Here is a 131,049-nt window from a genome sequence, read left to right as displayed (position 1 = left end):
GATTTCATGACGCGAATGAGCATGCTATATAATATATGGCCTCAGCTTATGTCTGAGGGTGCTATATAACATATGGCCTCAGCTTATGTCTGAGCGTGCTATATAACATATGGCCTCAGCTTATGTCTGAGCGTGCTATATAACATATGGCCTCAGCTTATGTCTGAGCGTACTATATAACATATGGCCTCAGCTTATGTCTGAGCGTGCTATATAACATATGGCCTCAGCTTATGTTATGGATCATTCAAAGTGAGACATGGTAGTGATGAAGATCCTTATTATCGGAACGAACCCCGCAAATAAACGAACTCCAAAGACTCTATTCATAGACAGTGTAGGGATATCCGCATCCTCGACCTCTTAAGTCCCCAAATATGCTTAGAAAGTGATGAATGAAATGATAGGGGTTTCATGGTTTTATCCTACCCTTTAATGATTCTGGAAATCCCATAATCTCGCTGCAGTTGTAACGAGTCCGCTACTTGCAGCGTATTTGCTACAGCGGATATCCGCCCACTTTAGCACCCAATCCCAAACATCGATCACCCACTATAGCGGCTAAGACCCCGCTATAGAGGTCCCGCTAGGCGAACCTGGTGCCGGTAAAGCAGATACCAGTCACCAGAAAAATCTGGTTTTTCACAAGTCCAATCCTGAAATCTGATAATCACCTGAGACCTCACAGATACAAACCAAACACTTATACACACATAAAAACAGGCTACGGACTCACTCGTGGTCTCAAAATTCCCAACGGAGGACTATTTGACCAGGTCAACACCTAAAGTAAGACTAACTTTTCAACTAATATCCCAAAAATCTCCTAAGTGCCTTAGGAACCGAACCGGACACCCTACCAAGTCAGAAATGACCATTCGGACCTCTCAAAATTGATGGATTCTCGAAAAAGGTATGTTTACCCAAAAGTCAACTATTGGTCAAATGCTTTTGACTTTCATACTCTATATCACACAAGTCATCATAAACCCCGCTCGATCATCTCGAGAATCGTACCACCCATCCCCGCGGGTCCAAATCATACTCATAGGACTCGAGAAAGGGTCAACAGGGGTAAAAAAGTACAATACGCTATAACAACCAAACGGGTCGTTACATTTTTCATGGCCATTTTTTTTATAATAGTACATATCTTATAGCCAATTATATCAGTCTTCTTTCATGATCTTTCACTTCTTGTAGTCCAATATTTAATCATCTTAGTCATTTTCTTCTCAATAGTATGTGACACTAATTCGCATAGAGCTTGTAGTAATAGTTCTTCAACTGACTTTTATGCATGTTGTATTATAAATTTATACAACTAAATTACATGGAATCATGTGAATGAGGGGAGAAGATTCATAACCAGATGGAATATAGTAACTAAAGTTTTCAGGAAACAACTCGAATTATTTGTTTCTCAGTTCTTATACACCAATGGAAATAATAAACTCATACATAGGAGATCAATTTATTTCAAAAAAGTAGGAAGATTTAGATAACCCAAAACTAAAGGCAGAAAAATGATGAATATACTAGTTCATCGCAACTATATAAAAAAAATCTGATACTCTAAATGTGTTCCTTGAAACTAAACTTCTATTTTTACCTATATGGGGACATATTGTGCCTGTAAGCAATTCTATAAGATGGAATTCAAGGACGACTTTAAAAAAAAGAGACGAGGAGGGGAATATAGCCAAACATGTAAGAACTTTTAGCAGCACATAGAAGAGCATAAATGTGCGGTGAATGCTTAGTTTTAGTATACCAAGTAAAGACACGTGGCAAAAGCGGTAATAAATTATGTATAACTAAAAGTCAAATACCTTTTAAGTTTGAATTAAATACCAAGAAGCAGACATGTCGAAACCAATTGCTTCTTAGCATTTTCTATATAATAGAAACATGCTCTCCTTCGAGCGCAACACCAAAGAAAGTATCTCTGATAACTGAAAGTTCAATGACTTCATGTGAAAATAATTCTAAAAGCTTGAGATCATGGAAATAAATCTGCAGTACATGGAAAAACCACCAGTTTCTCTTCAAGTAACTTAAGAACATGATAAAACATGTTCTCATTGAGACATTACTGATAGCCAAATGAGTTCTCAGAGTTATGAAATAATTTACCTAAAATAGTTCAAAAGTTTTAGGAAATCGGGGACATTCAATATATTTTCCTAAAATAAATATCTGAAATGATATTTTTACAATTTAAGAGCTAAATTAAAAAGAGATTGGCAGAATATTAAGGAAAGAGAACAATAGAACCTTATCTTGATAGTTAGTTAGTATTGATAGTTAGTTAGTGAGCATTCATTTATACATTTAGGACCATTAGTTTCATACAACTTTACACTTGTACCCTATATATATATAGTACTTTGCACATTGTAAAAGTGGTTGGTTCATTTTAAAAGATGAAATAAAAGTTCTCCTTCTTCTCTCTCCTCAACCGACCCTCTTATTCAATTTCACTCTTCTCCATTGATGAATTCCGCATTGTAACATGGTATCAGAGCTAGATTTGTGGAGCATTTCAAGCATCCTATCGATCGATACTAGATTTTGATGAATTCGTGGAGCAGAATCAAAAATCATTGACAAAATTAGGGTTTCTCAAATCGCTTTGTTTCTACTTGAAGATTTGTAATTTTTCAATCAAATTGCTCGTGATATTGTTGAATACAGTTGGTAATCCCTATTTCACCCTCTATTTTGGAATATTGTGCTTTGTTTTCATCAGATTTGTGTTGGTACATACAATATTGTTGCAATTTCATTGATTATCGTGTGTGAATATGGTTACATCACTGACTAATGCTGCTCCGGTGACTCATACAACTCCGGTAGCTAATGTACCGAATTCGACTAAGAATGCTAGCATGTCTGGTGACGAATTTACCCCATTTTCTGTTGAGTCTTCACATCCTTACTATTTGCACCCATGTGATAGCCCAGGTACTATTCTAGTTACTTTTAAGTTCAATGGTACTAGGTGTTGTGGATGGAGGAGAAGTATGTTGATATGTCTTTCATGCAAGAGTAAATTAGGGCTTGTTAATGGAATCCTAAGTAGACCAGATGAGAATTCTCCTTAATATGAACTTTGGTGTAGAGAAAATGACATGGTACTTTCTTGGATATTGAATGGACTAGAACTTGAGATTAGAGAGAGTGTGATGTACACAAAAATTACAGAAACGTTGTGGAAAGATATTGAAAAGAGATATGGACAAGCCAATGAAACTAAGGTTAACCAAATAAGAAAAGAGATTGCCTCTATTCACAGGGATCTTCAAACATTATTTCATACTTCTCTAAAATGAAGAAATTATGGGGTGAGCTTGCTTACTCAATTACTTACCCTGATTGATCATGTGGTTGCAAGGAAGCTTTTTAGAAAAAAGTAAAAAGAACAAAGATTGCATCAGTTTTTAATGTGTTTGAATGCGGTCTATTCATGAGTTGGAAGAAACATTTTGATGATTTAGCCACTTTCCGATGTTGACACTGACTACTCTATGTTGATTAATGATGAAAGTAAACTTGAAGCACACACTACTACTCCTTCTTTCAATACAGATGTTCCATCCTTTTCTACTGGTATACAGAAGCCCTATTCAAGTTCTTACCCTCAAGGGAAACAAAATTATCCATAAAAGGTGAACTTTGATAATAAGAGGGACAATAGAAGCAACAATAACAGCATGTTTTGTAGATACTATAAAAAGCACGGGCATCTCATTGGAGACTAAAAGAAACTTCAATACATCAACAGTCTCAATAACAATTCTGCAAATGGTGGCAATTTAAACCATAACAATTCTTCCAATCAGTATAGAAGAATTGTTGCTTCTGTACAGGGTCCAGCTGTACAAACTAATGCAAAAGATGAGGGTCCAGGCAAGTATAGCCAATCTGAAGGGAAGAATACACAGCAGTTTTCACCAGAACAGTTGAATCAGATGATGAACATGCTCCAGCAAATGAGAAATGCTATGTACTAAACAGGGCACAGACACCACCTATGCAGGTTTAGTAAGCACTTCTAATTTTAGTAACTATAGCTCTTCTTCTTGCTATATGTCTAGGGTAGTTGATAATCCTTGGATCATAGATTCATGTGCTAACAATCACATAACACCAGTTAAATCTTTCTTGACAAACATTATCCCTCTTCCCATTTCTTATCTCATTAATCTCCCAAATGGATATATGGTGAAGGTTACTTATACTGGTACCCTTACTTTATCACAGGAACTAGTCTTGAAAGATATTTTATTTGTTCCCTCTTTTAGATATAACCTGATTTCTTTACAAAAATTGTTGTGCCAATTCAAATGTGGGGCTTACTTCACTACTTTTAATTGTGTTCTACAGGGCCCTTCTATGAAGAGGCCACTGGAGCTTGGTAGAGTGTCACAAGGATTGTAGATCCTCTGTCCTACTTCACTTACCCTTACTCAATCTGTAAATACCATTGCAGCTTCTGATTGCATTATTAATAAAGTTGTTTTATCTTCTACTGTTTCTCATAAAAATGTATCTTATTCACATTGTTTACTATCAGTTGCTTGTTATTCAGTTTCCCACGATGATAATTTGATTTGGCATCTTAGCTTAGATCATATGACTTATAATAAAATGAAATCCATTCCTTTCCTCAAAGATAAACTATCTAAGAAACAAGATTTCCTTTGTAAGATTTGTCCAATGGCCAGATAATAAAGGCTTGTCTTTCTTGAAAGCTCCATTAAAACCACTTCACCTTCCAACTCATTCAAATTGACCTATGGGGTCATAACCATACATATAATAGTTATAAGCATTTTTTAACTATAGTAGATGATTACTCTAGAGCCACATGGACTCATTTGCTTTCCACTAAATCTAATACTTTTACTCTCATTAAATCTTTCATCCTTATGTTCAAACTCAATTTCATACCTCTGTTCAAACAATTAGGTCAGATAATGCATTTGAGTTTGGTTCAAGTTCCTTGGCAACTTCTTTCTTCTCATCCAAAGATATTATTCATCAGAATCTCCTCCCCACACTCCTCAACATAATAGTGTAGTAAAAAGAAAACACAAGCATCTCTTAGAAACTGCAAGGTCCTTGTTGTTTCAATCTAAACTCCCTCTTAAGTATTGGGGTGAATGTATTCTCACTACCACATATTGATAAATAGGTGCCTTTACCTCTGTTGAACAATTCTACCCCCTATTCTCTTCTATACAAAACTGAACCTTCGTATTCTCACCTTAAGCCTTTTGGTTGCCTTGCATTTGCTGCTGTCCCTAAACCTTACAGGGATAAATTTAAGTCCAGATCTATCGCATGTGCTTTCCTTGGTTATAGCATGACCAAGAAGGCATACAAACTCCTTTATATGGCCAAGCATATTGTTTTCTTCTATAGGGATGTTCAATTTCAAGAAACCATATTCCCTTATTCCTCTCCTTCTCACCCTTCCCTTTTTCCTCTTTCTGATCCCACAATTGTGGATTCTTCTACTACTTCACAACAACTCACTCACCCTTCCTCCCATTCTTCTGGTTCTCCCTTTCCTATTCTCAACCCTGTTCTCCTCTTGATCCACCTAGTCCTGCTTCTCTTGTTTTTCATCTCCTATTTCTTCTTATGATAATTCTTCTTCTTCTTCTACATCTTCTCCCCCTATAGCCTTGAGAAATCCATATAGGGTAACTACATTTCCTTTTTATTTGCAACAATACCATTACAATAATGTTTCCACCACCAAGGATTCTTTTATCCCTATTGACTATGCTTTATTTGAGCATCAATCCTATCATCAGGATGTTTCTAACCCTACTTATCCGGAAGCTATCCTTAAAGAGTTTCAAGTTTTGGAGGCGAACAATACATGGACCATTGTCCCTCTTCCTACTGGTAAGAAGGCTATTTCTTCTAAATAGGTGTATAAAATTAAGCAACAAGTTGATGGTACAATTGAAAGATACAAGGCTAGATTAGTTATTAGGGGTGATACTCAACAAGAGGGGGTTGGATTTACAAAAACATTTTCCCCAGTTGTGAAACTTACTACTATCAAATGCTTGTTGTTTGTTGCTGTCAAGAATGGGTGAGACATTTATCAGTTAGATGTCAACAATGCATTTTTGCATGGTGACCTTGATGATGAGGTTTACATGAAAATTCCATTTGGTTTACAAGTCTAGGCCCCTGATTCCTCTACCACATTTGTGTGTAAGCTCAACAAGTCTCTTTATGGCCTTAGACAAGCTTTAAGGCAATGGTATGCTAAGCTTTCTTCTACCCTGTTGTCCAGAGGTTATCATTCTAGAAAAAATGGTTATTCATTATTTCTTAAGTATGTGGGGCCTTCCTTTACTGTCATAGCTGTTTATGTGGATGATAGTTTGTTGACTAGGAATGACTTGATGGAAATTACTCCCTTTTGATCTTTTCTGGATGAACAGTTTAAGATAAAAGACTTAGGTCAAGCCCACTATTTCTTAGGTTTGCAACTTCTCAGGTTCCCTCAAGGAATTCTTATGACTCAACAGAAGTTCCTCAAAGATTTGCTACATGAATTTCATTGCACTGATGCTTCACCAGTTGTTTCTCCTTTGGACTTTCATATTAAGTTGTCAGTTGACTCAGGGGTTCTTTTGCCTGATCCATTTTTATATAGGAAGTTGGTAGGGAAGTTGAATTTCCTTTAGCACACAAGGCCTGACATATCATTTAGTGTTCAACATTTGAGTCAGTTTATGTCTCAACACAAGGTTCCACATTATGAGGTAGCTTTGCATATTCTTAGATATTTGTCTGGTACTCCAGATTTGGGGTTGTTCTTCAACAATAAACCTTATTTCTCCCTTTTGAGCTATTGTGATTCAGATTAGGCTAGTTGTTCCTCCAGTAGGAGGTCTGTTTATGGTTATGTTTTACTTCTTAGTGTGTGTCCTGTTTCCTGGAAATCAAAAAAGCGGACCACTATTGCTCTTTCTTCTACTGAGACTAAGTATAGGGCCCTCAGATAATTGGTTGCTGAGATTGTTTGGTTAGTCAGACTACTGGCTGAGTTTACTGTAACTTTTATTGCCCTTGTCTCTGTGTTTTGTTATAACACTTCTGCCATTCATATTGCTAAGAACCCTGTCTTTCATGAGCGGACTAAGCATATTGAGGTTGATTGCCATTTTGTTCGGGATGTTCTTCAGACTGGTCTCATTGTCCTCAATCGTGTGCCTACTGACTCTCAATTTGTTGATGTGTTGAATACAGTACTTCCAGGTGTTCAGCACAATATTTTCTTGTCCAAGCTTGGCATGGTATCCCATTCCAGCTAGCGGGGGGTGTTGATAGTTAGTTAGTATTGATAGTTAGTTAGTGAGTATTCATTTATACATTTAGGACCACTAGTTTCATACAACTTTACACTTGTACACTGTATATATATAGTACTTTGCACATTGAAAAAGTGGTGGGTTCATTTTAAAAGATGAAATAAAAGTTCTCCTTCTTCTCTCTCCTCAACCGACTCTCGTCTTCAATTTCATTCTTCTCTATTGATGAATTCCGCATTGTAACACCTTAATCCTAGAAGAATAAAAAGATCTTATTGGAATCAAAAATTTCGAAGGCGGTATGAAGATAAAGAGGTGTCCATATGAAAGTCGGCCCTTCTTTTAAGATTCTGGAAGCATGAACCAATCTTTTGCTATCTGCACTAGAAAGACTAAATGGCTTAACCATCAATATAAAGTTTTCACTGAAATGACGCTCTACAATATACATAGTGTGCAGTAAGATAGACACTATGGATTAAACCTAATTTGAGAAAGACTTACCCTAGCAGTTCAGTTTTAAGAAAACTTGAACTTTTAAGAAAACTCGTATTAGAGAACAATTTGTATCAGAAACAATTAGCACGAACTCAGTCTAAATTTATGCATTGTTCTGATAGCCGAACAACTTAATATATAGTACTCCGTAATACATACAATATGTTGTTCAATAATTCTTTCTGGTAAATGTCAATAATGTATCCTAAATGACTCGAATATCCATAATGTTTCCTTGGAATTGTTAAATGACAGCTGTTTAAGTGATAGAAGAACTTTTAAGGGGGAAATGAAATAGAAAACTATTTATTTATTTTGGACATTTCAACAAACACCTTTGTAAGGTCTTCCTTTTTCGTTACTGTTTTTGCTTCAGATGGAAAGTGTCAAGTGATTTAGCAGTATGTGCAACTAAGCAGAAACTTTTCATAAAGGCATTTGATTTGAACAAACCAGCAAGTGTATGAACGGAATCCAGCAATGAAACATGAAGAAAGAGAAAAAAACCAAATGTGAATAAATTCGATTATTCAAAACACTCAACTAAAATGAAAATAAAGCAAAAAACCAAAGAGACTTAGCAGGCTAAATGAACAATGACTAATTAGAAAATAGATTCCCCAAAAAGAAACAGAGTAAACCAAGCATAATTCTAAGATATTTTCATCTTCCATTTTAAGTTGTTCAACTGTATCCCAGCGAACCGATACCGAGAGAAAGACAATAGTCGAAGATGGAGTCATGGAGACTTACTGCCTCTCTCGCTCATTCCTTTCTTCTGCCCCTTCACTTACCTCTCTCGCTCATTCCTTTCTTCTGCCCCTTCACTTTCGAATCCAGAACTCCTAGATGTGAGATGTTCATCAGGTCTCTGTGCACAGGAAACTCTACAGCTTCACCATAACATTATTTTTATCTTGCTCAAAGATAGTTTTGAAATGGAAAGGAGTGCGAGAGAGTGGACCACCAAAATTAATCTACAAAAGGACAAATACAGTAGAGGGTTTGAGAGTGGAAGGCAAAGAAGAACGCTTCAATGTACACGTGTTTTCAACGTACACCTATTTTCAGATACAGTACACGTGTTCACATGAGATTGAGAGAGGCCCATGATTATGATACAACTTACATTACCTTTTGTACTACCATTTAGTGTTGTCTTGGTACACCACACTGTTCACTTCTAAATATGTTAATGCAAGCATGACTGTCATAATCTTTCAATAGAAATTTTTAATAGTTATCTAAAAATTCATATTGGAGAAATAATTATTGAATGATTTACTAATGGATAGTTATTAGTTAATTAGTTATCTAAAAGCTAAAATTACGTGAATCTTGTCTTGGGCATTCTTTTTAGGTTCACTAGGAATACTTACCAAAATGTTGTCATTAATCACAACCAAACATCAATACTCAAAGGTAAGTAATGTATTAATTAGCAATACTCACATGTAAGTGAATCAATACTTAATTAATTAAATATATTAATTAGTTTAAACATAATTCTCAGTAACTATAATTTAAAAATAAGGAAGATGAGACGTGGAAGCTTGTCAACTAAAACCGGCAATTACCGGTATGAAATAAAAATGTTGCCGGTCTTCAGGTATCTGATCAAGTGATAAACAGTTTTCCACTATCTAGCTGATGTTATATGATTGCATGTCCTTTTGTCTTTTTAAGTTTTTTCAACATGACACGTACCATTTTTACAAATTAAAGCAGCATTTCTTTATTTACATCAATTTTGTACTTTTTTAAAAAATCAAGAAAATGTGGATAGCTAAAGAAAATGCTTTATAAGGTTTTTGTTTCTGGATACACATTTAAAGTTACAAGATAAATTTTAACAAAAGTATAATTATGTCGATACTGCAAGAATAATTAGATACTTTGTCCATTAAATTATAAAACAAATCGGCAACAAATTACATTTCAGATATACAAAAAAAAAATACTTAATTAATTAAAAGTTTCGTTAGTCGATTGAGCAATTAATAAATAGTATATTATATTTCCAACACATTTTAGAAACCAATTCAATAAACGACAAAGTACGTGGTTATTATAACAAGTCACGCACAAAAATATATCAAGTATTTGTTTAGCTCATTAGAATGTAAACTATACGAAATAATTAACCAACCTATAATAATAAAAACTTCTATAAATGTAAACACTAATAGATTTGATGGTGATGACTCTTCGGGTTTAAGGTTTTTTACATGATATTTTCTTCATGTTTTCTTGATTCTAAGACTAGGAGAATAGGTAGTTTGTTTTCTCCAATGTAATTTACACATAGGTAGATATGACTCCTGCTGGAAGAAATGAAAAACAATGTTGATAAAAAGATTAGGAGAAGAGGTAGTTTGTTTTCTTTAATGTAATTTGCATGTAGGTAGATATGAGTCCTGCTGGAAGAAATGAACAACGATGTTGATAAAAAGAATTTTCCAACTTTAGAAATTCTATCTCTAAAAATTAATGCTCCTGGATTCTCAACTCAGTAACCGACGTCACACTGTTGGGCATCTCACCCAACCACCTCAGATGACGACTCTGACCAGTTCAATTGGGCAACTTTCCAGTGTTAAACCCTCCACCACCATCGTCCCAACAACAATCAACACCAACACAGCAATACCACCACCGAAAAAATCTCAAAACAAAGAAATCTATGCCCAAGCCATGCATATAGCAAAACCCATAGAATAATCAACAAAAACATCAAACTTGACTATCGTCCATATGAAATTGATCACGGAATACCAATTGTCTTATTTACTATTGAAGAAGAGGCTCTTCATGCGCAAAATTTCCAACTAATCTTGGTCAGAAAATTCTCAAGGAATAAACCCCAAATCAATACCATTCACAAAGAAATCACAAGACGATTTACTCTGAAAGGTAAATTGAAAATTGGGTTGTTCGACCCAAGACATGTGCTCCTTGATGTCACTAATGAGGAAGATTGAAAAAATATCTATCAAAAGATATATTCCTTTTAGTATTGATGTGGTTGTGATATTGCAAAGATGGACCAAAGATTTAAAACCTACCGAAGAAACAACTTTTTCACCGATTTGGGTGATCTTCCCCGGATTCAAATGACACCACTTTCATTGGGAAGCAATCTGCAGACTGGTAGCTCTGATCGGGTATCCGCTGACACTGGACAAAGTGACTAACTCAAAAACCAGACGTAGCGTCACTAAGGTCAGGGTAGAAATTGATCTGGCCAAGCCAAGATTGACAGAAATCAAGATCATGACTGTACGAATGAAAAACCCAAGGAAATTTCTCAACCAATTGAATATGAAGGTGTACCTAACTATAGTTTCATATGTATGATGCAAGGTCATGATAACGGGAATCGCTGAAGAAATCAAACAGATAATGGGAAAGCTAGCACATCATTGCCTCAAAAATCTAACACACAAGGTATTCGACAAAAAAGACAAAAAGACAGGAGATACATCATAAAAAGGTGGCACAGGGAATAACTCTAAAAAATCACACAGAAGTGGCTATAAAAGATTGCACCACAAAGGAGAAAAGTTCATCGGACTCTAATAGTATGGACATCATAGAGGACAACGAAGAGGAGCTGGAAAGCATGAATTCAGAGGATACTATTGCTATTGATCAACAAGACAGGATCCTAAAGAATTTAACAAATATAAGCCCTGGTCAAGTAGAGCTCACAACTAAGGATATTGAAGATATAAGGAACCAAGGCCAAGAGATCAAAAAAAGAGAAAGGATGATCATGGAAAACCAAATATAGACTGTACAAGCTGTCATGCCCCAAATTTGGAAACGCGTGGTCGGCACCCGGTGCCAAACTCGGCCCGAGCGTACCACTCTCTAACTGTAACGCTGAAGGGGTAACCCTCAACTTAGGCTGTTGAGGCCCACCTGCAAACAGACAATGACAACCAAGGCCGACAAGGTCATTCCCTGAATCATCTACAAGGAACAACTATCACACACAGGGCATACACACCCAAAACATATATACATAACTATGCAGGCCGACGAGGCCGCCATAAACGTCTACAACTAACAGTACTAAAAGGAATATACACAAGGGCTGGCAAGGCTGCTATACTGACATGCATATCACACTGGAATACGTCTACAAGCCTCTAAAGAGTAATGACTGTACTATGGCCAGGACAGGGCCCCGACCTACCCATCATCTGTATATACACAAAACTCTGGATTGGGTAACTCCAAATGACGTAAAGCTTGCGGCACTAGCTGGTACTCGGCAATCTACTGAGGCGCTCTCCCCAGCTGCCTATCTGAACCTACGGGCATAAACACTGCGTCCTCAGGAAAAGGGACGTTAGTACGAAATAATGCACTGAGTGTAAGGCGACTGAATCTAATACTGAAATTGAATGTAAGATAACGGAACATAAACTAAAGAGTAAATAAAGAATCCGGTTGTACTTACCTGCCTCTGACATCTAATAACTAATAATACGACATCAAAATACTTAGCCTCATATAAGGCATCTAGACATGATGGATTAGACCCGAAGGAACTCAACATAGCCCCGAAGGCAGTCTGTATATATAATCATAGCCCTGAAGGAAAGCGTGCATCTTTATAGCCTCGAAGGCATTTGTATGGCCAATAACCCCGAAGGCAAGTATATCATAGCCCCAAAGGCGAGAATATCATAGCCCGAAGGCCAGTGTACACTTCTATACACTCTAAAATCTCACTTCTATCTACTAGGTACAGGAGCAACAAAGCTAACTGAAAGTGAACTCCCGACTAGGGAAACTACTATATGAATATCATGAAATGACATAGACATGGAATCTCAATGAGTGGCACCTCTTTGTGCACTTGGTCAGAACTCGTTCGATAAGGAATCATGACAAATAAAGAAAGAAGGGTAGCCTTTACATACCTTCTGTCAAGCGCTCGTCAACCACAGTATACTTTACTCAGAGCACTTCAACCTACAAGAACGATAACATATTCGTTATATTCTGGAGATACTTGTATACAACATATGTCGAGTGAGGAGCTCGTGCCTATAAAGATTCGAGCAACATCTCCTCTATTTCTTCTTAAACTTAATAGTTAGAACAACAACAAGAGTCACCATATCAATAACAAGCCAAGCTATACTTCAAGGGTTCTAAACCACAACCAATTAAATATACATGATATACCAACTATCCTGCTTAATTTCCTCCTTTATAAACATGGAGAATGTCAACCACAACAATCAAATAACATATTCCAAATCATGCTTCACAATTTCCAGCCAAATCATAGCCCAAGAACAACATGAATCAGTCCACAATATTTATAACAGATTCAACATGATTTCTAGCTTTTACTTCACAATTTTTTCATCCGACAAGTTGATTAAAAACGTAAACAAACTCAATTACATAAAGAAAGGATGAAACCTTGCCTTAACAAGCAAGAACAGCCCCCAACTCTAGATTACTTCACCATGAAGGAACTCCAATCTTCACCACAAGAGAGCAACTCAACTCTAGCAAGATTTCCTTAACTTCTTGGTATATAAACCACCTTGATTCACCTTCAACTTAGTCTAATTTAGTAGGAGAACTTTGGGAGGGGATTTGGGAGCTCTTAGGGTCTAGAGTAAGTATTGAAATGAAAAAGAATGAAGGAGATCAAATTATATACAAAAATAAAGTCTCCACCGCCTCTATTATACAGTCTAATATATGGACCGTAAAATAATATACGGTCCATATAAGTCCGTATAATGGATCGTAAAACAGTCTTAGAATAATTCCCTCTACTGTTTCCAGTATAGGGTGGGGCTACACTAATTTTACGTTCCGTATAACATTATACGGTCCGTATAACCTTACACAGTCTGTACAATACCCCTGTAAACCTATTTTTTATCGAAACGTAATCCCTTCGATTCGTTTAGCCTCTAACCCTTCCCACACTTACTAAACATGATCCTAAACCTTTGTTTACTTAAGGTTAACATGAATCACATCTCACAACCGCGAAACTAATCACGCTTTCCGAGTCAACATCGATTAACTCAAGATGAAAGTCAATGTACAAAAGTATGAAGGGTAACACAAGTATATTCCACCAGGCCCTACTAGAATGAGACCTCCTTATCCAAAAAAAAAAAAAAAAAACAAAAAAAAAAAAAAAAAAAAAAAGTTCAATTCAAGCTGAACAATGAACATGAAGCTTGGCTCTAAACACAAGAGGAGATACACCAAATGAATGAGAAGAACTTAGCAACCATTTCACCAACTATACAAGGGAGAAAGTCCAAAGAAAAACCTATATATACCAACAACAAATTTGATGCACTTGCTAACATTTTTCCTTTAGGTGCAGGTGAAGGGGACACTGATCAGATCAAGGAGAATGATCGCCTTGCAGAGGACAACAACAAGCAACTAGTTGAGGATAGCTCAAATATAGAAAGCTAGGAATACACCACTAATTATCAAGACTATAATTCCCGCAGTGATAATGAGATTACCCTGATAAAGAGGGCAATCCAACTGTGAGAAAGAAGCTAAATTTTGATAATGAAACGGTCAACAACACTGAGCTTACTAGCTCTAACAACCTATCACCTAGAGGAACTAGTATCCTTTAAAGTGACAAATCTGGCTCTTACAAAGGAACCAGAATCACTCCCCACGAAGATCATTTAAATTTTAGTTTTATATCTTAGAGTGCACGGAGCATAAAAATAATAGGTGCTGGGGAGAGGCTGAAAAACCTCAAAAATAGTATAAGCTCCCCTTTATTTGCATTCAGGAACCTAAAAGAAAAGCTAAACATATTACTAAGTACATGATGGGACTGGGGTTCCACCAGTCGTGTAACAATCTCAACAACAAAATCTAGTTGTTTTGGGATTCTACCCTAACTGTACATATTATTGACAATGCTATTCAACATATAACTTGCCATACTTCCTGCACACCTAGTTGCACTAATTTTTATCTTACTTATGTTTATGCTAAATGTACCATCCCTCTTAGGAAACCCCTATGGGAAGAACTTCAAGTTTTGTCTGACAAACTAAAAGGATCTTTGGGGGTAATAGGTGACTTCAATATGATCACATGTCCTAACAAGAAGCATAGAGGTACATCTTACAAAATTTTAAAAAGTATAGATTTTCTGGAATGTCTAACAGACTGTGGACTTATTGATGCAGGTTTCACTGGGGCACAATACACATGGCGCAACAATTGGGGACACCCAAGAACCATCTAGAAAAGGATAGATATACTGTTATTCAATGAATAATGGATGGACAAGTTTAATGACACTAGAGTTACTCACCTTTCAAGGACGGTTTCAGACCATGCCCCATTGCTAGTCAACATATAAAATGAGAAAATAAATCATGTGAAGTACTTCAAATTTCTCAATGTATGGTGTGGACACAAGGACTTCATTAACATTGTCAAAGAAGCTTGATTCATACCAACACAAGGGACATTAATGTTGAAATTGTACAACAAGATAAAGTCAGTAGCCTCAAATGTAACGATCCGTTTTATCGTTACTGTGACTTCCGGGAAATTCAATACTTTGACCCCCTTTAAAACACCTCCGGATCTCCACGCTCTTAAATCGCTAACTTGATCTGACCAATCGTGCGAGTCTTATGCAAAATGTCAAATTTGAGCCCAGTTATCTTTGCCATAGCGGCAGACCTGCCGCCCTAGCCCAAGCGCCATAGCATCCTGGAACTCCACCAAAGTGGAGATACAATGTCTTTGAATGACCATCACCACGGTGGGATACCGCTAAAGCGGTGACGCCACAGCGGCCTTGAGACCACCACGGCAGTTGAGGGGCAGTTATTTCCCTATTTAAACCCCATTTCTTGACTTGACCTAGCTTTTATTTTCCCAAGTCACAGCCACCACTTGGAGATATTTTCAGACCCTTGAGACCAAAATGTTAGGGAGGCAGATTTCTTAAACCCCTTATCTCTTCTCCTTTAATTCCTCCTTTTCTCTTTACACCATTTGTGTTTATAGCAGGCTTAAATGAGATTTCTTTCCTAAATCTTCTAAATTTCCTAAATGGGTTAAAGTTGTTAGAGGATAATAATGGCCTATGAGAATTAATTGGGTAAGTTTGACCTAGATTAACCTTGTGTTCCATAAAGAGATGAGATTTGCATAATCAAGGACCTTGGTCTATTAATTTAAGAATGCCGATTTTACCCCTATGACCCCAAATTCTTCAATCCTTGCATACGTAAATATGTTCATCGTTCCTAGACCCCTCGGATCTGTAGGTTCCCTACGAAGATGGAAGATGGAATCCAAGTGAATGTTCACGCTCCTGTTCGGCCTCGAAATAGGTTACAGCTTCCTTTTTGGCAGATATCATGACCCAACCGAAGGGCCATGACGGGCACCCGCTGCTAACCCACCCGGCACCTCTCATCGTACAATCATATTCACATCTAGGTGAGCCACATGGCCTACTCATGATTTCTATACATCAACAATTACGAATCTCATTGGGCAATAATACTTCTATATCAACATCGAGAACTACGCCCATTTTTAAACACAAAAGCCGATGAGGCTAACAAAATAATATACCAAAAGTATGAGCCGACAAGGCAAAAGACATCTACTATACATGACTATCTACGAGCCTCTAAGAAGAGTATGAAACATCATTATAAGGACGGGACAGGACCCCGCCATGCCCATATATACACAAAAGAATAGTACCCAAGCTGCCGCTTCCGATCAAATGGAGCTCCTCTAAGCAATCTCTGGATAAGCAACCTAAGGATCAAGTCTATCTCCCTGTCCACCTGTGGGCATGACGCATCGTCCACAAACAAAAGGATGTCAGTACGAATAATGTACTGAGTATGTAAAGCATTATCAACAACATAATAGAAGCATAACAAATCACATAAGATAGAGAAGCCATGAGATAATGAAGCCATTTATACCCCTAGCGTTGTTAATCGTATTTACTTACCCTTTTTCTAATGGGAACTATCTATTTCATACATTTATACTTGCAGTAGTATCATACTCGACCATAGAGGTTTGATGTCTTACATATCCGACCATGATAAGGTTCAGTGTTATACGTACCTGGCCCTACTAAAGCTCAGTGTTATCCGTACCCAACTATAGTGGTGTGTGCGCGATAGGTATCATACCCGGCTATATAAGCTCGGTGTTCTTAGTACTCATACTTTAATACATAAATATGTATATATAGAAGTACATACACATTCTCAACATTATCATCGTCATTATCATTTTCATTATATCCTTCCTTAGAGAATCAACTATCATAGGATGGGACCAATGATATCATGAGATTTATCAAGGATCATAAGCCTCGGCGATTCTAGGAATAAACTCATTTGGAAGACGTTACAGAACTCATATGAAGGTATTTAGCAATGGGACCATGCCTTAATGAAAGAAGAGTTAGCCTTACATACCTCATCGTCTTCTCAATTACTTAACGTTCACCGTCGAAGCTTGAGAAATATACATTTAGAAGGATTCATACTATGGTTCAGCCTTAATGATACTCTTAAATTCAAACTAGAACAATTCATGAGTTAACGAAAATTGGGCAGCATTTCTCCTATTTCATCGACTTCCACCATATTACGAAACAACCCCCAACAACCATAACAACATCCACGATATCAAAATCAAGTGATCACATTCCATTAAGTCTTCTATATTCATTCTCACATTCAACTTACACTAATAACTTCACACCAACCCTTTGCATATTTTTCATAGAATGCTTTCTCTTCTTCATTATTACCTTCTATAACAAGATTATATCCATATTATACTAAGAATCATGATTCAAGTTAGCTCACTACTCAAAAACATCATGAAAACTACATTTAGACATCATCTTCTACTTTCTCCTTCTACCCAAGTTGTTCAACAACTAAACATTCTTGATAACATGAAATAAACATGAAAACTAACCTTTTTATCTCATAAGAATGAGCTTTGGAGCAGCTATCAACTTATGTGAAAACCCTAGCTTCAATACTCAAGAATTTCTTGTAGTCTACTAACCCTAGCAAGACTTCTATCACATGGATATCTTGATTCTTGCCTTTTGATCCTAGTTATCTCTTGGGTTTGAGTGAAATATGTTGGGAGAAGGGTTTTGAGAGCTCTCAAGACTTGGAGAGAAGGTGGAAAATGAAATAAATGAACAAGGGGCCATATATAACGAAATAAAATTCTAGCCCGACCCGGATATACGGCCAATTATTCGGGCCATATAATTTATACGGTCCGCATAATTGGACCGTATAATCTCACCAGGGATCACCCTTCTCTGGAAGAAATCTACGGACCATTATACAATCCGTATAATTTATACGGTCCGTACAAATGACCGCATAACTGGGAATTCCTGAATTTCATTCTCGTCAACTCGTTTGACTTCCAATCCTTGTGGAACCTTCTTGGAACTTATATAACACTTCATTAACCATGAAATAGGCCCTATAGCAGCCCTTCAAGACATCGCTAAATACATATCAAATCAACTATCGTAAAAACCCTTCCAAACATGACTTACATTCACTTCCTTCAACAAACTTAGTCTCACATATCCTTATGACTTCAAAATCTCTTAGTACGCCCTTCAAGCTATCTAATACTCTCCTTAATCTCGTAAGGATTTCATGCTCATCTTAAGCTCACATTAGTCAATTCACAAGACAACAAATCCGGAATTTTCGAGATGTAACATCCCCCCCCCCTAGAAACATTCGTCCTCAAATGTTAGGTTCTTGGGGATTCTATAAAAATTTTGCCAGAGTTTCTCTTGTAATATGGCACTCCCAACCTGTCAAAGAAACCCAAAATGCGGGTACCTGAACTTCATATCTTCTTCTGCTTCCCAGGTCATTTCCTCTCTGTTATTATTTCTCCATAGAACTTTAACTGAAGCTACATCTTTGGTTCTGAGTCTCCCTACTTGCCTATCTAGAATGGCAATGGGAACTTCTTCATAAGATAATTGTTTGGTGACTTGGACATCATCTACTAGTATAATCCTGAAAAGATCTCCAATGCACTTACGAAGCATCGATACATGGAAAACTAGGTGAACTGACTCCAAATCAGGAGGTAAATCTAATTTGTAAGCCACCTGGCCTATCTTGCGTACAATCTCATAAGGCCCAATATACCGGGGACTAAGCTTGCCCTTTTTGCCAAATCTCACAATGTTTCATTGGTGACACCTTCAGGAATACTCAGTCTTTCACTTGAAACTCTAAATCTCATCGATGATTATCTGCATAAGATTTCTGGTGACTCTGGGCTGTTAATAGTCGATCTTGTATCAGCTTGACCTTTTCTGTAGCTTATTGGACTAAGTATGGTCCTATCAATTTAGTCTCTCCTACTTCAAACCACCCAATTGGCGATCTGCACTTTCACCCATATAAAGCCTCATACGGGACCATTCGGATACTAGAATGATAACTATTGTTATAAGTAAATTCAATAAGTGGTAAGTGATCATCTCAACTACCTCCGAAATCCAATACACATGCTCGTAGCATATCCTCAAGAGTCTGGATGGTACGATTAGCTTGCCCATCAGTCTGGAGATGAAACGGTGCTAAGACTCACCTGAGTCCCCAAACCTTCTTGAAAAGATTTTCAAAAATTAGCTGTAAACTAAGTCCCTCTATCGGAGATAATAGATACTGGAACACCATAGAGTCGTACTATTTCTCTGACAAAAAGCTTTGCATAATCTACCACCACATAGCAGTTCTGACTGGTAGGAAATGAGCTGACTTCGTAAGTCTATCCAAAACTACACATATAGAATCATATATGTGCTTAGAGCGAGGTAAGTGTTATACCCCGTACTTTGTACGTTGGAATATTCCAAGTCGGTTGCGACAAGTTAAGGATAAGGTTGCAATTTTTTCGATTTTGTTAAAAATACATAAGTTGCATATTCATCTTTTTATTGGTATGGAATGTTAAGGGTAAATTTGGAATAAGAAAAATTTGGGACCAAAAGATGAATTATGGAAAGCTAGACATTTCATGAAAATTTGGGGCCAAAAGTGAAATTTTGGAAACTTATTAATTCGTGTGTGTGTGGGCCATGGGCCATGTGTATGAATTATATATGGAGAGAAAGATGAGTAATTAAATCATCTTCATCATATTTTAGCTCCTAGAAATTTCAAGAAAACTTGGAGAACAAGAGGGAAGGGCCATTCGGCCAAGGGCAAGAAAAAGCAAGACCAAGATTTGGCCATCAAAAAAATTATTTCTTCAAGCAAACCTACTAATTGAAGGGTGCTTATTAACGTGGAAGCGTTGTTGGAAGCGTTAGATTACTCGTTTTCATCCTTGGCCAACTTTAGGCAAGTTGAGAAGTTGTGAAGAAAGGTGAGTTTAATCTTGTGTTTATGTGTTATAAATGGTTTATATGTGTTGTAGTATGCTAAAATGGAAGAAATTCATGATAGAAACCATGTTGGAGTTGAGGCCGTGTAGGTTTGGTTGGTGGAGAGAGTGTGTGTTGTGTTAGAAGTAATGTATTAATTCTAATTAGCATGTTTTGATTGTTGTAGTGTGAAGAAAAGAATGAAAATCATCTTGGTGTGTGTGTATGATGTTGGCCGAAAATGGTCCCTTTGTGTGGTTGAGAATGAACAAATTGTCGTTAGTATTTTAGTTGTCGTCGTTATGGGTTCTATGAGGAAAAAAATGCAAGTTTAATGACTTAAAGCGATGTTGTGTTGGTTATGGGTTGGTTTGGAAGTTAATGTGAATTTTATGTAATTTTTGTGGTTAGGGAAGTGACATTGTTAAAGTATGGGTTGTTAATGTAATTCATGAATTTGAGAAAAGAAGGGTGTAGATTATGTTGTTTTCGGGTTTGGAGATAATTTCGGGTGAGTTGGGATATGGTTTTGGTTGTTTGGAAATTTGTGTGAAAGCGTTCTTGAATATTGTTTGAATGGTTTTGGATTAGTAATCGAAGGTATAAACGTTGATATGGGTTAGGATGTGAGTAATTGAATGGAAAATAATGAATGTTGTTGAATTATATAAAGAAGTGTATTTAATGTTAGAATGCGTTGGAATTGGATATTAATGTTGCTAGTTTGGTTGTTGGTGTTGTTGTTGATGGATTTGGCCGAGTTGAAATCTCGGGGTTGGTGTATTTATAGGGGAAATGCTGCCGAAATTTCTGTAGAATTTGATGTTCGTTTGGAATTGAATTCCTAAATGTCTTCAACTAATGTTCGGTATCTATTGACATTATGTAGACCTTGGAGAGCCGAGACTTGAGTTGGGTTAGCTTAGGGAGCGACCGAGGTATGTAAAGCTTACCTTTCCTTCTTTTGGCATGTCTTAGATATGGCTAAGTTATGATATGTTATGAGCTTCGGGGGTAATCCTATTCTTAACGTCCGAGCATGTTTAAGATGCTTATTTGCTTCTTGATGATGGCATCCTTATATGGTTTATATGTCCTTGATACGATTGGATTTGAAATGCTATGTATATGGTTTGTTCCGAAAGGATCTTATGTTTAAAAATGTCCGTAACTTTCATAGACAGAACCGGATGGCTTTGATTTGTTCGTAGAAAGTCCTAAAAGTAAGTAACGTTCGTAACTTTCCGAGGCGGACTCGGATTGGTTTGACGTATAACTATGGTCCTTTGATATATTTAGGACGTTTGATATGTTTTCGGGTGATGTCGAAAGATGTTTGATATAACTTTTGTCCCGACTTTCAAATGACGATCCGTTTACACTATTTCTTATTGTAGTCGAATTATGATCCTTATGTCTTTTGTATGACTAAATTTCTAAAGTTGCATAAAAGTTGGTTTTCAAAGAATTTTGTTCCTAAACGAATCCGAAACTACGAACGCCCGTAACTTTCAAGAAAGGGCTCGGATCGCTTTGATATCTTCGCAAATGATTTCATGACGAGTAATGACTTTGATTTTCATAGGCGGGCCCGGATTGGGTTGACGCTCGTCCGTGGGTCCCGCGACTTTTCTATGTTTGGTTCTAACGACCTATTTTTGAAAAAGCTTAATGTGGCTATGCTTCCGACCCCCGAGTATGATTACTTATTTGTCTGTCGAGTTTGAAATGAGGATTTTTATGCATATGATTTTGATATGAAACTATGATTTCTAAAGTTCTGTTTGATCTGTTCCCGAGCGATCTTCGGAGGAAACTTGATTTGACTATTGTTTGGCTTTTAAGTGAGAGTCGACTAATGGTTAGCTTTACATGAAGGTTCGATTTGATTATTCTGTTGAATGGGTAATGATGATTATGTGTGTGTGGCTTCTCACTACTCTGCTTGTGCGTATGATTATTGTCTCTTACACCGAGTCCCTTAATAGAGGGCCGGGACATGCTATGTATATGATGATATGATGATGACATGATTCTATACACCGAGTCCCTCACTAGAGGGCCGGGACACGCTATGCACCGAGTCCCTCACTAGAGGGCCGGGACACGCTATATGTATATATATGATGATGATATGATGATTCTGTTCACCGAGTCCCTCGCTGGAAGGCCGGGACACGTTATATGTTATATGTGTGTATTTCGAAGTATGATGTGACACGAAATTTGATACGATATATGATAACATGATGATTCGGATATGATATCGGTATGCACGAATTATGTTTTAAAGGTAAGTCTTGTGGGTACTAATTATTGTACTACTTTTCTGTACTCCGTACTTCAGCATGATCCTGTGTACTGTGTTTCATGCTTTACATGCTCAGTACATATTCCGTACTGACCCCCTTTCTTCGGGGGCTGCGTTTCATGCCGCGCAGGTACATATAGATGAGTTGAAGATGTTCCAGCGGGATTGGCGAGCTTCATTTTCTTCCGGAGTGCTGCCCAGTCAGAGTGTTAAAGTTATGATATCTGGAGTTATGTTAGAGACTTTGCAGACAGAGTCGAGTGTATGATATGTCAGTGGTGTAAGCGGGCGAGCCGATATGTTACTACGCGTTATGTTACGATTTGTTTGTAAGCGGCTATGTAAGCCGATATATCAGTATGCATTACACTACAGATTTCATATGATTACGGATTTCATTTGATTTGAAAAAGACGAAAAGTATATTTGTTTTTTGAAAAAAAATTTCCTTATGTATTTTGACATGATTTGCGGGCCCAGTATGGTTATGTGTATTATGAGAGTCAGCGGGTTCGCTCGGCCCTAAGTAAGGGTCGGGTGCCCATCACGCCCTATCGGAAATTAGGGTGTGACAGTAAGCCTGCGATGAACGCCATATTTATCACTTTCCATTTCCAAGTCGGAATCTCCATAGCTTGCAACAATCCACCGGGCTTTTGGTGCTCGATTTTTACTTGCTGACACTTAGGACATTGAGCCACGAACTCCACTATGTCTGTTACACCTTAGAAATTCCCCGTTAGTGCACAGTGAATAGACTAGCGAAGGGCATGACGTACACGATGTTTTGATAAGTAAGAAATAGCCTTTAATGGTCCTAATTAAGATTTTCAAAGACATTCGAGGTAAGAGGAGAAAGTTGTTGAGGAAAGCGAGTCATATGTTGTGTATCAGATATGAATTTCGAGTATTGAGTTAACAACGTTCTAATGATACTTTAAGGAAGAGTTATAACATCCCTTAGATTGCTAATGAAGTAATAAACAAGTGTTAAGAAGGTTCCATAAGGATCGGAGATCAACGAGTCGACGAGAACAAGTCTCGAAAAACTGGGCAAACATACGGCCAGACATACTGGCCGTATAAAATCTACGGACCGTATGTCCAGCCGTAGATTCAGCCCAGAATGGTATGCTTCACTGGACCAAATATACGGTCCAAACATACGGCCAGTGAAATATATATGGACCATATGTTGGTCCGTATATTCTGGTCGGGTCTGAACTCAAATAATATAAGGGACCTCTCCTTCATTTCAATTCATTTCATTTTTCATCTCCACTCAAGAAGCCTCTAGAACACTCCAAACACTTCAACCACAAGAAAACAAAGGAAATCAAAGATCAACAACAAGAATTGAAGTGAATCAAGTGTATGAAACCCATTAAAGTCATCCAAACTAAGAAGTCCCAAGAGAGGTGAAATAGGGTTTTGGTGCAAGAGGTGTATTACCATTCAAGGCTTATTCCTCCATCATCTAAGGTGAGTTTCATGACCTTTCCATATTGTTTGAAGTATTGATAGGTTGAAACACTTGGATTGTAAAAGAATATAGAAAATGGGTCATAAATGTGTGAATAGTATCATTGTTGAGTAGTAGTTGGATTGAATCATGAAAATGGATATGTTGAGATTATAAATACGTTATAAATAAAATTTAGAACATGGAATAAGTATTGTACGTGAAAGAACACGATAGTGAACTTTGGTCATGAATATGGAGAATTTGGAGTGAAATTGCTAAATATGGATAATGTGAATGGATGATGCTTATTGTTTATGATATTGTGATTGTTGTTATGGATTTTGAGGGTTGATATGGAATATGGAGGAAAGTAGTATAAACAAAGGAAATGCTGCCCAATTTTCTCTAGCTTTAGTAAGTACGCTCTCATGATTGTTTAGCTAATGTCAATACGAATTCCTTTGAAGGTATAGACAAGTGCACTAAAGGAGAACGAGCACGCGATAGATTAGTTAAACGACAAAGGTATGTGAGGCTAGTCCTTTCTTTCTAAGGCATGAATCTTATGGCATGAATTTCCTCCTTTCTCATGAATGTCCTATCTTCAAGCAAACTAAGAGTCCTTGTTCATGAATAGTTATACGAGACAAGAGATACGTTATGAGTATGATAAGCTTGTGGTTAAAGAACCTAGAGCCTATGATATGATATTCTTATAAAGCTAATGAAGCTATCCATAAACCATCGATGTTGATTAATGTATACACTCACCTTATATGCTAAATCCTTCAAGGTGAGGCAGAATGCTTGTAAATGCTCCATAACGGAATCGGGGGTTTACGACCTTATGTCACCCCGATAAGATATAGTTGTCCATGAGTCCTATGCATGCATTATGATGAATTATGATGAGTATATTATGATAAGTATATGGTATGTATGACGATACGATTTCACCGCGCCTAAATGGCTGGGCATGTCACCGCTACGGCGGGCTGCATACGATTACACCGGGCCTAGATGGCCGGGCATGTCACCGCTAAAGCAGGCTGCTATGTTTACACCGAGCCTACAGGGCCGGGCATGACACCACTAGTGGGCTGCATATAATGGTTACCCGGACGCGGGTTAACGATGATGTATAAACGGTATCTTTGACGCATGTATGATATGATGATGTATACGCAATGGTAATTCATATGATATGCTACGTATGATAGATGTATAAAATGCATCCATTTAAAAGTTATGTTTTCATCTTATGCCTTATGACTTCTCTATTATGTACATTTCATCTCATTACATCTATCCTTAGAGGATCACCCATCGTATAAGGAATTTAGTAAAATCATACACATAACGAGAATCATAAGCTTTAGTATCTTTAAAGATAGAATCATTTGGAGGACATTATAGACTCATGAAAGGATAGGTATATAGCCAAGGAACCATTCCTTATTAAAAGAAGGGTTAGCCTTACTTAACTTTTCGTTTAGCTATTTTATCACTTGAATGTTCTCCTTCAATGCTCACGTTTCTACCTTCATTAGAGTTTATACTAACATTAGATAATCGATTGCTTAGCATACTTAACTAAAGCTAGAGAAAATTGGGCAGAATCTCCTTTGTTTATACAACTTCCTCCATATCATATATCAACTCCCAAACATCTATAATAACATTCACAACATCATAAGCAATAGTCTTTATTCACCTACATTATCCATATTTCCCAATTCACTTCAAATCATCCATATCCATGGTCATAGCACACTATTACATTCACTCATATACAATGTCTATCCCATGTTCTTAATGTAATTTATAACATAATTATAATCACAACATATCAAGAATTATGACTCATTCCAAACTACTACTCAAAAATGATACTATTCTTACATTCATGACCCATTTTCTATCTCCTTCTACAATCCGAGTCTTTCGACCTCTCAATACTTTAAACAACATGAAAAGACCATAAAACTTGCCTTAGATGGTGTAGGAATGGACTTTGGGTGGAAACACTTCACTTGAGCCAAAACCCTAGTTCACCTCCAATGGAATTTCTTGTCTTGGATGAGCCCTAATGAGTTTCTTACACTTGATTCTTTTGGTTTGATGAAGTTGAGCATCAATTTCTCTTGAGTTCTTGTGGAAGAAGTGTGGAGAAATATTCTAGAGATTTCTTGAGAGAAGGGGAGTGAAAATGAAATGGAATGGAATGAAATGAACTTGGGTCCCCTTTTTAACAACTCACAATCTGTCCCGACTCAGTTCTACGGACCAACATACGGTCCGTATAATTTATATGGACCGTATGTCTGGTCATAGATTTGGTCCAGTGAGGGCTGACATTCTGGGAAGAATATACGACCTAACATACGGCCAGTATATTTTATACGGCCAGTATGTTGGACCGTATAATGCCCAGCTTTTCCGAACTCGTTCTCGTCGACCCGTTTGATCTCCAATCCTTATGGAACCTTCTTAACACTTGTTTAACACCTCAGTAACAATCTAAGGGACGTTATAACTCTTCTCTAGGACATCATTAAGTCATCATTAACTTGTTACTCGTAAATCTCTTCCGATACATAACGTATACCTTACCTTTCTTGGCAACTTTCTTCTCTTACCTCGAATGTCTTCAAAATCTCAATTAGGGTCATCAAATGCTATTTCTTACTTATCGAAAACATCGTATACTTCGTGCCCTTCATTAGTCTATTCACTGTGCATCAACGGAAAAATTTTCGAGGGGTAACGTTCTTCCCCTCATTAAGAACATTTGTCCTCGAATGTTAAGTGCTCGGGAATTCTATGAAAATTTTGCCAGAGTTTCCCCTATAATATGGCACTACCATCCTGTCATAACAGCCCATAATAATGATACCTCACAGGGCCACAACATAATAGCAATAGAGTTTGGCCACACACGACCCAAATGCATAAAAAGGAAAACATGCATACCTCAGGATCTTGATGTCTTATCTTGGATCTCTTCCGGGGGTTGAAACAAGTGCAGGTACTTGGACTTTATATTTTCTTCCGCTTCCCAAGTCATTTCTTCTTGGTTGTTGTTTCTCCACAAAACCTTAACTGAGGCCACTTCTTTGTTTCTAAGCATCCGTACTTGCCTATCTAATATGACAATGGGTACTTCTTCATAAGTCAACTTTTCTATCACTTGAACATCATCTACTGGCACGATCCTAGTAGGATCTCCCACACATTTACGAAGCATCGAAACATGAAAAACTGGGTGAACTGACTCCAAAGCAGGGGGTAGATCTAGTTCGTAAGCCCCTTTGTCTACTTTCCGCACAATCTCATAAGGCCCAATGTATTGGGGACTAAGCTTCCCCTTTTTGCCAAATCACATTACACCCTTCATTGGTGACACTTTTAAGAATACCCAATCTTTTACTTGAAACTCTAAGTCCCTTCGAGGATTATCCGCATAGGACTTTTGACGACTCTGAGCTGCTAATAACCGATCTTGTATGAGCTTAACTTTCTCTATGGCTTGCTAGACCATGTCTGGCCCTATCAATTTAGTCTCTCCTACTTCAAACCACCCAATTGGGGATCTACACTTTCGCCCATATAAAGCCTCATACGGTGCCATTTAGATGCTAGAATGATAACTATTGTTATAAGCAAATTCAATGAGCGGTAAATGATCATCCCAACTACCTCCAAAATCCAGTATACATGCCCGTAGCATATCCTCAAGGGTTTGAATGGTACGCTCGGCTTGTCCGTCAGTCTGCGGGTGAAATGTTGTGCTAAGACTCACCCGAGTCCCCAAACCTTCTTGGAAAGATTTTCAAAAATTGGCTGTAAACTGAGTTCCTCTATCAGAGATAATAGATACCGAAACACCGTGAAGTCGCACTATCTCTTTAACATAGAGCTTTGCATAATCTTCTGCCACATATGTAGTTCTGACGGGTAAGAAATGAGTTAACTTCGTGAGTCTATCCACAATCACCCATATAGAATCATACTTACATCGAAAACGGGGTAAGCCTATAACGAAGTCCATGTTAATTACTTCCCACTTCCAAGTTGAAATTTCCATAGCTTGCAACAATCCGCCAGGCATTTGGTGCTCGATCTTTACCTGTTGACAATTGGGACATTAAGCTACAAATTTCGCTATATCCTTCTTCATCCCATTCCACCAATATATAGATTTAAGATCATAATACATTTTCGTTGCTCCGGGGTGGACAGAATAACAGGAGTAATGGGCTTCTCTCAATATTTGGTGGCGTAATTGTTATATCCGGCATTTTTGTATATTCGGAAAATTTGAAATAATTTTGACTTAAGAGAAAGGAGACCATATTTGGATTTTTCTTAGTATGTGTGTCCGGTTATGGAAGCTCGAAGGTGAAAATACCGGAGAAGGCCTAAGGGCAAAATTGGAATTTTGGAAATTTGTTTCGGAAATTTGCAAGATATGACCATGGAAAGTTGGGCTCAAAATAACAAAAGAAATTGAGGCCCAAATTGTAAGGGGTGGCCGGCCACATGGTGGCCCAAGCCCATGAGTTTATTAATTAGTCATGTGCTTTGCATGTGGATTATGAAGAATAAATGGATAAATCCATGCAAACTCATCCATTAGAACATTCAAGAAATCAAAAGAAATTGAGATAAAGAGAAAGGAGGCCAATCGGCCAAAGAAAAAAAAAATAGAAGAGAAAAGAAGAAAATTTTGGAGCCTCAACCCTTGGCTTAAAAATCTTGTTCTCTTTGAATTTATAACAAGTTCAAGGCGCTCTTCAACGTGGCATAACTGGTTTGGAGGGAGAACTCCGTTTACGGAAGGTTGAAATTTCAAGGAAAGGTAAGATTCTTATGTTTTATGTTATGGAATGAATTTATGTGTTATGGTGATTTTAATTAGATGAAAATCATGGAAGTATGGTGTGTGTGTGCATGGCCATGTGCATGTGTAGGACCATGCATGGCCGTGAGTCTTGAAGTGGAGAAAGGTAAGAATCTTGTTCTTTTATGTTAAGGAAGATGTAGATATGTTATAATGGTTGGAATGGAATGAGAATTATGGAAATTGTGTTGTGTGTGCATGAGGCCGTGTGGTGTGTGCAAGTATGTGTGGCCGTGTGATGTTGCTTTGGTGGGGGAAGGTGAATTAAATTTATTTAGTATGTTAGTTATGTTGTTGTTGCCTTTGTAATGTAAAGGAAGGTTTAATGAATTAAGTTAGCTTGAAAGTTGGTTGTATGTTGTTATGAGAAATCTATGTGAATTTGATATAATTTTTATATAATGATGAAAGTAAGATATTAGATGTGAATTGTGGGTATGATTTATGAAATTGGGAGATGGAAGAATGTTATGAATATGCATGTTGAGAATTGAAAGTTTTGGAGGAGTTATGGTTTGATGGAAACTTTGTACATTTTATGGAATATGAGAAATATGTCCAATTTGTATTTGAATAGTTTTGGATTAGTAAGTAAGTATGAGAACGTAGACATGAAGCTGGAAGTGTGAAGTCGGAATGGAAACTAATGTATTATGTCGGAAAGTAGATTAATGTGCCTTATTGTGTTATTGATATTGTTGATGTTGTTGTTGGGTTGTCGTTGGTTGTTTTGAGCCGAGTTGAACCTGGGTGTCATATTAATAGGGGAAGTGCTGCCGAAATTTGGTAGCCAAGTATAACCCAAAGCTTGAAATGTTAACTTGCATGAATAGTAATTGGTAAATGTGACCATTTGCAGATTCTAGGCGAAACGGGATTGGAGATATAGCGAGCATAAGACGTCCATAAGGTATGTAACGCTCACCTATCTTTCATAAGGCATGTCCTAGACCCCCTAGGCCGAAAACGGAACCTCGGGACTAATTCTGCTCCCAGAAATCCGAGTTTGATTTTGGTCACTATTCATTCAGCGCGATTGAACTATGAACTTTATGTTTGATTAAAAAGAATGCCTAATCTTCGTAACTTTCGCAAATGAGTCCAAATCGCTCCGAAACTCCTACAGATAACTTTACGGAGCCTAATGTCTGTAAATTATGTTCGCCGCCTCGACCCGACCCGAGGTGGGCCCGCAAGTCCCGAGACTTCTCCTATTTGATTTGTTTGGCTCGTTTTCGTTCGATATGAAAAAAGTGTTCGCTTATGACGCGAGGTCCGTTTGGAATGTCCTATCTCGATATTTGAAAGTTCGTTACTATGAATGATGCCAAAATTTTCGAAAATGATCTACGATGTATTTTTGAGAAAATTGATAAGTTAAAAGTCCGTAACTTTTGTATACTAATTCCGATGTACTCAATATTCGTTTGCAACTTATCCGAGGCTACGCCCGTATATCGTATATCTATATATGGAATTATGTGTTGAGTACGGAAGTTTACTTTTGATATGCATATGGTTTACGCACTACTCCGCCGTGCCATTTATTATGGTTTCATTCGGCCGGTGCACCGGCCGGTTTTGCGATCGTGCGCATTATGACATATTCGGCGGTATGATGTGTTACGGTTTAAGAGACCTCTTCATAGGGCGGTTACCGTCCATGGTGTTATGATGTGATATGCTTCGATATATTCGATGATATGATGTGTGTGATGTTATGATGTGTTCGGAGATGTACGGAGATTTGAAAGCACGGAGTATGATGTGTTGTGGCACAAGATCGGGGGTGACCACGTATTCGAGCTTTATGCATGATTTTTGTTTGCATTACGTACATTTGTATTTCACGGGTTTGATCGGTTAAGTACGTATTTGTTTACGTATCTCCTAGATCCATCTTTACGTACTCGACTTCACGACCCCCCCTTGTTCCTGGGGGCGCGCTACATGCCGCAGTACGGACGCGTCGCGTGGCACGCCACCGGCAGGACCTCGTTTCCGTCGCGGGTGCTCCTTTGATGGAGCTTATACTTTTGGTATATACCTTTTTCTGTATATACGTACATTTACTCGGGAAGTGCGACGGCGGGGCCCGTCCCGTCTTATGTTCATATGTTTGTTGTTGTAGAGGCACCGTAGTCATATTTGTGGGTCGTGTCGTGGGTCCGATCGTTTGTATGTGACCGGTTTGTCGTATATGATTCGATTTGCGTCTTAAGGACCCCCGGCCAATATGGCCCACATGTTTGTACAAGCATCGTACATTCCGCCAATTTGATTCTGATGTAATGTTTGACACGGGTGGCCGCTCAGGACCGCATTTGTATGATATCTGCTTTCGACTATCAGTATGAGCAATGTCTGTTAAATCTGAACTTGTGGTATCATGGTAAATTGGTTTGTAAGTCCGTTTGGGTGCCTAGGTAGGGCACCGATCCGGAATGCTTGAATCGCCACATCGTGAACACATAATCTGCCTCGGCATCGGAGAACTCTATCTCCTGAGATCTCAAATAATGACTTCTCCATTTGAGGGAGCGTATCTCTTAAATGAATTAGCATGGGATCTTCGTATTGTCGCTCCTTCACTTCTACTACTAGCGACGAGACTGTTGAATTCTAAATGGTAGCTCATGCTACACGAGTCCTACTCGAACTCCTAGGCTAGCTTCTTTGGAGCTTACCGTATTTCTCTTTTCCACGGCCGAATATCACACAAACTTCCCATAGATCTACGGCTAGGAGCATCATCCATAACATTCGCCTTTCCGGGGTGATACAGGATATCAACATCATAGTCTTTCAGCAATTCCAACCATCATCGTTGTCGTAAATTCAACTCTTTCTGCTTGAAGATGTACTAAAGGCTCTTATGATCAGTATAAATATCAATGTGGACACCATCTAAGTAATGTCTCCACATCTTCAATGCATGAATCACCGCAGCCAATTCAAGGTTATGGGTTGGATAATTTTTTTCATGTTTCCGCAACTGCCTCGAAGCATACGCAATCACCTTACCATGTTGCATCAACACATAGCCTAGCCCAACGCCTGAAGCATCACAGTATACAACATAACCTTCCAATCCCTCTGGAAGTGTCAGAACTGGGGCAGAAGTCAACCTATCTTTTAGCTCTTGGAAACTACGTTCACAAGCATCCGTCCATTGAAATTTAGTTAATTTCTGAGTCAGCTTTGTGAGTGGTGCAGAAATGGAAGAAAAGCCTTCTACGAATCTCCTGTAATACCCTGCTAAGCCCAGGAAACTAAGAACTTCCGTAGGAGTTATGAGCCTTGGCCAAGTCTTCACGGCCTCAATCTTTTGGCTATCTACCCGAATACCATCGGCTGAAATAATGTGCCCCAAGAAGGTCACTGAGTTCAACCAAAACTCACACTTAGAAAATTTGGCAAACAACTCTCGAGTTTGGACAACTCTAAGGACAATACGCAACACATTGTAGAATACAAGATATCATCGATGAATACAATCAAAAACAAATTTAGGAAAGGCCTGAACACATTGTTCATCAAATCCATAAATACTACCGGTGTATTAGTTAGCCCAAATGACATTACCCGGAACTCAAAATGGCCATATCTTGTTCTGAAGGCTGTCTTAGGGATATATTTCTCCCTAACTCTCACTTGATGATACCCGGATCTTAAATCTATCTTTGAAAATCATTTGGCACCTTGTAATTGGTCAAATAAGTCATCAATCCTCGGAAGAGGATATTTATTCTTAATCGTCACCTTATTCGATCTTGCGATAGTCAATGCACATTCGCAGCGAGCCATCTTTCTTTCGGACAAACAACACGGCCGCTCCTACTGAAGAAGAGCGGCTTAATAAATCCTTTCTCAAGTAAGTCCTTCAATTGCTCTTTCAACTCTGCGAGAGCCATTCTATAAGGTGGAATAGATATAGGCTTGGAGTCTGGCAACACATCAATAGCAAAGTCAATCTCTCTTTCTGGAGGAAGGCCTAGAAGTTCATTTGGAAATACATTCGAAAATTCACTCACCACGGGGACTGATTGAAGAGTCGGCGGTTCAGCTTCTACATCTTGAACCCGAACTAGATGGTAAATACATCCCTTTTTGATCATTTTCCTTGCCTTTAGATAGGAAATAAACCTACCTTTTGGTGACGCAGTATTTCCTTTCCATTCTAAAACTGGTTCTCCCGGAAATTAGAAGCGAACCATTTTCATTCTACAATCAACATTGGCATAGCAAGAAGCCAACCAATCCATACCCATGATAATATCAAAGTCCACCATTTTTAACTCATGCAAGTCAGCCATAGTACGGTGGTCACAAATCACAACTATGCAATTTCTATATACTCGACTAGCGATTACCGGTTCACCAACAGGTGTAGACACCTCAAAAAGTTTGATTGACTCCAGTTTGACTCCAAACCGACCCGCAATATATGGAGTAACATATGACAATATGGAGCCCGGATCTATCTGTCACGACCCAACCCCGTAGGCCGTGACTAGAGCCCGAGCTGGGCACCCATACGCTCTCATTAATCAGATTCGGCATACAACTGACTCATACATTCATAAAAATCAAACGTGGCTTCAAACTACACATACAAACCAATATACTGCACAGAAGCCAGCAAGGCTATCATAATATACATAGCATATCAAAACATACATACACGCGACCGATAAACTGACGGCGGATTAAACACCGACACACACGACGCGTCCGAACAAACCGTACATAACCCACATTTATGTCTACGGACCCCAGTACGAACGGCGAGAATCATATGACGGGACGGGGCCCCGCCGTACCCCTGAATAAACATAAACATATACAACGGAAGTGTATATATACCAAAATATTGTGTTATATCTCGCATCTTATGCGTATTCGGAAAAATTGGAAACAGGTCGGAATGGTAGGAATTAAGGTTCTAATTGGATTCTACTTAGTGTGCGTGGGATGTTTGGGAAGGTTAAGGACATTGTAATGTATTGATTTTGTTTGGTTCATAAGTTGGCTATGGGAAATGTAGATGTGGAAATATCGGAAAGGACTAAGGGCAAAATTGGAATGTCGGAAAAGGGTTTCATGAATTACCAACCATATGGATTAAGAAAATTGGGCTTGGAAAATTTGAAAAAAATTTGAGGCCCAACCCATGAAGTGGCCGGCCATAGCAACAAAGAGGGACAAAAATTTAATTCAAGTCACGTGACATGGTCACATGACAAGCTAAGAATAAAAGGGGCAAGAGAGTTCAAGAAAATTCAAGAACATTTGAACAAGAGAAAAACAAAAGAAACAAGAAGAGAAGCAAGGCCATTCGGCCAAGCCTTGGAAATTTTGTCTCTCAAAATATTGATCCAAAAATTATTTTCTTGTGGTAATTATACTAATTCAAGGTCCCTCTATAACTTGGTGCAATTGGTTTGGAAGAATAAGCATTGGTTTCTTCAATTCAACACTTGAGGAAGTGAAGAAGTTTGAAGAAAAAAAGTAAGGATTCATCCTTTTTATTTATGTTTTGAAGGTTTGTTTGTGTTGTGGAATATGTAGATGAGTAGAAATCATGAAAATATGGAAGCTTGCATGGTAGAAGTAAAAGCATGCATATGGCCGAATGTATGCAATATAGTTATATTGGATTTTGTGTTGAATTCTAGTTGTAGTTATTGTGGAAATTGTATTGGAAATGAAAATTGAATGGAAAAGGAATGAAGTTGGAAATTGGCCTTTGGCCGTGTGGTATGTGATAAAGGAGTTGTGATGGATTTATTTTGTTCAACGTGTTAGTCGTGTTATTGTGATCATTATAATGTAAATGATGAAAATTAGCATTGAAATGGAATGAAGAAGCTTATGTCGTATTTGTATGATTCTATGATATTATGGTAATTAAGTTGTTAAGATGTGAATTGTGATAATCGTTGACGAATTTGGAAGATGGAAATATGTTATGAATATGTATGTTGAAGATTAGAAGATTTGGAGGAATTATGGCTTTGATAGCAAGTTTGTATGTTTTAAGAATATGTTGAAGAAATGCTATGAAACGCTTCCGAAATTATATTGTAATGATCTTGATCCGTAATGAAAGAGAGCATGTTGATGTTGATTTGAAAATATGAAGTCGAAATGGAAACTGTCGCATTATGCCGGGAAGTACGCTAGTTATGTTGTATTGTGGTTTGTAGTAATTGTCGATGCTCTTGAAGTTGTTGTTGGGTTGTTGGCAATTGTTTTGAGCCGAGTTTAATTCTCGGGGTGTCGTATTTACAGGGGAAGTGCTGCCGAAATTTCGGTAGCCGGATGGAAACCAAAGATTGAAATATCCACTTGCATGAATAGTGACTGGTCACTATGACCATTTGCAGATTTTCGACGAAATGGGATTGGAGTTTCGACAAGCGCAACAAGCGCAAAAGGTATGTAAAGTTTGCCTATTTCTCCTCTTGGCACGTCTTAGGGTATTAGGCTCGACTTTGGCCCTCGGGGATATTCCTACTTCCCGGAATCTACGTTTGAATTTTCCTTTTCCTTGAAGAAGATTGAACCCAACTAGATCATGAATAGCTAGAATGGTCTTAGACGTATAAAACTCCGTCCAAATTCAATCCGACTACTCTAAAACATTTATTAATGATATTATGAAGTTCGATATGCATGTTTTATGTTCGCCACCTCATTTGACCGAGGTGAGCCCATTATTTCCGACTTTATTCTTTTGTAAATACGATTCGTTTTCGAGCGGCTTTCAAGAAATGCTTTAATTACTAAACAAAAATCGTTTTAAACATTCTATCAAGCCCTATGAAATGTTTTGATATGTACTTCGACTCTGAAAGTTCTGTTTGAGATAATCCGCCGTGATGTCCGAAAGGTATGTATTATGATTCAGTCCGATTTCATTGATTTGATTCGTTATTCGATATTCGTTATTCGATATGCTTCATTGAGTCTCTGGATATTTTTATTGCATTAGTTTCTCACTACTCCACTCGTGGATGCCTCAATGTTTCCCACCGAGCCCGGCCGGGATATGTTCTCAAGCGTATTCCTCCGCATTATTCGCCGCGCCCCGTGTGAGGGGGAGTATACACGTACATGGGTTGTGTGTATGATGTGCCATGTACGCTTATTCGATATCCGCCGATTATGTTCGATGTGGCCACTTGGTATGTTATGATTTGTTCGAGATATTCCCTACTCCAAGTATGTTGTGTTGGCGCGGACCGAGGGGAGCGCCTCTCGCGTTCACCGAGTCCCATAGCGGGCCGGCTTTGCATATGTTTTCTCGTATGCATTACTTATGATTTTCTCGGTATGCATTTTGATTCCCTATGTATCTTATGCTTCCTCCGCACGTTCTGTTCTGATTTTGATTTTATTTATTACGTTCTCCGCTTTACATATTCAGTACATTTTCCGTACTGACCCCCTTTCTTCGGGCCGCGTTTTTGCCGCGCGGTACGACATTTGATTTGATGATTCGCCCGCCTAGGTTGTTTGCTCGGTGGTTGAAGTGCTCCTTTGTCCGGGCCCGTATTTTGGTATAAAAATTTTTGTTACATTTGTATGCATTTGTACGTAATGATTTTGGGTACGACGGGCTCCGTCCGTCATATGATTATGTTATGTTTTGTTCTCAAGTGCAGATAGACATGTGGTGTGGGTTCGTATATGTTTCGTGAGATTTGCGTACGTTTAGAGTTTATCACTTTATCGGCCTTCGTGCGGCATGCCCACTTGTCCTTGTTAGATTATTATTTCGTTTATTTTTAATATTTTGCTAATTTAGGTTAAGGTACGTACGAGTGCCCAACTAGGGCACGTGTCGCGGCCTACGGAGTTGGGTCGTGACATATTGGCTCCAGAACAAAGGGAGCACTCTGAACAGTAGAATGGGAACCCTATGCCGGTGGATCACCAAAACGCGTATACGCACACGCGGCATGAACGCAGCCCCCCGAAGAAAGGGGATCAGTACGGAATATGTACTGAGTATGCAAAGCAGAAGATATAGTAACAAATCTGAGTCATGATCGAAACAGAGGTATAGAAAGTAAACATAATAACCAGAATACTACAATGCCTCTTTTTTTTTTTAATCCGATTCACAAACAGATAGCTTACGCGTATACAAATATCAGACGCTGTCTCAGATTATATCAAGCTGTCTCAACCACAAACATATAAATATACGGAAAATCAAACATATCATATAAGCTGACAATTAACCAAATGCCGAGGAACGTACGGCCCGATCCATAACTAATACCATAATCGTAAACATACCGTAGCGCATCATAACATCATGACCGGTCATATGAGATGCCATTAACCGATGTGGGATTAGCCTAAACCAATGTGGGATTGGCCTAAACCAATGTGGGATTGGCCTAAACCAGTGTGGAATGTTACCTCACTACTGGATTTGCCCCACCATTGGGTTTGCCCCACCATTGGGTTTGCCCCACCACCGGCTCTGATTCCAACAAATCACATATTCCAAAAATCCATACATATAACATATAACGTAGTATACATCCACAGTACCCGACCGAAAGGGGCTCGGCGTACCGGACACATCATAACAGCAGAATAATATATATACGGTTCCCGGCCAAAAGGGGCGCGGCGAACTGAACACATCATACCTCAGAACACACATTGTGCACACAATAACATAACCGGCCCGAGACTTGGCGAACAATGTAACCACAGAATGTATGAACAAAATCGTGAGTAACCAAATATAGTTTAAAACATTTTCAAAGACTCAATGGGTTAATCAAAACGAACCGTCTTTTATAAGCCAAAACAATAGTTAAATCAGATTTTCTTCCGAATATCACTCGGGGACATACCAAACCGAACTTCAGAAACCATAGTCACGTACCAAAATCATGTGCATAAGATCATTATCATAAACTTAAAAGGTAGGTAAACTGATCATACTTGAAATCGGGATAATAGTCAAATCAAATTCTTTTAAAAGTCGTCAGGATTACGAAAGAATAGTCGCGGGACCCACGAATGGGTGTCGACCCGAGTCGGGCCCGCCTATGAAAAACATACTTATCATATGTCATACAATCAGCTACGAGCATATCGAGGCAATCCGAGCCTTTCTGTGAAAGATACGGGCGTTCGTAGTTACGGAACTTTTAAAAGCCAAACTTTTTATGCAGAAGTTGAAAATCAATTATTTCTAAGGCATAAAGGCCAATATTTCATCATATCAACATACGAATTTCCAAGAACGAATAAAAGTCATAAACATGCTTGGATTGCGAGAATAGAATTTCCTCGAGGCTCGTATCATAGCCTATTTGTAACTAAGGCATGCCAAAAGAAGGAAGGGTTGCGCTTTACATACCTCAAACGCTCTCCAAGCTACTCCAAACTCAAGCTAATATCAACCTACGTCTCGGACTCCCCAAGATCTACACAACGTCATAATAGGCCAAACATTAGCCAAAGGTATTTAGGAATTCATTTCCAAACGAACTCAAATTCTACAGAAATTTGGGCAGCACTTCCCCTATAAATAGGCCAACCCCGAGAATTTAACTCGGCCAAATCAACAACAACAACAATAACCAACCTAGCAACATTAATAATCAATCTGAAAGGCAATACAACATTAATAACTCTCTTTTCCATCATTCAACAACATTCATAAATCCAATTCAACGGCTTACCTTCAAGCCAACATCGACGCTTATACATTCAAATACTAACCCGAACCCATACCAACAATATTTAAAGGTATTCCAATCAATTCATACAACATTTCCAACAATCCAAAAATTGGTCCAATCTACCCGAAAACAGCCCCCAAACCCGAGACACCCCTATAACATATTCCTCATTTCCAAACCATGATTTGCACCAACAATTCACATTCTAACAATATCATTCTCATAATTATACAAGTTACATTGAATATACAATAACCTCCAAATCAGCCCATACATTTACAACATCAATCTTGAGTCATTAAAAGCTCATTTCCAACATAGAATTCATTACGACAACCACTAAAACACTAAGCGACATTAATGCGTTCTTTGTCATATAACATGACCCATTTTCGGCCAACACACCAACATGCACATATTGATAATTCTCACTCATTTCTTCACACTATAACAATTAACATACTACATAGAACCTAATTCATCACTTAAACACAACACAACATACACACACCTCACACGACCTATATATACTACACACACCACCTTCACTCCAACATGCCATATTTCATGATTTTCATCCATTTTAACATACTACAACATACATACAACCTTTATAACACATAAAACATGATCAAATCTTACCTTTCTTCTTCAACTCCCCAAATAGGCTAGGGTTTGCAATTGGCACAACGAACGATTGGATGACCCGAACAACGCTTCCACGCTACTTAGGGACCTCAAATTAGTGGGTTTACATCAAGAAAATAATTTTGGGATGGCTTGAATTGAAGTTGGTTTTCTCCCTCTCTTGGCCGAGAGCCTCACTTAGTCTTCAACTTCTTGCTCTTTTTTTTTCTAAGTGTTGGAATGAATAAGATGACTTAGTGATCATCTTTTAAGCTCCCACAAGAGTTGCACATGTGTCTATGGCCCACACACATGTGTTGGACCAATTAAAATTGTCCACAAAAGTGTGTGTGGGACCATTCAAGGCCACACGGCCAAAGGCCTCATTTTTGCATGATTTTCATCTTCCATTAATTCCAATTTTGGTCCCAAATTTTCCTAATTGTTCCATGCCAACAAATTCATGCATGCTTTAGGTCTTAAAACGAAATCGAAGGTCAAAAGTCTCTACTTTGCATCCCGGAATGGTTTTATCTCCAACCTATCATAATGTGTAAAAATACGGGATATAACACTATCAAAGCATATACATCATGAGAAAATACCGATAATATGCCTGTGACAACATCAGGAGAAGACTCAAGATCTTGGCGTCCAGCCAAGGCATAAATACGGTGCTGAGGACCGCTAGAACTGGGGACTCTCCCTCTACCTCTACCATGGCCGACTGGCCCATGTGAACCTGGCCTCATAGGTCATATAGATGATGAAGATCTGGCTATCGACCCTGAAGTCTAGGTCCAACCTCTACCACCAACTGAGGGGCAATCACGCATAATATGGCCTGGCCGACCACATGCATAGCAAACCTCAAAACCTAATCGGCACTAGCCCCAATATAACTTCCCGCACTGGAACATCGTGGCACGGGTGGCCTCGCCTGACTCAAATCACCCCTGAATTGAGAACTTGAAAAAATCTGAATCGACCCGGAATGAGTAGATCTGTCAAATCTCTAGCCTGTAAACCGTGGAGGCGCACTAGTCATAGAATGGCCTAAGTGGCTAGAAAACTGTTGTCTATGCCCGCCTCTAAACTCACTCGTCGGACCCGAAGATCTAGCCCTCTTGTTATACCCTCTATCATGCTCACGCTCACTTCTTTGTTGTTGTTGGATTTCCTCTAAATTTTGGGCATGGGCTTGAATGCATGAAATATCCATGGTGTCCTGAAGGGACGCAGTCAAGCACCTATCCATCAAATGTGGCCCTAGGCCTCTCACAAATCGGTGTATGCGGTCACCCATATCCGCTACCATGGCCGAAGCATACCTAGCCAAAGAATTGAAGCGGAGACTATACTCGAAAGCGTTCATACTCCCTTGCCTAAGATTCAGGAATTTATCGGCTCTAGCCCGCCGAACTTCTGGAGGCAAGTAATGTCGGAGGAAGGCATCTACAAATTCTTACCATACAGGGGGAGGCGTATTGGCTCCCCGTGAAGCCATCTAAACTGTGTACCAATGAACCACAACATCACTCAATCTATAGGATGCTAACTCCACCGATTCTATATCCGAAGCATGTATCAACCGAAGTGTCCTCAATATTCCATCAATAAAATTCTGAGGGTCCTCATCCGGCTTTGACCCAAAGAATTCCGGAGGGTTCAAGCTAATAAAATCACGGGCCCTTGTACTAACGCCCCCTATCACCTTGCCCCGTACCTTGCCGCTGAGTCTGAGCAGCAACCAACTGAGTAAGCAAATGAATGGCCTCTTTTACATCTTGGCCTGAAGCATCCGGTGGAGGCGGTGGGGGTGCTGGAGCTGGGGTTGAGGCTCTGTTATATCCCGTATTTTAAACATTGGGACAATCCGGATTAACTATGATAAGTTAGGGACAAGACCATTCCGGGATACGAAGTCGAGACTTTTGACCTTCGATTTTATTTTGAGACTTAAGTTGTTCATGAATTTGTTGGCATGGAACATTTAGGAAAATTTGGGACTAAAAGTGAAATATTGAGAAGTTGGAAATTATTGAATTTTTTGGCCCTTTGGCCGTGTGGCTTTGGAATGGCCCCACACATTTTGTGACCAAACTTAATTGGTCCAACCCATGTGTGGGCCATGGACACTTGTATGATTCATCTAAGAGCATAAAAGATGACTAATAAGTCATCTTTCTCATTTCCACACTTAGAAAAAATCAAGAACTTGGAGAAAGAACAACAACAACCATTCGGCCAAGAACCCTAAAAATTCAAGACCAAATTTAGCCATCACAAAATTATTTCTTCCTAGCAAACCTACTAAGTGAAGGGTCCTCATTAACGTGGGAGTGTTGTTTGGGTCAACAAACCGCTCGTTTTCATCCGTTGCTAACCCTAGCCAAGTTGGAAGTTGAGAGGAAAGGTAAGATTTAATCTTGTTTTTATGTGTTATGAATGATGTGTGCATATTGTAGTATGCAAAAATGGATGAAATTCATGAAATATGGCATGTTGGAGTTGAGCCGTGCATGGCTTGTATTCGTGGGGATATGTGTGTTGTGTTGAAGTGATGAGTTAAGTTCTATGTAGCATGCTTAATTGTTGTAGTGTGTTGAAATGGATGAGAATCACCAATATATGCATGTATGGTGGTGGCCGAATATGGGTCATGTGCTGTGACAAAGAATGAATTAATATTGCTTAGTGTTTTAGTTGTTGTCGTTATGAATTCTATGTTGACGATAAGAGTTTAATGACTCAAGATTGATATTGTAAATGTTATGGGCTGATTTGGAGGATTATGTGCATTTAATGTAATTTCTATATTTGTGAGAATGACATTGTTAGAATGTGGATTGTTGGAGCAAATCATGATTCGGAAGTTAGGAGTGTGTTATGGATGTTGTTCTCGGGTTGGGACAGTTTTCGGGTGAATTGGAACAATTGTTGGATTGTTGGAAATATTGTATGAATTGTTTAAAATGTTCTTGAATGTTGTTGGTATGGGTTCGGACTAGTATTTGAATGTATAAGCGTTGATGTTGGCTTGAATGTAATGAATGTTGTTGGATTATGTAGAAAGAGTATTTAATGTTAGAATTCGTTATGAATTGATTATTGATGTTGCTATTTTGGTTGTTGGTGTTGTTGTTGATGAATTTGGCGAGTTGAATTCTCGGGGTTGTGCATTTACAGGGGAAATGCCTTCAAAATTTCCGTAGAATTTAGTGTTCGTTTGGAAATGAACTCCTAAATGCCTATAGTTAATGTTGGTATTTAATGATGTTATGTAAATCTTGGGGAGTCCGAGACATAGGCTTGATTTGGATTAACTTTGAGAGCGATCAAGGTATGTAAAGCTCAATCCTTCCTTCTTTCGGCATGCCTTAGTTGTAAATAGGCTATGACACGAGCCTCGAGGAACTTCTATTCTCGCGATCCGAGCATGTCTATGATTCTTATTTGTTTCTTGGTATTCGTATGCTTGATGTGATCAAATATTGGCCCTTATGTCTTTGGAATATTTGATTTTCAAATGTTGCATAAAAAGTTTTGTTTTCAAAGAGTTCCGTAACTACGAACGACCGTAACTTTCACAGAAAGGCTCGGATTGCCTCGATATGTTCGTAGGAGCCTTTATGGCATATGATGACTATGTTTTCCATAGGCGGGCCCGACTTGGGCCGACACCCATCCGTGGGCCCCGCGACTTTCCTTTATGTACTTCTGATGACTTTTGAAGGAATATGATATGACTATTATCCCGATTTCAAGCACGATCAGTTTACTTATCTTTTGAGTTTATGATAATGATTTTATGCATATGGTTACTCACTACTCTGCTCGTGCAAATGGTTATTGCATCTTTCGCCGAGTCCCGGGCCGGTTATGTATCGTGCGCACTATATGATATTCTGGAGTATGATGTGTCCGGTTCGCCGAGCCCCTCTGCTATTGGGCCGGGTACCGTGTATATTTGGTGTTATGATGTGTCCGGTTCGCCGAGCCCCTCCGCTATGGGGCCGGCACCGTGTATATATATTGTCCTTCGGATTTTTGACCGCGGTATGTCGGGTTTCGGAGATATGAAATCTTCGGAGTATGATGTGTTATGGCGCCATCGACGGGCGGGCGACCATATTTTTCTCGAGCCCCTTGCATGATTTGTATTTTTCAAAAATGAACATTTTGGTATTTTGGATATTGCACTTATTTTTTGTACTTCTGTTTCGATTATGACTCAGATTGGTTTACCGATTCTCTCTTCGCTTTGCATACTCGGCACATATTAAAATGCGACCCCCGTCTCTCTTCGGGGTCGCGTTTCATGCCCGCGCGTACGACGTACGATTCGGTGATCCGCCGCCTAGGACACCTATTCTCATTGTTTGGAGTGCTCCCTTTATTCCGGAGCCCACATTTTGGTATATATTCGTCCGTTGCATATGTATTTATTTGTTCAGGGGTACGGCGGGGCCCTGTCCCGTCATATGATTCTGTTGTTATGTTTAGAGGTCTGTAGACGTATATGTGGGTTGTGCCTACTTCTGTACAGGTGTGTTCGTACGTTATATGTTCTGGGCGATCCCATTCGCCGTGGCAGCCTTGTCGGCTTGCCTCTGTATATATTTTGGGCCGATGCGCCATTTGATAACCTTGCCGACTCCCGTGACATATATATGTTTGTGTTTGAGACAGTTTGAGATAATTTGAGACAGCATCTGATATTTGTATATGTATAAGGCATCCGTATGTGATTCTGTATGAAAAGTGTGTTTGTGTGCCCCGCTCTGGCACTAGTCACGGCCTACGGGGTTGGGTCGTGACAGGCTCCCTTATGCTCCTCAGAAATAGGCACTGAATGAGAGGACTGAGATTGAGCCGCATTCTGGGACACACTTTCCTCTACAACTGTTGGCGGTGCTCTTTCAGCCCGCTTTCCTGCCACTGCCTTGCCCTTTTGGGCTGCCGTAGCCTTTCTCTTCACAGACATCTTTGAAATACACAATACACAGTTAAGGAAAAGAGGAATCCTTATATTATGGCTCTATTGCACGACCTTATGAAGAAAGAAGGTCATTCATTCCTAAAAATGTCCGCAGCCTCCTGTTTATAAGTGTGGCGCGCAACACACCCATAACCAAGACTCAACTAGACACGGCTCGTAGACACACCTTAGGACAGAACTGCTCTGATACCACTTTTGTCACGACCCAACCGGAGGATCATGACGGGCACCCGGTGCTGACCCACCCGAGCACCTCTTATCGTACTCTCACATTCACATGTAGGTGAGCCACATGGCTTACTCATACTTTCTATCCATCGTTCATACTAATCCCATTGGGTAACAATACATTTATAGCACCATCAACAACTATGCCCATATCAATGTACATAAGCCGATGAGGCTAACAAAATGATATACAAAATATAAGCCGACGAGGCTAAGTACATCTAACCATATACACATGTCTACGAGCCTCTAAGGAGAGTATGTCACATCATATAGGCGGGACAGGACCCCGCCATGCCCGTAAGTATGTACACAAAAGAATAGATACTAAAAGCTGTAGCTCCGAATGAAATGGAGCTCCTCTACGTAGTCCTCGGTAATAAAGCTATTGATCAAGCCTCGTCCCCCCTGGCTACTGCGGGCATGATGCGGCGTCCCACAAACAAAAGGACGTCAGTACGAAGAATGTATTGAGTATGTAAAGAATAATCAACATCATTATAGAAGCATAAGAGACAACATAAGAAATAGCATAAGATGGGAAGTAGTAGAACCATCGTCATAAACACTTACTTGTCTTTCATAGGGACCTTCCATTTTTAATGCATGTTTATGTACATATCCATATATCCATATCCGTATCCGTATTTGTATCCGTATTTATATACATTTTCATATCCATATTCATATTCATAATTGTATTCATATTCGTATTCATAGCATACCCGACCATGAAGGTTAGGTGTTTCACATACCCGGCCATGGCAAGGCTCAGTGATTATACATACCTGGCCCTACCAAGGCTCAGGGTTATCTGTACCCAACTGCAGCGGTGTGCGCACAATACATATCATACCCAGCCATATAAGCTTGGTGTTACATAATAGTCATACATAGACACATATACATAAGAGCTCATAAGCATCTTCGACATCATTACTATCATCGTTTCATTACATCTATCCTTAGAGGATCACCCATCATATAAGGAATTTAGTAGAATCGTACACATAACGAGAATCATAAGCTTTAGTAGCTTTAAAGATAGAATCATTTGGAGGACATTATAGACTCATGAAAGGATAGGTATATAGCCAAGGAACCATGCCTTATTGAAAGATGGGTTAGCCTTACTTACCTTTTCGTTTAGCTATTTTATCACTTGAATGTTCTTCTTCAATGCTCACGTTTCTACCTTCATTAGAGTTTATACTAACATTAGATAATCAATCGCTTAGCATACTTAACTAAAGCTAGAGAAAATTGGGCAGCATCTCCTTTGTTTATACAACTTCCTCCATATCATATATCAACTCCCAAACATCTATAATAACATTCACAACATCATAAGCAATAGTCTTTATTCACCTACATTATCCATATTTCCCAATTCACTTCAAATCATCCATATCCATGGTCATAGCACACTATTACATTCACTCATATATAATGTCTATCCCATGTTCTTAATGTATTTATAACATAATTATAATCACAACATATCAAGAATCATGACTCATTCCAAACTACTACTCAAAAATGATACTATTCTTACATTCATGACCCATTTTCTATCTCCTTCTACAATTCGAGTCTTTTGACCTCTCAATACTTTAAACAACATGGAAAGACCATAAAACTTACCTTAGATGGTGCAAGAATGGACTTTGGGTGGAAACACTTCACTTGAACCAAAACCCTAGTTCACCTCCAATGGAATTTCTTGTCTTGGATGAGCCCTAGTGAGTTTCTTACACTTGATTCTTTTGGTTTGATGAAGTTGAGCATCAATTTCTCTTGAGTTCTTGTGGAAGAAGTGTGGAGAAATATTCTAGAGAGTTCTTGAGAGAAGGGGAGTGAAAATGAAATGGAATGAAATGAACTTGGGTCCCCTTTTTAATAACTCACAATCTGTCCCGACTCAGTTCTACGGACCAACATACGGTCCGTATAATTTATATGGACCGTATGTGTGGTCGTAGATTTGGTCCAGTAAGGGCTGCCATTCTGGGAAGAATATACGGCCTAACATTCGGCTAGTATATTCTATACGGCCAGTATGTTGGACCGTATAATGCCCAGCTTTTTCGAACTCGTTCTCGTCGACCCGTTTGATCTTCAATCCTTATGGAACCTTCTTAACACTTGTTTAACACCTCATTAACAATCTAAGGGACGTTATAACTCTTCTTCAGGACATCATTAAGTCATCATTAACTTGTTACTCGTAAATCTCTTCTGATACATAATGTATACCTTGCCTTTCTTGGCAACTTTCTTCTCTTACCTCGAATGTCTTTGAAATCTCAATTAGGGTCATCAAATGCTATTTCTTACTTACCGAAACATCGTATACTTCGTGCCCTTCGTTAGTCTATTCACTGTGCATCAACGGAAAATTTTTCGAGGTGTAACACTGCAGCCCAAAGTCCTTTTCCTTCGGACTGTGACCACTCACTGTATTGCCCGACTTTACTGCCAAATTGTGAGACACTCACTATACCGCCTGGCTATACTGCTGGACTGTGGGAACAATATCCTTACCTTTTTTCGATTTGTATACCATCTCGCATCCTTAGGTTAACATAGTTTATTCAAATGATCATATAAATGGGAAATGGGTGCAACATACATGATATCCTTTGACCACAACATCATGAATTTCTAGAATGAATATGAATCATCAAGCTAGTTCACATGCCAACTCATAAACCAAAATCATTTCCTTCATCAATTACGCGAGACAAGGAGCGATGAGGTAATCAATTTAATCAAGCAAGTATAAGTTGAATAATGGCTATCATAGCCCAAATAAACAGCAATCATACCAACCTAAGTGGATTTATCACCACAACTATACCCGAAGGCTCAACATGCTTTCCCCGTCATTCTAACCAACCAACAGTATACACTACTACCCACCTAAGTGCTCGTTCCAATCACTCAGGTGGGACCCCCATCATGCCCAATATCCTTTCAGAATTTATAGATTAAATACGCACTCCAGTCGGAGTCTAAAGGAGTAAACTGTAACCTACCTCGATGCCAAGCGGGTGCCACGAATAATGAGACCTGAGCCTTCCCCTTCCGAAGTGCCTCAGAATGAGAAAAGTCTAACAAACATGAATTATATGTTAACAAACGTGTCCAAACATACCCATAAAGCCATAAAAGAGATTCGGGTCGAAAAGTCAGCCCAAAATCCCATCCCCAAGCCCCGAAGGTCAAAACGGTAATAATATTATGAGATCGAGTGCAATATGATCAAATTAGTATTATAGGAGGTTACACGAATCTAACAACACCCATATTACTATGGTTTATTCCGGAACCCAAAATGAAGCCAAAATAACCAAACCCGAGCCCCAAGGCAAAATTGGAAATTGAGCTTAAATTCAACTTACCCATAACCTAATTAGTCTAGATCCGAAAATCATTCAAACTACTCATGAGTTGACTCTCAATTATCAAGAAAATCCCCAATTTCAACCTAAGGCTAAAACCCCAAATTTTCCCACCTCAAATTATGATTAAACTACAAATTAGTGGTAGAAACTATGAGACATCAACAATTTAAAGGTTAGATTCTTACCCCGAAGTTGAGATGAGCCAAACCCACTTGAAATCACTCTAATCTGAATTCTAGAACTTGAAATATAGAAATGGGGAAAAGTGTTTGAAGTTTGGAAGATAATCACTGTCAGCCCTATCGTTCATCGCGATCGCGGCCTGAGTCATCGCGATCGCAATGCCCATCTAAGACCGAGCCTAGATAGGTCCATCGCTATCGCAGGACCAGTCACGCGATCGCGATGACCCGGACTCACCCATCCCAAATACGCGTCACCTTGCTATCGTGAGGAACGCCTACAAGATCGCGGTGGATTGTCCCACCAAGGCACACGATCGCGACCGCGAAGAAGGAAACTAACAACTGAACACCTGATTTTTCTAGTGTTCCCGGAACTTGGTTTTGACACCTGAAACTCTCCCGGAACCCCCCAAGCACAAACCAAATATGTATTTCAATCATAAAACACGCTACAAACTCGCTCGTGACACGCAGAATTCTCAATAGAGATCATCTTGACTCAGGGTTGACTATGATCAACTCCAAACATCAAAATCCTAACTTTCCAACCAAAAGACCCAAATCACACCCTGAATGCCTCGAGACCGAACCAACTATCCTACTAAGTCATAAATCACGATTCGGACCTAAGGAACTATCAGAATTCGATTCCGGATGCGTTTACCCAAAAGATAATTATTGGTCAAAGTTTCACCCAAAAAATCAAACTTAAGGATTCAAAACTTAGGTTTCTCACTCTAATTCAAATCTGATTGCCTCTATACCCATGCCACCCATCTCCACATATCAAAAACCCCAAACTAAGGCTAAGAGAAGGGGAGGCAAAATAGGTAAAATAACCAAAACGACCTAACAGATCATTACAAAAATAAATGCTTAATCCTGTGTAAAAGTACAAGAAATGATTAGAAGTGATGTAATGGGAGAAATGATAATATAGGGGAAAAGCATACCTCAAACTGTTTGAGATTCTGATACTGACATTTGCAGCATGGCGAGAATAAGTTCTAGTATATATTTTTCTGCCGCCACAGAATGAAGAAACAGAAAGATAAAAATGCATCCGCCACACAATCTCCACAATCTAGATATTTTCAATTAGAATCATATATTAAAATGACCTTATAGAGAGATACAGAAAGATAAAAATGCGTCCACCACACAATCTACACAATCTAAATATTTTCAGTTAGAATCATATATTAAAATGACCTTATATAGAGAGCATATGGACACCAACCAATATATGATGGAGGTAAAGAGCAACCAATGTCATACTTTACCCATGATAGTTAGAGCAACTTAATTAGAATGACTATAACCACTTCAACATGTGTTGGTGTGCTCCTTAGCAAAATTTACAGTCAATTCATCTTCATTTTGTACCTCATAGATCAGCTATGTGCAACCCAGATAAAAACTTCACAAAAGCACATAATCATCTCCCATTATCTTCAGAGCATCAACATTTACAGAGCAATAAAGGAGTCTTTTATATGAATCTCATATTATAGAAAGTACTCAAAAACTTCTAGAACAAAATAAGGAAAAATAACTTGGAATGTAGTAATAGAAATTTTCCACATCTTACATGACCTCATGCTTAGATCTAATTAGTCAAATATTTTATATATAATAGGCCAAGATTGCACAAGTTACCCCGGTGAAAAAATAACAAAAATTGAGAGAAAAAAAGAGGTTCCATCTGAAAGACAAAGTGCTAATTAATTCATCTCTACTTTTTTTATCCACACAAATATTAGTATAACATGAACTAGAAGTTAACCCAATTAGTTTTCAAAAGAATATGAGACTGACTTATTAGTTATAGATTATATCAGTTACTACTATTAAGTATAGGGCAGAGATATAAATGTTTCTCAATTATTAAGTAAAGTGGGGTACTATTCTTGAAAACAATCAGATGTATACTAAATAAAGTACAAGGACGAAATAAATGTCACGACCCGAACTACGAGCCGTGACGGGTATCCGGGGCTACCCACCGAACACCACTCATTCCGTTATCTATATGCTCTCATTCATAATACTTGCTCAAGTTCATGAAAATATATCATCATTTGAAACATAATTACTTTTATGAACATAAGTCCTTCGGCTATCAAAATAATATATATACACGCACATACATATACAGTAACCCATGGGACCATACTACCCACACATGCGTATCTACGAGCCTCTACTAAAGTACTACACATATGGACGGGACACGACCCCGTCGTGCCCAATCATGAATATCTACATATATGTACTAAAAGAATAATCAAGGGAACCTCCGGACAATGGAGTGCTCACAAGTCAGCTACTAGCTCCTATGGATCGCACGGATCGTCTCCCGCCTACTGTGGCATGAACACGGCGTCCAAAGAAAATGGACGTCGGTACGAACATTGTCGAGTATGTAAGCGAGGAATGAAATAAGCATAATAAGAAGATCGTAAGTCATGAGATGGAGATACAACCTGCGCCCATTGTTAAGCATCATTACATGTCATATACATTCGTCATACATAAGCATATCACGTACATTATCATAACGCATACTTTATCATATCACATATACATCATCATACCATATATGCGTCGTCGTATTAATCATACATCATCATGTCGGTAACCGCGTCGGGTAACCATCATATGCTTGTATTTAGTGGTGTCATGCCGGCCCTCTAGGCTCGGTGGAATCATAGCAGCCCGCCGTAGCGGTGACATGCCCGGCCATTTAGGCACGGTGGAATCATATGCAGCCCGCTTTAGCGGTGACATGCCCGGCCAATTTGGCGCGGTGGAATCACATCATCATCATATATCATGCATTTATCATCATATATATCATAGACTTATCACTATCATTCACTTCATAGACATATCATGGTTCTATCATAAGTTAACATCATTATACGTATATCATCAATTTATACCTTAGGACTTGAAAGCAACCATAACTATGTCGGGGTGACTTAAGGTCGTAAATCCCCGATTACTTTATGGAGTAACCATAGTCGTCATTTCTCACCTTGGAAAGACTACGTTAAGGGGAGTGTACCTGAAGAAGACATTAGTGGATCATAGTAAACTTCATTAGCTTCGTAGATACATTATATCGTGGCCTCTAGACTTAAGCTTGGCATTATCATCGTCGTATTCATATCACATTTCTTGTTCCGTATGACCATTCATGAACATAGGCCTTTAGGCTTTTGGAATGTAGGAGTTCACAAAGAGGGAGAATAATCATGCATAGGATTCATGCCTTAGAAGGAAAGGTTGAGCCTTACATACTGTCACGACCCGAACTACGGGCCGCGACGGGTGTCCGGGGCTACCTACCGAACACCGCTCATCTTTGTTACTTATCTGCTCTCACTCATACTATATGCTCATAATCATAGAAATATATCATCATATGTAACGTAAATTTCTTTATAAACATAAGCCCTTCGGCTATCAAAATAATACATATATACATACACATACATATACATGGAGACCGTGGGACCATACTAACCACACATGCGTATCTACGAGCCTCTACTAGAGTATTAGACATATGGACGGGACGGGACCCCGTCGTGCCCAATCATGAGTATACATATATATACCAAAAGATCAATGGCACCTCCGGACAATGGAGTGCTCACAAGTCGACTACTAGCTCCTATGGATCGGCACCGTCTCCTTGCCTACCTGTGGGCATGAACACAGCGTCCAAAGAAAAGGACGTCAGTACGAACATTGTACTGAGTATGTAAGGCAGGAATGAAATAAACATAATAAGAATATCATTAGTCATGGGTAGAGGATACAACCTGCGTACTCTTGTAATTATAGATACATTTCATATACATTCATCATATAAGCATATCATGTACATTATCATAGCATGTGCCTTATCATATCACATTTACATCGTCCTGCCATACATGCATCATAACATCAATCATATATCATCATGTTGTTAACCCGCGTCCGGGTAACCATCATATGCCGCCCACTAGTGGTGTCATGCCCGGCCCTCTAGGCTCGGTAGAATCATAGCAGCCCGCCTTAGCGGTGACATGCCCGGCCATCTAGGCACGGTGGAATCATATGCAGCCCGCCTTAGCGGTGACATGCCCGGCCATCTAGGCGCGGTGGAATCGTATCATCATACATATCATACATTTATCATCGTACATTATACATCATCATAGTCATCACTATCATTCATGTCATATTCATATCATGGTTTCATCATAATTTAATATCATCATACACATATCATCAATTCATACATTAGAACTTGGAAGCAAGTATAGTCATGTCGGGGTGACATAAGGTCGTGGACCCCGATTTCATTATGGAGCCTTCGTAAGCATTCCACCTCACCTTGGAAGAATGGGCATAAGGTGAGTGTATACAATGGTCAACATCAATGAACTATGGATAGCTTCATTAGCTTAATAGGAGCATCATATCATAGCCTATAGCATCTCTAGACTTAGCTTGTCATTATCGTTATCATAGTCGTAACATATCTTTGATCTCGCATGGCTATTCGTGCATAATGGCTCGTAGCCTTCTTGAAGATAGGACATTTGTAATTAAAGAGGAAATTCATGCCATAGGACTCATGCCTTAGAAGGAAGGAATTTGCCTCACATACCTTTGTCGTTTAGCTATTCTATCGCTTGCTCGTTCTCCTTTAATGCACTTGTTTATACCTTCAAGAGAATTCGTATCGACGTTAGCTATATCGTCGTGAAAGCATATTTACTAAAGCTATAGAAATTTGGGCAGCATTTCCTTTGTTTATACTACTTTCCGCCATATTCCATATCAACTCCCACATTCATAACGACAACCACAATATCACTAACAACAATCGTCATTCATTCATATGATTCGCATTTCACAATTCCATCTCAATTCTCCACAATCATGACTAAAAGTCCATCGTCGTATTCTTTCATATCCAATACTTATTTCATGTTCTAAATATCATTTATAACGTATTCACAACATCAACATATTCATTTCCATGATTCAATCCAACTACTATTCAATAATGACACTATTTACACATTTGATGACCCATTTGTTGTACTCTTCTACAATCCATGTGTTTCAACCTATAAATACTTCAAACAACATGTAAAGATCATGAAACTTACCTTAGATGATGGAGGAATAAGCTTAGAATGGTGATTCACCCTTAGCACCAAAACCCTACTTTATCTCTCTTGGGATTTCTTGACTTGAATGACTTTTAATGGGTTTGCTTCACTTGATTCATCTTAATTCTTGATATTGATCTTTGATTTCTCTTGTTTTCTTATGGATGAAGTGGGTGGAATATTCTAGAGAGGTCTTGAAGTGTAGAGGTGAAGTGTGAAATGAAAATGAAATGAAAAGGGTCCCTTATATTAAAAATCCATTTCAGCCCGACCAAGATATACGGTCCGTATGTTTTATACGGTCCGTATGTCTGGTCGTAGATCTGGTCCAGTGAAGTATGCTCTACTGGACTGAATCTACGGTTGGACATACGGTCCATACATTTTATACGGCCAGTATGTCTGGCCGTAGGTTGGTCCAGTTTTCCGGAAATCGTTTCGTCGACTCGTTTGATCTACGATCCTTGTGGAACCTTCTTAACACTTGTTCCTTACTTCAATACCATTCTAAGGGACGTTATAACTCTTCCTTAGGGCATCATTCATACACCATTGGTTCAACACTCGTAATTCCTATCCGTTACTCAACATATGACTTGCTTTCCTTAACAACTTTCTTTCCTTAACTCGGATGTCTTTGGAAATCTTAATTAGGATCGTCAAATACTATTTCTTACTTGTCCAAACCTCGTATACATCATACCCCTCGCTCGTCTATTCACTGTACGCTAACGGGAAATTTTTCGAGGTGTAACACATACCTTTGGCGCTTAACTATTCTATCGCTTGCTCGTCCTCCTTTAACGCGCTCGTTTATACCTTCAAGGGAATTCATGTCGTCATTAGCTAAACAATCATGAGAACGTACTTACTAACGCTAGAGAAAAGCATTTCCTTTGTTTATACTACTTCTCGCCATATTCCATATCAACTCCCAACATTCATAACAACCATCATAATATCACTAACAACAATCGTCATTCATTTACATAATTCGCATTTCACAATTCACAACAATTCTCCAAAATCATGATCAAAGTCTATTGTCGCATTCTTTCTCATACAATACTCATTTCATGTTCTAAATATCGTTTATAACGCATTTATAACATCAACGCATCCATTTTCATGATTCAATCCCACTACTACTCATTAATGGCACTATTCACACATTTATGACCCATTTCCTATACTCTTCCACAATCCATGTGTTTCAACTCATAAATACTTCAAACAACATAGAAAGATCATGAAACTTACCTTGGATGATGGAGGAATAAGCCTTGGATGACAATTCACCTTTTCCACCAAAACCCTATTTCATCTCTCTTAGGATTTTCTTGATTTGAATGACTTTAGAGATGTTTTCCTCCACTTGATTCACTCTAGTTCTTGTTGTTGATCTTTGATTTCTATTGATTTCTCATGGATGAAATGTTTGGAATGTTCTAGAGGTCTCTTGGAGTGTGGAGGTGGAAGATGAATTGAAATGAAATGAAAAAGGGTCCCTTATATAAAATCAAGTTCAGCCCCAACCAAGATATACGGACCAACATACGGTCATCTCTGTCCCGTAGATCTGGTTTTTATAGTTAAGGCTGAATCTACGGTTGGACATACGGTCCATACATTTTATACGGCCAGTATGTCTGGCCGTAGGTTTGTCCAGTTTTCCGAGAGTTGTTTCGTCGACTCGTTTGATCTCCGATCCTTATGGAACCTTCTTAACACTTGTTTATCACTTCAATACCAATATAAGGGACGTTATAACTCTTCCTTAGGGCATCATGTAAAACATCATTAACTCAATACTCGTAATTCCTATCTGTTACTCAACATGTGACTCGAACCCTTAACAACTTTCTTTCCTTAATTCGAATGTCTTTGGAAATCTTAATTAGGATCATCAAATACTATCTCTTACTTGTCCAAACCTCGTATACCTCATACCCCTCGCTCGTCTATTCACTGTACATCAACGGGAAATTTTCCGAGGTGTAACAATAAAATTATATGTTTCCGTTGAAGTTGTTACACCTCGGAAAATTTCCCATGAAGTGGACGAACTAGTGATGAGAGCGAGGAGTGCGAGTGTATAATGTTTCATGGGCAATGTATGTAAATGGATGGGAATGAGTAGAATAAAAAGTCTAGAATTGTGAAACGTTGGAAGTTGGCATACGCTTGGTCGTGAAGTCCAAATACACCGTAAAGTGGAATATGTAAATTGTCGTAAAATGGCATGCAAAGGTTTCAACTTTCGGTGGAGAAATGGTTAAAAAATGTGGACGGACCGTAAAGTGAAATACGGCCCGTAAACCATGGTCGTAAATCACCATGCATCTGCCTTCTCGCTTAAGGTTAAATACAACCACGAGGGACGGTCCGTAAAGTGGAATACGGACCGCAAACCTCCATGGACGACCACCGTTCAACTCGGCCATGCATTTCGAATTCATTAAATATGAGGACCAAGGCTTATTTCATTTCATTTATACACTACACCACTTCTTGATATTGATCTTTGATTTCTCTTGTTTTCTTATGGATGAAGTGGATGGAATATTCTAGAGAGGTCTTGAAGTGTAGAGGTGAAGTGTGAAATGAAAATGAAATGAAAAGGATCCCTTATATTAAAAATCCATTTCAGCCCGACCAAGATATACGGACCAACATACGGTCCGTATGTTTTATACGGTCCGTATGTCCGGTAGATCTGGTCCGGTGAAGTAATGAATCTACGGTTGGACATACGGTCCATACATTTTATACGGCCAGTATGTCTGGCCATAGGTTGGTCCAGTTTTCCGAAAATCGTTTCGTCGACTCGCTTGATCTCCGATCCTTGTGGAACCTTCTTAACACTTGTTCCTTACTTCAATACCATTCTAAGGGACGTTATAACTCTTCCTTAGGGCATCATTCATACACCATTGGTTCAACACTCGTAATTCCTATCCGTTACTCAACATATGACTTGCTTTCCTTAACAACTTTCTTTCCTTAACTCGGATGTCTTTGGAAATCTTAATTAGGATCGTCAAATACTATTTCTTACTTGTCCAAACCTCGTATACATCATACCCCTCGCTCGTCTATTCACTGTACGCTAACGGAAAAATTTTCGAGGTGTAACATTCTTCCCCCCTTTTGGAACATTCGTCCTCGAATGTTAAGTCGTCGGGGATTCTAGAAAAATTTTGCCAGAATTTCCCCTGTAATATGACACTACCGTCCTATTACAACAACCCATAATACCATTGCCTCACAGGGCCACAACATGATAGTAATATAGATTGGCCACACACGACCCATATACATAAAAATAAAGCATACATACCTTATCATCTCGGCGTTTCGTCATAGCTTTCTTCCGGGGGCTGAAATAAATGTGGATATGTGAATTTTATCTTCTCTTCCGCTTCCCAAGTCATTTCTTCTCGATTGTTATTTCGCCACAGGACTTTAACTGAAGCTATTTCCTTATTTCGAAGTCTTCGTACCTGCCTGTCTAGAATGGCAATTGGCACTTCTTCATAAGCTAGCTTTTCTGTGATCTGAACATCGTCTATTGGCACAATCTTTGTGGGATCTCCCACACATTTGCGGAGCATAGAGACATGAAATACTGGATGGACTAATTCAAGCTCGGAAGGCAACTCTAATTCATACGCTACTTGACCCACCTTGCGGATGATTTTGTAGGGTCCAATGTACCGAGGACTTAGCTTTCCTTTCTTGCCAAATCTCATCACCCCTTTCATCGGTGATACTTTCAAGAATACCCAGTCATTGACTTGAAATTCTAATTCTCGCCGGCGGTTATCCGCATAAGACTTTTGGCGACTTTGGGCTGTCGACAATCGATCTCGTTCTTGAATCAGCTCGGGGCCTATCAATTGCACTTCTCCGACATCAAACTATCCAATTGGAGATCTACATTTCCTTTCATATAGAGCTTCATACGGAGCCATTTGGATACTGGAATGATAGCTATTGTTATAGGCAAATTCGATTAGGGGTAAGTGGTCATCCCAACTACCACCAAAATCTAAAACACATGCCCTTAGCATATCTTCCAAAGTCTGAATAGTACGCTCGGCTTGTCCGTCAGTTTGCGGATGAAATGCCGTGCTGAGCCTTACTTGAGTGCCTAGACCCTCTTGAAAGGATTTCCGAACTTACGTCCGTGATGATAGATATTGGAATACCGTGAAGCCTTACAATCTCCTTAAGATACAACCTTGCATAATCTTCAGCTGAATATGTAGTTCTGACTGGGAGAAAATGAGCTGCTTTTGTCAATCTATCCACAATCACCCATATGGAATCATACTTGCCTCGAGAGCGGGGCAATCCTACAATAAAATCCATATTGATCACTTCCCATTTCCATGTAGGAATTTCTATTGCTTGCAATAATCCTCCTGGCTTTTGATGTTCTACCTTTACTTGCTGACAATTCGGACATTTGGCTACAAATTCTGCTATGTCTCTTTTCATGCCATCCCACCAATACATCATTTTGAGGTCATGATACATTTTTGTCGTTCCTAGATGAATAGAATACCGAGAGTAATGAGCTTCTTCTAGAATTCGGCGGCGTAGTTCCGCCACATCCGGAACACATAACCTATTCTGATACCTGAGAACCCCATCTACCGAGACTTCAAATGGTGACTTTTCTTTTGGAAATTTCACACCTTTATAATACTTCAATTTGGGATCCTCGTATTGACGCTCTTTTATTTCCGCATCCAAGGATGAAACTGTGGGATTGTTAACACCGACTCCTGCATCGCCTGAATCAATTATGCGCACTCCAAGGCTAGCTAGTTGCTGGAGTTCACGAATCATTTCTTTCTTCTCCGAGGGTACTTCATTTAAGCTACCCATTGATCGGCGACTAAGCGCATCCGCTACTACATTTGCCTTTCCGGGATGGTATAAGATATTCACATCATAATCTTTTAATAGTTCTAACCACCGCCGCTGCCGCAGATTTAACTCCTTCTGTTTGAAAATATATTGGAGGCTCTTATGATCTGTATAGATATCGACATGCACGCCATACAAATAATGTCTCCACATTTTTAATGCATGAATGACTGCAGCTAACTCGAGATCATGAGTTGGGTAGTTCTTTTCATGTTTTCGCAGCTGCCTTGAAGCATAAGCAATGACTTTTCCATGCTGCATTAATACACATCCCAACCCAACACCGGAAGCATCACAATACACCACATAGCCATCCGACCCTTCTGGAAGTGTTAAAACTGGAGCTGAGGTTAACCTGTCCTTCAACTCTTGGAAGCTACGCTCACAAGCGTCATTCCACTGAAATTTTGCTGACTTCTGGGTCAACTTCGTCAATGGGGCTGAAATAGATGAAAAGCCCTCTACGAATCTCCTGTAATAACCTGCCAAACCCAGAAAACTACGAACTTCTGTAGGCGTCGTAGGCCTTGGCCAAGTCTTCACAGCCTCTATTTTCTGAGTATCGACCCTAATGCCATCATCTGAAATAACATGGCCCAAGAATGTCACAGAATTTAGCCAAAACTCGCACTTTGAAAATTTTGCATACAATTCCCGAGTACGGAGAATTCCAAGGACAATACGTAGGTGATCTGCATGTTCTGATTCTGTGCGAGAATACACTAGAATATCGTCAATGAATACTATCACGAACAAGTCCAAGAGAGGCCTGAATACATTATTCATTAAATTCATGAACACTGCCGGGGCATTAGTTAGCCCGAATGACATTACTCGGAATTCATAATGGCCATATCTTGTCCTGAAAGCTGTCTTGGGAATATCTTCTTCTCTGACTCTCACTTGATGATAACCCGATCTCAAATCTATTTTGGAAAACCACTTGGCACCCTGTAGCTGATCAAATAAATCATCAATTCTTGGGAGAGGATACCTGTTCTTTATCGTCACCTTATTCAGCTGTCTATAATCAATACACATTCGTAGGGAGCCATCTTTCTTTCTCACAAATAGGACTGGTGCTCCCCACGGCGATGAACTGGGTCTAATAAACCCCTTCTCGAGCAAATCTTTCAACTGAGCCTTTAATTCTTTCAATTCTGCCGGAGCCATTCGATAAGGAGGAATAGAAATAGGTTTAGTATCCGGCAACACATCAATGGCGAAATCAATTTCCCTTTCTGGAGGAAGGCCTGGAAGCTCATCTGGAAATACATTCGGAAACTCATTCACTACCGGAACAGATTGGAAAGTTGGCGATGTCGCCTCGGTATCATGAACTCGGACTAAATGATAAATATAGCCCTTAGCTATCATCTTTCTTGCCTTAAGGTAGGAAATAAACCTACCCCTTGGGGATGCTGTATTACCTTTCCATTCAAGTACGGACTCTCCCGGAAATTGAAATCGAACTAATTTCATTCGGCAATCGACATTAGCATAGCATGAGGCCAACCAATCCATACCCATTATAACATCGAAATCTAGCATTTCTAGCTCCATTAAATCAGCTTTGGTTTGGCGATCGCATATCACAATTATGCAATCTTTATACACTTGTTTAGCTATCACGGGATCACCAACCGGAGTGGATACCTCGAAAGGTTTGATCGACTCGGGTTTCACCCCAATACGATTAGCAACATAGGGGGTAATATATGATAACGTGGAACCCGGATCTATCAATGCATACACATCATGAGAAAACACGACCAATGTACCTGTGACCACATCTGGAGACGACTCGAGATCTTGCCGTCCGGCTAAAGCATATAAGCGGTGCTGTGTGGCACACCGCGGATGCTCCCCCTCGGCCTCTACCTCGACCCGGAGTCTGGGGAGTCTGCCCTGTAGGACGTGCCGAAGAGGATCCCGCCGCCGATCCCGTGGGTTGAACCCCACCTCCGCCATACCTCACCGGGACGAGTCTCGCATCAAGTGTCGTCCGCCCACAAATATAACATGCATCCGTGCCCCGGCGACATGGCCCCGAGTGCAATTTTCTACACCGGTCGCATCGGGAACCGGTGGTCTCCCCGACCGTAATCTCCCCAAACTGAGAACCTGGGGCCCTCGAACTCTGGCCCTGTCCTGAACGAAAAGAGCGATCAGATTTCCTGCCTGTGAACCGGGGAGGTGCACTCGTCACTGACTGGCCTGAGTGCCTAGAATATGTCTGTCTCGATCCCCCTCTATAATCACCGCCTGTACCCATAGATCTAGCCCTTTTGCTTTGCCCTCTATCACCATCACGATCACCCTTCTGCGGAGGTTGTTGTCCTTCAAGATTTTGGGCATGTGCTTGAATACGGGAAATATCCATCCCATCTTGCAACGAAGCCGTTAGGCAATCCTTAAATAAATGCGGCCCTAAGCCACTCACGAATCTGTGCACCCGGTCGCCCATGTCGGCTACCATAGTAGGAGCATATCTAGCCAAAGAATTAAATTGAAGGCTATACTCCCGGGCGCTCATGTTACCCTGCTTCAAATTCAAAAATCTATCCGCTCTAGCTCGGCGGACCTCGGGCGGCAAATAATGACGAAGGAAGGCATCAACAAATTCTTGCCACACGGGAGGAGGCGCATTCTCTTGCCTCGACGCTATCCAATTGTTATACCATAATACCGCCACATCTCGGAGTCTATATGATGCTAACTCCACTGATTCGGTCTCGGAAGCATGAATAATCCGCAATGTTCTTAGCATTTCATCAATAAAGCCTTGCGGGTCTTCATCCGGTTTTGACCCAAAGAATTTCGGAGGATTTAGGCTCATGAAGTCACGGGCTCTAGTACTAGCTGAACGATCACTTGGGCCCGTATTTTGCCTTTGTGCCTGAGCGGCAACCAACTGTGTCAATAAATTAATAGCCTCGGTCACTTGTTGACCCGATGTAGCCGGTGGAGGAACTGGAGGCATAGGAGCTGGAGCTGAAGCCCCTTCTTGCTCTTCCGTAATAGGCGGAGTAGTGGAGGCACTAGATAAAGCCTCATGATGTGATTCATCCTCATTTGCATTCATGGGCGGCTCTCTTTCTGCCCGCCTCTTTGTCGTAGTCTTGCCCCTCGGGGCGGCTTTAGCTTTTCCTTTTGGCGGCATTCTGAAATCACAACATACTCATTAGGGAGGATTAAATCTTATACTCGGCTCTAACGCACGATTTCATATGAAGAAAGATGGTCATTTTTCCTAAATGTCCAGTAGCCTCCTGTTTATTAGCGTGGCGCGCAACACACCATAAACAAGACTCTACTAGACACGGCTCGTAGACACTTCCTAGGACCGAATTGCTCGATACCACTTCGTCACGACCCGAACTACGGGCCGCGACGGTGTCCGGGCTACCTACCGAACACCGCTCATCTTCGTTACTTATCTGCTCTCACTCATACTATATGCTCATAATCATAGAAATATATCATCATATGTAACGTAATTTCCTTTATAAACATAAGCCCTTCGGCTATCAAAATAATACATATATACATACACATACATATACATGGAGACCGTGGGACCATACTACCCACACATGCGTATCTACGAGCCTCTACTAGAGTATTAGACATATGGACGGGACAGGACCCCGTCGTGCCCAATCATGAGTATACACATATATGTACCAAAAGAATAATCAATGGCACCTCCGGACAATGGAGTGCTCACAAGTCAGCTACTAGCTCCTATGGATCGGCACCGTCTCCTTGCCTACCTGTGGGCATGAACACAGCGTCCAAAGAAAAGGACGTCAGTACGAACATTGTACTGAGTATGTAAGGCAGGAATGAAATAAACATAATAAGAATATCATGAGTCATGGGTAGAGGATACAACCTCTTGTAATTATAGATACATTTCATATACATTCATCATATAAGCATATCATGTACATTATCATAGCATGTGCCTTATCATATCACATTTACATCGTCCTGCCATACATGCATCATAACATCAATCATATATCATCATGTCGTTAACCCGCGTCCGGGTAACCATCATATGCCGCCCACTAGTGGTGTCATGCCCGACCTTCTAGGCTCGGTAGAATCATAGCAGCCAGCTTTAGCGGTGATATGTCCGGCCATCTAGGCACGGTGGAATCATATGCGCCCGCCTTAGCGGTGACATGCCCGCCATCTAGGCGCGGTGGAATCGTATCATCATACATATCATACATTTATCATCGTACATTATACATCATCATAGTCATCACTATCATTCATGTCATATTCATATCATGGTTTCATCATAATTTAATATCATCATACACATATCATCAATTCATACATTAGAACTTGGAAGCAAGTATAGTCATGTCGGGGTGACATAAGGTCGTGGACCCCCGATTTCATTATGGAGCCTTCGTAAGCATTCCACCTCACCTTGGAAGAATGGGCATAAGGTGAGTGTATACAATGGTCAACATCAATGAACTATGGATAGCTTCATTAGCTTAATAGGAGCATCATATCATAGCCTATAGCATCTCTAGACTTAGCTTGTCATTATCGTTATCATAGTCGTAACATATCTTTGATCTCGCATGGCTATTCGTGCATAATGGCTCGTAGCCTTCTTGAAGATAGGACATTTGTAATTAAAGAGGAAATTCATGCCATAGGACTCATGCCTTAGAAGAAAGGATTAGCCTCACATACCTTTGTCGTTTAGCTATTCTATCGCTTGCTCGTTCTCCTTTAATGCGCTCGTTAATACCTTCAAGATAATTCGTATCGACATAAGCTATATCGTCACATAAACATACTCATTAAAGCTATAGAAATTTGGGCAGCATTTCCTTTGTTTATACTACTTTCCGCCATATTCCATATCAACTCCCAACATTCATAACGACAACCACAATATCACTAACAACAATCGTCATTCATTCATATGATTCGCATTTCACAATTCCATCTCAATTCTCCACAATCATGACTAAAAGTCCATCGTCGTATTCTTTCATATCCAATACTTATTTCATGTTCTAAATATCATTTATAACGTATTCACAACATCAACATATTCATTTCCATGATTCAATCCAACTACTATTCAATAATGACACTATTTACACATTTGATGACCCATTTGTTGTACTCTTCTACAATCCATGTGTTTCAACCTATAAATACTTCAAACAACATGTAAAGATCATGAAACTTACCTTAGATGATGGAGGAATAAGCTTAGAATGGTGATTCACCCTTAGCACCAAAACCCTACTTTATCTCTCTTGGGATTTCTTGACTTGGATGACTTTTAATGGGTTTCCTTCACTTGATTCACCTTAATTCTTGATATTGATCTTTGATTTCTCTTGTTTTCTTATGGATGAAGTGGGTGGAATATTCTAGAGAGGTCTTGAAGTGTAGAGGTGAAGTGTGAAATGAAAATGAAATGAAAAGGGTCCCTTATATTAAAAATCCATTTCAGCCCGACCAAGATATACGGACCAACATACGGTCCGTATGTTTTATACGGTCCGTATGTCTGGCCGTAGATCTGGTCCAATGAAGTATGCTCTACTGGACTGAATCTACGGTTGGACATACGGTCCATACATTTTATACGGCCAGTATGTCTGGCCGTAGGTTGGTCCAGTTTTCCGAAAATCGTTTCGTCGACTCGTTTGATCTCCGATCCTTGTGGAACCTTCTTAACACTTGTTCCTTACTTCAATACCATTCTAAGGGATGTTATAACTCTTCCTTAGGGCATCATTCATACACCATTGGTTCAACACTCGTAATTCCTATCCGTTACTCAACATATGACTTGCTTTCCTTAACAACTTTCTTTCCTTAACTCGGATGTCTTTGGAAATCTTAATTAGGATCGTCAAATACTATTTCTTACTTGTCCAAACCTCGTATACATCATACCCCTCGCTCGTCTATTCACGTACGCTAACGGGAAATTTTTCGAGGTGTAACACAACCGGGCTTAACTAAAACAATCATGAGAACGTACTTACTAACGCTAGAGAAATTTGGGCAGCATTTCCTTTGTTTATACTACTTTCTGCCATATTCCATATCAACTCCCAACATTCATAACAACCATCATAATATCACTAACAACAATCGTCATTCATTTACATAATTCGCATTTCACAATTCCACTTCAATTCTCCAAAATCATGACCAAAGTCTATTGTCGCATTCTTTCTCATACAATACTCATCTCATGTTCTAAATATCGTTTATAACGCATTTATAACATCAACGCATCCATTTTCATGATTCAATCCCACTACTACTCATTAATGGCACTATTCACACATTTATGACCCATTTCCTATACTCTTCCACAATCCATGTGTTTCAACTCATAAATACTTCAAACAACATAGAAAGATCATGAAACTTACCTTGGATGATGGAGGAATAAGCCTTGGATGACAATTCACCTTTTCCACCAAAACCTATTTCATCTCTCTTAGGATTTTCTTGATTTGAATGACTTTAGAGATGTTTTCCTCCACTTGATTCACTCTAGTTCTTGTTGTTGATCTTTGATTTCTATTGATTTCTCATGGATGAAATGTTTGGAATGTTCTAGAGGTCTCTTGGAGTGTGGAGGTGGAAGATGAATTGAAATGAAATGAAAAAGGGTCCCTTATATAAAATCAAGTTCAGCCCCAACCAAGATATACGGACCAACATACGGTCCGTATGTTTTCTACGGGCCGTATGTCTGGCCGTAGATGCGGTCCATTGGAGTATAGTATTCTCGGGCTGAATCTACGGTTGGACATACGGTCCATACATTTTATATGGCCAGTATGTCTGGCCGTAGGTTTGTCCAGTTTTCCGAGAGTTGTTTCGTCGACTCTTTTGATCTCCGATCCTTATGGAACCTTCTTAACACTTGTTTATCACTTCAATACCAATATAAGGGACGTTATAACTCTTCCTTAGGGCATCATGTAAAACATCGTTAACTCAATACTCGTAATTCCTATCCGTTACTCAACATGTGACTCGCTTCCCTTAACAACTTTCTTTCCTTAACTCGAATGTCTTTGGAAATCTTAATTAGGATCATCAAATACTATCTCTTACTTGTCCAAACCTCGTATACCTCATACCCCTCGCTCGTCTATTCACTGTACATCAACGGGAAATTTTCCGAGGTGTAACAATAAAATTATATGTTTCCATTGAAGTTGTTACACCTCGGAAAATTTCCCGTTGGTACGCAAGTGGACGAACTAGTGATGAGAGCGAGGAGTGCGAGTGTATAATGTTTCATGGGCAATGTATGTAAATGGATGGGAATGAGTAGAATAAAAAGTCTAGAATTGTGAAACGTTGGAAGTTGGCAAAACTGCCCAGTGGTCGTGAAGTCCAAATACGGATCGTAAAGTGGAATACGGTCCGTAAATCACTGTGTCGTAAAATGGCATGCAAAGGTTTCAACTTACGCCGGTGGAGAAATGGTTAAAAACGACTGGTGGACGGACCGTAAAGTGAAATACGGCCCGTAAACCATGGTCGTAAATCACCATGCATCTTTGCCAAGGTTTCTAGTTCGCAAGGTTAAATACGACCACGAGGGACGGTCGTAAAGTGGAATACGGACCGCAAAGCCTCCGTGACGATCACCGTTCACCTCGGCCTGATTTCGAATTCATTAAATATGAGGACTAAGGCTTATTTCATTTCATTTCTACACTACACCACTTCTCTCTAGAATCTCTCTCTACATTTATTACACAAGTTTTCAAGGATATTTGAGGATCAAAAACATTAAATAAGTGAATCAAGAGTAAAGAAATCACCAAAGATCATCCAAGTCAAGAAATCCAAATGGAGAAAAACTAGGGTTTTGCTTAAAGAGGTTATTAGCAACCAAGGCTTGTTCCTAAAACATCTAAGGTAAGTTTCATGAACTTTTCATGCTATTTGAAGTATTATTGAGTAAGATTCATGGATTGTAGAAGAGTACAACAAATGGGTCATTAAAGGGATGAATAATGTCATTAGTGATTAGTAGTGGATTGAATCATGGAAATGAATATGTTGATGATATAAATAGGTTGTAAATGACCTATAGAACATGAAATGAGCATTGGATACGAAAGAATACGATGACGGGTTTTTAGTCATGATTATGGGAAATTGAGGTGAATTATGAAAAGCGAATCATATGAAAGAATGATGCTTGTTGTTAATCATATTGTGATGATTATTATGAATGTTGGGAATTGACATGGAATATGGCGGAAAGTAGTATAAACAAAGGAAGCGCTGCCCAAATTTCTATAGCTTTAGTAAGTATGATTTTACGATTTTATAGCTAATGTGATACGAATTCCATTGAAGGTAAAACGAGTGCATTCAAGGAGCACGAGCGAGCACCTTTAGAATAGTTAAGCGGCAAAGGTATGTGAGGCTAACCCCTTTCCTTCTAAGGCATGAGTCCTATGGCATGAAATTCCTCTTTTACTATGAATGTTCCATCTCCAAGAAAGTTAAGAGTCCTCTCTCGTGAATAGCTATACGAGATAAGAAAAATAAGATGAATACGAAAATGATGATAGCAAGCTAAAGTCTAGAAATGCTATAGCTATGAGATGATGCTCTAAGAAGCTAATGATGTAATATATGTAATTGATGATATTGATCATTGTGCACACTCACCTTATGCTTGTTCCTTCAAGGTGAGCGAATACGTAAGAATGCTCATAATGACATCGGGGGTCCACGACCTTACGTCGCCCCGATAAAGTATGAATAGCTAAGAGTCCCTGTCATGTATTGTAATACGTATATGATGTCAAGCATACTATGTTGAGCTATGATAAGTATGTTATGATAAGCATATTATGATAAGCACGATGTAGTGAGCATATAATGATATCACACCGTGCCTATATGGCCGGGCAGTCACCGCCAAGGCGGGCAGCTATACACACCATGGCCAAATGGCATGGGCAGACACAGCTAGTAGGCGGCGTGAGATAATATCCGGACGCGGGATGCCCGGACGCGAGCTATTGATGATGCTAATGATATTGATTATTACACCGCACCTATATGGTCGGGTAGTTATTACAGTTATGTATATATGATATGATGATGAGTACGAAAGTAAGTCAGCATGCATGATCATCCTTATGTTTCAGCCAGTTACAGATTGCTCCTCAGTTTATTGATGCTTCATTACTGTTTATGTTTCACATACTCGGTACAATATTCGTACTGACGTCCTTTCTTCGGACGCTGTGTTCATGCCCACAGGTAGACAGGGAGGTGTCCCAGACTCATAGGAGCTAGCAGTTGATTGAGAGCACTCCATACTCGGAAGTGCCATGTATTTCTCTTTTGGTATATATATATATATATATATATATATATATATATATATATATATATATATATATCTGTATATTCATTTTGGGCACGACGGGGTCCTGTCCCATCCAGATGTCTAGTATTCTAGTAGAGGCTCGTAGGTACGCAGTGTGGATAGTCTGGTCCCATGGCTTTCATGTATATGCATGTATATATTATTTTGGATAGCCGAAGGGCTTATGTTTATAAAAGCAAAAGGTATTTCAGAAAGATTCTAGTTTTGACATGATTATGAGCATATAGTATGAATAATAGCAGATAAGCAGGCAAGTGGGTGGTGTTCGGTGGTTAGCCCCGGATACCCGTCGCGGCCCGTAGCTCGGGTCGTGACAGAAGTCTATTTATAAATCGAGCCTAAGCTCAAGATAAACGCTTATTCAACTTATACAAAGTCATCTTGTGTATCAATCTCAACTCTAACTACAACTAAACCTTATTGGTTCAAGAATATTAGTTAGTAAGCTCAATAATGATGCAGTACTCAAATTAGAGAAAAAGAATGTTCAAATAGAGTTTCGCATTGCAAAACTAAAATCATTAATTTTCTTTCAGAACTTACAAACTTAGAAGACTTGAATTGTTGAGTGTCCCAACTTAAAATAAATCATATATCTTTAAAGGTTTCTAGATAAATTTTCAAAGTATTGGCAACTTCATAATTTTTTATTAAAGAACAGTTACAGTCTGCAAATGATATATTGAACAAAAACACATAAAGTGGACTTAAAAATCTTAGATAAAAACAATTTGACTCTTTAAATTTCACATTAGAAAAATTATTCTTCTCGATGTATCGCATCTCAGATCTTAGATAAAGAAAACTCAAGAGAAAACTTCAAACACCAATGACACAATTTTTCAAAAATACTTATGGATGAAGCAATAACATCTCATTGAGCTACAAAATTGAGAGCATATTTACCTAAGCTATCCAGGGAGATACCATGTTATTTCATGGACCTTCTCATAATTGGTGATCATTCCTTGGAGGTGTATTATATCGTCTCGGTTTGCCACTTTGAAATATAACGTCAGGATCACTTGGAATGGAGAATAGTAAAGTTTAACTAACTAAATGTATTTTGCAACTGCACAAATAAGGAAGATACTCTGAATAAATTGATTAAATAAGGTTCTACAATATATTTGAGACGATAAGTAACTGTATAAAATCTTATAGTTTTTCATGGAAGCGTAAAGTTCATTCTTTACCTTGCAATATGAGTTGACCCCCACTACTATCAAGTAGCTTCATCGTAGTCCTTGCTTATTTATTCCCATTGAACCCCAAAAAGTCTTATATGTATTTGGCAAACTTTCAATCATTTGATATTGACTGAATTCTCAAAAACCTAATTTTAAAATAACAAATTTCTTAATGAAAATATGAAATAAACAAAGTTACTTGCATGCAATACTCCAGAGAAGCAAAGTAAGTATAGAAAAGAACTAGAAGAGAGAAAAAATAGGAGAATAAAAGAATAAAAGAATATCAATGGAGAAAAATAGGCAAAAGAAAGAACCCAACAAAGAAGCAAAAAAATAACATTATTCAATTGTTTCATGTATATTACCAAACACCGTTAGTGCATTGTTTCATGTATATTACCAAACACCGTTAGTGCATTAGAATGGAAACTCAAAACAATTATCATGACAACATGCATATAAAATATCCAAGAAGAACCTATAGTTCTAAATTACTTTTGACAGAGATTTCACGGAATCGGATTTTATAGGTGTAATTCTCTTTTTTTTTTTTTTAGTTCAAACATAGAAAACTCTATCAAATATCATACTTCAGAAATCGTTATGTGTGAAAATATTTCTTTCTGATTTACATGATCAAGCTTATGGTGTATAATACAAAAAGTTGTATCTTTGACATTCTGATCTACTCTCTTTTTCTCTACATCTGCATCTTCTTTTGGAGAGAGAAAATGGAGTAGGATTTCTGTTGTAATTTAAATTCATCAGATTCAAGTTGAATTTTATTTTACAAGATCTTCGAACAAAAATTTGTATGAAGTGATTCCAACAATATATTTATTCATTTAAGCCAATAAAGTAGAGCAGAATAGCCAAAAGGAAGATTGAGAATATAAAGAACCATAAGTCTGAAAGAAAGTGTATAAGTGGATAGTATAAGTGGTTTGCTGAAAAAAAAAAAAAGTGTAATACATGTGGTAACTGGTAAGAATAAGCCACCGTACAATTCTTGTAAAGGGCAAAAAATTAAAGGGCAAACAACTCTTCTATTAGAGTAGTTAAAAGCCCAACCCAAATCAATCACACACTTTATGTTGTTGTTTGTACTATTCTATGATGCAGAATTCATACAACAACTATTCACTTATTAAATATAGATTTGAATGTTAGATTACGTAAATTTAGTATTCCATTTTTAGACATACGTGCCTTAAGTAATTTAAAAGTTTTATTAGAATTTATTTTGTTTTTCTATTTTCATATCCTTTTCAAATTCATAAGCAAGTGACCAACTAAAGTTATGTTAATTAATATTTTAGTGCTCATTTTAAATACCATGTTTTTTAAAAGACAATGTTAAGACAAATATAGCAATTTAGGCAAGTAAATATCTAGTCGCTAAAAGTTAAATGCGAGAATTTCATTCATTAACTCCCTTTTCAATGGCTCGGTTATCCAAACAATTTAGCTCTGAGAGCATTATGACATGGTGCAAAAGTAAAATCAAGATCATATTATTTGATGAGTGAATAAACCTTTTGGATTGTGACGTATGATGACTTATAAAATTTTTAGAGGTACCATAACTTTTAATTTTTAAAATTAATGTAGATACCAATAAATTCACTTACCGTGTCGGTGAGTATCAGATAAAATTTCATTACTACCAACATTTATTATTCATTCAAAAATTAATTATTATCAAGGGAGGTATGTTTTAATCCCCAATCCATGTTTATGTTTTTTTTTTTTTTTTGGTAAGGTGATTTTTGCATGCACCTTTTATTTTTAAAAATGTGCAATATTAAAGGAAAAAATAGTAATTTTAGACAAACAAAAATAAAGACAAAAAATTAATTAACGAATTCCTACCTAATTACTCGAAAATAAACTTGATGATCAAGGAAAAATCACAAGAAACAAGGCGAGACTGGTAGTAAAAGGGTACAATCAAGAAGAAGGAATTGACCATGATGAAACCTTTGTATCAGTAGCCTGAATGGAAGCAATACGCATGCTTATTGCTTTTGTTGTCCTATTTTTAGAAGGTAGAAAGATGTGAATGGTCCTCATTTGTACTGCATCTCACTAACTATACTAGCATCTCCAAATAGGTTCAGTTGACTCGTGTTGTATGAATAAAGATTCAAATGTTTCAATTGTATTGCAAAATGTAAAATGTCAAGTCTGCCACACAATGACAGCTGGGAGGCATTCTTTCGTCCGAACAGGTTACTGTTTCGGCTTTCCCTCAACTCCTTCCTTAATGACCTAAATAGATTAAAAAAATTAGGTCTACACTATTATCACAGTGTACAGAGATAGGTTTATAAATTTTTTGCTGATGAGTGAATGGAATTTGTAGATTAAAGCACCCAACAGACCATATTAGTCTGTGGAAGAAATATACTACTTAATCTTTAATATTAATGCAGATACTAGCAGATTCGATTACTATGTTATAGTAAATTAGATAACTGTCATCAATTATGCGCACAACACGACCAATACTTATTATTTAGACAAATAAAAAATCATATCACGTAGTGCTTTACTGATATAAACATGAAAAAGATCACACAAATATCCATTAGAAAGCAAGTTCTACTTCACGACTATACATGCATTTTTTCTCCAGTATCAAGGAAGAAAGTTATAACATCTATAACCGCTTTTGGTTAAGGTGGGCAACCATCAAATATACATTTGCAGGAATTAGCTTATTGACTCTTCGAACAGTACTGTAAGAATCGTACCAAATATCCCGCCTCCAATCGTAATGCATGACTACTTAATGAGGAAATTCACCGCAAATACTAGATGAAAAAGGATATTTCATTATTACCTTTATATTCTTACCAAAAAAAAAATATTGAGTTTTTTCATTTTGTTGATGACATCAATATTTATTTATTTATGAAAACAAAACGCAGCCCACCCAAAAATTGGTCCTACAACCCAACATTGAGGAAGGTCCATATTTAAAGAGAGTGGTCCAGCAAGCAGGCAATTTATCTTGTTGAAAGACCTGAACCCTAAACACTTCAAATTAAGCGTTCCAATCCTCACTCACCATTTCACGGAAAAGCATAGTTCGTCGCAACAAAAAGATTCGGCTAAGGTTTCTCATTTAAGGTTTGAGTCTTCGCAGATCAATTCTGTTGTTGTTGTCATCAACTACTTGCATCTGTTTATTTGTTTGTTTTTTTTTTTTTTTTTTTTTTTTTTTGCGGTTGTGCGATGTAGTAAACAGTCCTACGTTATGCGTGAACTAGTTGGAATTTTCTTGTTTTCGTGGTTCACTAATTTTTTTTTTTTTTTGGCTTGAAGTGCTTTTTTTTTTTTTGGCTTGAAGTGCTGTGTTTGGGATATGTTTTTTAGGTTTTGTATTTTTGTTTCTGATTTTGGTTTTTGATGCTATCGGAAACAGCCTCTCCCCACAAAGGTAGGCCCACTTGTGGAATTACACTGGTATGTTTGTTGATTTTGGTTTTTGAGTTTTTGGAAACGAAAAGAGGGAGAATGCTTATGTCACCTGTTTCAAAAAAAAAAAAAAAAAAAAAAAAAAAAAAGAGGGAGAATGCTTGTCTAGGTGATTGACTAATCCTTCTGTTTACCTAACCGTGGGAGCTGAAGCTGAATAGATAGAATTGTTCTTTTGTTAAAACAAATTTAAGCCCCAGGTGCTTTCGTATAAATTCAAAAAATCCGAAGGGTCCAACAAGAATTAAAAAAGACAAGAAAGCGAAAAAGGAAAGTAAAAAGTCAGAATCTCTAATTTTGTTCCAAGCTTCTGTAATTTGTCGGCTTGTTTCCACCACGAATGGATTCGTGGATACTGGTTTCCTATCTTGGTAGTTAAGATGTTAATATCTATGTTGCTCGGACTCTCCAAAAATGTTGCCGCACTCATGTCGGGTCCTTCAAAAATGTACTACTTTTGGAGAATCCAAAACGCACCCGTTGGTATTTTTGAAGAGTCCGAGCAACATAGGTTAATATTACAACTTCACCATTCACAGCCAATATCGGGTTGAGAATGCTAGAAATGTCTCCTTTTGCTAAGTTTGCGCTTCAACTCGATAGACGTAAACTGCCATTTGGGCCTTTTATGCCTGAAGAATAGTAATCTGGTAGGACTTTGGATTTTTTTCATTGGGAATATCTGTTCAATTATTATCTGATTTATTACTGGATGATAGTATCCTTGTTACCATATTGACGTTTAGTCCGTACTACAATAACCTTTGCTTGTCGTTGTATCTGGTCAATTCGTATATAATACCTTTTTTGTGGATTGCCTTAGGTAGCTCAAGTATGGCAACTCCTGAGGCAGCTGCGGCTTCCTTAGGGCCTCGTTAACCACCCGATGATCCAACTTCAGTGCACGCAACCTTGGAAGGGCTTAATTGATAATAGTACTGGGTTATTGTACTACTGGAATGCAGAAACTAATGTTACTCAGTACGAGAAGCCAGCAGCTTTACCTCCTCCACTGCCGTCTGGTCCACCTCCAGAAGCTTCTGCACCTAAGTTGGCTCCTATACCAGGAGCTAGCCCAGTGCAACGAAACGATGGTCAAGTCCAACAGAGCCAGCAGGCCTATACTCAACAAGTCCAACAGAGCCAGCAGGCCTATACTCAACAAGGCCAACAAAGCCAGCAGGCCTATACTCAACAAGGCCAACAGAGCCAGCAGGCCTATACTCAGCAAGGCCAACCAATGACACAGATGTCGCAACATCCACAAGGAACACAACAGGTACCACATGGATCACAGGGTGTTTCAACAGGGCAGCAACAAGGATCACCAGTGGGTCCTGCCATGCAACAGGTATCCTTTATGCCGCAGCATCGGTCTCAAATGATCCAGCAACCTGGTCATCAGATGCCATCTCAAATGGGACAAACTCCGAATCAGCCAGGACCACATGTTTCTCAACCAGCAATGCAACAAATAATGCCACAGCAGCTTGGCCCCCAAGCACAAGCATTCCCAAGTGTACAAATGGGACAACCGCATGGTTATCAATTTTCTCATCACCAGACACAGCATATTCCGTATCCACAGAATTTGCCTCCACAGGGACAGCAAATTCCCCAGCAGCAAAATCAGCACCTTTCACAGAATCAACAGTTTTCCCATCAACAAGAACATAAAGTGGGATTTCAGCCAAGGGAAGATGCCGATTTCCCCCAAGGGAAACAAGTTGGGTTTTCGCCTCAACAAGTTCAGCAAACTGGGGTATCCTCCGCTCAGAATCTGCCTGTGGGGACTGGTTCTGTTATCAGACCTCAGATGTCTTCTCAGCCTTTGCAATTTGATGGTTCTTCAGTAAATGTTCAACAACCATCATCTTTGGGTCAATGGCAGCAAAACGCAAATGATTCAGGTCACAAGCTGCCTGGTCCACGCTTTCCTGGTCAGATGAGCTCAAGTATGGCACATGGTCATGAGCCGGATATGCCCCCAGTTGGATCAAAGGGTTATGAGGAAAACTCACTTGGAAGAGGAGGAAATGACTATTATTACAACAGTAATATGGATGGTCGGACTAGGCCTCCGCCTCAGCAACCCAAGCTTGCAGCTATACCTGTAGCAAGAAATCAACATGTATGTTATTTCTATATCAGTCTTCGCATATTTTATTTAGATGTGACTTCCCAGGTCCATGTTTATTATCACTTTCCACGCAATTCGTTTTGTCTTTTATTTGTAACTTTATATGACATGTTGCCAGAATCACAGTCATCTTCATCCTAAAGCTTTTTTACGTCATACTTATTTTGAAAACATAGGCAAGTCCTTGCTTCATATGTTATATTGCTAGGCAGTTTTAAGATATTTATATTTAATATATTTTCCAATTCTGAATGTTTTTGTATTATGAGAGGCTGAATGTAGACATTTGTTGTTGCAATTGTTCATTAGGAAATGAGAATGGGTGATCCTCCGCTTCAAAATCCAGTACCAGCTCGTCCGAGTGGGTTCAATAGCATGGGTGGTCCTCCAATGCAAAATATGTATGGTCAAGCAGCTGCTGGCGCTCCATTTCCAAATCCTAACCTCACGAGGCCACCTGCAACACTCACCGGACCTCCAGGAGCCATTCATTCGTCGTCCGTTGAGGTTTACCTTCAGAAGCATGAAGTGACCGCGACAGTATGTATCCAATCATAATCTGTTGCTTTGATCCAATTTTTCCCATCAAGTAAAGGAAGTGAACCTGTTCATGTTTATCAGTCAGGCTGGCTTGATTTGCTCTTGGAGATTTCATGTTCTTTCTGTAATGTTCTAAATGATCACGTTTGTGCAATGTTATCAACTGAAATTCAAGTACTTGTCATATAGTTTGCTTGATCAATCAGTGGTTGTCATATAGTTATGGAGTAAAACTAGCATTATATCTGGTAATGGAGTATTAAAAATAATATAGGAATATGTGAACACTGTCTTTTCTTACATATCAGCTGAAATTTTTGAAGTAAATAAATCAGAGAACCATTATGTGTACAACCCCCAACCCGGGCAATCTCTCCACCCTTCCCTGAATAGGACGCCCACAGGATTGAACTCAACTATTTGAGAAGAGAGGGGCTTTTGGGCCGGGGGGGGGGGGGCGGTTCCTTATGCTTTACTTTTGGAATACATGTTTTAGTTGATAGCTCTGGGAATCTTTCTAGCAATTAATGTGTTGGTTGTGATGTTGTGTTTGTCGAAGCACAATTAAAAGTTATACTGAGGGCCATCTGACTAGTAGGGATTTTCTTGTTGTGATGACATATTCGCTCTCGTAAGTTAATGTTTTACAAAGCAGTTAGAGATGCTGTTAATTTTACTGTTTCCTTTTTTGGCATCAACCGAGTGGATTTGTTTCATTAAATTTTTTAGCTCGTCTTTCTGATTCTTCTTCTTTTTGTTTTGGCTATGACTTGTGATCTATACTATTTTAAGTAGAATAATTAGATACCACTGTAACATTTTATATTGTTCTGGCATGGTATCTTCAAATCATCAATATGTAATAGTATGTTGTTAGATGAGCATGACTGACTGGAATTTGCTTGAACTTCTCAGTAGCAAGTTTGAAGTTAAGTGTGCACAAATATTACTTAGAATATCCAGAATTTGTGCCCATCCAAGTCGATACTTGTTTTTAGTTTACAACACAACCACAAACTCAAGTGTCAAAGACGGTTGTCTTTGTCAGTTAGGCTTTTGTTTTGATGGTATGAATTACACTTAAATGTCGGTTCTAGAGCAACGTAAAACATCATAAATAAAAATGTGGTTGCCTCCACTGACACACAAGAAAACCAATTATTAAAGCAAGAAGAGGCAGCAGCTGACATACTATTCTGTTTCTTAAAGTAACTGAAGAATGAGTTATATGCCTGTGCTATTTTCACCTATTTCTGGGCTCGTTTAAATGATTGAATATGGCAAGGTATTTTGAATCTAGTCATGTGTTGTCATTCCTGTCTTCTGCTTGAACCTCCCATACAATCTTTTCACGAGATCTGAACAACTAGACTATTGGTGTTCAGGGGTTCAAATTCCTCCATCTTTGTGGTCATGTTAGTTCTTTCGTCATCTTTTTTGGGTTTATGTTAGCGGATGCCTGTGGTGTATATGCAATTAAAGTTCTACAGTGTTGTTGTACGTGTCAATACTTTTTTGGGGCCTTGTGTTGCCTTCTTTGCTTCTGTTGTTGTGAGTTCCAGTTGAAGTTTATCGTAGAATTGTTTGCACTTGATGTAATTTTGTTGTTGTCAGTCATTGGTATAAGCTTTGTGGTTTAGATAGTCTTGAGTACACTTGTCCACGTTTCATTTGCTATCCATGGGTTTCATTGGTTATTCTGAAATTTGGCGGTCCTGATGTTTAATTAATTGTCTAGGGTGGTGATGTACCTGCTCCATTCATGGCATTTGAAGATACTGGCTTCCCTCCAGAAATACTGAGAGAGGTAAGTGTTCTTCTCAAATGTGATCAGTTGTTGGTAATTTGAAGGATTTTAGGATCTGCTTTGTTCCATTTCCATTTTTATTTTAAGAACATGCCACAAGCTTATCTATTGTCGCTTGTCGCAGGTGCGATATCTGCTCCGCAGGAGGAGCACATGTCGTACGCTGTAATGCTATCCTACTCATAATTTGGCAACAACTATTCTGAGTTTTTGAGGCTGCAAAATGGAAATTGGAGCCTCTGTTGCGTAGCTCTTGAAGGGTGGTTGGCCCTTCAGAAAATTCCAATAGATGACTGGGGTTTCTAGCTTATTGCTCCGGGTCTTCTGTTTTAGTTGCTCCCTTTTGTTGCCTCGAGTTGCTTCAGTAAGCAGCTGCATCCTATGTGTTTCTTTAGGATTCCTCCATTTTTCTATCTTGCCGTTTTCTTTTTTAAAGATTAAATTAGTTTTAATGCTACTAGCTTTAGTGTTGTGCTGGATTTCTTGTGTGTAGATGTCTTCTCCACTTCTCCTCTCTATTCATTTTGTTTCATGTTTGCAGATTCATATGGCGGGATTCACTTCACCCACTCCGATTCAGGCACAAACATGGCCCATAGCGTTGCAAAATAGGGATATAGTGGCCATTGCCAAGACAGGTTCTGGCAAAACATTGGGCTATCTAATTCCTGCATTTGTCCACCTTAAACGACGGCGCAATAATCCTCAAAATGGCCCGACAGTGGTGGTTTTATCGCCAACACGAGAGCTTGCGACACAAATACAAGATGAAGCACTGAAGTTTGGTCGATCTGCAAGGGTTTCTTGCACGGTGAGTTGATATATGATCAGTTTCTCATTTGCACTCTGTTAATTTTTGAAGAAGATATCGATCAACTCTTTTGTTTCAGTGCTTGTATGGAGGTGCACCTAAAGTTCACCAGTTGAAAGAACTAGAGCGCGGAACAGATATTGTTGTTGCAACTCCTGGCCGGCTTAATGACATCCTTGAAATGAAAAGAATCGACTTTAGGCAAGTTTCTCTTCTCGTGCTAGATGAGGCTGATCGAATGCTTGACATGGGTTTTGAACCCCAGATCCGCAAGATTGTAAATGAAATACCCCCACAAAGACAAACACTTATGTACACAGCAACCTGGCCAAAAGAAGTGCGAAAAATAGCTGGTGATCTTCTTCAAAATCCTGTCCAGGTTAATATTGGGAACGTTGATCAGCTTGCAGCAAACAAGTCCATCACACAGGTAATTCGAAGCAGTTATTTCCACTCTCATGTACAATGCCTGGAATATCTATGTTAGCTACTATGGTATCATCACTTGATTGCCCTTATTTATTTGTCTGACTTTTCCAACAATTAGTGACTGACTGTAGGCTGCCTTCTACTTAAAAAAAGTGATGTTTTTCTGGTTTTAAACATTTCTCCGTTTATCATTGATCTCCTGATTTATTAATTCCAAATATGATAAACAGGTAATGATGCTGTAGTTTCATTATTACTAATTATATTACCCTCTATACTTTGTTGTTTGACTTTGTGTGTGTTGGTTTTTGACAACGTGATAAGATGACAAGTTCCATCTTATCAAATTTGAAACATTGACACAAGATACTAAATGCAAACAGCCAAACACGATATATCCATCTAACTTTGTTTCTTCATGCTTAATGTGTGAAAACTGGTTTTAAATCTTTTGGTAGTCCAAACAAGTGAGTACTGTGGGTTTTAGCTCCTATACCAATCTCGAGTGAAACTAATTAGAAATGAAAGTGTTGCTTGCTTAAACAAAGGTCCCTTTGTTGTGATTATTGCAAATGTGAAATACTTGTGCAGTACATTGAAGTAGTCCCGCAAATGGAGAAGCAGAGACGGTTGGAGCAGATTCTTAGATCCCAAGAAAGGGGTTCTAAAGCTATTATATTCTGTTCCACAAAAAAGTTGTGCGACCAACTTGCACGCAGTATTGGCAGAAGCTTTGGAGCTGCAGCTATTCATGGAGACAAGTCCCAGGGTGAGAGGGACTGGGTTCTCAATCAATTTCGCTCTGGTAAGACCCCAATATTAGTAGCAACTGATGTTGCTGCTAGAGGACTGGACATACCTGATATAAGGTGAGGACCTCCTTTTCATCTGATGTTCTGAGAGTGTTCGATATTTTCTCCAGAATTTGGAAAAAAAAAAATCTATTAATGTGAACTGCTAATATTATGCTCCTTGGTTTTTTTTATTTGACATTGTAGTATCATGAACCATTTATATCATTTTAAGTTCCTACTATGCTGCAGAGTGGTGATCAACTATGATTTTCCCACTGGGATTGAGGATTATGTTCACCGAATTGGAAGAACTGGCAGGGCTGGTGCAACTGGTGTTGCATACACCTTTTTATCTGATCAGGACTGGAAATATACTCCTGATCTTATTAAACTTTTGGAAGGCGCAAATCAGCAAGTGCCTCCGGATGTGAGAGAGATGGCTTTACGTGCTGGTGGCAGGGATAGAGGTGGCATGAACCGTTTTGATCCTGTCGAGGGTGATGGGGGCCGCACACGTTGGGGGGGGGGGGGGGGGGGGGGGGGGGGGGGGGATTCTGGTGGACGTGGTGGGGTGAGGGATGGCGGGTTTGGTGGACGTGGTGGGATGAGGGATGGCGGGTTTGGTGGCCGTGGTGGGGCGAGGGACGGCGGGTTTGGTGGCCGTGGTGGGATGAGGGATGGCGGGTTTGGCGGTCCTGGTGGGATGAGGGATGGCGGGTTTGGCGGTCTTGGTGGGATGAGGGATGGCGGGTTTGGTGGCCGTGGTGGGAGAGATGGTCACTTTGGTGGCCGTGGTGGGAGAGATGGTCACTTTGGCGTCCGTGGTGGGATGAGGGACAGCCATTTTGGTGGCCGTGGCGGCAGGGGTGGTTGGGACAGGAATGATCGTTATGACAATTCAGATGTGCGAGCACGTGGCAGAGGTCGTGGGGGTGGACGTTTTGACAATAGAAGAGACATGCCAAGTCGGAGTCGAGGAAGAAGTTACAGCCCTAGTCCAGAGAGGGTTCGAACATGGGGTAGTAGAAGCAGGAGTCGCAGCAGAAGCAGGAGCTATAGCAGGAGTTATAGCCGAAGCCGGAGCCGTAGCTATAGCCCAAGGCGTAGTCGCAGCTACAGCCGGAGCCGCAGCCGCAGCCGTGATAGATATCAAAGGAGGCCTCGCCAAAGCAAATTCGATCAGATGGAGCCAGATCCAGGGATGTCAAGCGTTCAGGTTGCTCCTCCATCCGTGATGCCTGTAGGTGCACCAATTGATGGATTTTCTGGAGCTGCATCAGTGGAATCGAAACCAAATATGGAGGTAGCTCCAGTATCTGGTATGTCACCTATGTCTCCAGGAACACGAGGAAAGGGTTTCCCAGGAGCTGAGCCCATAGAGCAGAACCCTTGAATTGGAATCGCCAATCTGATTCTATCAATGCATTTCTACAACCTTAGGGGAAGTGCTGCGGGGTAAACTGAATGATGCTTCTATATATATATCTATTCTTGGGAGAGGGCGGTAGATACTGTGTTGAGGGACCTAACTACGCCTGGTATGTCCAGTATTTTCCAGGGCGGTTTCCGTGGAGGAATGTTGATCGTGGACAGAGACGTTCATGCTTGTATCTCAGGTTTTTGTAGCAACTTTTGCAGATTATTTTCAGTGAGGACCTTTTTCACATGTCCTTTTGGAGGGGATGGGGATGGAATCGTGTATGGTTTAGATGATCATCTTTAATTGCTGTCCTAATTGCTTATACCTAATATCATCAACTCAAGCGACTTATCATTTTTAAACTGGAAACAATTGGGAAATTGTAGCTGTTTCACATTTTCTTTCATCTCTTTTGCTTGATCATGGTACATTGATTTTGAATCTGTTATTCCCTAAGGTTACAAGTGCGTGAGCACCAATGTTCGATAAATTGAATTTTCGTTGGTAAACGAGTTGGGTTAAGGATTGGACCTATGTATTTAATGCCTTAGGCACTTTTGTGGAGTTATCTGCATTTCTTAGTTGGATTGACATTCTAATACAAGAATTCCAGTTTTTGTAATTGGCGAACGCTGATAATCGATTAGAAAAAACGTCATCTAAATAAATTTTGTTTTCTGGATTTTAGTAGTTTGATGGTTGACTTAACCTAATCTTTTCTTTTGCTTCAGTGTACATGCATCATTGGTATTGTACTTCAGAAACTAGGAGTGTAGGACATTTAGGATTGGATGTGAAAATTTTGGTTTGAATTTTCGAGATTTTGATTCAAGAAATCGCAATTCAAATTCTAACCAAGTTAGTTTGAATTGGTTCTTAAAAGTTCGATTTGATTATCTTAGATTTTTGGTTTTGAGCATATATGTCGGCCTTTTCTTCTTCGTACAAAAATGAAGCATCCAATAGAATATTCATGCCTAATTGTCTTAATAATGATTCCCATCAGTCATCTATGATGGTCGCCTTGATCGATTTATGGGCTTGAAATTGGAGTAATAGGCAAAGTTACACGCAAGCTACAAAAAATATCATATTTTTGAATATTCGAGCTTTCTTTCATCGCAAATATGCAATTCAATCTGAAATTCTTTAAACAATTGTAATGGTCTTGCAATGTTACTTACGGAACTTATTTTCCAATTTTCATTATGAAAGTAATTCTCTTCATTTTAAGAAACTTGTTTTCATGAAAAAATGTTTTTCAAAACATATTAACCAACCAAACATGAGAAAACTAAAAAAACATCTTTCAGAAAATGTTTTCCTCCATATCAAACACACCTGACAATGAATGAAAGATTTTGGTATTCGAACTCTTGCAATTACGGTTATACAAAGAAAACGGATAAACCGCACCAAATCGAGAAAAAAACCCGATTAGTGATTTGGTTTGACTTGATTTGGTATTCACAAAAAAAAAAAAAAAAAAAAAAACGACCATAATTGGTTTGATTTAGTTTTAACTAAAAAAAGTCAAACTGAACCAAACCAACTGACATTATGTGTATACAATTTGTTTTTAAAATATATTTTATACATAAAAGGTTATTTGAAATGTAATTTATAAATATTTTTAAAATCTTTTCATAGTTTTGGTCTTTTAACTTATTATTTCAAACTTGAACTTAGAATCTTGAATGGCCAAATAAGTTTTCTAGTCTATTAATGTTAGTAACTCAAATCAAAACCAAAATGCTAATAAATCCACTTCTTGTCGCTTGAATAATCATTCATAATCACACGGAAATTTATTCACTCTTTAAATCTGTTTTGGGTCTTTCTTTACAAAAATATTTTCTACTGCCATGTCGAGAAAGGAAAAAGCTAAACCACATTAGCCATATAGGCTACATCAGGCTAACCTTTCAAAATATAAAATATACGAAAGAATAAATTGAAACAATTACATTAATTACTGCAAAATTTGGCTTTAACCTTTCAAAAATTAAAAATATTGAACTCATGCAAGCACCCCAGGGAAACATGATCTTATGCGATTTCATTACCTTTCTTGTTGCATATTTTAATATAATGTCATCACGCATCTCACTTTTTATGTTATTGTCTTAAGCACACCTTATTAGATAGTTTTATCTTGTCATGACTAAAGAAATATTTGAAACACAAGTTATATGTTTTGTATGAAGACTTTACCTAAAAATTCCGAATAACCCGAAAAAATCGAGAAAATCTGAGGTTGAAAAACCCGATTTTTGTTGGTTTGGTTTGGTTTGGTTTTGTTTATAAATTTAAAAACCTGACGCAATTGAATTGGTTTGGTTTGATATTTGAAAAACCCGAACCAACCTGATTCATGTACGCCCCTACTTGCAACCACCTCTCCATGTACAGATCAAACTGGAAGATTGACAAACATAAATAGACTAAGAGCTTGTTTGGAAAGCCACAAGGAAATTGGAATTAGGTGTAATTGCACAGTTTGACATGTTTGTTTGACCAGGTAATTATCAAATCATAGGAAAATTGAGAGGGTGTAATTACACTCTCAAATTCTCAGGGGGTTGAGAATTTTTAGTTTCTTTATTTTAATTTTTTTATTATTTCTATTATTTTATTTCTTTTCTTTTAAATTTATTTTTTTCTATTATTTTAATTTCTTTTCTTTTAAATTTATTTTTTATTTCTATTATTTTAATTTCCTTTTTGTATTTACTTCTTAATATATGTATTTTTTACATTATTTATCTTTCATTTATCTCTTCTCATTTTCCAATTTTTACTTCTTGTGATTCAATGTAATTGCTCGTATTTATCTTTATTTTCTTTATTTAACATAACTGTGTTATTATAGTTTTTGAAATTACACCGTCTAATATTAGAAAAAAATGAGTTGTTAACAAATTTGACATATAACGAGTAATGTCATTGAAGTATAATTTTGTTGTTGAATGAGATTGCAGAATTATGTTTTCCTTTTCTTTTGATTATATTTACTTAAGTTATATTGGAACTTATTTTCTATTGTGAAGAAATTTGACATACGAGTATTATGTAAAATTGAATTTTGAACTTACGTCATATTTTTGGTTCCAATTTATCTGTTTTAGTAATATTGACTTGTCATTACACATTGCATGCCGTTCATTTCTCAATTGGAATTGATAATTTTTTTTTATAGTGCTATGGCTTTATAGTTATAAATATTAACCTTTTTAAAAATAAGCGTCCATGATATATTTACAAAATGTATGCTTTTATTTTTATAATTAATTAAATTAAAATATTATTATGAAAAATATGTTTCCATTATTTTTTAAAAATACTAGTTACAAATATATGATTATTAATTAATATATTTCAAGAAACAATATGTATCTTAAATATATAATTTAATATCATTTATGTAGGCACATATTTGTCAAATATTAACTTTTAATTTTTGATAATTAATTTTTATTTTTTAAAATTTAATTAAACTGTGTAATTACACTTTGTTGGAAATATAAACAATATTAATCAGTAAAACGAACAAAATGATAGAATCAACTTATCGGATCACCGCTGTGTCGTGGAAAGCCACTGCCTTGAAAGAAAATCGGATCGACTACGGTGCAAATCGTTTAGCCCGGTTGCTCCCCAAGGTTCCACATCACTTCCAAATACTTGCACTAGTGGCTGGAAGTTTGGAGATCAGTTACAACGTATTGCCCAGAAAACTATTGGAAGAAGAAGAGAATAATAGAGTATTTTTTATGATAGAAAAGCTCAGAATTGGTGTGGCGTATATAGGTAAAAAATATGGAGGGTCAAAGAATGACTTAAGGAGTCATTAACCTGGCAAGTAAGAGGGCTTACTGAGCCATTAATTTGGTCATCCAAATCAGCAATTAACTCTGCCAAAAAAATTGAAGTGGCTGTTACAAGAACTAATTTTTGAACACATTTATATTCTTTGCATTACACAATAAAAGAAAAGGTAGGATTAATCCCAACACACTTGTGCAACCAAGCAGTACGCTTGTAGTTACACTATGATTACGTTATGACAAACAAACAGGCTGTCGTAAGTAATTACACCAATTCCAATTACCAGGTGGCTTTCCAAACAGATCCTAAACAGAAATTCAAAATGTTATCGATCAATAATAAAAAGAACCTACTCCTTTATTTGGTGGATTTCTAGTTTTACTTCTAATGAAAACAAATGCACTATGTTAGCATTTGGCCATAGATTTTGTAAAACTTGAATTTTTTTTTTTTTTTTGAGTTGTGTTGCAAATAATTTTTGAAACTTAAAGTTGTGTTTGAACATACATTTTACTTGTAATAAAATTGAAGTTTTGTGAGTGAAAAAAAGTTTCACCCAAAAACTGATTTTTTTCTTATCCCTCTCTAAAAGCTCCCACCTTTTTTGCTCCTTTGATGAATTGAAGCCACAATTTTTAAATTGAAAGTAAAAAAAAAAAAAAAAAAGCTAACTACCTGAGTAACTCTCTTATCCAAAAACTGATCAAATTTCATGAACAAATAACTTTCCAAAATGCATGACCAAATGAGAGGCTATATGGTCAGGAAGAAATGGGACGTGTTATTTATACTATATATAAGCATGGGTTGGGGATGAATCGTCATCCGTCCCCAACTCATGTTTAAAAAAAAAAAAAAAAAAAAAAAAAAAAAAGAGTGGACCCTATGTAAAAAAATTAAAAAATATATAAAAAAATCCTCCAAACTCATGTAAAAAAAAAAAAAAAGGTGGATCTCATATTAAAAAAATTAAGCAATATAAAAAAAAAAAAAAGTGGACCCCATATTAAAAAAAAGTAATATAAAAAAAAACGTGCACCCCATATTAAAAAATCAAACAATATTCATAATTAATTAATATTCTTATTATTATGTTTGTTTGTTTTTATTTTTTAAAAGTACTTATTTTTTCAATAAGTGCTATTTTTAAAAAAAAAAAGTGTTTGACAAACTTTGGGAGAAAATAAGTGTTTTTAGGAGTGAAGCAAAATGATTTTTAAACTAAAAAAATAACTTTTGCCCAAAAACTTTTTGAAAATCTTTTGAAAAATACATAAAAGCACTTTTTAAAAGTTTGGCTAAACACTAATATCGGCTCAAAATCTTTTTTTTTTTAAATTAATTGGCCAAACCTAATTCGCTTTTAGCCAAAAGTACTTTTTTTTCAAAAATACTTTTTGAAATAATAGTTGTTTTTAGAAAACAACAAAGCAATTTATAAGTCAATAATGGTGAATTCATTGCCACATACGTACCAACCGAATAAGCGGGGAGCAAATGAAATTATTGTATAACAAAAAATGTGGACCCCATCTTCAAAATTTTAACTATATAGAAGCATGGGTTTAGACCCATGCTTCGTCATCCGTCCATTAAAAAAAAAAAGGGTGGGCCCCATACTACAAAACACCAAGTAATATATAAATTAAAAAATAAAATAAAAATAAAAAAGTGAAACCCACCATCTCCAAACTCACGAGAAAAAAAGTGGACCCCATATTAACAAAATCAAGAATATCAAAAAACAAAAAAAAAACATATTAAAAAAAATAAATAATGTAAAAAAAAAGTGCGACTTTGTATTCGTAGCAAACACTAATATAATAAAGTTTTAGATACGGAGCACAAACTACAATGTTATATTAATCGTGTTTTGAACATAGTGTATATATATATGTGTGTGTGCATAAAAACAGTGCAAACTAATAATGTCCAAAAAAAAAAAAAAGGTGCACCTCATATTAAAAAATCAAATAATATTGATGTAATTTCCAAAGTATCCCATTAAGTCAATAATGATGGATTCATTGCCACATCGTATCAATCCATTAGTGAAAGAATCGAAATTATTGTACTGAAAAAACATGGACCATATTATTGCTTTTCTTCAAAAGGTTAAGCGATCAAAAAATTTTATTTTTTTTTTTTATATTAGCGAGATCTAATCTAGATATTTATTGTGTATTTGCTATTCCACCATGTCATTTATTTGTTATGTTTACTAAAATAAATATACATAAAATATTTATATTTAAAATAAGATAGAATTTAATTACTTTTTTATTTTTATCCTTACTCTAATAAATGTGAAAAGAGATTAATGTCGTAAAAAAAAAATATCAAATGGAGATCAAATAATGAATAAGGTAAATTAGTCAAATTATAATTCTAATCGACGTTTTCTTAAAAAATCATGCAAAGACAACATGACAAGTAAAATGAAAGCTAAACCGAGAATATTTACCAAAAATTAAAAAATAGTATTTATTCGTTTAAATAGAAAATCAATTTCTACTTTGTTTCGTTTTAAACATGTAAAATTAATTTAATAATTTGAATTAGAATTATCCAAATCAAAATTTGATAAAAAATAATAAGTATTTTACACCTTTAAATTAATCGAATTAAAATTAAAAGTATCAACTGATGCTTAAATATTGCTATTGTTTTTATCTCAAGAGAGGAAAATAGTTTTCTTTTAAACAAGTCTTCTCTTTTAAAAAATATTAATATTTTTTTTTTCGATTTTGTATTAAATGTAAACATATATAATAAAGTTTTAGATACGGACGACAAACTACAACGTTATATTAATCGTGTTTTGAACATAGTGTGTGTATATATATATATATTATACTATCCAAACACAATTACATACACATGTATACACTATAATCTAAAGTGTTGGTAGGTGTTAAAGACGGCGTAGGCCGTCTAGTATTAATAAATATGTGGAAGGCCATTCCTTTTTTGTTTTCCACAGAGGACAGGGTTCGGCGGGGGTTTGAATATGGAAGTAGGAGGGGGTATTTTCGTAACTTGAAACAATCGGTAGATATTGAATAGTACATCCGAACCAAAAGTGTTGTGGGCGTGCCACGCAAACACACTTCCATTTTCGCACAAAGTCAGCTTTTTAAAAAAATCTCTCTCTTCTCTCTTTGTAGGGTTAGGGTTTTCTTAAGCGTGTTATATTTGAAGGAGATCAAATATGATGGTGGAGGGAGTCCCCATTTTTTATTTTAATTCATTCTCTCTTCCCTTGTTCAGCTCAATCATGGCTTAATTCTCCTCCTCTCCGGTAACTTTTTCTTTTTTCTTCTTCCAAATTAACTTTTACACTCTGCTTCTATTTTTGCTGTTTTTTCTCTTCATTAGCTTTTTTTGTATTTAAGTTCGAATATCAGAAACAACCTCTCTACAGGTCTGCGTACACTCTACCTCCACCTGTGGGATTACACTGGCTATTTTGTTGTTATTGTATTTAACAAGGAATATTTTCTTTCCTTTTTATGCTTCTTGCTTTATTCTTAAGTTACTTGATTTTGAATTCTGGTTGGCAAACTCTGCTTATTTCACCATTGGAATACTGATAACTTTTCTACATTTTAGTGTTTTTCTTAGGAATTATGTGCTTTTTCTATTATTTTTTATTGATTAATACTCCATTCGTTCCAATTTAACTGTCTTACTCTCCTTTTTGGTCTGTCCAGAAAAGAGTGTCTCTTTCTAATAAGTTTACAATTCAAACACCATACATGGCAAGTTTAGAACCACCTAATTCAAAGGACATTTTAGTACATTGCACACCTCTTTAATTTAGAACTACAAGACTGATAAGTCTCCCTCTATTTCTTGAACTCTGTGTCCAGTCAAGTTAAGACACTTAAATTGGGACGGAGAGAGTATCTTGAACCAAGTTCGTGGACAACTTGAATATTTTCAAAATTTGAATTTTTCTTACATGAGTTGAGTGTGGCCATACTGGAGTATGATTGTGTTTAAATTTTGCGCGGAGTTGAAGTAATGAGTTTGCACAATTTTTTTTAATTATTCTGGTTCAGAACAACTTCAATCAGTTGAAAAGAGGAAGGATATTCGGTCCTTTGATTTTACTCCTTATTTTGAAACTATACTGTCGGATTGGCACACTCTTATTCTACTTTTATGCCTTTTATTTCTGTGAAGGTGGCGGTCCTGGTATGGAAATGTATAATGTTCCTGAACAAGGACATGCAGGTGCTTATATGGTAAAGTTTGGGGCTACTGATCATTAATGAACTTTTTTAGACATTGTTGCCTTTAACATGTCCAGTGACATTCGATGCTCATTTATTCTTGAATGTGGTGTTTTATGAATGATAAGATGGTTGGATCCTTGTTAACAGATTCAAGGAGCAGAGCCAGCGCAGATCACCAGTCCGCTGCTTCAAAATTTTGAAACTATGTTCAATGAAGGAGTGCCCGAGTTTGTTGTTGATCAGGGATTATATTATCCTACTACCACCAATTACGGTTACCTCTGTACAGGTATGGGTTGTGTAAATTCTATTTTAAATGACATTCATTGCTGCAATCTCCTTATTTATCTTAAAAGTTGTTTGACTTTGTTAGGATTTGAATCTCCCAGCGACTGGGATGACCACCAAAGAATTTTTGGTCTGGATGGTCAAGATATTCAGTATATGGTTAGTTCATTCTCAGTTTTATGTACTTACTAAAAAAATTCTTCAATTTTTCTGTGGGCCAGCATCTTTATTAAACTTTGTATTTGCTAACTTCGTGTTTGTTTCCATTTCAGGGTGCACCAAATGAAAATCTCCCATATTTGTATTATACACCTAACTATGAATATGCAGAGTCTGCATATAACCCGTATAACCCTTACATCCCTGGTGCTGTAGTAGGAGTTGATGGCTCATATTTAGGGGCACAACAGTACTATACTATCTCCGCTTATGAAAACAATGTGTCTTCACCTTCGTACTTCCCGGTTGTGCTACCAAATACATCTGATGTTATGGTAAACAGAGCAGACACGGTAATTGAGAGTAATATATCTGCTGCTAATAGAGCTGATGGTTCTCGTCTCAAGCATAATTTGTCTTCAGCATCTCCAATCTTCACCCCATCTCTGTTACGGCCAGCTTCTGGTCATAATAACTTTAACAGGGGATCTGAAAGTGCAAAATATAATGCTAGATCAGGCAAGCAGCCCGTGATGCATGGAAATATTGCTTCTGATCGGTTTTCCATTCGCCCCTCGGAAGTACACACTGTAAGGATTTATCCTAGTTATTGGTATTTCTTCTCAAAAAAATATTTCCAGTATTGTGTTTTGGCTTTTGAGAGGGAGGGTATTGCATGGTTTATCTGTTTTTATTCTAATTTCAAAATTTGAATTGAACTTGTTTTCTTTTTGACTTTGTTATCTTTTCTTTCTACTTTAATGGGAGTGTGGCCTGCGCGTTGCTTCGTGAGTTCATATCTAAATTCTTTGACAGGGTAAAGTTTCTCAAGCTACAAGAAGTGTTGGGCATGGGAAGGCGTTGTCTAATCATGTTCAACTGAGAGCTTCTGTTCCTTCGAGTAACGACTCGTCTCATCTTGGATCTGGTGCTCATGAGCGGGTTAGCGCAGGAAAAGGTGGCCTTCTGTATGGGAGAGTGCCAAATGATGTGAATGTTAGTCCTGATTCATTGAATGAGCAGAATCGTGGACCTAGGACCAATAGATCAAAAAATCAATTGGTTGTTAAAGCCTACACGTCAAGAGCAGGAAACGTTGATGCACAAGGGAATATTGTTATTCATGCTGATGAGTATAATAGAGACAATTTTCAGTTGGATCTTCTGAATGCCAAGTTCTTTGTTATTAAATCATACAGTGAGGATGATGTGCATAAGAGTATAAAGTACAATGTTTGGTCTTCTACGCCTAATGGAAATAAAAAGCTCAATAGCGCTTTTGAAGATGCTCAGAGAGTTCCTGCTGGAGATCCAAGAGGTTGCCCAGTATTTCTCTTTTTCTCGGTGAGTGAATTACTCCTCCCAGGTTTGGTCAGTTGTTAAACATGTAATTAAGCTATTATTGTCCGCGTTGTCTGCTTAATGTGCGCATCTTTTCATTTTCCAAAGAAATTCACTGAATTAGTTTGGTTTTTGAATATGAACAAAGGTAAATGCAAGTGGGCAGTTTTGTGGCGTTGCGGAAATGACTGGCCCTGTCAACTTCTATAAGGACATGGATTTTTGGCAGCAAGATAAGTGGAGTGGTAGCTTCCCTGTGAAGTGGCACATCATAAAGGATGTCCCAAACCCTAACTTTAGGCATATTATATTAGAGAACAATGAGAACAAGCCAGTGACTAACAGCAGGGACACACAAGAGGTTTGTTACTTATTTGGCGCTGTGATTCTTATTTTCTTTACTCTTGTTTAATTATTGACGTGCTGCCTGTAATTCTTTTTCTGGGTTGGTTGACCAAAAAAATCGAGTTGGTCGTCCTTATGTTTTTTTAAAAAACATAGTAGAGGAACTGCAGTTCCATATGCAGGTTTGCATATGCGTGAGGTGCTTATCCCTAAAAAGTATTGTATTTCTGGTTAGATATCGATATCACTTTTTTCATGATTGTAGTATTGCAACATTACTTATTTTCTTTAGCTTTTGTTCATTTCATCCTTGTACAGGGCCCATCCTAATATACTCTGTAGTCTTTCTCTTAGTTCTTTATGCAGAGCTTATGTGAGAAGATGTTCTTCATAGGTGAATCTAATTACATGAAAATTCGAATGGTCTTGTGTGTCCTGCTAGCTAAGAAAAAATGCAGTGCAAAACACTTAAGAAGTCATCTAGTATGTGCCTGATTATCTGAGTGCAGGAATTTTGAATACCTAGCTATTCAATCTTTTGGATGGTCCATTGTAAAAAATATATTATTCCAATGAAACTGGTCTTTTTACCTTTTTGATTGACGCGGAAAGCTTGACCTCTTATCTTGAATTATTGAACTTATATGCCTAACAATTCGAAGTAATATAGCCTGATACTGCTTTATAAACTCTAACTTGACCAGTTATCCTATAAGCTAGCTGTTTGACTTTTCACATATCATTAAACATTTTTCTTCCAAACTCAATATAATAAGTTATTTATTCAATTACTCAAAGCCTGTTTGGCTTAGTTGAATATAAGGGACTTTTAAGTACAAAGTGCTAAAAACACTTTTTTAGGTGCTGGAGATGAATTTATGACTAAGCAGATATGTGTTTTGATTGAAGCATTGGAGCCAAAAATAAGCAGTTGATATGTTTAGTAAAAAAGTTTTGATACGCATATTTTTTTTTTTTTTTTTGGTGAAATGGAAGTAGTTATATCAAAACAGCATCATCAAGTTTTGATATGCATTCTTTCGGTTAGAATGATTGCAATATCCTTGAAGCTGTTAAAATTAAAATTGAGTTTACTATTTCCGATTGTAAATGAGCTTATTGTTTCAGATTAAATCAAAATGAGTTGTCTCTCAGTTCACCTGAAGTTATAAATTTAGTAGATAAGATTATTTTTAACTAGTATACATTAGTTATTTTAATTTAAATACCATAGAATAACTGGTTATAAAAAAGCATAAACTAACTAATAATTTGAACGACAATTCAACATTACGAATATCTGGAGCAATTATCACAACCATCCAAAAAAATATAACAATACTAACAGAGAAGCAATTGTATACCAGCTTCAATCATCTCTGTAATGAATTTTTCACGTAAGCAAATTCTTCTACCATTCAAGAACACCTTACAATACTGACAAAACCTACATGCCCGTCGTTAGTCATCTCCTATCAATATTTCTATAGAATTGAGGAAGAAAAAGTAAGACCAAATACAAAGGCAACGTTAAGATCGGCTTAGGAAGAGAAGGATTAATGTTAGGGTTTCTATAGCGAGGGAAGGGTACCCGCAAAGGTGGCTGAGTTGGTTGAGCAGGTGATCTCCCAGATAGGGGTCTCAAGTTCGAAACCCCCTTCATGCTTTCTTGGTCGAGCTCGTCGCACGGGGCTTGCCTTGTTCGGTTTACCTCTCCTGCTGCGGGCTACTGCACTGGATCTGGGTTTACCCTGTGCGTACCTGAAGGATAGCGGTTGCAGGTCCCCTTGTCATAAAAATAGCGAGGGAACGGTATTTAGGGGTTTATATTAAACAAGTGATAATATATAATTACTTGGTCAAGCTTAAAAAGCCATAAGTTGGGCATTCCCGATATATAGCTTGTAGCTTGTTTTGGCTTAAAATCAAATTGTGGTGTTTGCCAAAGACCAAAACAAGTCCAATAGTGCTTTTTAGCCAATGGAAACACCCTGAGTCTATTTTTTAGGAGATAGTTTCATGGTTGATGGTACCAACAAATACTGTCTATAAGAAGTATCATGGTTTTGCTTGTTACAAAAATGGGTGGGATTTAGTCCTTTACACATGCAAGTAATCATGAACTCCAGCACATTATCTAATGCATATACAAGTTTTGTGACATTTGAACTTTGCCAAAGAAAGGATGGAACTTATCCTTAGAACTTCTACTGTTCCTTTCTATCACAAGCTGCCCAAAATATCCATTATGAAGTGCACACAAGTTGGCCTGGACACCACAGTTATAAAAAGAAAAACATTATAAAATACTTTTCCCATAAGTTCTTTTGCTTTTTCCATTGTTCAGCTCAAATCACGATGATAACTTTACATATCCCTATCTATATGTGGACGGTAGAAACTTTAGTTACGGTTATGTAATAAAGGAAGCCATGAAAGTATGAGGGTATGAAAAACTTTGTGGCCCATATGTTATCCCCGTAGAAGTTCTGATATGTGTTGGAAAGGTTGATATAGTTGACAAGTGGAGAAAGAGTACCTTATGTATCAATCCATGGTGATTAAAGGTATTAACAGATCATGAGGTAGACCTAAAATCAAATGAAAGTTGTCTAGAAAGACCAGTGATCTATTAGTATTCATGTAGACTTAGCCAAATGTAAGGTACACCAGAGGAAAAGGATTCAAGTAGCTAATTTCAATTAATTGGAATCAATTAATTATGTTGGTACGCTTCTTTAGGTCCATTAGTCGCAGGATCTTTTAGCCTTGTTAAGAGGTTTATATGCAAAACAAAAATGTAGAGAATTTCTGGTGTTGGACAATGTGAATATTGGATTGAGACAGGCCTTCGGCTCTTTCCTAGTCTGTTCGAGCATTGCATCTTTCAAGCTCCGGGCATCACCCATGCTGCCACAAACAGACTGTGGAACACATCAAATTCACCAGTTGAATCTGCAATGTTAGATGGTTGACAGATTCACTGTTTTCTACAGAAGTAACATACACTGCATAGTTGCATTTCCCTTCTTTGAAAGATTGTCATGTGTGCAGCAAGTCTTATGAAATGTTATCTAATCCAAATCCAGCCAATTTTGTTGGTGCATTGTTTTCCGTTCTAAACTTCCATGGCCACTGAGGCTTCTCTATTTGTGCGGCCTTCGACAACCACTCCTAGCTTTATTAAGCTGAAAAGTCTATCCCTTCCCCTTCTATTGCAGTGATTCTAGCTTATGGTCCTCTAACTCTACCTTCAAAATTGGAAATTAGTGGTCTGACAATCAACTCCTGTCCCTTGGCAATAAACGCAAGAATTGACACTCTCGTGGTATTTCTTTTGATAAGTTTTATTAAAAGCATCAACCAATGGCGCGGAAAGTCATCCTAACAAAAAACAATATGTTCTTTAAATTTCAACTTTGAAGAGTTGGATTAATATACATATTATTCTATATTGGATGGTGAAGCAAGTCGGTTTAATTGTAATTTGATTATTACAATGCCAGATTCATAATTGTTTGAAATGTTTTTATTTTCTGTAAATTGTACTCTTCATTTTAAAGAAGCAAGTGCTTCACTTCTCGCTTTTTGCTTCAAACCATGTAGATCTTTTTTCTTTGCTCCTCTTTTTAGAACACTGTTTGATGATATTGCAGTTGTTTATTTGTTCCTAAGTTGCACGGACTCTTCACTTTCAATGACGCACCTGTGTCTGATTCTCCAAAAATACACTACTTTTGGAGAATCTGACACGCACCTGTTGACATTTTTGAAGAATCCGAGCAACATATATCTGTTCCTGGTCAGATGTCATGTACTTCATTGTTTTGATGTCGGAGAAGTTTATGATTGACATTTTGTGTGAACTTGAAAGGCATTGAGATTCCAGATATAAGAAATGTGTTTAGAAAGTCTGACGTTTTTCTATTAACTTGCAGATACACTACAAGAAAGGCATTGAGATGCTGAAAGTGTTTAAGAATTATGCATCAGGGACATCTTTATTAGATGACTTCTTGTATTATGAAACTAGACAGAAGTTCCTGCAGGAAGAGAAAGCTAAGCTGCTAGTGAGGAGCTATGAAAATCCATTTTTTGTGCCTGTATTAGATCCTCCACGCAAGCTAAATTCTATTTTTGATTTCCCTTCGAGTGAAGGTGAGACGATATCTAAGCACAATGATTCCGAACACACTGAAAATTGTGTGGTTCCTGCAGAACTGGATTTTATAGATTCCAAAACCAACAAAAAGAATGCAAGTGATGGTGACAAATTCATGGTAGATGAAGATCGCAATACTGAGAGTGCATTGAGGATTGCTTCCTTAACAATCAATCCGAAGGACGTGAAATCTCAGACGCCAGAGGCTGAATGCACTACTGCTGTCACTCTGGCAAGTGCCGAGTCAGTTGATGTTGTCACTGTGGGTTCTATGCCAATAAAAGTTAATGGATTTGCTGAATCTTCTGGTTTTATATCGATTGGAACAATTCCACTAGACCCTAGAGCTCTCCAGCGTGACTGAAGCAAGTGGATCTGGAAAAATTGTACCCAAGTGATGCAAGCGTGAAGTCCAAAAGCACTGAACAGAGTTATTTTCAAGCTGTGTATTATAATTGGTCTGTTCATAGTTGATCTGCAATCTCTTTTCTTAGGAATGTCATGGTCATTTCTCTTTTCACCAAGGGCGTGGTTGAGGTTCTAATTTGGAGGTTATATTGGGGTTGGATGGTTGGTAGTTTTTGCTTGAAATTCAATGTAAGTTGTCCCTTTTATCATTTTGTTTCAACAATTTCAGGATATGAAATACTGTCCTCATCGTTAAGAGGAAACAAAGAAAAATAGATAAATGCTCAGCGCAGTTGTTTTTCCTTTATTTGCTGTTATACATAACTGTGCTTTTTGCATCTCACTGGTGGACAAAGGTTTCTTCCTTGTTGCTTTTATTGAAACTAGTTTCTCGGTGCGTGTTTTCCACGTATTTTCCATGTTGTATCCCATGTTATAGTTATTAAGCTTGTGAGTAGAAAATATATCTTATGAAACACCAACTACACTATTAAAATGTATTTTCATATCAATGTTGTATAAATGCTATATAACTTAACTATAAATTAAATTATTCCTTCATAGAATAGTATTAATTAATAAGTTAATAACACCAATCATAAATCTTTGAGAGATGACCTAACTTAAAGTAGTAGACTTCTATTTCCTAATAATTGTAAATTGTTACAAACGATTACTTACTGGAAAAGAACAAGTTTAGCTTGTCTTTTTTTTTTTGTTTTTTGTTTTTCCATCCACATTATTGTCATGCTATATCTAACTTTGGAAGTGTATTTATATGGAATCCGAAATACCTCTTTAGCCAACGACATACCCAGTGTGATTCGATAAAAAAAAATGGAATAATTTATTTTTATGAAATTTTCTGATAGTATTTTTTTAAATTACTTTTATAATATTATTATTTGTGTAAAAATATTAAAAAAAGTTATGGCGCATTGACAATTCATTAAATTTGGTAGGAAATTTCATTTAGACATTTGAACTAAGAACCTATTCCAATTGAGCATCGAAATACCTGATAATGTGTCATATTAGATATTTTCCACTCAATTTTGGAAAATCTTTGTGCGTGTTCTCAAACGTCTATTATGTAGACAAGTTAACCACTTAAAATATATCACCTCGCTTTTACACATCAACTCAATTGGAACAAGTCTTAGGTTTTATTGCTTATTGAGATTAATGCGTATAATTAGAGGGAGTGTCATATTTTTCTGTTAACTTATTTATATAATGGGCTTTTGAGAACCCACACAATTTAAAAATAAATAAATATTAGGCGTGTTTTATTGGAATATTTGATTGTGTATTCAGGTGTGTAATTCGAACAGACTATGTAGGCGTTTGGCCATGAAAACCAAATACTTTTCACTTTATTTGGAATTTTGAATTTGGAGTTGAAGATGGAGTTGTGTTTGGTTATAATTTTTGCAAAGAATATTAGGTTGTTTGAATATACTGAAAGTAAAAAAAAAAAAAAAGGCGAAAATAGGATTTTAAGTGTTTTCAAATGAAGTTGTATTTGAAATTTTCATGATCAAACGTTGATTTTCAAATAAAGTAAAAAAGTTTTCCGGAAAAAAGTGAAAAATTCTCATGGACAAACGGGTCCTATAATTCAAATATCCAATTACTAGCAAATTTAAGGTCCGCTCAAAAGTATAAAGCAGCATTATTTGATGCCGTGATGCATGCATGGTAGCACTAGTCCAAAATAACGAAACATGAATCAAACTTTGAAATGCTTGCGTATACACGGTTTTAGTCTTTGAGGTCATCATTTTTCTTAATATAACCACAAAAAACTATCACCGTCTTGTTTATCTTTTTTGATTTTTTATAATAACAAGTTGTTTAGGAACGTGAATTGATTAATCAAACGCTCTTTACTTATTAGTCATTAATGGAAAAATTAAGAGCTTCTTCGTCTGCCAACTGAACATCACATGACTGGTGGACTAGACAAACATACCAAAGTAACAAATCCCGGGTTTACTTTATCTATTAAATAATAGTACTACTTTTCAGTTTGCATTTACACTTTTACAGCCACAAAGTGATAGTGGATGCACTAACTTAAAATTCTGAATTAATCTGAGGTCAGGTTTACCTGAGAGTCAATTCCTCGAATGGTCATTGAACTTGTAGAAAAGTCCTATTAAAGTAACTTTTAATTTTTTTTAGATAATAAGGTCATCAAATTATGCCCTTGTTTCTAATAAAGTAAAACAATCCATTTTTTGACATAATCCCCTTAACCCATTTTTATATTACAAAATTCATTATTTAGGCACAATTTTTTGGTACTATGAAATTCTTGTTCAAATAATATTTTCATGTTTTAATAATAAAAAATCAAATTATTATTTCAAGTTATAAGAATAAAACAATATAACAATTCAAAATTTAAGTATGCTCGAATATTTTCTTTGTTATATCAACTTCTTTTGAAATATTTTAATATTTTTCTATTGCTTAAAGTAGGAAGTTGAACACTTTACTGAATAAAAGTACTTTGACATAATTGAAACACATGAGACGTTATATAGATGCATGATGCATGTAGAATATTTGGATAAATTTTCTCAAAAAAAAAAAAAATCGTGTTGGATAACTACTTTGTAAAAATCAAAACATTTTTAACAATTAGTTGTATATATGCTTTCTAAAAATATAAATATTTATATCAATTGTAATCCACTTATTTGTAGTACTTAAATAAAAAAAGAATATTACAAGTTCATCTCCAAGAAAATAAAAATAGTAAATATTTTTTTTGAAAATCAAAAATTTTATAGATTAGGAAAAATTATTTATAATCAGTTAAAAAATCTACAATTAAGCGTCGTGCTTAATTCTACTATCAGCCAACTATATCCTTTTATTTTCTACTTTAGGCAAAATTTTGCAATATTATAAAAATTTTGTTTGAATTAATATTTTTCACATTTTGAAAATAAAATAAAACTATTGAAATGGGTTATATAATTTAAAAATAAGTTAAGGGGTCTTATGTCCAAAAATGGAATGTTTTACTTTTTTGGAAATATGGCATAGTTCGATGACCTTATTGTCCAAAAAAATTCAAAAGTTACTTTAGTAGGATTTTTCTACAACTTCAATTATCATTTGAGGAATTGACTCGTTTACTTGACTGCCTACATAAACCAAACATCAAATTGGAATGTTAGTCTTTTAAAGGCTTGAAATAAATAAATTAGAATTTAATTGTTACTGTTATTTTCTAATCACATTTTTCGGCTTACCAATCCATGCTTATTTATATTGTTATCTATCAATGATTCACATTTGTTTTTGAAAATTCACAAAAGGTAGGGGTAATATCTACGTATATCCTATCCTCTCTAGACCCTACTTGTGGGACTACACTGGATATGTTGTTGTTGTACAAAAATGGAGTCTGCAAACTCAGTTGTTGAGTTTTTGCAAAAAAAAAAAGTTGTTAATTCTTCTTGCTGCAAAATACCAATTTTTTTGTGAGCTTTGTCTTAGAAAATTAAAAAGTGAGTATTAAAAATTAAAATTGAAATTGAAATTGAAATGCAATAAATAGAAGGGATGGTCACGTGGGGACATTGAGTATGAAGACAAAGGAGTAAAAATACAGGGCAAGAGGCCAGCTTGTCATGTTCTGTCAATCCCTTTTCTTTTCTCTGTCATGCAGTGTGAAATAAAATGAAAACACCTTTTTTAATACTCCACTCTTGAGGAGTCTTGACCAGATACCAGACAGTACCCCACACTGCTTTTTGGAGCTTTGTATATTCTACTAACCTTTTTTCTTGAACCTCAGCCCAATATTTCTTTCCCATTTTTGTTATCGTCAGATCTTTTGAGTATCCATTTCCAGTGGAATTATCCGATTATTACCATTTCCACAAGGTAAATAAATACATGCTATTCTTCACTAGGATCTTCAATATATTACTCATATATGCACTAGCTAGCAATCTCTTTATGCACTGTTGATCAAGATTTAACTTCATCTTCTTACTTAAATGCATACATACATTTCTATATTTCAAAACTTCCCTAACATTTATCTCAGATTTAGTCTACTCGGATGAATCTTGATTTCCCTCTAGTTTGAAAGTAGCGAATTAAGCTGTCATTGTCATTGACAGATTAGCCTTTGAAGGCTATTGATTAAAGAACAAAGTTACTTGAAGTTGTTTGTACAATGGAAGATAATTTTGTGCCATTTCGTGGGATTAAAAATGACCTCAAAGGGAGATTAATGTGCTTTAAACAAGATTGGACTAGTGGTCTCAGGGCAGGCTTCAGGTACAACTTTTTTTTTTTTTTTTTTTTTTTTTTTCTCTTTGAGGATTTACTCATATGCCATTGACACAATTACTAGTAAATTCATTGATGAACTTTGATTTCTTGTAGGATTTTAGCCCCCACTACCTACATATTTTTTGCTTCAGCAATTCCAGTCATATCATTTGGTGAGCAGTTGGAAAGAAGTACTGGTATGTTTTTTTCTAATTTTTGTACATACATAAATATATTCAGTTGATTTGACAAGTTTAATTAATGGATAGCAGCCATTTACACTTGCAGATGGGTCAATAACAGCTGTTCAGACACTGGCTTCAACAGCATTATGTGGGATTATGCACTCTATCATTGGAGGCCAACCTCTGCTAATTCTTGGAGTTGCAGAACCAACTGTGCTTATGTACACATTCATGTACAACTTTGCTAAAGACAGACCAGAATTGGGACCTAAGCTCTTTTTAGCTTGGACAGCATGGTAGATACATTTCCTTTTTCAACTCCAGGAAATTAAATATCTTTTGTCATTATGTTTCATTATTGGTTGTATGAATTTCCATCAGGGTGTGTGTTTGGACTGCAATCTTGCTTTTCCTTCTGGCTGTCCTTGGAGCTTGTTCGTTTATCAATAGGTTTACACGTGTTGCTGGGGAACTCTTCGGCCTTCTAATTGCAATGCTTTTCATGCAGCAAGCAATCAAAGTAAGACAAACATATGTACTTCATTTGTAAGGGTGCTGAAAATCACTTCGTTGCACAAGGTTTAGATAATAATATTGTGTTTTTTGTTAGTGATTTGAGTTGTGGGGTGGATTGTAGGGACTGGTATTTGAATTTCGTGTACCAGAGAGAGAAAATGCAAATCTGCCAGAGTTCCAACCTTCATGGAGGTTTGCAAATGGGATGTTTGCATTGGTTTTATCATTTGGTCTTCTACTCACAGCACTAAAGAGCCGAAAGGCAAGATCTTGGCGATATGGCTCTGGTGAGATCATTTGTAAAACTGACTATAGGTTTCATTACTAGATTTAAATGTTGTGACTTGTGTCACCTTCATTTAGTTCTAGACATGATGTTGTACTATTTGTCCCTCTTCCAGGCTCGCTTCGGGGCTTCATAGCAGATTATGGAGTGCCACTGATGGTTCTAATCTGGACAGCTGTCTCTTACATACCTGGTAATAATGTTCCAAGCGGGATTCCAAGACGACTCTTCAGTCCAAATCCATGGTCACCTGGTGCCTATGGGAATTGGACAGTGATTAAGGCATGTCTGCTATTTTCCATTGTTCTGTATCTAGCAAATTAAGCTTCCATCTCTTGACAATTTATTTGATCTTCAAATTTGTAGGATATGCTACAAGTTCCAGTTCTTCACATAATTGGCGCTTTTATTCCAGCAACAATGGTGGCGGTCCTGTATTATTTTGACCACAGCGTAGCATCTCAACTTGCTCAGCAAAAGGAATTTAACCTGAGAAAGCCATCTGCCTACCATTATGATCTGCTGTTACTGGGATTTATGGTATACACTTAGATTCTCCCTACCACTAATTGGTCTTGTACTTAAATGAATGTCAACAAGTTATATGGTCTATTGCTATTGTTATGGCAGGTCATCATTTGTGGTCTTCTAGGAATACCCCCTGCAAATGGAGTCATTCCACAATCTCCAATGCATACAAAGAGCTTGGCCACACTGAAGCATCAGGTATCCCCATTTGACGATACCAAGTTGTGTGCCAAAATCATCGAATATATGTGAGAGAGCTAGAACCAGCTATCCTTTGACTTACCTTCCTTTACTATGCAGCTGCTTCGTAATCGACTAGTAGCAAAAGCACGGAAATGTATGACTGAGAATGGGAACCTGGCTGAAGTATATGAAGGTATGCAAGAAGCCTATCAACAGATGCAGAGTCCACTGATTCACCAAGAACCATCATCTCTGGTATGATTTAGTCCATTTCACTTTTTAATTCAACGCAACTGCTTTCCTTTCCTAGATCTTGCAAATTGTAGGACTCTCCAGTAATATCAAATTAATGAACAGGGGTTAAAAGAATTAAAAGTGTCTTCAAGAATAGGGAACAGGGATGATCCTGTTGACGAGACAATGTTTGATGTTGAGAAGGAGATAGATGATTTGTTGCCCGTTGAAGTAAAAGAGCAAAGGTTGAGCAACTTGCTTCAGTCCGCCATGGTGGGAGGATGTGTGGCCGCTATGCCTCTTCTCAAAATGATACCGACCTCAGTCCTTTGGGGCTACTTTGGTTTCATGGCCATTGAAAGCTTACCAGGAAATCAGTTCTGGGAACGCATCTTATTGCTATTCACTGCTCCAAGCAGAAGATACAAGTAACTCCATCATCCTTTCGGACGTATTTGAAAGTAAAGAAAATGCATGCATCATTATTGTGATCTCATCATTTTCCTTTTTGTTTGACAGAGTAATTGAAGAGTGTCACGCTGTGTTCATTGAAACTGTACCTTTCAAGACAGTAGCATTCTTCACCATTTTCCAGAGCATCTACTTACTAATCTGTTTTGGGATCACATGGGTCCCCATTGCTGGCGTCCTCTTCCCGCTAATGATCATGCTTTTAGTTCCAGTCAGGCAGTACCTACTACCAAGGTTCTTCAAAGGGGCACACCTTCAGGAATTAGACGCTGCTGAGTATGAAGAAGCACCACCATTATCATCATGCAGCATGGCTAGAGTAAGCTTCACCCGTTTTCTATCTGCACTTCTGTGTCTGTCAACAAAAGTTAAAGAACAAGGTTATAAATCATATAACTCTTAGTGTGAGAAGTTTTGATGCCAAAAAATGTCTCCGACTAAGATGCATCCAGCTAACTGAAGATGAACCACCAATCAATCTCAAATTAGTTTGGGTTCTCATTGTATGGATTAAGAAGACACTGATAACTTTACATTATTTAACCAAGAACACTTCTCAGTATCTTATCTTCTTCATAACTTTTTAGCAGGAAAATGAAGGTTCCTTTGCAGATGATGGGGAGATTTTGGATGGCATGATGACAAGAAGTCGAGGTGAGATTCGACGTATGTGCAGTTCAAAGGTTACAAGCTGCAATGCCACACCAGCCAGAGATTCTATTAGTGTCCAAAGCCCAAGGCTTTCTAACAAGGTATACAGTCCTCGTGTTAGTGAAATAAAGGGGGAAAGTCCTAGTCTTGGTCGAGGAGGATCCTTCGGTTCCAGAACTGCAGAAGCAAGAAGATCAAATTTGTCAAAAACTCACAGTTTCAACTAATACTAGCGCTCATGATCCACAATTCACAAACAACCAAATATTGTTTCATAAAATGTAATGTCGCAGTTAGCCACATATAGTTTAGGCCATTATTCATGTACAATTTTTTCACCTTCTGATTTATCAAAGGAATTTAAGCGCTATTAACATACTCCATGTTGGCATTTAGATTGCTTTTTACTTATGGTTATGGAGAATATGAAGCACGAAGTAATACTATCGAGAATATCTGTTTGCCAGGCAATGATGACTTTGCCTGAGAATTCAAGAAGAAATCTTAGTGTTTTTGTGTCCAGTGGGATTTGAACTGGTGACCTCATGATTCTCACTTCATTGACAACTAGACTACATCCTTAGGTGCTAGGTAGTGTAATTTAACTAGTTGTGGTAGACTGTTTACCTTAGCTTTCAAGTTATAAATCCATGCTTGTTACAGATAGTTACATGTTTGCTATTAATTAACCAGAAAGTATGGAAAAAAAACTTTACACTGAGTTTATAAAAATCAAACCCAATCATTTAAATAATAGGGGGAAAAGGTAAATAACAAAGGAAAAGAAAATACCAGCTTTTCCTGGCATCACAAGTATAAATAATATACTGCTGAAGATGAACCATTTTGAGAGGGGAAAGCGTCAAAGGTCAAACAGATGCCTCCCTCTTTCTGGTTCTCTGTGTAAATTTGTTTCTTTGGGACTGATGGTAAAATCAGAAAAGTCGCTGCAATAACGGCTCGGTTACATTATGTTAATAAAAAGTGGCTTGGCGGTATGTTAACGAATTGATCCACTACAAACGAATTGATCCACTACAGAAACAAGATTTCATAAGTTTAGGGACTTGAAAATGGAACAAAAAACAGGGAGACTATGAAAATGGAAAAAAAAAACAGGGAGACTATTCCCTCTTATTTTTCTCTTTTCAAACAAACAAAAATGATCAAAGTTTTCCTATTTGGAATCGCGTCAGGTCAAATTCCTATTACCTTGGCTGAATTATATGTAACTGCATATTTACAATATAGGCTGGCTACAAGCAGCTGCCCAATCAAATAGTTACGAAATACCATTAGCGCTATGTGTGTTATAAATATCTTTACGTGTGATTCATTAACACGATTTGGCAGGTCTTGCCACATGATTGTACTTTGAAGTTACGTTACGACTCCTCTATAAACAAGGCAGTTTGTGTCATATTCAGTATTTCCGAAAGTTGTCACCTTATGATTTTCAGTTTCAGGCCAATTAACTAATAAGGAAAAACTAACGCAAATATATTCATCATTAAAATACTTTATTAATTTAGACACTACAACTATTACAGGTGAAGGTTCTGTAACTCAAAGGTATGGAAAAGTATTCTAAAAGAAAACTTCTGGACTCCGGACAAATATAAAGCCAAACTCTCCTAGGTGGGGAAAAAAAAGAAGGAAAAAGTTGAGCCTTAAAGTGACAAGTGATAATTTTAGAACAGAGCATATTTTAATTATTCCGGGATCCTCATTGATCAATTGCATAAAAAAAATATAATCCAGCATAATCAGAAATGATGCCATATCCTCAAGGTTGTAGTGAGCTCATCAGAAAAACTCAACTTTATTGTCTCTGCATAAATTATGCTAAAAAACCATCAAGCTAATACTGATATCACAAACTTTTAGTAGATCCTAAACCAAGCTTAGAACTGGTATCTTGGAATTCCTCGTAGCAGTTTGCTAACAGGCAAAGTCAAGAACTCTGGCTGAATTTCCGGCCAGTCAACTTCTCAGATTCATGCAGCATGTGATTTATGAGCCCTCGCGCAGCACTGCAATACCAAAGGCAGACAATGTCTTCAGTAAAACCAATTTTTTCAGAGATGGCAATGGGAATGATTTTTTTTTCTCCAAGAAGTAAGTAAACTTTTATAAATAAGAAAATGCAGCAAGTAGGTAGAATCAGGACGTAGAGTAGGTATATAAAGTTTTGGAGGAACAGTAGGTCACAGAACTTTATGTAGTCCTACAAGTATTTTTCAACTGCAAGAGGAGGATTGGAGTACCAAACAGCTATATCGGATGAGACAGAAAATTGCTGAAGAATCATTCAATCAGTAGGCGGTTCATGATGCTAATATCTAAGTTAAAATCATTAGAAAATTCCCACCAGTCTGGAAGACATTTTGTTTTGAAAAACAAAAAAGCAAAAAAGAACAAGACAGAATGAACTTACTCATCCTTCAATTTCTGAATTTTATCCGGATTAGTCTCATGCATATTCTTTTTGAACTGCTGTCTCACCATACCAACAAGAAGCTCTGTGTTATGTTGCTGCAAATTTAAGGACAGGCAAAGCTATATAAGTAGCTAGTTCTCGAAAGACAATCTATCAAATAGAATTTATTTATATTTATATCTTAAAATAAATTTATATCTTTATGTTGTTGGAACACCTCTCAGTTCAAACAAGTGAATTATCATTTGAAACCAAAATGGACGCACAACTAATGAATTTGTCTAAACCTATCTCAGCTAAGGAATCATCGTAAGCAAGCAAAATGACAGTTCCGTGCCATAGAAGAAAAAGCGTAGCTCTTTTGCCGGTGCTTCAATTGATTCTACGTTTTTTCACGTAATAAGTTTTCCTCATGCCCGATGTCCGAGTTAAAAAGTCCAGTGTCCAGTGTCCAATGTTAGGGGAAGCAGCTTTATAACAAGTAGAAAAGACAAATATATGATGCAAAGAAATGGATCATGGGCCTAGCTCAACCCCAAAAGCTAGCTCATACAATGATGATTGTCCAAGTCCATATAAGGAGACCAATTATCCATCCCATATCCGATGTGGAACTTTTAACACTCCCCCGCATGCCCACACCTCGTTAAATGGGGCGTTGACAGTATAATATGGGGGTCCAACATCGGTGAACAAAGATTTGGGATGAGTCTGGCTCTGATACCATGTAAAAAAATGGATCTTAAGCCTAACTCAACCCCAAAAGCTAGCTCATAGGGTGAGAATTGTCCAAGTCCATATAAGGAGACCAATTACCCATCCCATATTCGATGTGGGACTCTTAACATATGACAAGTTACGTTCTTTTATTTTTTCGGGGAGGCAATGTGGGATTGGGGGTGGAAATTGTTAAGGCACTTCTCAAAAGTTTAAGGAATTTATTTATAATTAAGGTATAAACTTCAAATCTTCAGGGAGATGGCATGAGGCCAATGCAAAACTGTACATCTTTACTGCTGATGCAAGTAAAACTGAGCAACCATCCATGGAAGACAAAAAGGAGCTAATCTTTCCTTCTTTTTGTGGGTAATGCCCGAGTCTGACAAGTAATGAGTAAAGGACATGAATAATGATCTCTCATTCCCCTTCTAATCCAGAATACATAGAGCTGCCTTTCCCCTAGATGTGAAGAAAAATAAGGAACACTGATCTTAGGAAAATAAAAACAAACTAAGGCAAACCCATCCCGCAGACAAAATTGAAGCTTAAAGAGAGGTGAGTTAAGCCTAGGCTTTAAGTCACATGCCACATCCAAGTATTCTACCTCATCTCTTTTTATCTTTGAGAAAAGTGAGGAATCTTAAAGAGACGACCAAAGGAAACATGAAGGGATATGGTAGGTTCTCTATTAAGTACCATATTCCAAACAGGCATGTCATCAAAGGATTTAGCATGCTTGAAGTCATTTCTTATTGTTGTACAGATTTAGCATCAAAGGATGGGATTTGGGAATAGGTGGCTCAAATTCAGTCTGACAACAGTAAAATACTCTGTGCTCAATAACAGAGGGCCTGTAGGTTTTTCTCTCCTCAAAAAGGGCTAAGGCAGGGAGACCCCCTCTCGCCCTTTCTTTTCATCCTAGCTATGGAGGGTCTTAGCAAGATGCTTCAAAAATCATGTCAACAGCAATGGATTGAAGGCTTCAGAGTAGGCAGTCCTACTGGAAACCCTGTCACAGTTTCACTTTTCAAATCGCCTTTATGCCTATGACAATTTGCTATTTTGTGGGGCAGATAGATCACAAGTGATTAAGCTAAACTTGATTCTGCACATCTTTGAAGGACTATGGCCTACATACAAATATGTCAAAAAGCACTATCTATCCTGTAAATTCAGTGCACAATCTGACACAGCTAGCAGAGATCATGAGTTGCAACAGGCTCCTTTCCAACAACTTATCTTGGGCTGCCTTTAGGTCCAAAATTCAAGGCTAATGAGATCTGGTTGGGAATACTTGAGAAGTTTGAAAAAAGGCTGGCAAATGCAGTATCTTTCTCTTGGAGGAAGGATAACATTGATTAACAGTGTAATGGACAGCATCCCTACTTATCAAATGTCCCTTTTCCCTATTGCAGCAGAAGTTCTCGAAGAGCTTGACAGAATTAGAAGGAATTTTCTATGGGAAGTTAACAGTGAGGATCATAAGTTTCATTTGCTTAAATGGGAAAAAAGTTACACAACCTAAATCCCAAGGGGGTCTGGGTATCAAAGATTTTGCAGCTCACAATAAAAGCATGATGATGAAATGGTTATGGAGGTAAGGAACTGAAGACATTGGACTGTGGAAAGAGGTGATCAAAGCTAAACATGGTGAGCTTAATCACTGGTCCACAAAAACTTCAGCAGCTACTATGGAGTTGGCCTATGGAAAGGCATCATTAAACATTGGCCTGATTTTGCTGAGAACATCACATTTAGAGTGAGGAATGGCTCTCATGTCAAATTTTGGAAGGACAGATGGTTGGGAGATACAACTTTGGCTAAGGAATTCATCATTGCAGCTGGACTAGATTCAACCATAGCCTCCAACAGATTAGAAAACATTTGGGACCTAAGTTTCAGGAGAAACCCAGTGTTGTCAAAGGCGCGCTTAAAGCGCGCTTAACCCCTGAAGCGAGGCTCAAAACATGTTGAACGCTTCGCCTCGCTTTATGCGCGCTTCAGTGTCGTCATCAAGGCTCTAAGACATACTTTTCCTTGCCATTGAGCCTCTCTTGAAGAGGTGACACTACATAATTGATATTTCACTTTATCTTAATGTTTTTACAATTTCTTTGTCCATATATTTGTTATTCATGCTTACTATTATTAGTCTTGGACTAAAATACATATATTTGTAATTTTGCACCATTGCGCTTTTTTTCACTAAAGCCCACGCTTTAATTGCGCTTTGCGATTAAAGCCCCAGCTAACCTTAGAGCTTTTTTGCGCTTTTCGCTTTTGATAACACTGGAGAAACCAACATTACTAGGAACTTAATGACATGTTGGCCCTTTTTGCCAAATTGCAGCCTTGCTTCTTTTCACCCCAAGAGCCTGATAGATTGAAATGGGGTAACTCACAAAAAGGTCACTACACAGTCAAGGAAGGCTATCACAACTTATGCTCAAGGAACCCATTGATTGACAACGGCCATGGAAGCATATATGCAAGACTAAATTACCTATGGAAGTTATCTCTTTCAGCTAGACTGCACTACAGAACTCATGCCTCACACAAGATAATCTCTCCAAAAGGAAAATCCAACTTGCCAACAGATGCTACTTCTGCCACAAGCACACAGAAACTGTCAACCACCTGCTACTGCACTGCGCAGTTGCCTCAGACCTTTGGAATATGTTTTGCTGTCTTTTTGGTCTTTCCTGGGTCATGCCCTTCTCTGTTAGGGATGTTCACGAAAGTTGTCACGGGAAGTTGACAAAGCCATCAAGAGTATCTGGAAGATGATCCCTTCCCTGGTGTTCTCTTTTGGTGTCTATGGACAGAGAGGAACACAATATGTTTATGATGGAATCTCATCTTCTAGTAATCTGTTGTGAGGCAGATGTCTAGTTAGCCTTTTTAGTTGGTCCAAACTGACCACAGTAAATAACTTAGAACTCTTCCTGGATTTTGTTAGCTCTGTTGTTTAGAAAGAAGCTACAAATCCTTATTTTTGGGAGCTTAACTGATCTATCCTTATAACACTTGCATCTTCTTGATGCCTTTGAATGAATCTACTTATTTCATAAAAAATTAAAAATAAAATTAATCCATGTCTTACATATTCCAATGGCATACAGACACACTCTCGACAACAGAAAATGTACTTGGTGTTGTTAGTATAACTCCATCTGTTTTGAATTCAAATTTCAATGCACAAAGTAAACAAAGGAGTAATTTAGGCAATTTAAATTCAAGAATCTCGCACTGGCTTCAATTTACAGTAGGGTATTGATTCTGCATTCTAATTTTACACTTGCACCATTTGATGTCTCCAATTAATGATAATGGCAGAACTTCCTATTCTTTTCTTCACCTCACCTCCTCTTTCCAGACAGTAAAATCACAAGCCAGCATAATCTTGACCACTCTTTTTGACCCCAAAAGGAAGGTTTAAGGTAAACGCCTTCCCATTACTGATTAACTCCTATCTACCCCATTCTATGGGACTGATGCAGCATAAATCAAAAGAAAAAAAGGGGGTGTCCTAGTCTTTTTTATTTTTATGAAATGCGAGCTGTCTAGGCACAAAGCCAAACAAGTCCAGATTAAGTCAAGTTTTTGCTCCCTAACCACATTCCAGCTAACATTTCGATTTTAAACAGAACATTGTAACGGGCATCGACCTTTTCTTTTTTTGGCTTTTTTTTTAAAAAAAAAAACTGTTAATATACCTTTTCTTTTTCCCTCTTTTTCTTCTCTTGCTAAAGCACGTCATCTCCCCTATGGGAAATGAAGCATAAGACATTCCTTACTTCCTCTCACGAAAACTACAGTTTGAAGTAATTGTCAAACCCGAGAACATAATGCCACAAGTGAAATTTAGATTTCACCTAATAAATTCATCTGGAGATAAAAGTCATCCTTGTTCTCCAGAGCAAGCACACCTTCAGAACTATAGGGTTCACTCGAGGGTGTGAGGAAGGCCAATGTGTCGTGGAGTTAACTAATAACATGAGATGGAACTAAAGAAATTAATACCGTAAACAGAATCTTAGATCATATAAACAGATTGCGCCTAGAATCAACCAACTATTCACGCATTTGAATTTTAAAGACCACATGTTAGGACTATCAAACCTAACTGAATCGTGGGCAAAAGAAGAAAGAGAGTTTTTAGAAAACAACCAACACAATTAATATAATTTCAGAGCAACAAAGAAGAAAAACATACCTTACTGCCAATGTATTTTGCTCGTCGGAGACACTCCCGATAAAGCTAAGAGACAAAGCAAAAGAAAGAAATGCATTCTTAAATCACATTGAAAGCAATTCTAGAGGCTGCATATATTCAAATAGCTAACAGTTAAACGATACTAACTCGGATAGCATTGTTGGCTAGTTCAGGAGGCAATGATGCTTGGAGAGTCGGCATTATGCAACTCGGTTGAAACGGTTCCTATGGAAAAACAGAGATATAAGCCATGTTTGGATGAGGGGATTTAGTTTTCAAGATTGATTCCAACTTAATGAATTCAAAATCCTCAAAATTGAAATCCTTTTGCACAACTTACATTTATTTTTGTGAAAAGAAAAAAAATACTTGAAGACTAAGTAAGAACAACAGAATCCCACAATACAAATGACTTTGACATTCATTTAACATTACATGATGTGGGCATATAAACTTTTCAAAAGTTGTAAACTTTTCGTCCAATATAATAATTAGGAGTCAAATTTATGCAACTACTACGGAAAAGGGATGAGTTTCAGGTCAATGAACATGATTATCAGCCATTTCATCAAACAGCTTGAGTGCACTGAATATCAGGAAGATTTTGAAATCCACAAAACCAAACCTTCCATACAATAATCAATCAATTAACTACACTTTAATCCTAAATAACATGAAGACGGCAACAAAAATCCTCTATAATAAGAGTATTTTACACCGTCAACCTAACACAACCCTCTCTGTAATTTGCGAAACTGCCAAATTAATATGTTCAAGAATGAACCAAACCAAATCTAATGAATGGCAGTAAATATCATAGTCGAAGCAAACACTCTAAAGTGGAGAGTATGAAGATTCATTTGGATTGTAGTATAGGAAATGAAATGAAAGGGCATACCTGGGGGTTTTGAATAACGATTCCAAGTTCCTTGTCGCCCTGAGACAATATTGAACCTCGCTTACACAAGATTTAACTAAACTAACCTCTCCTAAAGCTTTTTTTTTTAGTCAAAATAATGAAGTTTCTAATTGTGTATTTTGTTTAGGTTAACTACACTAAACACTCTTGTACTATGAATCAGTTATAGATGAACCCTTAAATTTTAAAATTAAACACTTATATCCCTTATATAATGAAATCCTGCACTTACACCCCCGTAATGTTATCGCTTTTATTAACTCTTGATTTAATTGTTTTTCTTTTAGTCAGAATAATGAAAGTTCCAAATTGTGTATTTTCTTGGGGGTTAACTACACTAAACACCCCTGTACTGTGATTCAGTTAAGAATGGATCCCTTGAATTTTAAATTTAAACACTTACACCTCATAAGATGTTATCCCTTTTCTAAAAAAAGTTAAACCGTTTATGTAATGGAAAATCTTCACAAATAAAACTTCATCTAACTAAGTATATTTAATATAATTTTAGAACGAAAGAATACCAGAGGAAGAGTACTTATAGGCTTCTAGGAATTGGAATTATTGAAGAAGCTAAAATAATAAAAGAGAAATTTCTATATAATAAATATTATAATTAAATAAATATACAAATAACTTATATTTTGAACCTTCACGGTCAGGTATGGTACTAATATATAAGCAAGCATTAGGAATGGAAGGTTCCTATTAGAAAATGGGTAAGTAAATAGGGTGGTTGCCACACTAGAGGTACAAATGGCTCTATTCCCTCACGATTCTCCTATCTTATGTTATTTCTTACGCTATTTCTTATGCTTCTACTATAATGTTGATTATGCTTTACATACTCAGTACATTATTCGTACTGACGTCCTTTTGTTTGTAGACACTGCGTCATGCCCGGCAGTGGACGGAGATAGACTTGATCCATAGATTACTTGTTCGTGGATCGCATGTAGAGGAGCTCCATTTGGTCCGGAACAGAGCCGAATGGTTTATTCTTTTGTGTACATACATATGGGCATGGCGGGGTCCTGTCCCATCTATATGATGTTACATACACTCTATAGAGGCTCGTAGACAGTTATGTATGGTTAGATGTCTTTTAGCCTTGTCGGCTTATATTTGTATATTATTTTGTTTGCCTCGTCGGCTTGTGTATATGGATATGGGCATAGTTGTTGATGATGATATAAATGTGTCATTTCCCAATGAGATTAGTATTATTGATGTATAGAAATCATGAGTAGGCCATGTGGCTTACCTAGATGTGAATATAAATATACGATAAGAGGTGCCCGGGTGGGTTAGCACCTGGTGCCTGTCATGACCCTCCGGTTTGGGTCGTAATAAAAGTGGTATCAGAGCAGTTCTGTCTTAGTGTGTGTCTACGAGCCGTGTCCAGTAGATTCGTGTTTATGAGTGTGTTGTGCGCTACACTTATAAACAGGAAGTTGCGGGCATTTTTAGGAATGAATGACCTTCTTTCTTCGTAAGATTGTGCGATAGAGCCATAATATAAGGATTATCTTCCTCGATCGTGTATTATGTATTTTAACGTTGCAGTAAAGAGGAAAGCTACGGCATTGCCCGAAAAGGCAAGACACCGATGGAAAAACGGCCGAAAGAGTACCGCCAATTCGGTTATAGAGGAGGGGCGAGTCCCAGTGCGGCCGATCTCGGTCCCGCTCATTACCCGCTTCAGATGAGTATGGGGGAGCCTCAGCCCCAGCTTCTCCACCAGATGCTTTAGGCAAGGATGTGAAAGAGGCCATTCATTTACTCGGCTCTGTTGGTTGCCGCTCGGACCTACGGCAAGGTACTGTGTCAAGGTGATGATAGGTCGTTAGTGCAAGATCCCGTGATTTTATTTTCTTAAACCCTGCAATTCTTCGGGTCAATTGTTCGGATGAGGACCTCGAGAACTTTATTGATGGGATGTTCGAGTGAACGGTTAATGCGTACGCGGTTTGACATTGAATTGGTAGAGTTAGCATCCTATAGGGTGTGGGATGTCGCGGTTCATTAGTATACGGTTTGGATGGCCAAGTGGGGAGTTAATGCACACTCTGTATGGCAAGAATTTGTTGATGCCTTCCTCCGACATTATTTGCCTCCCAGGTTCGGCGGGCCTAGCCGATAAGTTCTCGAATCTTAGGCAAGGAAGCATGAGTGCTTTAGGTATAGCCTCCACTTCAATTCTTTGGCTAGGTATGCTCGACCGTAGTAACGGATATGGGTGATCGGAGCGCACCAATTTGCGAGTGTGCTGTGGACACATTTGATGGATAAGTGCTTGACTGCGTCCCTTCAGGATAATATGGATATTTCTCGCATCCAAGCCCACGCCCAGAATTTAGAGGAAAGCCAACACCAGCAAAGAAGTGAGCGTGAGCATAACAGAGGGTATAGTAAGAGGGCTAGATCTTCGAGTCCGACTAGTGAGTTCAGAGGAGGGCAAAGACAACAGTTTCCTAGGCATTCAGGCGATTCTATAACTAGTGCGCCTCCACGATTTACGAACCGAGGTTTGATGATCGACTCACTCCGGCCGGGCCGAGTTTTAGGGCTTTTGTGTTCTCATTTCGAGGCGATTCGGGTCGAGCAAGGCTATCCGTGCCACGATGTTCCCGGTCACCGAGAAGCTACGTTGGGGCCGGTGTCGACCAGTTCGATGTTTGCTATGCATGCGGTCGGCCAGGCCATATCATGCGTGATTGCCCCTCGATTGGTGGTAGGGGTAGGGTCCAGCCTTCAGGGTCGGTAGCCGGATCTTCATAATCTATACGCCTTCTGAGGCAAGGTTCACAGGCGCCGGTCAGCCATGGTAGAGGTAGAGGAAGAGCTCCCAGTTCTAGTGGTCCCCAGCACCGTATTTATGCATTGGCTGGGTGACAGGATCTTGAGTCTTCCCTGACGTCGTCACAGGTATATTGTAGGTATTTTCTTATGATGTATATGCTTTGATAGATCCCGGTTCCACACTGTCATATGTTACCCCATATATTGGGGGTCGATTTGGGGTCAAATCGGAGTCAATCAAACCTTTAGAGGTATCGACACCCGTTGGTGAACCGGTAATAACTAGTCGAGTATATAGAAATTGTGTAGTTGTGATTTGCAATCATCATACTATGGCCGATTTACATAAGTTGAAAATGGTGGACTTTGATGTTATCATGGGCATGGATTGGTTGGCTTCTTGCTATGCCAATGTCGATTGTAGAATGAAAACGGTTCGCTACTAATTTCTGGGAGAACCAGTTTTGGAATGGAAAGGAAATACAGCGTCTCCGAGAGGTAGGTTTATTTCCTATCTCAAGGCGAGGAAAATGATTGCTAAAGGGTGTATTTACCATCTAGTTCGGGTTCAAGATGTAGAAGCCGAATCACCAACTCCTTAGTCTGTCCCCGTAGTGAATGAGTTTCCGGATGTATTCCCGGATGAGCTTCCAGGCCTTCCCCCAGAGCGGGAGATTGACTTTGCTATTGATGTGCTACCGGATACTAAACCCATATCCATTCCTCCTTATAGGATGGCTCCCGCAGAATTAAAAGAGTTAAGAGCAATTGAAGGACTTGCTCGAGAAAGGCTTTATTAGGCCTAGTTCTTCCTCGTGGGGAGCACCCGTGCTATTTGTAAGAAAGAAAGACGACTCCTTACGGATGTGTATTGACTACAGACAACTGAATAAAGTGACGATCAAGAACAAATATCCGCTTCCAAGGATTGATGACTTATTTGATCAATTGCAGGTGCCAAATGGTTTTCAAAAATAGATTTGAGATCCAGGTATCATCAGGTGAGAGTTAGGGAGAAGGATATTCCTAAGACGGCTTTCAGGACAAGATATGACCATTTTGAGTTCCGGGTAATGTCATTTGGGCTAACTAATGCGCCGACAGTATTTATGGATTTGATGAACAATGTGTTCAGGCCTTTCCTAGATTTATTTGTGATCGTGTTCATTGACGATATCCTGGTATATTCTAGATGCGAAGCGGCACATGCGGATCGTACAACGTCTTGTTCTTAGAGTTCTCCAAACTCAAGAGTTATTTGCCAAATTTTCAAAGTGTGAATTTTGGTTGAATTCGGTAACCTTTTTGGGGCATGTTATTGCAGTCGATGGCATTCGGGTAGATACCCAAAAGATTGAGGCCATGAAGACTTGGCTAAGGCCTACAACACCTACGGAGGTTCGTAGTTTTCTGGGCTTAGCAGGTTATTACCGGAGGTTTGTGGAAGGCTTTTCTTCTATCTCTGCACCACTCACGAAGTTGACCCAGAAATTAGCTAAATTTCAATGGATGGATGTTTGTGAACGTAGTTTCCAAGAGCTAAAGAATAGATTAACTTCTGCCTCAGTCCTGACACTTTCAGAAGGACCAAAAGGCTATGTTGTCTACTATGATGCTTCAGGCTTTGGATTAGGATGTGTATTGATGCAGCATGGTAAGGTGATTGCCTACGCCTCAAGGCAGTTGCGCAAATATGAGAAGAATTATCCAACCCATGATCTTGAGTTGGCTGTAGTCATTCATGCATTAAAGATGTGGAGACATTATTTGTATGGCGTCCATGTTGATATTTATACAGATTCATTCATGCATTAAAGATGTGGAGATATTATTTGTATGGCGTCCATGTTGATATTTATACAGATCATAACAGCCTCCAGTATATTTTCAAGCAGAAGGAATTGAATTTGCGGTAGAGGCAATGGTTGGAGTTGTTGAAAGATTATGATATTAACATCTTATATCATCCCGGGAAAACAAATATTGTGGCTGATACTCTTAGCCGTAGATCCATGGGAAGTTTATGCGATGTTCAGCCAGAGAAAAGAGAGATAGCTCGTGAGCTCCAGCAGTTAGCTAGCCTAGGAGTTCGAGTAGTGGACTCAGGCAGTATGGGAGCTATCATTCAAAATTCAGCGGTCTCGTCGCTAGTAGTTGAAGTGAAAGAGCGTCAATACGAGGATCCCATGCTGGTTCATTACAGAAATACACTTCCTCAGAAGAAGAAGTCATTCTTTGAGATTTCTGGAGATGGAGTTCTTCGATGTCGAGGCAGGTTGTGTGTTCCTGACGTTGCAGGATTACGCCACCAAATATTGAGAGAAGCCCATTGTTCCCGTTATTCCATTCACCCCGGAGCAACGAAAATGTATCATGATCTTAAATCTATATATTGGTGGAATGGAATGAAGAAGGACATAGCGGAATTCGTAGTTCAATGTCCTAACTGTCAGCAAGTGAAAATCGAGCACCAAAAGCCCGGCGGATTGTTACAAGCTATAGAAAGTCCGACTTGGAAATGGGAAGCAATTAATACGGACTTCATTGCAGGCTTACCCCATTCTCGACGTAAGTATGATTCTATATGGGTGATTGTGGATAGACTCACGAAGTCAGCTCATTTCTTACCGGTCAGAACTACATATATAGCAGAAGATTATGCAAAGCTTTATGTTAAAGAGATAGTGTGACTTCACGGTGTTCCAGTATCTATTATCTCCGATAGAGGGACTCAATTCACAACCAATTTCTGGAAAACTTTCCAATAAGGTTTGGAGACTCAGGTGAGTCTTAGCACAACATGTCACCCACAGACTGATGGGCAAGTCGAGCGTACCATCCAAACGCTTGAAGATATGCTACGGGCATGGGTGTTGGATTTCGGAGGTAGTTGGGATGATCACTTACCTCTTATTGAATTCGCTTATAACAACAGTTATCATTCCAGCATCCAAATGGCCCCATATGAGGCTTTATATGGGCGCAAGTGTAGATCTCCTATTGGGTGGTTCGAAGTAGGAGAGACTAAATTGATAGGGCCAAACTTGGTCCAGCAAGCTATTGAGAAACTCAAGCTTATACAGGATCGATTAGTAACAGCTCAGAGTCGTCAGAAATCCTATACAGATAATTGTCGAAGGGACTTAGAGTTCCAAGTGAAAGATTAGGTATTCTTGAAGGTGTCGCCAATGAAGTGAGTCATGAGATTTGGTAAAAAGGGCAAGCTTAGTCCCCGGTACATTGGGCCTTATGAGATTATACGCAAGGTAGGCCAAGTGGCTTATGAATTAGACCTATCTTTGGATTTGGAGTTAGTTTATCCGGTTTTCCATGTATCGATGCTTCGTAAGTGCATTGGAGATCCTTCTAGAGTTATATCGGTAGATGATATTCGAGTCACTGAGCAATTATCCTACGAAGAAGTTCCCATTGCCATTCTAGATAGGCAAGTACGGAGACTCAGAACCAAAGACGTAGCTTCAGTTAAAGTTTTATGGAGAAATAATAATAGGGAGGAAATGACTTGGGAAGCAGAAGAAGACATGAAGTTTCGATACCCGCATTTATTTCCTCCTCCAGAGGAAACTCAGGCAGAGACGCCATTGTCCTCAGGTATGTAATGCTTTCCTTGATGCTTTCTTGGTCGTGTGTGGCCATGGTTATTGATGTTCTTGTTGTAGCCACGTGGAGGCGATGTATTCAGGTTCTTTGTGGCAGGATGGTAGTGCCATATTATAGGGGAAACTCTGGCAAAATTTTTATACAATCCCCAAGAACCTAACATTTGAGGATGAATGTTCCTAAGGGGGGAAAAATGTTACATCTCGGAAATTTCGGATTGTTGCCTTGCGAGTAGGCTAACGTGAGCTTAAGGTGAATATGGAATCCTTACAAGATTAAGGGAAGTATTAGATAGTTTGAAGTGCGTACCATAGGATTTCAAAGTTATATGAATATATGAGCCTAAGTTTGTTGAAGGAAGTGAAATGTAAGTCGTGTTCGGAAAGGTTTTCGCTATAGTTGAGCTAATATTCATTTGGTAGTGTCTTGAGGGGCTGCTATAGGGCCTATTGTATGGCTAATGAAGTGTTATATAAGTATCAAGAAGGTTCCACAAGGATTGGAAGTCAAACGAATCAACGAGAGAAAGTTTCGGATAACTGTGGGTTATACGACCACTTATACGGTCCGTATAACTTTATACGGTCCGTATAAGGGGGTCCGTATAACATGACCCTTACAGAGAGGGGTATTTTCATGGTGGTGTTATACGGTCCACTTATACGGACCGTATAATATTATACGGACCGTATAAGTGGTCCGTATAAGTCCATCCGGTAGAATTTTTATTTTTGTATAAATAGAAGACCCTTGTTCTTTTATTTTATTTTTCCACATTTCCTCAAGTCTTGAGAGCTCCAAATACTTCTCCAAGTATATTCCACTCTAACCCAAGAGAAAACAAAGATCAAGAGGCAAGAATCAAGAGGCAAGAATCAAGATATCCATGAGTTAGAAGTCTTGCTAGGGTTAGTAGACTACAAGAAATTCTTGGATATTGAAGCTAGGGTTTTCATATAAGTTGATAGCTGCTCCAAAGCTCATTCTTATGAGATAAAAGGTTAGTTTTCATGCTTATTTTATGTTATAAAAAATGCTTGGTTGTTGAACAATTTGGGTAGAAGAAGAAAGTAGAAAAGGAGGTCTAAATGTAGCTTTTATGATGTTTTGAGTAGTAAGCTAACTTAAGTTGTGATTCTTAGTATGATATGGATATAATCTTGTTATGGAAGGTAATAATAGTGATGAGGAAGCGTTGTATGAAAATGTGCTAAGGTTGGGTGTGAAGTTGTTAGTATAAGTTGAACAGGAGAATGAATTTTGAAGACTTAATGGAATGTGATTACTTGATTATGATATTGTGGATGTTATTATCGATGTTTGGGAGTTGTTTTGTGATATGGTGGAAGTTGACGAAATAGGGAAAATGCTGCCCAATTTTCACTAGATCATGAATTATTCTAGTTTGTATTTAAGAGTATCATTAAGGCTTAACCATGGTATGAATCCTTCTAAATGTAGATTTCTCAAGCTCGACAATGAACGTTAATTAGTTAAGAAGACAAAAAGGTGTGTAAGGCTAACCCTTCTTTCATTAAGGCATGATTCATTTGCTATATACCTTTTCATGGGTTCCATAATGTCCTCCAAATGACCCCATTCCTAGAATTACTAAAGCTCATGATTCTCGATATTTTCACGATGCTATTACCTCCTTTATGTGATAGTTGATCCTCTAAGGAAAGATATAACGAAAACGATGATGATGATGATGATGATGATGTTGACGATACTTATGGACTCTTATGTATATGTGTATAAGTATGTATGGCTATTATGTAACACCGAGCTTCTATGGCCGGGTATGACATCTATCGTGCGCACACCACTGCAGTTAGGTACGGATGTGTCACGACCCAGCCCCGTGGGCCGCGACTGGTGCCCTATCCGGACACCCCAAACAAACTTTCATATCAAATCATCATATTTTAACTTAGCTCAGATGTCATATTGATCATTTTAAACAGAAGTGTAAATAAATACTGTCTTAAGCGGTCGCGCGTACAAAAACATCACATCAAGGTCAAAAGGGGCGGCGGAATATACATCGCCGAACATATGTACACATATACAACATATGGGCCATTATGGCCACCATCACAAACGGGACCGCATTAAGACGCAAATCGTGAACAAAACGAACATACATAGGACCCACGACCCGCGCGATGACTACATGGCCTCTACAAACCAAAAATAGAACATATGACGGGACGGGGCCACGCCGTACCCCAAATGATCAAATATGCAAAAGCGTATACATCACAAAAGATATGTACCAATATCCGGGCTCCCGGGATCGAAAGGAGCACTCGTAATAGCGAGAATGTGTGGCCTACACTGGCGGATCACGAACTCTCGTACTGCGGGCATGAAACGCGACCCCGAAGAAAGGGGGTCGGTACGAAAGATGTGCGAGTATGTAAAGCATAAAGTACGAAATCCAAACCATAGCGAAGTGAAAGGTACGGAGCGAAAATACTTGGATCAACATATATACCAAACTGTATCGAAGACATATGTACATAATGCAAACAGAGATCATGCATAAGGCTCAGGAACGTGGTGACCACTCCGACGCTGGTGCCACACACAGCATACTCCAGAAAGTTTCAAATCTCCGTACACCCCGAACACACATATCATATCATCAAACCCATCATCAAACATATCATCAAACATATCATAGGCCATATCACAGCATAACTCCATAAGCGGAACCCGGCCCATGGCGAGGTCTCGGGAACCGTAACACGATACTTCCGAATTTATCATAGTGCGCACGATCACAAACCGGCCGGAGCCGGCGAACGATGTCATAGTATAGGCACGAGCGAGTAGTGCAGAAGCCATATGCATATACCCAATTAAATTTCAAGACTCGGCAAATAATTACGTATACATATTCATATTAAGATCAGAAGGCTCAAAGTAAATATTGGGTCTGTCGGAATTAATATACAAAAGACGTGAGCCTTTAGATTTACAAAACTTTTGAAAAATACTTCATAAACTATTTTCTGAAAATTTAGTGTCGTTCACATTTAGAAGCTTTCAAATAACTTATGGAACACACCAAACGGAGTCTCAAATTCATAGGCAAAGGTCCTCCCTTTATATCATACGAAAGTAGATTAAGTAAGACCAACGAAAGAAATCTCGGGGCTAGTGGGCCCACCTCGGGTCAAGTCGAGGTGGCGGACATAAATTACGAACTTTAGACTCTATGGAGTCATCTATGTAAGCTTCAAAACAATTCCATCACATTTGCGCAAATTATGGATATTCGAATAGTTTTCCAACAAAACATAAAATCATGATTCAATTGTCTTTGAATGAATAGTAACTAGAATCAAACTCGGGTTTCGATGAGCAGGATAATCCCCGAGGCTCAAATTCAAACCTAGTATATCTAGGACATGCCAAAAGAAGAAGAGGGATAGCTTTACATACCTTTTTCACTTCTTACGCTCGCCCAAACTCAAATCCCGTTTGCTTCAAAATCTACAATTGGTCATAGTTGCCAAATATAAATCACATGCCTTTGGGAGATTATTCTTAGTCCTTATTTGTCTACAAAAATTTGGGCAGCATTTCCCCTATAAATCCGGCATCCCGAGGGTTAAACTCGGCTTAAATGACAACAACCAACCCAACAACAACATCAACAACATCAATAACACCAATAGTCGCTACAAAACACATATTAACATAAATAGTCTTTCTTTCTACATAACGCATTAACTTCCGTTCTAACTTCACACTTTTCATCCAATATCAACGTTTTCATACTTATCTACTAAGTCAAGGCCATTAAAATACATTTCGGACACTTTTCTCATTATTCCTCAAAATACACAAGTTTTCCATCAAACCCATAATTCATCCAAAACTCCTAATCTTCAACATGCATATTCATAATATATTTCCATCCTCCAATTTCATAAATCATAATCATAATTCACATCCAAGATCTTACTTTCATCATTATATAAACTATATGAAAATCACATAAATTTCTCATAACAACATACAACCAACTTTAATGCCAACTTAACCCATATATCCTTCATTTACATTGTAATGATCATAACAACACAACTACCATGTTAAACAAAATAAATCCATCATTATTCCATCATAACACCAACCACGGCCAACATGCCATATTTCCAACTTCATCCAATTTCATTCAACTTTCATTTCCAATACAAATTCCACAATAACCACAACTAGAATACAACATAAAATTCAACTCATCCTAACTATACAACATAACACATATTCGGCCACATGCACACATGCACACCCACTTTGCAAACTTCCATATTTCTATATATTATACTCATTTCCATATACTACAACACAAACAAACCTTCATAACATAAATAGAAGGGATGAATTCTTACCTTTTCCTTCCAACTTCTTCACTTAACTCAAGTGTTGAATTGAGGAAACAAGGACTCCATCTTCCAAAACAACTACACCAAGCTATAAAGGGACCTTGAATTAGTAGGAATATAGCAAGAAAATAATTTTTGGGACAAGATTTTTGAGGGGTGAATTCTTGGAACCTTGGCCGAATGGCCCTTATATTTGTTCTTGGTTTTTCTTGTTTTTCTCCTTCTTTTCTTTGTCTTGAAACTTCTAAGGGGTTTAATGAATAATTGCCCCTTTATATTATTTTCCCACATGATCAAATTGTATGGGCTTGGATCATTTCATTTTTTTTTTCCTAATTTCTTCAAGCATGGCCGGCCACCCTATGGGTTGGGCCAAGCTTGCTTGTTTTTTTTTTTTTTGTTAATTTTCCCAAGCCCAATTTCTTAGTCCATATTTTGGTAATTCATGAAACCATTTTTTCAAAATTCCAATTTTGCCCCTAGTCTTTTCCAATATTCCCTCATCTAAATTTTTGCATAACCAACTTATGAACCAAACAAGATCAATACATTACATTGTCCTTAACTTGTCTCAATAATCCCAAGATTTCCAAAGGTGAAAAATACGGGTTATAACAGGATGACACTGAGCCTAGGTAGGGCCAGGTACGTATGACACCGAGCCTTGTCATGGCCGGGTATGTGAAACACCGAACCTTCACGGTCGGGTATGGTACTAATATATAAGCAAGCATTAGGAATGAAAGGTTCCTATTAGAAAATGGGTAAGTAAACAGGATGGTTGCCACTAGAGGTACAAATGGCTCTATTCCCTCATAATTCTCCTATCTGATGTTATTTCTTACGCTATTTCTTATGCTTCTACTATAATGTTGATTATGCTTTACATACTCAGTACATTATTCGTACTGACGCCCTTTTGTTTGTGGACGCTGCGTCATGCCCGCAGGTGGACAGGGGGACAGACTTGATCCATAGATTACTTGTTTAGGGACTGCATAGAGGAGCTCCATTTGGTCCGGAGCTGCAGCTGTTGGTATTATTCTTTTGTGTACATACATATGGGCATGACGGGGTCCTGTCCTGTCTATATGATGTTACATACACTCTTTAGAGGCTTGTAGACAGTTGTGTATGGTTAGATGTCTTTTAGCCTTGTCGGCTTATATTTGTATATTATTTTGTTTACCTCGTCGGCTTGTGTATATGGATATGAGCATAGTTGTTGATGATGATATAAATGTGTCATTGCCCAATGAGATTAGTATTATTGATTTATAGAAATCATGAGTAGGCCATGTGGCTCACCTAGATGTGAATATGAATATACGATAAGAGGTGCCTGGGTAGGTTAGCACCGGGTGCCCGTCATGGCCCTCCGGTTGGGTCGTGACATATATAATGATATCCTGCACTTACACCCCCATAATGTTATCACTTTTATTAACTCTTGATTTAATAGTTTTTCTTTTAGTCAGAATAATGAAAGTTCCAAATTGTGTATTTTCTTGGGGGTTAACTACACTAAACACCCCTGTACTATGATTCAGTTAAGAATAGATCCCTTGAATTTTAAATTTACACACTTACACCCCCTAAGATGTTATCCCTTTTCTAAAAAAAAGTTAAACCATTTATGTAATGGAAAATCTTCACAAATAAAACCTCATCTAACTAAGTATATTTAATATAATTTTAGAACGAAAGAATACCAGAGGAAGAGTACTTATAGACTTCTAGGAATTGGAATTATTGAAGAAGCTAAAATAATAAAAGAGAAATTTCTATATAATAAATATTATAATTAAATAAAAATACAAATAACTTATATATTTAAGGTGCAATAAAGTTATTACTAATAGTTGGTATGTCTTATTAAATAATTTGTGATCATTTTCCTATTTATGAGCTTCGGACAATAAATGTTCAAAAAATATTTATTGTTTTTTTTAATCAAAGGCATGAATAAAATTTTGTTTTAAAATTTCTCATGAGCAACTCCAAGAAACATCTTTTAGGGTCTGTTCGGAAAGCCACCTGGTAATTAGAAGTGGTGTAATTACCAGGGTAGTAATTACACAACCTAGTAATTACAGCGACCTATTTGTTTGTCATCATGTTATTATAGTGTACTATAAACGTACTTTTTGATTGCACAAGTGTAATTACACAGTTAGTTTAATTTAAAAATAAAATTTCTTATCAATAATTTAAAATTAATTTTTGAAAACTATGTAGATGATATTAAATTATGTATTTAACAACACATTATTTCTTGAAAATATATAAATTAATAATCATATATTTGTAAATAATATTGTAAAAATAATTGATATATATTTTTCAAATTAATAATATTTTAATTTTAATTAGCTATAAAATATCATGGATTGGATGTTTGACAAAAAAATTCATACTTATAAATATAATGCCATAACATTATTCAAATGTTTGACCAAAAAAGATCTATCAACTGTAACTTAAAAATAAACAACATGCAATGTGAAATAACAAGTCAATAATACTAAAGCAAATAAATTAAAATCATAAATATAACCTAAATCCAAAATCCAAAGAGAAATTTTTTAACATAATACTCTTATGTCAAATTCCAACATTACATGAGTAAGTTTCAACATAACTTAAGTAGATATAATTTAAAAGAAAGGGAAAATATAAGTCTATATATAACCTCATTCACGAAATTCTACTTTAATAACATCATTCACTCTATGCGAAGTTTGTTAATGACTCATTCTTTCTAAAACTGAAGGTGTCGTTTCAAAAATTAGAGTAATAACACAGTTATGCTAAATGAATAAAATTAAAAATTAAAAAAATACGACCACTATACACAATCACAAGAAGTAAAGGTTGGGAATGAGAAAAAAGGAAATGAAAGGTAAATAATATAAAAAGAAAAATATATTTTAAAAATAAAAATAATAAAAACGTAAAAATAAAAAAGAAGTTAAAATAATAGCAATAAAAATAAAATAAAATAAAACAAAAAAGAAAGAAACTAAAAAAGTAACCCTGTAATTACAGGGTGTAATTACACCTAATTCTCAAACACCCCTTGAGAATTGGGGAGTGTAATTACACTCTCAATTACACAAATTCTCACCTAACCAAGTAATTACTTAATCAAACAAACATGTCAAACTGTGTAATTACACCCAATTCCCATTACCTAGGTGGCCGTCCAAACAGGCCCTTAATAGTTTTACTTTGACTTTTAATAATTATACTTTAATATATTTAGTTACAGATGTACATCACGGGGGTGTGAGCGTAAAATTTTCATCGTATAGGGGTTGTAAGTGTTTGATTTTAAAATATATGAGGTCTTTCCATAGCTGAGTCATAGTATAAGTGTTTAATGTATTTAACCCATTTTTTTATACTTTAATATATTTAGTTACGGATGTACATCACGGGGGTGTAAGCGTAAGATTTTCATAGTACAGGGGTTGTAAGTGTTTGATCTTACAATATATGAGGTATATCCATAGCTGAGTCATAGTATAAGTGTTTAGTGTAGTTAACCCATTTTTTTAGTCAAAAAAGTGAAGTTCCAAATATTTCTTTTATTTTCTTTAGATGTAATGTTAACTATACATTTCTTCTTTTTGCTAGTTGTCGGAGGGCTGTGCTACCCAAAATATAAAATTAATGGAAATTTTTTATCAAATAAGTATAATTTGTGTCACCTTTTTGGTACATAATTAATTTAATGTCATTGCAAGTTATTCATACTTTGTTTATAAATTTTCATAATTATTAAAGTTTGTTCGTCATATAATTGGATAGTCTTTTTTTAAAAAATATCTATGAGGAAATAAGTTTGGTAGGAAAATTAGCAAATACCAAAGGGCGCAAGTGATTCGATATTCTATAAACTAACATGATAAAGTATGATAATTACAACTCATCGAAGATCATAAATTGGAAATTATTTCTGTATTTTTATGAATTTGTGAGCATGCGATTTTTATTTATAGATAGAAATAGATTTCTTTTGATATTTATTGATTTTTCACTCATTATTTTATGTGTCAAGACTTTATGCTAGTCAAATGTGTTTTTTAACCTTAGTTTTAGACGAAATTCAATACATAACCTAAATTCATAAAACGAACCTCAAGCATCAATTTAGTTATGTATACATGCTTCATGTTTAAAAAGATTCATTTTTGGTTAGTCAAACAAGAGATGTTAAAGAGGATATAATCTTGATTGATAACGCTACCTTCATTTTCAACACTAAACAATGTCACTCAATAATTTTTACTTTATTTGCAGGCACATATAATATCACTAAAGAAGTAAAATGTTGGATGTTTAATAGGGAGAAACATATGGAGAGGAACATATGACGTAGGGCATGTTTAAATGTAAAGTAAGACCTAATAAATGTTTTAGTTAAAAAAGTTTTCTAACAAATCACTCATACCTAGAAATTAAGAAATCTTTTCACTAAATTATCATTAATTAAATATTATCAATTTTTTATGGTTTCTTGATAGTATATAAAATTAACTTATCTAAATGAGGATAAAGTTAACTATATATAAGGAGTATATAAATAAGAAAACGACAATTCTAATTTTTTTATTTCCGAACTGCTATACCTTTACATGAAATTTGCACTTTGGTAACTTTTCAAACCCAAATGGAGGCAAATATATTAATTTATATACTTTATAACTTGGATTAAGAAAGTTGTATAAAATGATACGTTATAAATACTGATAAAAAACATGGTAACTTCATCAAATTATTAACATTTAAAAAATTTGATTAGATTAAAACGGAGCAAAGATATGACATGTGTGTAGAACAATAAATAGTGGCCTAAAGAAATGTAAAATAAATACATTTTGAGTTATTTCTTAAAATAGTGTAAGTCATAGAGATAGTTAGTCTTTCACTGTGGGTGCACATATATAGGACTATATCAATACATATATTTAACAAATATATAATTTTTTTTTTTATATAATCCTATCTCTTGCTGTTATTTCTTTTAAGGAGAGGTACACAAAAAGTCATTGGACATTGCCAATTTGACAAGTATACAATGAAAAAGTCAGAATCCCTTTGAGCAATTTGCATGATTGGTCTTATTCGGGGGTGATCTTTAATTTTTGTCCCTCAAATTGCTAGTCTTTAATGTTTTCCCTTCTCCTAAAATACTCCGAGGCTCCGGGTTCGAACCTCAGCTCAATCAAAGAAAAAAAATCGCAAGGCAGAATTTCGTAGCCAAATTAGGCCTAAGCTCTAAGGCTTAATATTTGTAGAGTTCCAGCAGAGTAAAAAAAAAAAATTTTGCCTTACAAAATTTCGCAAGACAAACTTCTGCCTTAAGACAGAATTTTCATGAAGCCTTGCCTTTGCATTTTTTTTTTCACTTAGTTGGGGTTCCATCCCAGAACCTCGAGGTATTTTCGGCCACTTTTTTAAGCGAAGGGCAAAAATTAAAGACCAGTGCCTTTCAAGGGCAATCCGTGTAAAAAGTTGAATCGTTCTTAGAGCATTGCTGCAACTTTAGAAAATGAAACAAAAAACAAAATAAATGGTCCGTGTGAAAATGTAGATTTTATGGAGATTGGGCAAAAAAAAGAAAATATGTGCTATGGAGTAGAGTAATATGTGGGCCCCTTAAATATTAAAAAAAATTCTTGAAAACTGCTAAGTGTTTGTTGCCTTTTGGGATATAATTACCATCAAACTTTCTAAAATTTACCAAAACACATAAAAGTAACTATGTAATAAAGGCCAAAACAAGGGCAAAAAATGAAATATGAAGTTGTTAGGACTACAAAACTCATGGATTCTCTCTTATATATAGTAGTGTCTAAATAATTTGATTAGAATATCATTACCGTCAAATAAAAAATTGTAACTGAAATAATATTGTTCCAAGTATTTTCTTACAGACTTGGCCAGAAAAGGATGATCCAAATAATTATTAGTGAATTTAAAAGAAAAAGAATATTATATTTTAAAAAGTCATGTGCACATGGAAAATTTAACTTGGCAACGCGTGTATCACACTTCCATGAGGTGAGAACGTCTAAGGGATCGAGGATAGTGGAATATCTTGTTCAAAAGGGGTTTCGGTCAACATAAAGTTTAAATGTGCACTTAAAAGTTGTTAAGATCAGAGAATTCCCGATCTACATCCTCAGAGCAAGCTTGTCCAGTTTCAGTTGCACTAGTTGTTTTGTTACGAATTTTTTTTAAGTAGGAAGTATACGTAATATTCGAAACCATAGGAGATCAGGTATGAATTTAATAATATTTAATTCATTCAATGTTTGTTCAATATTAATTTAAATTAGTATTTATTTTATTTATATGTTTTTGCAGGTTTATCTCTAAGCGCTTTTCTTCAGAGAAGATAGATGATGTCGTTGATCTCGATGATCCCAATAAATTTATTGTGACACTATAATCACATGTTAGCAAGAATCATGTTCCAGTCAAGCCAACGAAGAGGGGAAGGGAACGTACTCGGGCGGACAATCATGACTTACATCATCCTGCTATTAAGAGGGGGATGGATGGAGATGACAATGATGGCGTGGGTGGTGAGAATGCTATGACCCCTAGGCCGAAAGATAGATTAAGACATAAGGGCTGTGGCGCATATTGATGATTGTATATTTGTAACTAAGTTGTATATTTTTAAGTAAATATTATATAATTTTCTTATCTATTTCTTAATGAGGAATATAATTTAAATTTATTATCTGTAATTATTGTGTTAAATCCTAAATTAATAGTAAAAATTAAAAATCGTTACATGTTTTAAGCGAACAAACGTCAACAAATACTACTACTAAAAAATTTCCCAAAACCGACGGACCGCGTCGGGTTTTAATGAAAATCGGTCAAAAATCGACGGACTACGAGTCATCGGTTTAGGAAACGTCACTTTTACAAAACCGACGGATTGTGTCGGTATAAACCGATGGAGTAAGTCGGTTTATTAAATTTCATTTTCGCTTAGTTTCAAGTGAAGACCAGGCTGTTGAAAATTAAAAAAATCGACGGACTGTGTTGGTTTTTTAAAATTATTTTTTATATTTTTAGTAAACATTTTAAATTATTAAATAAATAATTTCAAAAATATTTTAAACCAGCCCTATCCGTCGGTTTTCTAAGTTTCTGGTTTTGGTATTTTTCCAGAAAACTAACAGATGGTGTAGGTCCCGTCGGTTTGTCCATCAATTTTCTGGAAAAAAAAATCATAACCAAAAACCTGCATTTTCAGCACTCCACATGCCAAAACAAATTGCAATTCCCGATCCAGCTACAACCAGCACTACATGCTGCCAAATCAATTCTAAAAGGGTTAAAACATCAACAACATCCTAATTATCAATCAAAAGCATCAAATACAATACAAAATGTCCATCAAAACGATCTAAAAAGTCTACCAAATTTCAAACTTTTCAAAATATTCAACGAAAACTACAATTACTTCTAAAAAAGTTTAGAACATATGTCCATAAATGAAATCCTAACTAAGGAAGGTGATCATTCAATGTCCGGGCAACAAATTCACCGTCATCCTCCTTCAAGTCTTCATCTTCTAAGTCGGGGGAGGAGAACGGGGCATACCGAATGGTCCACATGCAATGTGGCTCCGCGCTTGTGCCTGGAGCACTTTAACGGTCTCGGCCACGGTCCTGCTTTCAGCAGCTTGTCGTGCTTCGATCTCCACGAATTTTTTGATTAAGTGCTTCGATCTATTGCGCCATAGCAGCGATATGAACACAATCATCTCCCTCGGCTTGGTGAGAAGACTTTGCACCTTACATTCCTGACAGATGTGTTGAAAGTTGTTCTTTGGGCCTAGACCGCATGCTCTCCCCCTTTTGTTTTCCCCCAACTGATTTAACCCACAGCTTTATCTCTATATCATATGGAGGCTGGGTCGGCTCGCATCGGTCATTGGTCGGCTAAGTTTGGTTGTACTCCTGCACAACTTATCTATACTTAGTTTTTACATTTAAACATAAAAGTTAGTATATAACGAACATATCATAAACTTATATAATTACTTTAATAGAAAAACTTATCACTTATAGAAGCTTGCTCAGCCCTCGGCTCTACCCATTCATCCGGATCCGACTCGTTCTTCTTCTTTTTTACATGGGTCGCTAGGAAGAGCTCATCCTTAGACAGCCACGTACCGGTTATTTTCTCTGCAAAAATAAAATAAAATTAATGACTCAATTACACATTGATCGTAAATAACTTTAAGAGAATAATATTACTTATCATTTTCCTAGCTACCGACCCCCGACCTCGCACCCGAGCCTCGCAAAGAGCCATCTTTTCTTCGGGGACCTACGTACACCCTTGCCCGTGCTCGTACTTGGCGATAAATTTAGAAGTTCGCCAATATGCATTAAGATCCCCTCATAGATGATCGGGGTTAAGCCACGTCGGCTTGTTCTTATGCTTCTGAGCCCTTGCAAACCAGTAGGACAGCCTTGCACTACCCTTTTTCTCGAAGTTCTTAGCAACCTTTTTGCTGTGCATTGGATGCCATGTACACAACAACTTCAAATCCAATGGCTAACGTTAGATGATATATATAACTAAATTAAAACTGTATAAAGTATATAATAAAATGCATACCTTAAAATCATTAAACATATAAATCCGATCATACCCCGAACGACTTTCAGGATGGCTTTTGTAGTCTCATGATCTGGAAAGAATGCAATAAGACAATAAAAATGTCAATGAGTAAATAATTAAAATGATAAAAACTAAATGAAAACATAATAAAAGGAAATCTTACCCAGCTCCCTTAGGCTCGAGCATAATCCTCCCCATCATATCTTTATCTCTCAGCTCTAGGTGACTATCTGTAGGTGCCGGTGCCCGTACATGAGCTGAAAGAGGACTTGTGTGAGTCTGGATCAGAGCTGGTGTCGATGGCTATGAGTTTAGCTCAGAATTACTATCTCTGAGGTGCAAATTGTTACACCTCGTATTTTCGCACGTTAAAGTCACATCGTGAGTTAGTCGACGTAAGTTTAAAAAGAAATTATGTTGAGGATAAAAGGGATTGAGTTTATTAATAAAAATGGTTACAAGAGTCTATAAATAATATTAGTAAGTGGTGAAAGATTTGGATGGTGAATCGAATCAAATATTTAGTTTCGTCTGTTTCCAAGAAGTTGGGAATACGATAACTTGTACTTTTGGGTGAGATTAGGAGTGCTCCACATGCTAAGCAAGTAATGATATGAAGTATTTGAATCGTATAATGATCTCTTTTTAAGTTTGGAAGTCAAACGAGTTGTAATACAAAAGTCGACAAAGGGCGTCGCAAGTTAAGTTTGTAAATTTCACTAAAATTTGGGTTAGATGTCACGGAACTTTTCTCTCAATCTACTTGGATTTACGGGGTGATCCACCTATCAAATCGAAGGCCTACAAG

General features: G+C 37.6%; 4 protein-coding genes and 1 long non-coding RNA gene across 13 annotated transcripts; 4 read left to right on the top strand and 1 right to left on the bottom strand.

Moving 5' to 3' along the window:
• Positions 1-71,880: 71,880 nt before the first annotated feature.
• Positions 71,881-80,526, top strand: LOC132034490 (DEAD-box ATP-dependent RNA helicase 40-like). Its single transcript, XM_059424872.1, has 8 exons — positions 71,881-72,042; positions 73,214-74,521; positions 74,840-75,070; positions 76,809-76,877; positions 77,419-77,688; positions 77,768-78,118; positions 78,709-78,986; positions 79,161-80,526. Exons 2-8 carry the CDS (start codon positions 73,277-73,279, stop codon positions 80,302-80,304), a joined length of 3,588 nt encoding a protein of 1,195 aa, XP_059280855.1. The 5' UTR covers positions 71,881-72,042; positions 73,214-73,276; the 3' UTR covers positions 80,305-80,526.
• Positions 80,527-80,537: 11 nt separating this feature from the next.
• On the top strand, positions 80,538-80,737 carry LOC132034489 (uncharacterized). Its single transcript, XR_009409126.1, has 2 exons — positions 80,538-80,639; positions 80,676-80,737. It is a non-coding gene; the product is annotated as an uncharacterized LOC132034489 (long non-coding RNA).
• Positions 80,738-87,245: 6,508 nt separating this feature from the next.
• Positions 87,246-95,410, top strand: LOC132034488 (YTH domain-containing protein ECT3). 4 transcript variants are annotated; one of them, XM_059424870.1, is made up of 8 exons: positions 87,246-87,460; positions 88,348-88,398; positions 88,548-88,689; positions 88,774-88,847; positions 88,961-89,437; positions 89,664-90,191; positions 90,337-90,549; positions 94,472-95,410. In XM_059424870.1, the coding sequence occupies exons 2-8, from the start codon at positions 88,375-88,377 to the stop codon at positions 95,057-95,059; spliced, it is 2,046 nt and encodes a 681-aa protein (XP_059280853.1). In that variant the 5' UTR covers positions 87,246-87,460; positions 88,348-88,374; the 3' UTR covers positions 95,060-95,410. The 4 variants fall into 4 exon arrangements, with proteins under 4 accessions (XP_059280853.1, XP_059280852.1, XP_059280851.1 ...); XM_059424869.1 differs by having other exon boundaries at positions 88,348-88,409; positions 88,961-89,428; XM_059424868.1 differs by having other exon boundaries at positions 87,247-87,460; positions 88,348-88,409.
• A 3,435-nt stretch (positions 95,411-98,845) lies between these two features.
• Positions 98,846-102,837, top strand: LOC132034486 (probable boron transporter 2). Of its 3 annotated transcripts, none has more exons than XM_059424862.1 (13): positions 98,846-99,009; positions 99,252-99,411; positions 99,520-99,602; positions 99,694-99,886; positions 99,972-100,110; positions 100,228-100,393; positions 100,508-100,674; positions 100,759-100,932; positions 101,023-101,118; positions 101,221-101,358; positions 101,461-101,765; positions 101,857-102,127; positions 102,399-102,837. In XM_059424862.1, exons 2-13 carry the CDS (start codon positions 99,308-99,310, stop codon positions 102,684-102,686), a joined length of 2,124 nt encoding a protein of 707 aa, XP_059280845.1. In that variant the 5' UTR covers positions 98,846-99,009; positions 99,252-99,307; the 3' UTR covers positions 102,687-102,837. The 3 variants fall into 3 exon arrangements, with proteins under 3 accessions (XP_059280845.1, XP_059280844.1, XP_059280846.1); XM_059424861.1 differs by having other exon boundaries at positions 102,396-102,837; XM_059424863.1 differs by lacking the exon at positions 98,846-99,009 and having other exon boundaries at positions 99,397-99,411; positions 99,678-99,886; positions 102,396-102,837.
• Positions 102,838-103,962: 1,125 nt separating this feature from the next.
• Positions 103,963-110,879, bottom strand: LOC132034487 (uncharacterized). 4 transcript variants are annotated; one of them, XM_059424867.1, is made up of 6 exons: positions 110,734-110,879; positions 109,983-110,060; positions 109,836-109,880; positions 104,897-104,994; positions 104,370-104,492; positions 103,963-104,299 (listed from the first exon to the last, which is right to left on the bottom strand). In XM_059424867.1, the coding sequence occupies exons 2-5, from the start codon at positions 110,034-110,036 to the stop codon at positions 104,414-104,416; spliced, it is 276 nt and encodes a 91-aa protein (XP_059280850.1). In that variant the 5' UTR covers positions 110,037-110,060; positions 110,734-110,879; the 3' UTR covers positions 103,963-104,299; positions 104,370-104,413. The 4 variants fall into 4 exon arrangements, with proteins under 4 accessions (XP_059280850.1, XP_059280849.1, XP_059280847.1 ...); XM_059424866.1 differs by having other exon boundaries at positions 103,963-104,313; positions 104,371-104,492; XM_059424864.1 differs by having other exon boundaries at positions 103,963-104,492.
• Positions 110,880-131,049: the final 20,170 nt, after the last annotated feature.

Source organism: Lycium ferocissimum, chromosome 10 (genome assembly GCF_029784015.1).
Source record: "Lycium ferocissimum isolate CSIRO_LF1 chromosome 10, AGI_CSIRO_Lferr_CH_V1, whole genome shotgun sequence".
NCBI lineage: Eukaryota > Viridiplantae > Streptophyta > Magnoliopsida > Solanales > Solanaceae > Lycium > Lycium ferocissimum.
Note: the sequence above shows the minus strand (reverse complement) of the source record. Positions and strands in the feature narration are given on the sequence as shown.

Coding starts and splice junctions, on each gene's coding strand:
- LOC132034490 (XM_059424872.1), top strand. CDS start 73,277: ATGATCCAACTTCAGTGCACGCAACCTTGGAAGGGCTTAATTGATAAT. Junction 74,522..74,839: donor CTGTAGCAAGAAATCAACAT/GTATGTTATTTC, acceptor ATTGTTCATTAG/GAAATGAGAATGGGTGATCC. Junction 75,071..76,808: donor AGCATGAAGTGACCGCGACA/GTATGTATCCAA, acceptor TTAATTGTCTAG/GGTGGTGATGTACCTGCTCC.
- LOC132034488 (XM_059424868.1), top strand. CDS start 88,362: ATGGAAATGTATAATGTTCCTGAACAAGGACATGCAGGTGCTTATATG. Junction 88,848..88,960: donor GTCAAGATATTCAGTATATG/GTTAGTTCATTC, acceptor TTTCCATTTCAG/GGTGCACCAAATGAAAATCT. Junction 90,550..94,471: donor ACAGCAGGGACACACAAGAG/GTTTGTTACTTA, acceptor ATTAACTTGCAG/ATACACTACAAGAAAGGCAT.
- LOC132034486 (XM_059424861.1), top strand. CDS start 99,308: ATGGAAGATAATTTTGTGCCATTTCGTGGGATTAAAAATGACCTCAAA. Junction 100,933..101,022: donor TGCTGTTACTGGGATTTATG/GTATACACTTAG, acceptor TTGTTATGGCAG/GTCATCATTTGTGGTCTTCT. Junction 101,359..101,460: donor ACCAAGAACCATCATCTCTG/GTATGATTTAGT, acceptor ATTAATGAACAG/GGGTTAAAAGAATTAAAAGT.
- LOC132034487 (XM_059424864.1), bottom strand. CDS start 110,036: ATGCCGACTCTCCAAGCATCATTGCCTCCTGAACTAGCCAACAATGCT. Junction 104,995..109,835: donor CAAAATACATTGGCAGTAAG/GTATGTTTTTCT, acceptor TTAAATTTGCAG/CAACATAACACAGAGCTTCT. Junction 104,493..104,896: donor ATTCAGAAATTGAAGGATGA/GTAAGTTCATTC, acceptor TTGGTATTGCAG/TGCTGCGCGAGGGCTCATAA.